This window comes from Salmo salar, chromosome ssa10, assembly GCF_905237065.1.
Source record: "Salmo salar chromosome ssa10, Ssal_v3.1, whole genome shotgun sequence".
In the NCBI taxonomy this organism is placed as follows: Eukaryota; Metazoa; Chordata; class Actinopteri; order Salmoniformes; family Salmonidae; genus Salmo; species Salmo salar.
This window is the reverse complement of record NC_059451.1, coordinates 2,811,789-2,955,967: the sequence shown is the minus strand read 5'-3', so window position 1 is coordinate 2,955,967 and position 144,179 is coordinate 2,811,789. Positions and strand designations below refer to the sequence as shown.

General features: G+C 46.4%; 2 protein-coding genes across 5 annotated transcripts in view; both read right to left on the bottom strand.

The window, feature by feature from the left end:
* traf3ip2l (TRAF3 interacting protein 2-like) overlaps window positions 1-10,000 on the bottom strand; it is a 191,284-nt gene extending 181,284 nt beyond the window's left edge. The window contains exon 1 of one of the 3 annotated variants that reach the window (XM_045687235.1): window positions 9,611-10,000. The gene's annotated coding sequence lies outside the window, so the exon portion shown is untranslated. The remainder of the gene's footprint in view (window positions 1-9,610) is intronic. The other 2 variants (XM_045687234.1, XM_045687236.1) reach the window with 2 other exon arrangements.
* Window positions 10,001-73,297: 63,297 nt separating this feature from the next.
* On the bottom strand, window positions 73,298-143,833 carry chd1l (chromodomain helicase DNA binding protein 1-like). 2 transcript variants are annotated; one of them, XM_045687232.1, is made up of 24 exons: window positions 143,621-143,833; window positions 140,895-141,007; window positions 140,531-140,637; window positions 136,741-136,852; window positions 133,601-133,632; window positions 133,431-133,512; window positions 130,407-130,569; window positions 127,269-127,424; window positions 126,908-127,000; window positions 121,496-121,592; window positions 117,660-117,733; window positions 110,440-110,550; window positions 105,748-105,862; window positions 98,368-98,524; window positions 96,555-96,741; window positions 94,660-94,799; window positions 92,933-93,084; window positions 92,511-92,713; window positions 92,291-92,389; window positions 90,253-90,323; window positions 85,635-85,782; window positions 85,162-85,270; window positions 80,122-80,620; window positions 73,298-73,895 (listed from the first exon to the last, which is right to left on the bottom strand). In XM_045687232.1, the coding sequence occupies exons 1-24, from the start codon at window positions 143,712-143,714 to the stop codon at window positions 73,773-73,775; spliced, it is 3,237 nt and encodes a 1,078-aa protein (XP_045543188.1). In that variant the 5' UTR covers window positions 143,715-143,833; the 3' UTR covers window positions 73,298-73,772. The 2 variants fall into 2 exon arrangements, with proteins under 2 accessions (XP_045543188.1, XP_045543189.1); XM_045687233.1 differs by having other exon boundaries at window positions 85,635-85,749.
* Between the last annotated feature and the right edge of the window lie 346 nt (window positions 143,834-144,179).

Below are 144,179 nucleotides of genomic sequence, written 5' to 3'. Positions count from 1 at the left end.
ATCCCAGGACATACTTCAGACAGGACACACATCCCAGGACATACTTCAGACAGGACACACATCCCAGGACATACTTCTGACAGGACACACATCCCAGGACATACTTCAGACAGGACACATATCCCAGGACATACTTCAGACAGGACACATATCCCAGGACATACTTCAGACAGGACACATATCCCAGGACATACTTCAGACAGGACACATATCCCAGGACATACTTCAGACAGGACACAGGCTATGGTTATTGCGAGTAACCTTATTTATGTTCCTTTAACACAACCTTCTAGTGAGTTTATACAAACTTATCGCCTACCATTCTGATAGATTGGAGATGGTCAGAAAACGTGGTTACCCCTTTTTTCTCCCCAATTTCGTGGTATCCAATTGGGAGTTACAGTCTTGTCTCATCGCTGCAACTCCCTGTACGGACTCGGGAGAGGCAAAGGCCGAGTATGAAGGGGTGCGTAACTGGTGGCAGTGAAGTCAGACGTAGGAGAGCAGAACTCGATAATAGCCGGAGCAGTTTTAATTTCAAAACCAACGGCATAAAGAAATCACCAACTTGGGTACAAAACCCGACGCGCACCAGTAAACATGTGCACAAGCACTTACAACAAACAATTCCACACAAAGACATGGGGGGGGGGAACAGAGGGTTAAATACACAACACTTAATGAGGGAAATGAGAACCAGGTGTGTAGGAAAACAAGACAAAACAAATGGAAAATGAAAAGTGGATCGACAATGGCTAGAAGACCGGTGACGCCAACCGCCGAACGCTGCCCGAACAAGGAGAGGAACCAACTTCGGTGGAAGTTGTGACACCGAGAGCGGTGCGTTCTCCGAAACACAACCCAACCATTCTTGACACGATGCCCACTTAACCCGGAAGCCAGCCGCACCAATATGTCGGAGGAAACACTGTACACCTTGCGACCTTGTCAGCGTGCACTGCGCCAGGCCCGCCACAGGAGTCGCTAGTGCACGATAGGACAAGGACATCCCTGCCGGTCAAACCCTCCCCTAACCCTGGTGACGCTGGGCCAATTGTGCGAGGTCGTGGCCGGCTGTAACAGAGCCTGGACTCGAACCCAGAATCTCTAGTGGCACAGCTAGACCACTGCGCCACTCAGGAGGCCCTAGTAAAACCTTTCTTATGAATGACCTCATTACTGAGCGCCAAGTTGATTGCATGTTTCTCACTGAAACACCCATAACCACAGCCATACTCTGGACCTGGATATTACCAAGGGGCTTTCTACTGGGCCCAGCCATAACCATAGCCATACTCTGGACCTGGTTATCACCAAGGGGCTTTCTACTGGGCCCAGCCATAACCACAGCCATACTCTGGACCTGGTTATCACCAAGGGGCTTTCTACTGGGCCCACCCATAACCACAGCCATACTCTGGACCTGGTTATCACCAAGGGGCTTTCTACTGGGCCCACCCATAACCACAGCCATACTCTGGACCTGGTTATCACCAAGGGGCTTTCTACTGGGCCCACCCATAACCACAGCCATACTCTGGACCTGGTTATCACCAAGGGGCTTTCTACTGGGCCCACCCATAACCACAGCCGTACTCTGGACCTGGTTATCACCAAGGGGCTTTCTACTGGGCCCACCCATAACCACAGCCATACTCTGGACCTGGTTATCACCAAGGGGCTTTCTACTGGGCCCACCCATAACCACAGCCATACTCTGGACCTGGTTATCACCAAGGGGCTTTCTACTGGGCCGACGCATAACCACAGCCATACTCTGGACCTGGTTATCACCAAGGGGCTTTCTATTGACATATCCTGTATTGTTGATGTTGCTTTATCTGATCACCACTGGGGATGTTTACTACCTTGTTGCCCAGAGCAATAATGAACACATTATTAAGAAACACTACCTCACCTCTGAAGTTGGTACAGATTTCATTGAGTGTCTGAACAATACTCCACCTATTCGGCCTTTCACTTGTGGTGATTTAGTTGATAACTTTAATAGTACACTTTTTGTACCTTTATTTAACTAGGCAAGTCAGTTAAGAACACACTCTTATTTTACAATGACGGCCTAGGAACAGTGGGTTAACTGCCTTGTTCAGGGGCAGAATGACAGATTTTTTTACCTTGTCAGCTCGGGGATTCGATCTTGCAACCTTTCGGTTACTAGTCCAACGCTCTAACCACTAGGCTACCATTGATGCCATAGCTCAATTAAGGTTGAAAAAGGCCACATCCAAATGGAGAGGCCCTTAGATGAGTGAGGAAACTAGTACATTAAAGAGGCATTGCAGAAAGTCAGAGCAGAGGTGGAGAAAGTCAAAGTTGCAGGTACACTATGATATTCTGAGAGAGCAACTACAAATGCCAAACAGGGCTCATTTTATAACGATCACTAACGAGAAAAATTTGAGTGCTCTTCTTGACCATTGATGGCCTGATAAATCCTACCCCAGCAAACAAAGCTATGCGAGCTTTCCTCCACATCTAAATGTGGTGAGTTTGCACAGACGATACATAACTTTACATTTCTGTGTCACAAGAGGATTTCAGCTCCACGGATAAATTATTAGACTGTATTAGTGATTGAAATACTCACAACTTCCACGAGCTAAATCAAGGCAAGAACGAGGTACTTATTGTTGGAGCCAAAGCATAGAGAGAGAATCTGGCCGCACATTTTAATGCACAGGCAATAAAGGATAAAACCCCAGGTAAAAAAAAAAAAAAACGAGTTATTTTAGATTCTTTACAAAATTTCAAATCACACATTAGGAATGTGACCAAAATAGCTTTTTACCACTTGAGGAACATCTCCAAGGTGTGGCCGTTTCTCTCTCAGGCTGATACAGAGAGACTCATCCATGCTTTTACTACAAGCAGGCTTGACTACTGTAATGCTCTCCTGTCTGGTCTACACAACAAAGCCATTGGTCAACTGCAAACATACAGAATGCTGCAGCACAGATACTGACCAAGACCAAATGGAGAGCTCACATTACACCGGTTTTAAGGTCTCTGCACTGCCTGTGAGTTTTAGAATTCATTTGAAGATTCTTCTATTGGTTTTCAACTCACTCCATGATTGTTCACCCCAATACATGTCAGACATGCTTTTAAGTTATGTACCCAGTAGGTCCCTCAGGTCCTCTGGCCTTTTAACTATCCCAAAGCCCAGGACCAAGAGGCATGGAGAGGCAGCTTTTAGTTATTATGCTCCCAGCCTCTGGAATAGCCTGCCAGAGAACCTGAGGGGAGACAAGAGGCATGGAGAGACAGCCTTTAGTTACTATACCCCCATCCTTTAGTTACTATGCTCCCAGCCTTTAGTTACTATGCCCCCAGCCTTTAGTTACTATGACCCCAGCCTTTAGTTACTATGACCCCAGCCTTTAGTTACTATGCCCCCAGCCTTTAGTTACTATGCTCCCAGCCTTTAGTTACTATGCCCCCAGCCTCTGGAATAGCCTGCCAGAGAACCTGAGGGGGACCAAGAGGCATGGAGAGGCAGCCTTTAGTTATTATGCCCCCAGCCTTTAGTTACTATGCTCCCAGCCTTTAGTTACTATGCCCCCATCCTTTAGTTACTATGCCCCCAGCCTTTAGTTACTATGCTCCCAGCCTTTAGTTACTATGCCCCCAGCCTCTGGAATAGCCTGCCAGAGAACCTGAGGGGGACCAAGAGGCATGGAGAGGCAGCCTTTAGTTATTATGCCCCCAGCCTTTAGTTACTATGCTCCCAGCCTTTAGTTACTATGCCCCCAGCCTCTGGAATAGCCTGCCAGAGAACCTGAGGGGGACCAAGAGGCATGGAGAGGCAGCCTTTAGTTATTAAGCCCCCAGCCTCTAGTTACTATGCTCCCAGCCTTTAGTTACTATGGGCCCCCAGCCTCTGGAATAGCCTGCCAGAGAACCTAAGGGGGGCCAAGAGGCATGGAGAGGCAGCCTTTAGTTACTATGCCCCCAGCCTTTAGTTATTATGCCCCCAGCCTTTAGTTATTATGCCCCCAGCCTTTAGTTACTATGCCCCCAGCCTTTAGTTACTATGCTCCCAGCCTTTAGTTACTATGGGCCCCCAGCCTCTGGAATAGCCTGCCAGAGAACCTGAGGGAGGACCAAGAGGCATGGAGAGACAGCCTTTAGTTATTATGCCCCCAGCCTCTGGAATAGCCTGCCAGAGAACCTGAGGGGAGCCAGGAGGCATGGAGAGACAGCCTTTAGTTACTATGCCCCCATCCTTTAGTTACTATGACCCCAGCCTTTAGTTACTATGGGCCCCCAGCCTCTGGAATAGCCTGCCAGAGAACCTGAGGGGAGCCAAGAGGCATGGAGAGGCAGCCTTTAGTTACTATGGGCCCCCAGCCTCTGGAATAGCCTGCCAGAGAACCTGAGGGGGACCAAGAGGCATGGAGAGACATCCTTTAGTTACTATACCCCCAGCCTTTAGTTACTATGCCCCCAGCCCTTAGTTATTATGGGCCCCCAGCCTCTGGAATAGCCTGCCAGAGAACCTGAGGGGGAACAAGAGGCATGGAGAGGCAGCCTTTAGTTACTATGCCCCCAGCCTTTAGTTATTATGGGCCCCCAGCCCTTAGTTACTATGGGCCCCCAGCCTCTGGAATAGCCTGCCAGAGAACCTGAGGGGGACCAAGAGGCATGGAGAGACAGCCTTTAGTTACTATGGGCCCCCAGCCTCTGGAATAGCCTGCCAGAGAACCTGAGGGGGACCAAGAGGCATGGAGAGACAGCCTTTAGTTACTATACCCCCAGCCTTTAGTTACTATGCCCCCAGCCCTTAGTTACTATGGGCCCCCAGCCTCTGGAATAGCCTGCCAGAGAACCTGAGGGGGAACAAGAGGCATGGAGAGGCAGCCTTTAGTTACTATGCCCCCAGCCTTTAGTTATTATGGGCCCCCAGCCCTTAGTTACTATGGGCCCCCAGCCTCTGGAATAGCCTGCCAGAGAACCTGAGGGGGACCAAGAGGCATGGAGAGGCAGCTTTTAGTTACTATGCCCCCAGCCCTTAGTTATTATGCCCCCAGCCTTTAGTTACTATGGCCCCAGCCTTTAGTTACTATGGGCCCCCAGCCTCTGGAATAGCCTGCCAGAGAACCTGAGGAGGTCTGAAACTATGGACATATTTAAAAGGGATCTTAAAACACCTTTTTAGCTTTGCTTTTCCTGAGGGTGCTTTTAAGTTGTTCAGCTTGTGTCATTCTTTTGTTTATCTTATGTTTGTTGTGTAGTAAATATTTCAGCTTTTGTTTTTGTTAGTTTTGCATTCCATGTCTGAAATGTGCTGTATAAATAAAAGCTTGATTTGATATAGTCAGATTAATGATACACCATTTTGGCAAATTAATTAAAAAATTTGAAAGGCTATTGAGTCAACGTGCCGTGCCACCTACAGCCACTCTGCTCAGAGGGACTTTTCTGAACCTGCAGCAGTAATTTACCAGCAATATAGTCTGTTATCTAGTAGCACTAGTAGGGAGGAGGAGGAGGAGGACATGATGTGAGTTCAGTGGAAATACAAACTTGACTCTCACTGATGGGAAACCAACCCACCAACATATCCTCATCCAATGTTAATACGGCCTACATGTCCTCAAATGGCTCTCTATTCCCTATTTAGTGCAAAACAAGGGCACTATATAGGGTGAAGGGTGTCATTTGGGACACATCGCGCAGGCACACAGTCCAGGGTTATAACTTCTAGGTTAGAAACCATATAGTCAGTCCAGGGTTATAACCTCTAGGTTAGAAACCATAGTCAGTCCAGGGTTATAACTTCTAGGTTAGAAACCATACAGTCAGTCCAGGGTTAGAACTTCTAGGTTAGAAACCATACAGTCAGTCCAGGGTTATAACTTCTAGGTTAGAAACCATACAGTCAGTCCAGGGTTAGAACTTCTAGGTTAGAAACCGTACAGTCAGTCCAGGGTTATAACTTCTAGGTGAGAAACCATACAGTCAGTCCAGGGTTATAACTTCTAGGTGAGAAACCATACAGTCAGTCCAGGGTTATAACTTCTAGGTGAGAAACCATACAGTCAGTCCAGGGTTATAACTTCTAGGTGAGAAACCATACAGTCAGTCCAGGGTTATAACTTCTAGGTTAGAAACCATACAGTCAGTCCAGGGTTAGAACTTCTAGGTTAGAAACCATACAGTCAGTCCAGGGTTATAACTTACTTCTAGGTTAGAAACCATACAGTCAGTCCAGGGTTATAACTTCTAGGTTAGAAACCATACAGTCAGTCCAGGGTTATAACTTCTAGGTGAGAAACCATACAGTCAGTCCAGGGTTATAACTTCTAGGTTAGAAACCATACAGTCAGTCCAGGGTTATAACTTCTAGGTGAGAAACCATACAGTCAGTCCAGGGTTATAACTTCTAGGTGAGAAACCATACAGTCAGTCCAGGGTTATAACTTCTAGGTGAGAAACCATACAGTCAGTCCAGGGTTATAACCTCTAGGTTAGAAACCATACAGTCAGTCCAGGGTTATAACTTCTAGGTTAGAAACCATACAGTCAGTCCAGGGTTATAACTTACTTCTAGGTTAGAAACCATACAGTCAGTCCAGGGTTATAACTTCTAGGTTAGAAACCATACAGTCAGTCCAGGGTTATAACTTCTAGGTTAGAAACCATACAGTCAGTCCAGGGTTATAACTTCTAGGTTAGAAACCATACAGTCAGTCCAGGGTTATAACTTCTAGGTGAGAAACCATACAGTCAGTCCAGGGTTATAACTTCTAGGTGAGAAACCATACAGTCAGTCCAGGGTTATAACTTCTAGGTTAGAAACCATACAGTCAGTCCAGGGTTATAACCTCTAGGTTAGAAACCATACAGTCAGTCCAGGGTTATAACTTCTAGGTTAGAAACCATACAGTCAGTCCAGGGTTATAACTTCTAGGTTAGAAACCATACAGTCAGTCCAGGGTTATAACTTACTTCTAGGTTAGAAACCATACAGTCAGTCCAGGGTTATAACTTCTAGGTGAGAAACCATACAGTCAGTCCAGGGTTATAACCTCTAGGTTAGAAACCATAGTCAGTCCAGGGTTATAACTTCTAGGTTAGAAACCATACAGTCAGTCCAGGGTTAGAACTTCTAGGTTAGAAACCATACAGTCAGTCCAGGGTTATAACTTCTAGGTTAGAAACCATACAGTCAGTCCAGGGTTATAACTTCTAGGTTAGAAACCATACAGTCAGTCCAGGGTTATAACTTCTAGGTTAGAAACCATACAGTCAGTCCAGGGTTATAACTTACTTCTAGGTTAGAAACCATACAGTCAGTCCAGGGTTATAACCTCTAGGTTAGAAACCATACAGTCAGTCCAGGGTTATAAACTTCTAGGTTAGAAACCATACAGTCAGTCCAGGGTTATAACTTCTAGGTTAGAAACCATACAGTCAGTCCAGGGTTTTAAAAGTTCAGGTCTATGATATGTGAGAAAGCTGGCTGGCCTCAGCTAGTCTAGGGGCTATATTCAGGTCCTCAACATTCCAGATCTTTTACAAAGTTATGTGTTTTTACATAGACGGATAACCAACAATCAGAAGTATATTTACATGGTTACATTGGTGGTACAAAACCTGAGTAACTTAATTAAATATTTAAGGTGAGGACAGGTTTGTGTTTTTGACAGCTTGATTGAATAGGAGTATTTATAATTTGCTATGGTTTGGGAAAGAGTCTCCAAGTGTGATGCACACAGCCTAAAGCAGGGGTATGTAACTAGATTCAGCTGTCAGAACAAATGGTCAGGGGATGGAAAATAATTAACACACTGCAAATTGACCATAACTAAGGCCATAAAGAGAATGTAAAAGAAAAATCACTCACGAGCCGGTTTTGGCCCGCAGGCCGCGTGTTGCAGACCCCTGGCCTAGAGGCTATACATCTCAGAACATTTTGCTGATGAAGTCAGTGTAGTCAGTCACGTTTGCGTTTTCCAGTAGCGTTGACCCTGATTCAGAACAGAAGCTGAACTCATATTTTCCAACAGTTCACATTCTGCTTGACACGGTCACACACTGCGTGAGCAGCAGCGCATGCAAAGGCGCACAGAAACTGCCCCCGGGACGTCTATCCTATCGACCACAAAAATCTGCGTCGAGCGCAATTTCGATTGGTGCCTCTTCCTGTCGCTTTCCTGTGTTCAGAACTACGGTCTTTCAGTTATCAAAATGAACTTTCAGAAGCTTTTATTGTGACAGTGAATTTAAAATGTCAGAAGTTGACTTTCTGATTCTTGACATGGGAAATACTACAGGCACGTGCATTACACCCTGGACCAGAGCTAGACGCGCCTTGCAATTGTACCTTCAGAACAAAATATTCAGGAAATTATTTGTTTTTTTTATTGCAACAAATCTTTACCAATAACATTTAAACGTTGTGAAAGAAGCATGAACAAATTTCGTAGTGCGGTGGAAACATAAAGGCATTGGAGAGTAGTGACCCATGAACAGATCTCGTAGTGCGGTGGAAACATAAAGGCATTGGAGAGTAGTGACCCATGAACAGATCTCGTAGTGCGGTGGAAACATAAAGGCATTGGAGAGTAGTGACCCATGAACAGATCTCGTAGTGCGGTGGAAACATAAAGGCATTGGAGAGTAGTGACCCATGAACAGATCTCGTAGTGCGGTGGAAACATAAAGGCATTTAGTGACCTACATGCACTTCAACTAGTAATTTAGCTCCATTTTTCGCAGTCGCTTGGTGGTAGTTGAACAAATTCAAATCTAGGTAGTTTTTCAGTAGTTGAATACTTTTTTTTGCCATCAGGGTAACTACTGGAATTACACAATACTTGTTTTGCAAATATAAAAGATGGTTGGCATAGGCAATCATTTCCTTTCCTTCTCACCGTCACAAGCGCCTAATTCTCACTTTTAAAAAGTTGTTTTTTTAATAGGCTAAATTACACTGTGGTAACATATGACCCAATAGTGATCTGTTCTTGCAATTTGTATTCAATGACATTCCAGATTTGCATAAGACAATTTTTCACTAAGTATTTGGATGTAGCAAACGCCTTTTTAAAAGTAACTTCAGTTAAGTAAACTATATTTTTCTTAAAGCTCTTTGGGCGACCGCACCAAATTCACATAGAAATGTGAGTCATAGATCTTTCATTAGCTTTGAAAGCAAATCTAAGAAGCAGTATAGCTGTTCTATGTGTGCTATTTCTATGCTTCCCATTCTTAAGATTAGTTTGAGTCTATTACTTTCAGTTTTGTACACCAGCTTCAAACAGCTGAAAATACAATATTTAGTTATGGAAAATATATTTCACAAGATTGTAGACGGTACAATGATTCTCTACACAATGACTGTTTGTTCCTATTACATACACTGAAATTAGGTGAACTACGATCATTTTAGCAACCAGGAGCAATTTCTGCATAGTGCATATTTAAGGGTAGCTTTAGTGCAGTTTAACTTCTTCCATTTTGAAGTAATTGATAGATTGGCACACTATATTTTCAGAGTAACTTCCTGGTGTAAGTGAAAAAGATGAGATCCACATGTCGTATTAACCAGGGCACAGTGCTCTAGAAAGGCGATTTCACCTACCTCATGTCCAAAAGAAAGATTTTAATCCAGATCGGACGGTTTGTTCCAAATCCTATGCGTAAAAAGTTGAAAATCGAAGAGTCGGTATGATATGTATGTCTCGACACTCGCACTCAAGTGACACTGTGAAGAGAGAAACGTTTACCGAGAGCCGCCTCCTCTCTTCTGTAGACGTCATGACAAAGTCAACACGTTGATGGCGACATCACAGGTCGTAACATTTACAGCTGAGGAACAACTACGGTTCTCTCACGTTAATCATTTTAGGCTGCAGTTGCAACGAACAAAAATGTATAATTTAGTCATTAATCAAGCCATCGCTAACATCATCATTACTAGCAGTATGGATGAAGGTCGTAACCAAACTGTTGCGGAGATATTGGATGTTGAGACTTCCAAGGAGAAAATAGCTTTCGCTGAAACTCATTCACATGCTTGCAGTCATACCGGAATACCCCAACCAGAGAGCAACTTCCAAAGAGGCTGAGGAGTGAACCATCACCGAGTCAGCTACAGGACAACATCATCCGTATCCTCGCTGCTAAAATCAGAGGAACGAAGGCGACATCGTGGATTTGGTGAAATAACACTGTCAAGCGATTGATTTCAATTCCGAGGAAGTAAAAACTCTGAAGTAGCACAACGCAACATTGAAAACTCAGGTTGCAAAAGCAGGAGAAGAACCTCATTGAAATGGAGTCAGTGGTAAACGAGACTGACCTGTAGGGTCGGAGATGGAATCTACGAATTTACGGAATCGCAGAAAGATCTGAGGAGAACATCAACGCAAAGTGAAGGACATTTGCAGGACAATAGTCCAGGAGCATAAATGATTCGGGAGACAGACTCAGGAATGCCTAATCGTTTTTTTTAATGTATTTAGCCCAAATTGTAAAGTTTAGCTTAATCTTGTAATAGATGATTTTGTCAGATTAAGCCTCATTTTAAAGTGTTGGTTGTTGATTCATGTGTGTTCTTGTTTTGATGGCTGTGGCATTTTTATTGTGATTCTACACTAATGGTTGTTGTGTTATTTTAATGTAATAGATGTATCAAGGGATAACACAGAGACCTCTGGCTCTGAGCGAGACAGTGAGCCAGAGCTGCCAGGAGATGTCAAGGAGCCTCAGGCTCTGAGCGAGACAGTGAGCCAGAGCTGCCAGGAGATGTCATGGAGCCTCTGGCTCTGAGCGAGACAGTGAACCAGAGCTGCCAGGAGATGTCATGGAGCCTCTGGCTCTGAACAAGACAGTGAGCCAGAGCTGCCAGGAGATGTCATGGAGCCTCAGGCTCTGAGCGAGACAGTGAGCCAGAGCTGCCAGGAGATGTCATGGAGCCTCTGGCTCTGAACAAGACAGTGAGCCAGAGCTGCCAGGAGATGTCATGGAGCTCTGCTCTGAGCGAGACAGTGAGCCAGAGCTGCCAGGAGATGTCATGGAGCCAGCTCTGAGCAAGACAGTGAGCCAGAGCTGCCAGGAGGTGTCATGGAGCTTGGCTCTGAACAAGACAGTGAACCAGAGCTGCCAGGAGATGTCATGGAGCCTCTGAACAAGACAGTGAACCAGAGCTGCCAGGAGGTGTCATGGAGCCTCTGAACAAGACAGTGAACCAGAGCTGCCAGGAGATGTCATGGAGCCTCTGAACAAGACAGTGAACCAGAGCTGCCAGGAGATGTCATGGAGCCCCTCCCAACTGCATCAAGCATCATATATGCTGTTCCAAAAGGACCCAATGGTAGGCCAGGTCAATGCTTTAAACTACACATTTTAGTTAGCAGCTGTTAGTATCTAATCTTGTGGATCCCTTAATTATACATTTCCATAGAGATATGACACATTATTTAACGTGTATTTCAGATGTTTCAAGATCCAGAGAAGAGGGTCCTGTACAGCCGTGTTTGAAAACATTTCCCAGAACTCAGCATGGTACTAGGGAAAAGGGCTTTCAACAGCTCCTGGTATAAAGGACAATTCATGGCTTGAATATTCTCTAAGTCAAGATTCAACTTATTGTTTCCCCTGTAGGCATTTTTTTCTGCCCAATACACCTGAATCTGCCTTCAAATCACAGTCAGGTTTTTGTAACTGGAAAAAGGCGCTGTTTAAAGATTCTGGGTTTAAGCTCCATTCCAAGGCAGAGCATCATATCAATGCTGTGTATGCTTGGATTCAGCATGAAAGGGCTGTCGACAGCAACTCATCAATGTTAGATGTCAGAAATGAGGACCGGAAAAAGAAAGTGGAGGAAAACTGTACTTATATTAAAACAATTACAGATGTGCTCCAATTAACTGCAACTCAAAATATAGCGCAGAGAGGTCATTGAGAGTTCTTGAGGGCTTAGCTGAGAAAGCCTGACCCTCTCATAGAGAAAAGGGTGGATGCATGTGGCAATGCTAAGTACCCAAGCCACCAAATCCAGAAGGAAGTTCTTGAGGGCTGAGCTGAGAAAGCCTGACCCTCTCATAGAGAAAAGGGTGAATGCACGTGGCAATGCTAAGTACCCAAGCCGCCAAATCCAGAAGGAAGTTCTTGAGGGCTGAGCTGAGATGGTACAAAGGGAAATAATTAGAGAAGTAAAAGAAAGTGATTTGCAGATAAAACCAAAGGTTTAAAGAAAAAAATTAACAAAATGTCTTTAGTTGTGAGGTACTATTAAAACAGGGCCATCCACGAAAGCTTTTTACACTTTCAGTCAGCTGGAAGCTTAGATGCAGCAGGTCTCACATTGATTGCCTTGAAAAACATGGTCTGGACTACAGAAATAATCTTGCGGGGTGTCACGTCCTGACCATAGAGAGCTTTTATTTTCTATGGTAGAGTCGGTCAGGGCGTGACTGGGGGATTGATCTAGTTTATTTCTATCTATGTGGGGTTCTAGGTTACTATTTTTATGTTGGTGATTTGTATGATTCCAATTAGAGGTAATCGTTGTCTCTAATTGGGGATCATATTTTTAAGTAGCTGTTTTTCCCACCTGGGTTTGTGGATATTGTTTTGAGTTAGTGCAAGTAGCATCTCTGTAGTCACGGTTCATTTATTTCTTTGTTTGTTTTGTAGTTTGCTAAGTTTCACTTTATTTAATAAAGATGTGGAACGCTACTCACGCTGCGCCTTGGTCCGATCATTATTACAACGAACGTGACATGGGGCAAGGCTATGACTGTGCATCCGTCATGAGCGGAAAGCATTCTGGTGTGTCTGCACGGATTAAAAACCGTGCAAGATTTGCATTTTATGTGCACTGTAATGCACATTGTTTGAATTTGGTTCTTGTCGATGCTGTAAAATCAGTGCCCGAGGCAGTTAACTTTTTTTTGCTCTCCTACAGAAGCTTTATAACTTTGTATCTGGCTCGTACGTTCATCTCAAGTGGCTTGCAGTTCAGAAAGAGCTGTATCCACAGCAGCAGCCCAGGGAACTACAGAGACTTACGGGTGTAAGGTGGGCATGCAGATACGTGGCATGCCGTAATCTGAGGGACAGGCTTCCAGCAGTTCTGAGAGTGTTACAGGATATCACACTTGGACATAGTGGTGATAGATCAGTAGAGGCAAGGGGCCTTCTTTCTCAGATAGATTTACATTTCATAGGGCTTTTGGTTACCTTTTGTAATGTTCTTGGTGATGCCAAATGTCTTTCTGACATGCTCCAATCAAGCTCTCTTGACCTAGCAAGAGCTGTGGATCTAGTAGGTGCCCTTACAGACACATTACAGGACTACAGATGTTAGGGTTACTTTGGAGAACTATGGAAAGAGGTTGAAGAGATTTCAGAACACTGCAAAATAAGTGTACAAACAGTGTGTTAAAGACAGTCTAAAACAAGATTATGATTTCACGACTCATTGATGATGAGCGCTGTAGGACAGAAAAATATAGTGACCAAAGTGATGGTGCGAGCCTCCAAAGAGCTATCTATTATCAGGTGCTTGACAGTCTCACAGCTGAGCTGCAGAGGCGTTTTTCAAAGAAGAATTGTGAGATAATGCAAGAGGTCCAGTCTCTCAACCCAAAGAGTACAACATTCCTGAATGAGGAGACTGTTTGCCTTTGCTCAGACCTTTGAGTCACATTTAGAGAACCTCAAACATGAGGTTCATCAAACCAAGCGGCTTCTTGATAGGAGAGAGAAAAGTGGAAGGGACAGACCGTCTACTCTCCTTGACTTTGTTGTGTTTCTAGAACCTTTTAAAGAGGTCTTCCATGAGCTATTTCGACTTTGTAAGATTTCTGTTGTTACACAAGTCAGCAGTGCTTCTTGCGAGAGAAGCTTCTCAGCTTTAAAACGGATTAAAACCCACCTTAGGACAACAATGGTTGATGACAGGTTAAGTCACCTCAGAATTCTCAGTGTTGAGTCAAGGGCACACTCCCTCAACATGGATGAGTTAGTGAAACATTTTGCCAGTTCTCACCAGAACTGCAGAATTATGCTGTTTTAAATCTACCTAGGATCATTTGGCATTTAGGTGGTCCCTCTGGTCATGATTAAAACCTGAGTGGTCCCTCTAGTCATGATTAACACCTGGGTGGTCCCTCTAGTCATGATTAACACCTGGGCGGTCCCTCTGGTCATGATTAACACCTAGACGGTCCCTCTGGTCATGATTAACACCTGGGTGGTCCCTCTGGTCATGATTAAAACCTGGGTGGTCCCTCTGGTCATGATTAAAACCTGGGTGGTCCCTCTGGTCATGATTAAAACCTGGGCGGTCCCTCTGGTCATGATTAAAACCTGGGCGGTCCCTCTGGTCATGATTAACACCTGGGCGGTCCCTCTGGTCATGATTAACACCTGGATGGTCCATCTGGTCATGATTAAAACCTGGGTGGTCCCTCTGGTCATGATTAACACCTGGGTGGTCCCTCTGGTCATAATTAACACCTGGGCGGTCCCTCTGGTCATGATTAACACCTGGGTGGTCCCTCTGGTCATGATTAACACCTGGGTGGTCCCTCTGGTCATGATTAACACCTGGGCGGTCCCTCTGGTCATGATTAACACCTGGGCGGTCCCTCTGGTCATGATTAAAACCTGGGTGGTCCCTCTGGTCATGATTAACACCTGGGTGGTCTCTCTAGTCATGATTAACACCTGGGTGGTCCCTCTGGTCATGATTAACACCTGGGTGGTCCCTCTGGTCATGATTAAAACCTGGGCGGTCCCTCTGGTCATGATTAAAACCTGGGCGGTCCCTCTGGTCATGATTAACACCTGGGTGGTCCCTCTGGTCATGATTAACACCTGGGTGGTCCCTCTGGTCATGATTAAAACCTGGGTGGTCCCTCTGGTCATGATTAACACCTGGGTGGTCCCTCTGGTCATGATTAAAACCTGGGTGGTCCCTCTGGTCATGATTAAAACCTGGGTGGTCCCTTTGGTCATGATTAACACCTGAGCGGTCCCTCTGGTCATGATTAAAACCTGGGTGGTCCCTCTGGTCATGATTAAAACCTGGGTGGTCCCTCTGGTCATGATTAAAACCTGGGCGGTCCCTCTGGTCATGATTAAAACCTGGGCGGTCCCTCTGGTCATGATTAACACCTGGGTGGTCCCTCTGGTCATGATTAAAACCGGGGTGGTCCCTCTGGTCATGATTAAAACCTGGGTGGTCCCTCTGGTCATGATTAACACCTGGGTGGTCACTCTGGTCATGATTAACACCTGGGTGGTCCCTCTGGTCATGATTAAAACCTGGGTGGTCCCTCTGGTCATGATTAAAACCTGGGTGGTCCCTTTGGTCATGATTAACACCTGAGCGGTCCCTCTGGTCATGATTAAAACCTGGGTGGTCCCTCTGGTCATAATTAACACCTGGGTGGTCCCTCTGGTCATGATTAAAACCTGGGTGGTCCCTCTGGTCATGATTAAAACCTGGGCGGTCCCTCTGGTCATGATTAAAACCTGGGTGGTCCCTCTGGTCATGATTAAAACCTGGGTGGTGCCTCTGGTCATGATTAAAACCTGGGTGGTCCCTCTGGTCATGATTAACACCTGGGTGGTCCCTCTGGTCATGATTAAAACCTGGGTGGTCCCTCTGGTCATGATTAAAACCTGGGTGGTCCCTCTGGTCATGATTAAAACCTGGGTGGTCCCTCTGGTCATGATTAACACCTGAGCGGTCCCTCTGGTCATGATTAAAACCTGGGCGGTCCCTCTGGTCATGATTAACACCTGGGTGGTCCCTCTGGTCATGATTAAAACCTGGGTGGTCCCTCTGGTCATGATTAAAACCTGGGTGGTCCCTCTGGTCATGATTAAAACCTGGGTGGTCCCTCTGGTCATGATTAAAACCTGGGCGGTCCCTCTGGTCATGATTAAAACCTGGGCGGTCCCTCTGGTCATGATTAAAACCTGGGCGGTCCCTCTGGTCATGATTAAAACCTGGGTGGTCCCTCTGGTCATGATTAACACCTGGGTGGTCCCTCTGGTCATGATTAAAACCGGGGCGGTCCCTCTGGTCATGATTAAAACCTGGGTGGTCCCTCTGGTCATGATTAACACCTGGGTGGTCACTCTGGTCATGATTAACACCTGGGTGGTCCCTCTGGTCATGATTAAAACCTGGGTGGTCCCTCTGGTCATGATTAAAACCTGGGTGGTCCCTCTGGTCATGATTAACACCTGAGCGGTCCCTCTGGTCATGATTAAAACCTGGGTGGTCCCTCTGGTCATAATTAACACCTGGGTGGTCCCTCTGGTCATGATTAAAACCTGGGTGGTCCCTCTGGTCATGATTAAAACCTGGGTGGTCCCTCTGGTCATGATTAAAACCTGGGCGGTCCCTCTGGTCATGATTAAAACCTGGGTGGTCCCTCTGGTCATGATTAAAACCTGGGTGGTGCCTCTGGTCATGATTAAAACCTGGGTGGTCCCTCTGGTCATGATTAACACCTGGGTGGTCCCTCTGGTCATGATTAAAATAAAACCTGGGTGGTCCCTCTGGTCATGATTAAAACCTGGGTGGTCCCTCTGGTCATGATTAAAACCTGGGTGGTCCCTCTGGTCATGATTAAAACCTGAGCGGTCCCTCTGGTCATGATTAAAACCTGGGTGGTCCCTCTGGTCATGATTAACACCTGGGTGGTCCCTCTGGTCATGATTAACACCTGGGTGGTCCCTCTGGTCATGATTAAAACCTGGGTGGTCCCTCTGGTCATGATTAAAACCTGGGTGGTCCCTCTGGACATGATTAAAACCTGGGCTGTGTACTAGCTAGGACACTGACATTCTAAAATGATAAATCCAAAGGGTATCATGTCACACAGATTTAATTTGGTCTTGATTAGGCCAATTCAAAAACGTTTCTTTGCTATTGGTTAACATAATATATATAAGCATAAATATGATACTGTAAGTTTGTAATATTGATGGGCACCAAAATTATTTTTAACCTCTCTTGGGTAGGGGGCTGTATTTTCACGTCCGGAGGAAAAATGTACCCAAATTAAACTGCCTACTACTCGGGCCCAGAAACTAGAATAAGCATATTATTAGTAGATTTGGATAGAAAACACTCTGAAGTTTCTAAAACTGTTTAAATGATGTCTGTGAGTATAACAGAAATCATATGGCAGGCAAAAACCTGAGAAAAATCCAACAAGGAAGTTGAAAATCTGAGGCTGTAGTTTTTTGTAATTAATTCCCTTTCCAAACTACAGTGACTTAGGGGTCATTTTGCACTTCCTAAGGCTTCCACTAGATGTCAACAGTCTTTAGAAAGTTGTTTGAGGCTTCTATGGTGAATTTTGAGGGAATAACAGCCGGTTCAAGCAGTGGACTGTCTGAGGTCATGTAGTTACTTCATGCGCGTTCACGCATGGCTAGCATTTATTATTTTTCTTCTGTAATGAATACACTATTGTCCGGTTGGAATATTATCGATTATTTATGTTAGAAACACCCTAAGGATTGAATGTAAACATTGTTTCCCTGTTGCTCAGTTGGTAGAGCATGGTGTTTGCAACGCCAGCATGGTGTGTGCAACGCCAGGGTTGTGGGTTTGATTCCCACGGGGGGCCAGTACAATATATATATTTTTTAAATGCATTAAATTAAATGGATGAAATGGATGCATTCACTACTGTAAGTCGCTCTGGATAAGAGCGTCTGCTAAGTACCTAAAATGTAAAATGTAAATGTATGTTTCTACAAACGGTAATTGAGCTTTTCGTCTATTGATTTGCGCTCCCGCATCGTGCCTTTGGAATAGTGTTCTGGACGCGCCAACAAAACGGAGGTATTTGGACATAAATGATGGACTTTATCGAACAAATGAACATTTCTTGTGGAAGTGGGAGTCCTGCGAGTGCATTCCGCCGAAGATCAGCAAAGGTAAGGAAAGATTTATAACACAAATTTAGAGTTTTATTGATGCCATGACATGGCGGGTAGCTATTTAGCTTGCATTGATGGTTGAGCTCTGTACTCAGAATATTGAACAATGTGCTTCGCCGAAAAGCTATTTCAAAATCTGACACAGCGGTTGCATTAAGGAGTAGTATATCTATAATTCTTTAAATAATTGTTATATATTTTGTCAACGTTTATGATGAGTATTTCTGTAAATTAATGTGCACATTCACCGGAAGTTTTGGGAGGCAAACATTTTCTGAACATCACGCGCCAATGTAAAATGCTGTTTTTGGATATAAATATGAATTTGATCGAACAAAACATGCATGTATTGTGTAAGATGATGTCCTATGAGTGTCATTTGATGAAGATCGTCAAAGGTTAGTGCTTAATTTTAGCTGTATTTCTGGTTTCTGTCACGCCTCTCCTTGCTAGGAAAATGGCTGTGTGGCTTTTCTTGTTTAGGTGGTGTGCTAACATAATCTAATGTTTTGCTTTCGCTGTAAAGACTTTTTAAAATCGGACAATGTGGTTGCATTAAGGAGAAGTGTATCTTTAAAATGGTGTAAAATAGTCGTATGTTTGAGAAATTTGAATTATGAGATTTTAGTTGTTTTGATTTTGCCGCCCTGCTATTTCACTGGCTGTTGGGAGTGTGTCCCGCAGGTGGGATGGTCACGTTCCACATACCCAAGAGAGGTTTTAAAGTCCATTTCTGCTTGATACCTGGTATGTCAAATTGCAGTGTTTTTTTTGTACAATAACATTTTTGTAAATAAACTATGCAATTTATGTAACACACACATGCTATCTTATCTCCTTGCTGGTTGAGCTTTATTTTCTGAGAATATTTTGAATGTTCAACACTTATAGACCCAAATTATACAGTTGAAGTCGGAAATTTACATACACTTTGGAGTCATTAAAACTCGTTTTTCAACCACTCCACATATTTCTTGTTTAACAAACTATAGTTTCAACAATTGTTTACAGACAGATTATTTCACTTATAATTCACTGTATCATAATTCCAGTGGGTCAGAAGTTTACATACACTAAGTTGACTGTGCCTTTAAACATCTTGGAAAATTCCAGAAAATGATGCCATGGCTTTAGAAGCTTCTGATAGGCTAATTGACATTATTTGAGTCAATTGGAGGTGTACCTGTGGATGGATTTCAAGGCCTACCTTCAAACTCAGTGCCTCTTTGCTTAACATCATGGGAAAATCTGAAGAAATCAGCCAAGACCTCAGAAAAAAATATGTAGACCTTCACAAGTCTGGTTCATCCTTGGGAGCAATTTCCAAACGCTTGAAGGTACCACGTTCATCTGTACAAACAATAGTACGCAAGTATAAACACCATGGCCGTCATACCGCTCAGGAAGGAGATGCGTTCTGTCTCCTAGAGATAAATGTACTTTGGTGCAAAAAGTGCAAATCAATCCCAGAACAACAGCAAAGGACCTTGTGAAGATTCTGAAGGAAACAGGTACAAAAGTATCTATATCCACAGTAAAACGAGTCCTATATCGACATAACCTGAAAGGCCGCTCAACAAGGAAGAAGCCACTGCTCCAAAACCGCCATAAAAAAGCCAGACTACGGTTTGCAACTGCACATGGGGAGAAAGATCGTACTTTTTGGAGAAATGTCCTCTGGTCTGATGAAACAAAAATAGAACTGTTTGGCCATAATGACCATCGTTAATATTGGAGGAAAAAATAGGGACGCTTGCAAGCTGAAGAACACCATCCCAACCGTGAAGCACGGGGGTGGCAGCATCATGTTGTGGGGGTGCTTTGCTGCAGGAGGGACTGGTGCACTTCACAAAATAGATGGCATCATGAGGTAGGACAATTATGTGGTTATATTGAAGCAACATCTCAAGACATCAGTCAGGAAGTTAAAGCTTGGTTGCAAAATGGGTCTTCCAAATGGACAATGACCCCAAGAATGCTTCCAAAGTTGTGGCAAAATGGCATAAGGACAACAAAGTCAAGGTATTGGAGTGGCCATCACAAAGCCCTGACCTCATGCCTATAGAACATTTGTGGGAAGACCGAAAAATGTGTATTCGAGAAAGGAGGCCTACAAACCTGACTCAGTTACACCAGCTCTGTCAGGAGGAATGGACCAAAATTCACCCAACTTATTGTGGGAAGCTTGTGGAAGGCTACCCGAAACGTTTGACCCAAGTTAAACAATTTAAAGGCAATGCTACCAAATACTAATTGAGTGTATGTAAACTTCTGACCCACTGGGAATGTGATGAAAGAAATAAAAGCTGAAATAAATCATTCTCTCTACTATTATTCCCCCCCTGGCCACCCCATGTATTAAACTCTAGTCCCCCCTGGCCACCCCATGTATTAAACTCTAGTCCCCCCGGCCACCCCATGTATTAAACTCTAGTCCCCCCTGGCCACCCCATGTATTAAACTCTAGTCCCCCCGCTGACCACCCCATGTATTAAACTCTAGTCCCCCCGGCCACCCCATGTATTAAACTCTAGTCCCCCCCTGGCCACCCCATGTATTAAACTCTAGTCCCCCCCTGGCCACCCCATGTATTAAACTCTAGTCCCCCCCCCCGGCCCCCCATGTGTTAAACTCTAGTTCCCCCTGGCCACCCCATGTATTAAACTCTAGTTCCCCCCTGGCCACCCCATGTATTAAACTCTAGTCCCCCCTGGCCACCCCATGTATTAAACTCTAGTCCCCCCTGGCCACCCCATGTATTAAACTCTAGTCCCCCGCTGGCCACCCCATGTATTAAACTCTAGTCCCCCCCGGCCACCCCATGTATTAAACTGTAGTTCCCCCCTGGCCACCCCATGTATTAAACTCTAGTCCCCCGCTGGCCACCCCATGTATTAAACTCTAGTCCCCACCCCCGGCCACCCCATGTATTAAACGCTAGTTCCCCCCTGGCCACCCCATGTATTAAACTCTAGTTCCCCCCTGGCCACCCCATGTATTAAACTCTAGTTCCCCCCCTGGCCACCCCATGTATTAAACTCTAGTCCCCCCCTGGCCACCCCATGTATTAAACTCTAGTTCCCCCTGGCCACCCCATGTATTAAACTCTAGTCCCCCCTGGCCACCCCATGTATTAAACTCTAGTGTCCCCGCTGGCCACCCCATGTGTTAAACTCTAGTCCCCCCACCCCCGGCCACCCCATGTGTTAAACTCTAGTCACCCCCTGGCCACCCCATGTATTAAACTCTAGTCCCCCCCTGGCCACCCCATGTATTAAACTCTAGTCCCCCCTGGCCACCCCATGTATTAAACTCTAGTCCCCCCTGGCCACCCCATGTATTAAACTCTAGTTCCCCCTGGCCACCCCATGTATTAAACTGTAGTTCCCCCTTGGCCACCCCATGTATTAAACTCTAGTCCCCCCTGGCCACCCCATGTATTAAATTCTAGTTCCCCCCGGCCACCCCATGTATTAAACTCTAGTTCCCCCCTGGCCACCCCATGTATTAAACTCTAGTCCCCCCTGGCCACCCCATGTGTTAAAATCTAGTCCCCCCTGGCCCCCCCATGTATTAAACTCTAGTCCCCCCTGGCCACCCAATGTATTAAACTCAATTCCCCCTGGCCACCCCATGTATTAAACTCTAGTTCCCCCCTGGCCACCCCATGTATTAAACTCTAGTGTCCCCCCTGGCCACCCCATGTATTAAACTCTAGTGTCCCCCCTGGCCACCCCATGTGTTAAACTCTAGTTCCCCCTGGCCACCCCATGTATTAAACTCTAGTTCCCCCTGGCCACCCCATGTATTAAACTCTAGTCCCCCCCTGGCCAGCCCATGTATTAAACTCTACTTCCCCCCTGGCCACCCCATATATTAAACTCTAGTTCCCCCCTGGCCACCCCATGTATTAAACTCTAGTGTCCCCCTGGCCACCCCATGTATTAAACTGTAGTTCCCCCCTGGCCACCCCATGTATTAAACTCTAGTCCCCCCTGGCCACCCCATGTATTAAACTCTAGTTCCCCCTGGCCACCCCATGTATTAAACTGTAGTTCCCCCCTGGCCACCCCATGTATTAAAATCTAGTCCCCCCTGCCCACCCCATGTATTAAACTCTAGTCCCCCCCTGGCCACCAAATGTATTAAACTCAATTCCCCCCTGGCCACCCCATGTATTAAACTCTAGTTCCCCCCTGGCCACCCCATGTATTAAACTCTAGTGTCCCCCCTGGCCACCCCATGTATTAAACTCTAGTGTCCCCCCTGGCCACCCCATGTGTTAAACTCTAGTTCCCCCTGGCCACCCCATGTATTAAACTCTAGTTCCCCCTGGCCACCCCATGTATTAAACTCTAGTCCCCCCTGGCCAGCGCATGTATTAAACTCTACTTCCCCCCTGGCCACCCCATATATTAAACTCTAGTTCCCCCCTGGCCACCCCATGTATTAAACTCTAGTGTCCCCCTGGCCACCCCATGTATTAAACTGTAGTTCCCCCCTGGCCACCCCATGTGTTAAACTCTAGTCCCCCCTGGCCACCCCATGTATTAAACTCTAGTTCCCCCTGGCCACCCCATGTATTAAACTGTAGGTCCCCCCCTGGCCACCCCATGTATTAAACTCTAGTTCCCCCCTGGCCACCCCATGTATTAAACTCTAGTGTCCCCCCTGGCCACCCCATGTGTTAAATTCTAGTTCCCCCCTTGCCACCCAATGTATTAAACTCTAGTCCTCCCCTGGCCACACCATGTATTAAACTCTAGTTCCCCCCTGGCCAACCCATGTATTAAAATCTAGTTCCCCTCTATGTATTAAACTCTACTCCCCCTCGCCACCCCATGTGTTAAACTCCAGTTCCCCCCTGGCCACCCCATGTATTAAACTCTAGTTCCCCCCTGGCCACCCCATGTATTAAACTCTAGTCCCCCCTGGCCAGCCCATGTATTAAACTCTAGTTCCCCCCTGGCCACCCCATGTATTAAACTCTAGTTCCCCCCTGGCCACCCCATGTATTAAACTCTAGTGTCCCCCTGGCCACCCCATGTATTAAACTCTAGTTCCCCCCTGGCCACCCCATGTATTAAACTCTAGTCCCCCCCTGGCCACCCCATGTATTAAACTCTAGTTCCCCCCTGGCCACCCCATGTATTAAACTGTAGTTCCCCCCCCTGGCCACCCCATGTATTAAAATCTAGTTCCCCCCTGGCCACCCCATGTATTAAACTCTAGTCCCCCCTGGCCACCAAATGTATTAAACTCAGTTCCCCCCCTGGCCACCCCATGTATTAAACTCTAGTTCCCCCCTGGCCACCCCATGTATTAAACTCTAGTGTCCCCCCTGGCCACCCCATGTATTAAACTCTAGTTCCCCCCTGGCCACCCCATGTGTTAAACTCTAGTTCCCCCTTGGCCACCCCATGTATTAAACTCTAGTTCCCCCCCTGGCCACCCCATGTATTAAACTCTAGTCCCCCCTGGCCACCCCATGTATTAAACTCTACTTCCCCCCTGGCCACCCCATATATTAAACTCTAGTTCCCCCCTGGCCACCCCATGTATTAAACTCTAGTGTCCCCCCTGGCCACCCCATGTATTAAACTGTAGTTCCCCCCTGGCCACCCCATGTGTTAAACTCTAGTCCCCCCTGGCCACCCCATGTATTAAACTCTAGTTCCCCCTGGCCACCCCATGTATTAAACTGTAGTTCCCCCCTGGCCACCCCATGTATTAAACTCTAGTTCCCCCCTGGCCACCCCATGTATTAAACTCTAGTGTCCCCCCTGGCCACCCCATGTGTTAAATTCTAGTTCCCCCCTTGCCACCCAATGTATTAAACTCTAGTCCTCCCCTGGCCACCCCATGTATTAAACTCTAGTTCCCCCCTGGCCAACCCATGTATTAAAATCTAGTTCCCCTCTATGTATTAAACTCTACCCCCCCTCGCCACCCCATGTATTAAACTCTAGTTCCCCCCTGGCCACCCCATGTATTAAACTCTAGTCCCCCCCTGGCCAGCCCATGTATTAAACTCTAGTCCCCCCTGGCCACCCCATGTATTAAACTCTAGTTCCCCCTGGCCACCCCATGTATTAAACTCTAGTCCACCCCTGGCCACCCCATGTATTAAACTCTAGTTCCCCCCTGGCCACCCCATGTATTAAATTGTAGTTCCCCCCCCTGGCCACCCCATGTATTAAACTCTAGTCGCCCCCCCCTGGCCACCCCATGTATTAAACTCTAGTCCCCCCCTGGCCACCCCATGTATTAAACTCTAGTCCCCCCTGGCCACCCCATGTATTAAACTCTAGTTCCCCCCTCGGCCACCCCATGTATTAAATTCTAGTCCCCCCTGGCTACCCCATGTATTAAATTCTAGTCCCCCTGGCCACCCCATGTATTAAACTCTAGTTCCCCCCTTGCCACCCCATGTATTAAACTCTAGTTCCCCTGGCCACCCCATGTATTAAACTGTAGTTCCCCCCTGGCCACCCCATGTATTAAACTCTAGTCCCCCCTGGCCACCCCATGTATTAAACTCTAGTCCCCCCTGGCCACCCCATGTATTAAACTCTAGTTCCCCCCTGGCCACCCCATGTATTAAACTCTAGTTCCCCCCTGGCCACCCCATGTATTAAACTCTAGTGCCCCCCCTGGCCACCCCATGTATTAAACTCTAGTGTCCCCCCCTGGCCACCCCATGTGTTAAACTCTAGTTCCCCCTGGCCACCCCATGTATTAAACTCTAGTCCCCCCCTGGCCACCCCATGTATTAAACTCTAGTCCCCCCCTGGCCACCCCATGTATTAAACTCTAGTTCCCCCTGGCCACCCCATGTATTAAACTCTAGTTCCCCCTGGCCACCCCATGTATTAAACTCTAGTGTCCCCCTGGCCACCCCATGTATTAAACTGTAGTTCCCCCCTGGCCACCCCATGTGTTAAACTCTAGTCCCCCCCTGGCCACCCCATGTATTAAACTCTAGTTCCCCCCTGGCCACCCCATGTATTAAACTCTAGTTCCCCCCTGGCCACCCCATGTATTAAACTCTAGTTCCCCCCTGGCCACCCCATGTATTAAACTCTAGTGTCCCCCCTGGCCACCCCATGTGTTAAACTCTAGTTCCCCCCTTGCCACCCAATGTATTAAACTCTAGTCCTCCCCTGGCCACACCATGTATTAAACTCTAGTTCCCCCCTGGCCAACCCATGTATTAAAATCTAGTTCCCCTCTATGTATTAAACTCTACTCCCCCTGGCCACCCCATGTATTAAACTCTAGTTCCCCCCTGGCCACCCCATGTATTAAACTCTAGTCCCCCCTGGCCACCCCATGTATTAAACTCTAGTCCCCCCTGGCCACCCCATGTATTAAACTCTAGTTCCCCCTGGCCACCCCATGTATTAAACTCTAGTCCCCCCCTGGCCACCCCATGTATTAAACTCTAGTTCCCCCCTGGCCACCCCATGTATTAAACTCTAGTTCCCCCCCTGGCCACCCCATGTATTAAACTCTAGTCCCCCCTGGCCACCCCATGTATTAAACTCTAGTCCCCCCTGGCCACCCCATGTATTAAACTCTAGTCCCCCCTGGCCACCCCATGTATTAAACTCTAGTTCCCCCTCGGCCACCCCATGTATTAAACTCTAGTCCCCCCCTGGCTACCACATGTATTATATTCTAGTCCCCCCTGGCCACCCCATGTATTAAACTCTAGTTCCCCCCTGGCCACCCCATGTTTTAAACTCTAGTCCCCCCTGGCCACCCCATGTATTAAACTCTAGTCCCCCCTGGCCACCCCATGTATTAAACTGTAGTTCCCCCCTGGCCACCCCATGTATTAAACTCTAGTTCCCCCCTGGCCACCCCATGTATTAAACTCTAGTTCCCCCCTGGCCACCCCATGTATTAAACTCTAGTTCCCCCCTTGCCACCCCATGTATTAAACTCTAGTCCCCCCCTGGCCACCCCATGTATTAAACTCTAGTTCCCCCCTGGCCAACCCATGTATTAAAATCTAGTTCCCCTGGCCCCCCCATGTATTAAACTCTACTCCCCTGGCCACCCCATGTATTAAACTCTAGTTCCCCCTGGCCACCCCATGTATTAAACTCTAGTCCCCCCTGGCCAGCCCATGTATTAAACTCTAGTTCCCCCCCTGGCCACCCCATGTATTAAACTCTAGTTCCCCCCTGGCCACCCCATGTATTAAACTCTAGTCCCCCCCTGGCCACCCCATGTATTAAACTCTAGTTCCCCCTGGCCACCCCATGTATTAAACTCTAGTTCCCCCCTGGCCACCCCATGTATTAAACTCTAGTGTCCCCCCTGGCCACCCCATGTATTAAACTCTAGTTCCCCCCTGGCCACCCCATGTATTAAACTCTAGTCCCCCCTGGCAACCCCATGTATTAAACTCTAGTTCCCCCCTGGCCACCCCATGTATTAAACTCTAGTCCCCCCTGGCTACCCCATGTATTAAACTCTAGTTCCCCCCTGGCCACCCCATGTATTAAACTCTAGTTCCCCCTGGCCACCCCATGTTTTAAACTCTAGTTCCCCCTGGCCACCCCATGTATTAAACTCTAGTCCCCCCTGCCCACCCCATGTATTAAACTCTAGTTCCCCCTGGCCACCCCATGTATTAAACTCTAGTCCCCCCTGGCCACCCCATGTATTAAACTCTAGTTCCCCCCTGGCCACCCCATGTATTAAACTCTTGTCCCCCCTGGCCACCCCATGTATTAAACTCTAGTCCCCCCTGGCCACCCCATGTATTAAACTCTAGTCCCCCCTGGCCACCCCATGTATTAAACTCTATTTCCCCCCTGGCCACCCCATGTATTAAACTCTAGTTCCCCCCAGGCCACCCCATGTATTAAACTCTAGTGTCCCCCCCTGGCCACCCCATGTGTTAAACTCTAGTTCCCCCCTTGCCACCCAATGTATTAAACTCTAGTTCCCCCCTGGCCACACCATGTATTAAACTCTAGGTCCCCCCTGGCCAACCCATGTATTAAAATCTAGTTCCCCTCCATGTATTAAACTCTACTCCCCCTCGCCACCCCATGTGTTAAACTCTAGTCTCCCCTGGCCACCCCATGTATTAAACTCTAGTCCCCCCCTGGCCACCCCATGTATTAAACTCTAGTTCCCCCTGGCCACCCCATGTATTAAACTCTAGTTCCCCCCTGGCCCCCCCATGTATTAAACTCTAGTTCACCACCTGGCCACCCCATGTCTTAAACTCTAGTCCCCCCTGGCCACCCCATGTATTAAACTCTAGTTCCCCCTGGCCACCCCATGTATTAAACTCTAGTTCCCCCTGGCCACCCCATGTATTAAACTCTAGTCCCCCCTGGCCAGCCCATGTATTAAACTCTAGTTCCCCCCTGGCCACCCCATGTATTAAACTCTAGTTTCCCCCTGGCCACCCCATGTATTAAACTCTAGTCCCCCCTGGCCACCCCATGTATTAAACTCTAGTTCCCCCTGGCCACCCCATGTATTAAACTCTAGGTCCCCCCTGGCCACCCCATGTATTAAACTCTAGTCCCCCCCTGGCCACCCCATGTATTAAACTGTAGTCCCCCCTGGCCACCCCATGCATTAAACTCTAGTCCCCCCTGGCCACCCCATGTATTAAACTCTAGTTCCCCCTGGCCACCCCATGTATTAAACTGTATTTCCCCCTTGGCCACCCCATGTATTAAATTCTAGTCCCCCCTGGCTACCCCATGTATTATATACTAGTCCCCCCTGGCCACCCCATGTATTAAACTCTAGTTCCCCCCTGGCCACCCCATGTATTAAACTCTAGTCCCCCCCTGGCCACCCCATGTATTAAACTCTAGTCCCCCCTTGTCCACCCCATGTATTAAACTCTAGTCCCCCCTGGCCACCCCATGTATTAAACTCTAGTCCCCCCTGGCCACCCAATGTATTAAACTCAGTTCCCCCCTGGCCACCCCATGTATTAAACTCTAGGTCCCCCCTGGCCACCCCATGTATTAAACTCTAGTGTCCCCCCTGGCCACCCCATGTGTTAAACTCTAGTTCCCCCCTTGCCACCCAATGTATTAAACTCTAGTCCTCCCCTGGCCACACCATGTATTAAACTCTAGTTCCCCCCTGGCCAACCCATGTATTAAAATCTAGTTCCCCTCCATGTATTAAACTCTACTACGCCCTCGCCACCCCATGTATTAAACTGTAGTCTCCCCTGGCCAGCCCATGTATTAAACTCTAGTTCCCCCCCTGGCCACCCCATGTATTAAATTCTAGTTTCCCCCTGGCCACCCCATATATTAAACTCTAGTTCCCCCTGGCCACCCCATGTATTAAACTCTAGTCCCCCCTGGCACCCCATGTATTAAACTCTAGTCCACCCCTGGCCACCCCATGTATTAAACTCTAGTTCCCCCTGGCCACCCCATGTATTAAATTCTAGTTCCCCCCCCCCCCCCTGGCCACCCCATGTATTAAACTCTTGTTCCCCCCCTGGCCACCCCATGTTATAAACTCTAGATCCCCACCTGGCCAACCCATGTATTAAACTCTAGTCCCCCCTGGCCACCCCATGTATTAAACTCTAGTTCCCCCTGGCCACCCCATGTATTAAACTCTAGTCCCCCCTGGCCACCCCATGTATTAAACTCTAGTCCCCCCCTGGCCACCCCATGTATTAAACTCTAGTCCCCCTGTCCACCCAATGTATTAAACTCTAGTTCCCCCCTGTCCACCCCATGTATTAAACTCTAGTTCCCCCTGGCCACCCCATGTATTAAACTCTAGTTCCCCCCTTGGCCACTCCATGTATTAAACTCTAGTTCTCCCCTGGCCACCAAATGTATTAAACTCTAGTTCCACCTGGCCACCCCATGTATTAAACTCTAGTCCCCCTCTTGCCAACCCGATTTATTAAACTCTAGTTCCCCCCTGTCCACCCCATTTATTAAACTGTAGTTCCCCCCTGTCCACCCCATTTATTAAACTCTAGTTCTCCCCTGGCCACCAAATGTATTAAACTCTAGTTCCCCCTGGCCACCCCATGTATTAAACTCTAGTCCCCCTCTTGCCAACCCGATGTATTAAACTCTAGTTCCCCCCTGTCCACCCCATTTATTAAACTGTAGTTCCCCCCTGGCCACCCCATGTATTAAACTCTAGTTCCCCCTGGCCACCCCATGTATTAAACTGTAGTTCCCCCCTTGGCCACCCCATGTATTAAACTCTAGTCCCCCCTGGCCACCCCATGTATTAAACTCTAGTCCCCCCTGGCCACCCCATGTATTAAACTCTAGTTCCCCCCTGGCCACCCCATGTATTAAACTCTAGTTCCCCCCTGGCCACCCCATGTATTAAACTCTAGTCTCCCCTGGCCACCCCATGTATTAAACTCTAGTTCCCCCCTGGCCACCCCATGTATTAAACTCTAGGTCCCCCCTGGCCACCCCATGTATTAAACTCTAGTTCCCCCCTGGCCACCCCATGTGTTAAACTCTAGTTCCCCCCTGGCCACCCCATGTATTAAACTCTAGTCCCCCCCTGGCCACCCCATGTATTAAACTCTAGTTCCCCCCTGGCCACCCCATGTATTAAACTCTAGTTCCCACCCTGGCCACCCCATGTATTAAACTCTAGTCCCCCCATGTGGAAACCCCATGTATTAAACTCTAGTTCCACCCTGGCCACCCCATGTATTAAACTCTAGTTCCCCCCTGGCCACCCCATGTATTAAACTCTAGTTCCCCACCCTGGCCACCCCATGTATTAAACTCTAGTTCCCCACCTGGCCACCCCATGTCTTAAACTCTAGTCCCCCCCTGGCCACCCCATGTATTAAACTCTAGTTCCCCCCTGGCCACCCCATGTAATAAACTCTAGTTCCCCCCTGGCCACCCCATGTATTAAACTCTAGTCCCCCCTGGCCAGCCCATGTATTAAACTCTAGTTCCTCCCTGGCCACCCCATATATTAAACTCTAGTTCCCCCTGGCCACCCCATGTATTAAACTCTAGTCCCCCCTGGCACCCCATGTATTAAACTCTAGTCCACCCCTGGCCACCCCATGTATTAAACTCTAGTTCCCCCTGGCCACCCCATGTATTAAATTCTAGTTCCCCCCCCCCCCTGGCCACCCCATGTATTAAACTCTTGTTCCCCCCTGGCCACCCCATGTTATAAACTCTAGATCCCCACCTGGCCAACCCATGTATTAAACTCTAGTCCCCCCTGGCCACCCCATGTATTAAACTCTAGTTCCCCCCTGGCCACCCCATGTATTAAACTCTAGTTCCCCCTGGCCACCCCATGTATTAAACTCTAGTTCCCCCCCTGGTCACCCCATGTATTAAACTCTAGTCCCCCTGGCCACCCCATGTATTAAACTCTAGTCCCCCCCCGGCCACCCCATGTATTAAACTCTAGTTCCACCCCATGTATTAAACTCTAGTTCCCCCCTGGCCACCCCATGTATTAAACTCTAGTTCCCCCCTGGCCACCCCATGTATTAAACTCTAGTTCCACCCCATGTATTAAACTCTAGTCCCCCCTGGCCACCCAATGTGTTAAACTCTAGTCCCCCCTGTCCACCCAATGTATTAAACTCTAGTTCCCCCTGGCCACCCCATGTATTAAACTCTAGTTCCCCCCTGGCCACCCCATGTATTAAACTCTAGTTCCCCCCCTGGCCACCCCATGTATTAAACTCTAGTTCTCCCCTGGCCACCAAATGTATTAAACTCTAGTTCCCCCTGGCCACCCCATGTATTAAACTCTAGTCCCCCTCTTGCCAACCCGATTTATTAAACTCTAGTTCCCCCCTGTCCACCCCATTTATTAAACTGTAGTTCCCCCCTGTCCACCCCATTTATTAAACTCTAGTTCTCCCCTGGCCACCAAATGTATTAAACTCTAGTTCCCCCTGGCCACCCCATGTATTAAACTCTAGTCCCCCTCTTGCCAACCCGATTTATTAAACTCTAGTTCCCCCCTGTCCACCCCATTTATTAAACTGTAGTTCCCCCCTGGCCACCCCATGTATTAAACTCTAGTTCCCCCCTGGCCACCCCATGTATTAAACTGTAGTTCCCCCTTGGCCACCCCATGTATTAAATTCTAGTCCCCCCCTGGCCACCCCATGTATTACATTCTAGTCCCCCCCTGGCCACCCCATGTATTAAACTCTAGTTCCCCCCTGGCCACCCAATGTATTAAACTCTAGTCCTCCCCTGGCCACACCATGTATTAAACTCTAGTTCCCCCCTGGCCAACCCATGTATTAAAATCTAGTTCCCCTCCATGTATTAAACTCTACTCCCCCCTCGCCACCCCATGTATTAAATTCTAGTCTCCCCTGGCCACCCCATGTATTAAACTCTAGTTCTCCCCTGGCCCTCCCATGTATTAAACTCTAGTTCCCCCCTTGGCCACCCCATGTATTAAACTCTAGTCCCCCCTGGCCACCCCATGTGTTAAACTCTAGTCCCCCTGGCCACCCCATGTATTAAATTCTAGTTCCCCCCTGGCCACCCCATGTATTAAACTCTAGTTCCCCCCTGGCCACCCCATGTATTAAACTCTAGTCTCCCCTGGCCACCCCATGTATTAAACTCTAGTTCCCCCCTGGCCACCCCATGTATTAAACTCTAGTCCCCCCCTGGCCACCCCATGTATTAAACTCTAGTTCCCCCCCTGGCCACCCCATGTATTAAACTCTAGTCCCCCATGTGGCCACCCCATGTATTAAACTCTAGTTCCACCCTGGCCACCCCATGTATTAAATTCTAGTTCCCCCCCTGGCCACCCCATGTATTAAACTCTAGTTCCCCACCCTGGCCACCCCATGTATTAAACTCTAGTTCCCCACCTGGCCACCCCATGTCCTAAACTCTAGTCCCCCCTGGCCACCCCATGTATTAAACTCTAGTTCCCCCTGGCCACCCCATGTATTAAACTCTAGTTTCCCCCTGGCCACCCCATGTATTAAACTCTAGTCCCCCCCTGGCCAGCCCATGTATTAAACTCTAGTTCCCCCCTGGCCACCCCATATATTAAACTCTAGTTCCCCCTGGCCACCCCATGTATTAAACTCTAGTCCCCCCTGGCACCCCATGTATTAAACTCTAGTCCACCCCCTGGCCACCCCATGTATTAAACTCTAGTTCCCCCTGGCCACCCCATGTATTAAATTCTAGTTTCCCCCCTGGCCACCCCATGTATTAAACTCTTGTTCCCCCTGGCCACCCCATGTTATAAACTCTAGATCCCCCTGGCCACCCCATGTATTAAACTCTAGTTCCCCCTGGCCACCCCATGTATTAAACTCTAGTTCCCCCCTGGCCACCCCATGTATTAAACTCTAGTTCCCCCCCTGGCCACCCCATGTATTAAACTCTAGTCCCCCCTGGCCACCCCATGTATTAAACTCTAGTTCCCCCCTGGCCACCCCATGTATTAAACTCTAGTTCCCCCCTGGCCACCCCATGTATTAAACTCTAGTTCCCTCCCCCCTGGCCACCCCATGTATTAAACTCTTGTTCCCCCCTGGCCACCCCATGTTATAAACTCTAGTTCCCCACCTGGCCACCCCATGTATTAAACTCTAGTCCCCCCTGGCCACCCCATGTATTAAACTCTAGTTCCCCCCCGGCCACCCCATGTATTAAACTCTAGTTCCCCGGCACCCCATGTATTAAACTCTAGTTCCCCCCTGGCCACCCCATGTATTAAACTCTAGTTCCCCCCCTGGCCACCCCATGTATTAAACTCTAGTTCCACCCCATGTATTAAACTCTAGTCCCCCCTGGCCACCCAATGTATTAAACTCTAGTTCCCCCCTGTCCACCCAATGTATTAAACTCTAGTTCCCCCCTGGCCACCCCATGTATTAAACTCTAGTTCCCCCCTGGCCACCCCATGTATTAAACTCTAGTTCCCCCCTGGCCACCCCATGTATTAAACTCTAGTTCTCCCCTGGCCACCAAATGTATTAAACTCTAGTTCCCCTGGCCACCCCATGTATTAAACTCTAGTCCCCCTCTTGCCAACCCGATGTATTAAACTCTAGTTCCCCCCTGGCCACCCCATTTATTAAACTCTAGTTCCCCCCTGGCCACCCCATGTATTAAACTCTAGTTCCCCCCTGGCCACCCCATGTATTAAACTCTAGTTCCCCCCTGGCCACCCCATGTATTAAACTCTAGTTCCCCCCTGGCCACCCCATGTATTAAACTCTAGTTCCCCCCTGGCCACCCAATGTATTAAACTCTAGTTCCCCCCTGGCCACCCCATGTATTAAACTCTAGTCCCCCCTGGCCACCCCATGTATTAAACTCTAGTTCCCCCCTGGCCACCCCATGTATTAAACTCTAGTCCCCCCTGGCCACCCCATGTATTAAACTCTAGTTCCCCCCTGGCCACCCCATGTATTAAACTCTAGTTCCCCCCTGGCCACCCCATGTATTAAACTCTAGTTCCCCCCTGGCCACCCCATGTATTAAACTCTAGTCTCCCCTGGCCACCCCATGTATTAAACTCTAGTTCCCCCCTGGCCACCCCATGTATTAAACTCTAGTTCCCCCCTGGCCACCCCATGTATTAAACTCTAGTTCCCCCCTGGCCACCCCATGTATTAAACTCTAGTCCCCCCTGGCCACCCCATGTATTAAACTCTAGTTCCCCCTGGCCACCCCATGTATTAAACTCTAGTTCCCCCCCTGGCCACCCCATGTATTAAACTCTAGTTCCCCCCTGGCCACCCCATGTATTAAACTCTAGTTCCCCCCTGGCCACCCCATGTATTAAACTCTAGTCCCCCCCTGGCCACCCCATGTATTAAACTCTAGTTCCCCCCTGGCCACCCCATGTATTAAACTCTAGTTCCCCCCTGGCCACCCCATGTATTAAACTCTAGTTCCCCCCTGGCCACCCCATGTATTAAACTCTAGTTCCCCCTGGCCACCCCATGTATTAAACTCTAGTTCCCCCCTGGCCACCCCATGTGTTAAACTCTAGTTCCCCCCTGGCCACCCCATGTGTTAAACTCTAGTCCCCCCCTGGCCACCCCATGTATTAAACTCTAGTTCCCCCTGGCCACCCCATGTATTAAACTCTAGTTCCCCCCCTGGCCACCCCATGTATTAAACTCTAGTTCCCCCCTGGCCACCCCATGTATTAAACTCTAGTTCCCCCCTGGCCACCCCATGTATTAAACTCTAGTTCCCCCTGGCCACCCCATGTATTAAACTCTAGTTCCCCCTGGCCACCCCATGTATTAAACTCTAGTTCCCCCCTGGCCACCCCATGTATTAAACTCTAGTCCCCCCTGGCACCCCATGTATTAAACTCTAGTCCCCCCTGGCCACCCCATGTATTAAACTCTAGTTCCCCCTGGCCACCCCATGTATTAAATTCTAGTTCCCCCCCTGGCCACCCCATGTATTAAACTCTTGTTCCCCCCTGGCCACCCCATGTTATAAACTCTAGATCCCCACCTGGCCACCCCATGTATTAAACTCTAGTCCCCCCTGGCCACCCCATGTATTAAACTCTAGTTCCCCCCTGGCCACCCCATGTATTAAACTCTAGTTCCCCCTGGCCACCCCATGTATTAAACTCTAGTTCCCCCCTGGCCACCCCATGTATTAAACTCTAGTCCCCCTGGCCACCCCATGTATTAAACTCTAGTTCCCCCCTGGCCACCCCATGTATTAAACTCTAGTTCCACCCCCATGTATTAAACTCTAGTTCCCCCCTGGCCACCCCATGTATTAAACTCTAGTTCCCCCCTGGCCACCCCATGTATTAAACTCTAGTTCCCCCTGGCCACCCCATGTATTAAACTCTAGTCCCCCCTGGCCACCCCATGTATTAAACTCTAGTTCCCCCCTGGCCACCCCATGTATTAAACTCTAGTTCCCCCCTGGCCACCCCATGTATTAAACTCTAGTTCCCCCTGGCCACCCCATGTATTAAACTCTAGTTCCCCCCCTGGCCACCCCATGTATTAAACTCTAGTTCCCCCTGGCCACCCCATGTATTAAACTCTAGTTCCCCCTGGCCACCCCATGTATTAAACTCTAGTCCCCTCTGGCCACCCCATGTATTAAACTCTAGTTCCCCCCTGGCCACCCCATGTATTAAACTGTAGTTCCCCCTGGCCACCCCATGTATTAAACTCTAGTTCCCCCTGGCCACCCCATGTATTAAACTCTAGTTCCCCCTGGCCACCCCATGTATTAAACTCTAGTTCCCCCCTGGCCACCCCATGTATTAAACTCTAGTTCCCCCTGGCCACCCCATGTATTAAACTCTAGTCCCCCCTGGCCACCCCATGTATTAAACTCTAGTTCCCCCCTGGCCACCCCATGTATTAAACTCTAGTTCCCCCTGGCCACCCCATGTATTAAACTCTAGTTCCCCCTGGCCACCCCATGTATTAAACTCTAGTTCCCCCCTGGCCACCCCATGTATTAAACTCTAGTTCCCCCCTGGCCACCCCATGTATTAAACTCTAGTTCCCCCCCTGGCCACCCCATGTATTAAACTCTAGTTCCCCCCTGGCCACCCCATGTATTAAACTCTAGTTCCCCCCCTGGCCACCCCATGTATTAAACTCTAGTTCCCCCCTGGCCACCCCATGTATTAAACTCTAGTTCCCCTGGCCACCCCATGTATTAAACTCTAGTTCCCCCCTGGCCACCCCATGTATTAAACTCTAGTTCCCCCCTGGCCACCCCATGTATTAAACTCTAGTTCCCCCCTGGCCACCCCATGTATTAAACTCTAGTTCCCCCCTGGCCACCCCATGTATTAAACTCTAGTTCCCCCCTGGCCACCCCATGTATTAAACTCTAGTTCCCCCCTGGCCACCCCATGTATTAAACTCTAGTTCCCCCCTGGCCACCCCATGTATTAAACTCTAGTTCCCCCCTGGCCACCCCATGTATTAAACTCTAGTTCCCCCTGGCCACCCCATGTATTAAACTCTAGTTCCCCCTGGCCACCCCATGTATTAAACTCTAGTTCCCCCCTGGCCACCCCATGTATTAAACTCTAGTTCCCCCTGGCCACCCCATGTATTAAACTCTAGTTCCCCCCTGGCCACCCCATGTATTAAACTCTAGTTCCCCCTGGCCACCCCATGTATTAAACTCTAGTTCCCCCCTGGCCACCCCATGTATTAAACTCTAGTTCCCCCCTGGCCACCCCATGTATTAAACTCTAGTTCCCCCCCTGGCCACCCCATGTATTAAACTCTAGTTCCCCCCTGGCCACCCCATGTATTAAACTCTAGTCCCCCCTGGCCACCCCATGTATTAAACTCTAGTTCCCCCCTGGCCACCCCATGTATTAAACTCTAGTCCCCCCTGGCCACCCCATGTATTAAACTCTAGTCCCCCTGGCCACCCCATGTATTAAACTCTAGTTCCCCCCTGGCCACCCCATGTATTAAACTCTAGTTCCCCCTGGCCACCCCATGTATTAAACTCTAGTTCCCCCCCTGGCCACCCCATGTATTAAACTCTAGTTCCCCCCTGGCCACCCCATGTATTAAACTCTAGTTCCCCTGGCCACCCCATGTATTAAACTCTAGTTCCCCCCTGGCCACCCCATGTATTAAACTCTAGTTCCCCCCTGGCCACCCCATGTATTAAACTCTAGTTCCCCTGGCCACCCCATGTATTAAACTCTAGTTCCCCCTGGCCACCCCATGTATTAAACTCTAGTTCCCCCCTGGCCACCCCATGTATTAAACTCTAGTCCCCCCTGGCCACCCCATGTATTAAACTCTAGTTCCCCCCTGGCCACCCCATGTATTAAACTCTAGTTCCCCCCTGGCCACCCCATGTATTAAACTCTAGTTCCCCCCTGGCCACCCCATGTATTAAACTCTAGTTCCCCCCTGGCCACCCCATGTATTAAACTCTAGTTCCCCCCTGGCCACCCCATGTATTAAACTCTAGTTCCCCCCTGGCCACCCCATGTATTAAACTCTAGTTCCCCCCTGGCCACCCCATGTATTAAACTCTAGTTCCCCCCTGGCCACCCCATGTATTAAACTCTAGTTCCCCCCTGGCCACCCCATGTGTTAAACTCTAGTTCCCCCTGGCCACCCCATGTATTAAACTCTAGTTCCCCCTGGCCACCCCATGTATTAAACTCTAGTTCCCCCCTGGCCACCCCATGTATTAAACTCTAGTTCCCCCCTGGCCACCCCATGTATTAAACTCTAGTTCCCCCCCTGGCCACCCCATGTATTAAACTCTAGTTCCCCCTGGCCACCCCATGTATTAAACTCTAGTTCCCCCCTGGCCACCCCATGTATTAAACTCTAGTTCCCCTGGCCACCCCATGTATTAAACTCTAGTTCCCCCTGGCCACCCCATGTATTAAACTCTAGTTCCCCCCTGGCCACCCCATGTATTAAACTCTAGTTCCCCTGGCCACCCCATGTATTAAACTCTAGTTCCCCCTGGCCACCCCATGTATTAAACTCTAGTTCCCCCCTGGCCACCCCATGTATTAAACTCTAGTTCCCCCCTGGCCACCCCATGTATTAAACTCTAGTTCCCCCCTGGCCACCCCATGTATTAAACTCTAGTTCCCCCTGGCCACCCCATGTATTAAACTCTAGTTCCCCCCTGGCCACCCCATGTATTAAACTCTAGTCCCCCCTGGCCACCCCATGTATTAAACTCTAGTTCCCCCCTGGCCACCCCATGTATTAAACTCTAGTTCCCCCCTGGCCACCCCATGTATTAAACTCTAGTTCCCCCCTGGCCACCCCATGTATTAAACTCTAGTTCCCCCCTGGCCACCCCATGTATTAAACTCTAGTTCCCCCCTGGCCACCCCATGTATTAAACTCTAGTTCCCCCTGGCCACCCCATGTATTAAACTCTAGTTCCCCCCTGGCCACCCCATGTATTAAACTCTAGTTCCCCCCCTGGCCACCCCATGTATTAAACTCTAGTTCCCCCCTGGCCACCCCATGTATTAAACTCTAGTTCCCCCCTGGCCACCCCATGTATTAAACTCTAGTTCCCCCCCTGGCCACCCCATGTATTAAACTCTAGTTCCCCCTGGCCACCCCATGTATTAAACTCTAGTTCCCCCCTGGCCACCCCATGTATTAAACTCTAGTTCCCCCCTGGCCACCCCATGTATTAAACTCTAGTCCCCCCTGGCCACCCCATGTATTAAACTCTAGTTCCCCCCTGGCCACCCCATGTATTAAACTCTAGTCCCCCCTGGCCACCCCATGTATTAAACTCTAGTTCCCCCCTGGCCACCCCATGTATTAAACTCTAGTTCCCCCTGGCCACCCCATGTATTAAACTCTAGTTCCCCCCTGGCCACCCCATGTATTAAACTCTAGTTCCCCCTGGCCACCCCATGTATTAAACTCTAGTTCCCCCTGGCCACCCCATGTATTAAACTCTAGTTCCCCCCTGGCCACCCCATGTATTAAACTCTAGTTCCCCCCTGGCCACCCCATGTATTAAACTCTAGTTCCCCCCTGGCCACCCCATGTATTAAACTCTAGTTCCCCCCTGGCCACCCCATGTATTAAACTCTAGTCCCCCCCTGGCCACCCCATGTATTAAACTCTAGTTCCCCCTGGCCACCCCATGTATTAAACTCTAGTCCCCCCCTGGCCACCCCATGTATTAAACTCTAGTTCCCCCCTGGCCACCCCATGTATTAAACTCTAGTTCCCCCCTGGCCACCCCATGTATTAAACTCTAGTTCCCCCTGGCCACCCCATGTATTAAACTCTAGTTCCCCCTGGCCACCCCATGTATTAAACTCTAGTTCCCCCCCTGGCCCCATGTATTAAACTCTAGTTCCCCCCTGGCCACCCCATGTATTAAACTCTAGTTCCCCCCTGGCCACCCCATGTATTAAACTCTAGTTCCCCCCTGGCCACCCCATGTATTAAACTCTAGTTCCCCCCTGGCCACCCCATGTATTAAACTCTAGTTCCCCCCTGGCCACCCCATGTATTAAACTCTAGTTCCCCCCTGGCCACCCCATGTATTAAACTCTAGTTCCCCCTGGCCACCCCATGTATTAAACTCTAGTCCCCCCTGGCCACCCCATGTATTAAACTCTAGTCCCCCCTGGCCACCCCATGTATTAAACTCTAGTTCCCCCCTGGCCACCCCATGTATTAAACTCTAGTTCCCCCTGGCCACCCCATGTATTAAACTCTAGTTCCCCCCTGGCCACCCCATGTATTAAACTCTAGTTCCCCCCTGGCCACCCCATGTATTAAACTCTAGTTCCCCCCCTGGCCACCCCATGTATTAAACTCTAGTTCCCCCTGGCCACCCCATGTATTAAACTCTAGTTCCCCCCTGGCCACCCCATGTATTAAACTCTAGTTCCCCCTGGCCACCCCATGTATTAAACTCTAGTTCCCCCCTGGCCACCCCATGTATTAAACTCTAGTTCCCCCTGGCCACCCCATGTATTAAACTCTAGTTCCCCCCTGGCCACCCCATGTATTAAACTCTAGTTCCCCCCTGGCCACCCCATGTATTAAACTCTAGTTCCCCCCTGGCCACCCCATGTATTAAACTCTAGTTCCCCCCTGGCCACCCCATGTATTAAACTCTAGTTCCCCCCTGGCCACCCCATGTATTAAACTCTAGTTCCCCCCCTGGCCACCCCATGTATTAAACTCTAGTTCCCCCCTGGCCACCCCATGTATTAAACTCTAGTTCCCCCCTGGCCACCCCATGTATTAAACTCTAGTTCCCCCTGGCCACCCCATGTATTAAACTCTAGTTCCCCCCTGGCCACCCCATGTATTAAACTCTAGTTCCCCCCTGGCCACCCCATGTATTAAACTCTAGTTCCCCCCTGGCCACCCCATGTATTAAACTCTAGTTCCCCCTGGCCACCCCATGTATTAAACTCTAGTTCCCCCCTGGCCACCCCATGTATTAAACTCTAGTTCCCCCCCTGGCCACCCCATGTATTAAACTCTAGTTCCCCCTGGCCACCCCATGTATTAAACTCTAGTTCCCCCTGGCCACCCCATGTATTAAACTCTAGTTCCCCCCTGGCCACCCCATGTATTAAACTCTAGTTCCCCCTGGCCACCCCATGTATTAAACTCTAGTTCCCCCCTGGCCACCCCATGTATTAAACTCTAGTTCCCCCCTGGCCACCCCATGTATTAAACTCTAGTTCCCCCTGGCCACCCCATGTATTAAACTCTAGTTCCCCCCTGGCCACCCCATGTATTAAACTCTAGTTCCCCCCTGGCCACCCCATGTATTAAACTCTAGTCCCCCCCTGGCCACCCCATGTATTAAACTCTAGTTCCCCCCTGGCCACCCCATGTATTAAACTCTAGTTCCCCCCCTGGCCACCCCATGTATTAAACTCTAGTTCCCCCCTGGCCACCCCATGTATTAAACTCTAGTTCCCCCTGGCCACCCCATGTATTAAACTCTAGTTCCCCCCCTGGCCACCCCATGTGTTAAACTCTAGTTCCCCCCTGGCCACCCCATGTATTAAACTCTAGTCCCCCCTGGCCACCCCATGTATTAAACTCTAGTTCCCCCCTGGCCACCCCATGTATTAAACTCTAGTTCCCCCCTGGCCACCCCATGTATTAAACTCTAGTTCCCCCTGGCCACCCCATGTATTAAACTCTAGTTCCCCCCTGGCCACCCCATGTATTAAACTCTAGTTCCCCCTGGCCACCCCATGTATTAAACTCTAGTTCCCCCTGGCCACCCCATGTATTAAACTCTAGTTCCCCCTGGCCACCCCATGTATTAAACTCTAGTTCCCCCCTGGCCACCCCATGTATTAAACTCTAGTCCCCCCTGGCCACCCCATGTATTAAACTCTAGTTCCCCCCCTGGCCACCCCATGTATTAAACTCTAGTTCCCCCCTGGCCACCCCATGTATTAAACTCTAGTTCCCCCCTGGCCACCCCATGTATTAAACTCTAGTTCCCCTGGCCACCCCATGTATTAAACTCTAGTTCCCCCCTGGCCACCCCATGTATTAAACTCTAGTTCCCCCTGGCCACCCCATGTATTAAACTCTAGTTCCCCCCTGGCCACCCCATGTATTAAACTCTAGTTCCCCCTGGCCACCCCATGTATTAAACTCTAGTTCCCCCCTGGCCACCCCATGTATTAAACTCTAGTTCCCCCCTGGCCACCCCATGTATTAAACTCTAGTTCCCCCCTGGCCACCCCATGTATTAAACTCTAGTTCCCCCTGGCCACCCCATGTATTAAACTCTAGTTCCCCCTGGCCACCCCATGTATTAAACTCTAGTTCCCCCTGGCCACCCCATGTATTAAACTCTAGTTCCCCCTGGCCACCCCATGTATTAAACTCTAGTTCCCCCCTGGCCACCCCATGTATTAAACTCTAGTTCCCCCCTGGCCACCCCATGTATTAAACTCTAGTTCCCCCTGGCCACCCCATGTATTAAACTCTAGTTCCCCCCTGGCCACCCCATGTATTAAACTCTAGTTCCCCTGGCCACCCCATGTATTAAACTCTAGTTCCCCCCTGGCCACCCCATGTATTAAACTCTAGTTCCCCCCTGGCCACCCCATGTATTAAACTCTAGTTCCCCCCTGGCCACCCCATGTATTAAACTCTAGTTCCCCCCTGGCCACCCCATGTATTAAACTCTAGTTTCCCCCTGGCCACCCCATGTATTAAACTCTAGTTTCCCCCCTGGCCACCCCATGTATTAAACTCTAGTTCCCCCCTGGCCACCCCATGTATTAAACTCTAGTCCCCCCCTGGCCACCCCATGTATTAAACTCTAGTTCCCCCCTGGCCACCCCATGTATTAAACTCTAGTTCCCCCTGGCCACCCCATGTATTAAACTCTAGTTCCCCCCTGGCCACCCCATGTATTAAACTCTAGTTCCCCCCTGGCCACCCCATGTATTAAACTCTAGTTCCCCCTGGCCACCCCATGTATTAAACTCTAGTTCCCCCCTGGCCACCCCATGTATTAAACTCTAGTTCCCCCTGGCCACCCCATGTATTAAACTCTAGTTCCCCCCCTGGCCACCCCATGTATTAAACTCTAGTTCCCCCCTGGCCACCCCATGTTTTAAACTCTAGTTCCCCACCTGGCCACCCCATGTATTAAACTCTAGTTCCCCCCCTGGCCACCCCATGTATTAAACTCTAGTTCCCCCCTGGCCACCCCATGTATTAAACTCTAGTTCCCCCTGGCCACCCCATGTATTAAACTCTAGTTCCCCCTGGCCACCCCATGTATTAAACTCTAGTCCCCCCTGGCCACCCCATGTATTAAACTCTAGTTCCCCCTGGCCACCCCATGTATTAAACTCTAGTTCCCCCCTGGCCACCCCATGTGTTAAACTCTAGTTCCCCCCTGGCCACCCCATGTATTAAACTCTAGTTCCCCCCTGGCCACCCCATGTATTAAACTCTAGTTCCCCCCTGGCCACCCCATGTATTAAACTCTAGTTCCCCCTGGCCACCCCATGTATTAAACTCTAGTCCCCCCCTGGCCACCCCATGTATTAAACTCTAGTTCCCCCTGGCCACCCCATGTATTAAACTCTAGTTCCCCCCTGGCCACCCCATGTATTAAACTCTAGTCCCCCCCTGGCCACCCCATGTATTAAACTCTAGTTCCCCCCCGGCCACCCCATGTATTAAACTCTAGTTCCCCCCCTGGCCACCCCATGTATTAAACTCTAGTTCCCCCCTGGCCACCCCATGTATTAAACTCTAGTTCCCCCCTGGCCACCCCATGTATTAAACTCTAGTTCCCCCCTGGCCACCCCATGTATTAAACTCTAGTTCCCCCTGGCCACCCCATGTATTAAACTCTAGTTCCCCCCCTGGCCACCCCATGTATTAAACTCTAGTCCCCCCCTGGCCACCCCATGTATTAAACTCTAGTTCCCCCCTGGCCACCCCATGTATTAAACTCTAGTTCCCCCCCTGGCCACCCCATGTATTAAACTCTAGTTCCCCCTGGCCACCCCATGTATTAAACTCTAGTTCCCCCTGGCCACCCCATGTATTAAACTCTAGTCCCCCCCTGGCCACCCCATGTATTAAACTCTAGTTCCCCCTGGCCACCCCATGTATTAAACTCTAGTTCCCCCCTGGCCACCCCATGTATTAAACTCTAGTCTCCCCCTGGCCACCCCATGTATTAAACTCTAGTTCCCCCCTGGCCACCCCATGTATTAAACTCTAGTTCCCCCTGGCCACCCCATGTATTAAACTCTAGTTCCCCCCTGGCCACCCCATGTATTAAACTCTAGTTCCCCCCTGGCCACCCCATGTATTAAACTCTAGTTCCCCCCTGGCCACCCCATGTATTAAACTCTAGTTCCCCCTGGCCACCCCATGTATTAAACTCTAGTCCCCCCCTGGCCACCCCATGTATTAAACTCTAGTTCCCCCCTGGCCACCCCATGTATTAAACTCTAGTTCCCCCCTGGCCACCCCATGTATTAAACTCTAGTTCCCCCCTGGCCACCCCATGTATTAAACTCTAGTTCCCCCCTGGCCACCCCATGTATTAAACTCTAGTTCCCCCTGGCCACCCCATGTATTAAACTCTAGTTCCCCCCTGGCCACCCCATGTATTAAACTCTAGTTCCCCCCTGGCCACCCCATGTATTAAACTCTAGTTCCCCCCTGGCCACCCCATGTATTAAACTCTAGTTCCCCCCTGGCCACCCCATGTATTAAACTCTAGTTCCCCCCCTGGCCACCCCATGTATTAAACTCTAGTTCCCCTCTGGCCACCCCATGTATTAAACTCTAGTTCCCCCCCTGGCTACCCCATGTAATTAAACTCTAGTTCCCCCCTGGCCACCCCATGTATTAAACTCTTGTCCCCCTGGCCACCCCATGTATTAAACTCTAGTTCTCCCCAGGCCACCCCATGTATTAAAATCTAGTACCCCTGGCCACCCCATGTATTAAACTCTAGTCCCCCCCTGGCCACCCCATGTATTAAACTCTAGTTCCCCCTGGCCACCCCATGTATTAAACTCTAGTTCCCCCCTGGCCACCCCATGTATTAAACTCTAGTCCCCCCCTGGCCACCCCATGTATTAAACTCTAGTTCCCCCTGGCCACCCCATGTATTAAACTCTAGTTCCCCCCTGGCCACCCCATGTATTAAACTCTAGTTCCCCCCTGGCCACCCCATGTATTAAACTCTAGTTCCCCCCTGGCCACCCCATGTATTAAACTCTAGTTCCCCCCTGGCCACCCCATGTATTAAACTCTAGTTCCCCCCTGGCCACCCCATGTATTAAACTCTAGTTCCCCCTGGCCACCCCATGTATTAAACTCTAGTTCCCCCCCCTGGCCACCCCATGTATTAAACTCTAGTTCCCCCCTGGCCACCCCATGTATTAAACTCTAGTTCCCCCTGGCCACCCCATGTATTAAACTCTAGTTCCCCCCTGGCCACCCCATGTATTAAACTCTAGTTCCCCCCTGGCCACCCCATGTATTAAACTCTAGTCCCCCCTGGCCACCCCATGTATTAAACTCTAGTTCCCCCCCTGGCCACCCCATGTATTAAACTCTAGTTCCCCCCCTGGCCACCCCATGTATTAAACTCTAGTCCCCCCCTGGCCACCCCATGTATTAAACTCTAGTTCCCCCCTGGCCACCCCATGTATTAAACTCTAGTTCCCCCCCTGGCCACCCCATGTGTTAAACTCTAGTTCCCCCCTGGCCACCCCATGTATTAAACTCTAGTTCCCCCCTGGCCACCCCATGTATTAAACTCTAGTTCCCCCCTGGCCACCCCATGTATTAAACTCTAGTTCCCCCCTGGCCACCCCATGTATTAAACTCTAGTTCCCCCTGGCCACCCCATGTATTAAACTCTAGTTCCCCCCTGGCCACCCCATGTATTAAACTCTAGTTCCCCCCCTGGCCACCCCATGTATTAAACTCTAGTTCCCCCCTGGCCACCCCATGTATTAAACTCTAGTTCCCCCCCTGGCCACCCCATGTATTAAACTCTAGTTCCCCCTGGCCACCCCATGTATTAAACTCTAGTTCCCCCCTGGCCACCCCATGTATTAAACTCTAGTTCCCCCCTGGCCACCCCATGTATTAAACTCTAGTTCCCCCCCTGGCCACCCCATGTATTAAACTCTAGTTCCCCCTGGCCACCCCATGTATTAAACTCTAGTTCCCCCCTGGCCACCCCATGTATTAAACTCTAGTTCCCCCCAGGCCACCCCATGTATTAAACTCTAGTCCCCCCCTGGCCACCCCATGTATTAAACTCTAGTTCCCCCCCCTGGCCACCCCATGTATTAAACTCTAGTTCCCCCCCTGGCCACCCCATGTATTAAACTCTAGTTCCCCCCTGGCCACCCCATGTATTAAACTCTAGTTCCCCCCTGGCCACCCCATGTATTAAACTCTAGTTCCCCCCCTGGCCACCCCATGTATTAAACTCTAGTTCCCCCCTGGCCACCCCATGTATTAAACTCTAGTTCCCCCCTGGACACCCCATGTATTAAACTCTAGTTCCCCCCTGGCCACCCCATGTATTAAACTCTAGTTCCCCCCTGGCCACCCCATGTATTAAACTCTAGTTCCCCCCTGGCCACCCCATGTATTAAACTCTAGTTCCCCCCTGGCCACCCCATGTATTAAACTCTAGTTCCCCCCTGGCCACCCCATGTATTAAACTCTAGTTCCCCCTGGCCACCCCATGTATTAAACTCTAGTTCCCCCCTGGCCACCCCATGTATTAAACTCTAGTTCCCCCCTGGCCACCCCATGTATTAAACTCTAGTCCCCCCTGGCCACCCCATGTATTAAACTCTAGTTCCCCCCCTGGCCACCCCATGTATTAAACTCTAGTTCCCCCCTGGCCACCCCATGTATTAAACTCTAGTTCCCCCCTGGCCACCCCATGTATTAAACTCTAGTTCCCCCCTGGCCACCCCATGTATTAAACTCTAGTTCCCCCCTGGCCACCCCATGTATTAAACTCTAGTTCCCCCTGGCCACCCCATGTATTAAACTCTAGTTCCCCCCCTGGCCACCCCATGTATTAAACTCTAGTTCCCCCCTGGCCACCCCATGTATTAAACTCTAGTTCCCCCCTGGCCACCCCATGTATTAAACTCTAGTTCCCCCCTGGCCACCCCATGTATTAAACTCTAGTTCCCCCTGGCCACCCCATGTATTAAACTCTAGTGTCCCCCCTGGCCACCCCATGTATTAAACTCTAGTTCCCCCCTGGCCACCCCATGTATTAAACTCTAGTCCCCCCCTGGCCACCCCATGTATTAAACTCTAGTTCCCCCCTGGCCACCCCATGTATTAAACTCTAGTTCCCCCCTGGCCACCCCATGTATTAAACTCTAGTTCCCCCCAGGCCACCCCATGTGTTAAACTCTAGTTCCCCCTGGCCACCCCATGTATTAAACTCTAGTTCCCCCCCTGGCCACCCCATGTATTAAACTCTAGTTCCCCCTGGCCACCCCATGTATTAAACTCTAGTTCCCCCCCTGGCCACCCCATGTATTAAACTCTAGTCCCCCCTGGCCACCCCATGTATTAAACTCTAGTTCCCCCCTGGCCACCCCATGTATTAAACTCTAGTTCCCCCCTGGCCACCCCATGTATTAAACTCTAGTTCCCCCCTGGCCACCCCATGTATTAAACTCTAGTTCCCCCTGGCCACCCCATGTATTAAACTCTAGTTCCCCCCTGGCCACCCCATGTATTAAACTCTAGTTCCCCCCTGGCCACCCCATGTATTAAACTCTAGTTCCCCCCTGGCCACCCCATGTATTAAACTCTAGTCCCCCCTGGCCACCCCATGTATTAAACTCTAGTTCCCCCTGGCCACCCCATGTATTAAACTCTAGTTCCCCCTGGCCACCCCATGTATTAAACTCTAGTTCCCCCCAGGCCACCCCATGTATTAAACTCTAGTTCCCCCTGGCCACCCCATGTATTAAACTCTAGTTCCCCCCCTGGCCACCCCATGTATTAAACTCTAGTTCCCCCCTGGCCACCCCATGTATTAAACTCTAGTTCCCCCCCTGGCCACCCCATGTATTAAACTCTAGTCCCCCCCTGGCCACCCCATGTATTAAACTCTAGTTCCCCCCTGGCCACCCCATGTATTAAACTCTAGTTCCCCCCCTGGCCACCCCATGTATTAAACTCTAGTTCCCCCCTGGCCACCCCATGTATTAAACTCTAGTTCCCCCTGGCCACCCCATGTATTAAACTCTAGTCCCCCCTGGCCACCCCATGTATTAAACTCTAGTTCCCCCTGGCCACCCCATGTATTAAACTCTAGTTCCCCCCTGGCCACCCCATGTATTAAACTCTAGTCCCCCCTGGCTACCCCATGTATTAAACTCTAGTTCCCCCCCTGGCCACCCCATGTATTAAACTCTAGTCCCCCCTGGCCACCCCATGTATTAAACTCTAGTTCCCCCCAGGCCACCCCATGTATTAAACTCTAGTCCCCCTGGCCACCCCATGTATTAAACTCTAGTTCCCCCCTGGCCACCCCATGTATTAAACTCTAGTTCCCCCCTGGCCACCCCATGTATTAAACTCTAGTTCCCCCTGGCCACCCCATGTATTAAACTCTAGTCCCCCCTGGCCACCCCATGTATTAAACTCTAGTTCCCCCTGGCCACCCCATGTATTAAACTCTAGTTCCCCCCTGGCCACCCCATGTATTAAACTCTAGTTCCCCCCCTGGCCACCCCATGTATTAAACTCTAGTTCCCCCCTGGCCACCCCATGTATTAAACTCTAGTTCCCCCCCTGGCCACCCCATGTATTAAACTCTAGTTCCCCCCTGGCCACCCCATGTATTAAACTCTAGTCCCCCCCTGGCCACCCCATGTATTAAACTCTTGTTCCCCCCTGGCCACCCCATGTATTAAACTCTAGTTCCCCCCCTGTCCACCCCATGTATTAAACTCTAGTTCCCCCCTGGCCACCCCATGTATTAAACTCTAGTTCCCCCCCCGGCCACCCCATGTATTAAACTCTAGTTCCCCCCTGGCCACCCCATGTATTAAACTCTAGTGTCCCCCTGGCCACCCCATGTATTAAACTCTAGTTCCCCTCTAGCCACCCCATGTATTAAACTCTAGTCCCCCGCCCCCGGCTACCCCATGAATTAAACTCTAGTTCCCTCCCTGGCCACCCCATGTATTAAACTCTTGTCCCCCCCTGGCCACCCCATGTATTAAACTCTACTTCTCCCCAGGCCACCAAATGTATTAAAATCTAGTAACCCCTGGCCACCCCATGAATTAAACTCTAGTCCCCCCCTGGCCACCCCATGTATTAAACTCTAGTTTCCCCCTGGCCACCCCATGTATTAAACTCTAGTCCCCCCTGGCCACCCCATGTATTAAACTCTAGTCCCCCCCTGGCCACCCCATGTATTAAACTCTAGTTCCCCCCTGGCAACCCCATGTATTAAACTCTAGTTCCCCCCTGGACACCCCATGTATTAAACTCTAGTTCTCCCCCTGTCCACCCCATGTATTAAACTCTAGTTCCCCCCTGGCCACCCCATGTATTAAACTCTAGTTCCCCCTGGCCACCCCATGTATTAAACTCTAGTCCCCCCCTGGCCACCCCATGTATTAAACTCTAGTGTCCCCCCTGGCCACCCCATGTATTAAACTCTAGTTCCCCTCTAGCCACCCCATGTATTAAACTCTAGTCCCCCGCCCCCCCCGGCTACCCCATGAATTAAACTCTAGTTCCCCCCTGGCCACCCCATGTATTAAACTCTTGTCCCCCCCTGGCCATCCCATGTATTAAACTCTAGTTCTCCCCAGGCCACTCCATGTATTAAACTCTAGTTCCCCCTGGCCACCCCATGTATTAAACTCTAGTCCCCCCCCTGGCCACCCCATGTATTAAACTCTAGTTCCCCCCTGGCCACCCCATGTATTAAACTCTATTCCCCCCTGGCAACCCCATGTATTAAACTCTAGTTCCCCCCTGGACACCCCATGTATTAAACTCTAGTTCCCCCCCTGGCCACCCCATGTATTAAACTCTAGTTCCCCCCTGGCCACCCCATGTATTAAACTCTAGTTCCCCCCTGGCCACCCCATGTATTAAACTCTAGTTCCCCCCTGTCCACCCCATGTATTAAACTCTAGTTCCCCCCTGGCTACCCCATGTATTAAACTCTAGTTCCCCCTGGCCACCCCATGTATTAAACTCTAGTTCCCCCCCTGGCCACCCCATGTATTAAACTCTAGTCCCCCCTGGCCACCCCATGTATTAAACTCTAGTTCCCCCTGGCCACCCCATGTATTAAACTCTAGTTCCCCCCTGGCCACCCCATGTATTAAACTCTAGTTCCCCCCTGGCCACCCCATGTATTAAACTCTAGTTCCCCCCCTGGCCACCCCATGTGTTAAACTCTAGTTCCCCCCCTGGCCACCCCATGTATTAAACTCTAGTTCCCCCCTGGCCACCCCATGTATTAAACTCTAGTTCCCCCCTGGCCACCCCATGTGTTAAACTCTAGTTCCCCCCTGGCCACCCCATGTATTAAACTCTAGTTCCCCCCTGGCCACCCCATGTATTAAACTCTAGTTCCCCCCTGGCCACCCCATGTATTAAACTCTAGTCCCCCCCTGGCAACCCCATGTATTAAACTCTAGTCCCCCTGGCCACCCCATGTATTAAACTCTAGTTCCCCCTGGCCACCCCATGTATTAAACTCTAGTTCCCCCCTGGCCACCCCATGTATTAAACTCTAGTTCCCCCCTGGCCACCCCATGTATATAAACTCTAGTTCCCCCCTGGCCACCCCATGTATTAAACTCTAGTCCCCCCCTGGCCACCCCATGTATTAAACTCTAGTTCCCCCTGGCCACCCCATGTATTAAACTCTAGTCCCCCCTGGCCACCCCATGTATTAAACTCTAGTTCCCCCCCTGGCCACCCCATGTATTAAACTCTAGTTCCCCCCTGGCCACCCCATGTATTAAACTCTAGTCCCCCCTGGCCACCCCATGTATTAAACTCTAGTCCCCCCTGGCCACCCCATGTATTAAACTCTAGTTCCCCCTGGCCACCCCATGTATTAAACTCTAGTTCCCCCCCTGGCCACCCCATGTATTAAACTCTTGTTCCCCCCTGGCCACCCCATGTATTAAACTCTAGTTCCCCCCTGGCCACCCCATGTATTAAACTCTAGTTCCCCCCCTGGCCACCCCATGTATTAAACTCTAGTTCCTCCCTGGCCACCCCATGTATTAAACTCTAGTTCCCCCCTGGCCACCCCATGTATTAAACTCTAGTCCCCCCTGGCCACCCCATGTTTTAAACTCTTGTTCCCCCCTGGCCACCCCATGTATTAAACTCAAGTTCCCCCCTGGCCACCCCATGTATTAAACTCTAGTTCCCCCCTGGCCACCCCATGTATTAAACTCTAGTTCCCCCTGGCCACCCCATGTATTAAACTCTAGTTCCCCCCCTGGCCACCCCATGTATTAAACTCTAGTTCCCCCCGGCCACCCCATGTATTAAACTCTAGTTCCCCCCTGGCCACCCCATGTATTAAACTCTAGTGCCCCCCCTGGCCACCCCATGTATTAAACTCTAGTTCCCCCCTGGCCACCCCATGTATTAAACTCTAGTCCCCCCCTCGGCTACCCCATGAATTAAACTCTAGTTCCCCCCTGGCCACCCCATGTATTAAACTCTAGTTCCCCCCCTGGCCACCCCATGTATTAAACTCTAGTTCCCCCCTGGCCACCCCATGTATTAAACTCTAGTTCTCTCCTGGCCACCCAATGTATTAAAATCTAGTAACCCCTGGCCACCCCATGTATTAAACTCTAGTCCCCCCCTGGCCACCCCATGTATTAAACTCTAGTTCCCCCCCTGGCCACCCCATGTATTAAACTCTAGTTCCCCCCTGGCCACCCCATGTATTAAACTCTAGTTCCCCCCCCTGGCCACCCCATGTATTAAACTCTAGTTCCCCCCCTGGACACCCCATGTATTAAACTCTAGTTCCCCCCTGTCCACCCCATGTATTAAACTCTAGTTCCCCCCTGGCCACCCCATGTATTAAACTCTAGTTCCCCCTGGCCTCCCCATGTATTAAACTCTAGTCCCCCCCTGGCCACCCCATGTATTAAACTCTAGTGTCCCCCCTGGCCACCCCATGTATTAAACTCTAGTTCCCCTCTAGCCACCCCATGTATTAAACTCTAGTCCCCCGCCCCCGGCTACCCCATGAATTAAACTCTAGTTCCCCCCTGGCCACCCCATGTATTAAACTCTTGTCCCCCCTGGCCACCCCATGTATTAAACTCTACTTCTCCCCAGGCCACTCCATGTATTAAACTCTAGTTTCCCCCTGGACACCCCATGTATTAAACTCTAGTCCCCCCCTGGCCACCCCATGTATTAAACTCTAGTTCCCCCCTGGCCACCCCATGTATTAAACTCTAGTTCCCCCCTGGCCACCCCATGTATTAAACTCTAGTTCCCCCCTGGACACCCCATGTATTAAACTCTAGTTCCCCCCCTATCCACCCCATGTATTAAACTCTAGTTCCCCCCTGGCCACCCCATGTATTAAACTCTAGTTCCCCCTGGCCACCCCATGTATTAAACTCTAGTCCCCCCTGGCCACCCCATGTATTAAACTCTAGTTCCCCCCTGGCTACCCCATGTATTAAACTCTAGTCCCCCCTGGCCACCCCATGTATTAAACTCTAGTTCCCCCCTGGCCACCCCATGTATTAAACTCTAGTCCCCCCCGGCAACCCCATGTATTAATCTCTAGTTCCCCCCTGGCCACCCCATGTATTAAATTCTAGTTCCCCCCTGGCCACCCCATGTTATAAACTCTAGTTCCCCACCTGGCCACCCCATGTATTAAACTCTAGTCCCCCCCTGGCCACCCCATGTATTAAACTCTAGTTCCCCCCTGGCCACCCCATGTATTAAACTCTAGTTCCCCCCTGTCCACCCCATGTATTAAACTCTAGTTCCCCCCTGGCCACCCCATGTATTAAACTCTAGTTCCCCCTGGCCACCCCATGTATTAAACTCTAGTTCCCCCCTGGCCACCCCATGTATTAAACTCTAGTCCCCCCCTGGCCACCCCATGTATTAAACTCTAGTTCCCCCCTGGCCACCCCATGTATTAAACTCTAGTTCCCCCCTGGCAACCCCATGTATTAAACTCTAGTCCCCCCCTGGCCACCCCATGTATTAAACTCTAGTCCCCCCCCGGCCACCCCATGTATTAAACTCTAGTTCCCCCCTGGCCACCCCGTGTATTAAACTCTTGTTCCCCCCTGGCCACCCCATGTTATAAACTCTAGTTCCCCACCTGGCCACCCCATGTATTAAACTCTAGTTCCCCCCTGGCCACCCCATGTATTAAACTCTAGTTCCTCCCTTGCCACCCCATGTATTAAACTCTAGTCCCCCCTGGCCACCCCATGTATTAAACTCTAGTTCCCCCCTGGCCACCCCATGTTTTAAACTCTTGTTCCCCCCTGGCCACCCCATGTATTAAACTCTAGTTCCCCCCCTGGCCACCCCATGTATTAAACTCTAGTTCCCCCCTGGCCACCCCATGTATTAAACTCTAGTCCCCCCTGGCCACCCCATGTATTAAACTCTAGTTCCCCCCTGGCCACCCCATGTATTAAACTCTAGTTCCCCCCTGGCCACCCCATGTATTAAACTCTAGTTCCCCCCTGGCCACCCCATGTATTAAACTCTAGTCCCCCCTGGCCACCCCATGTATTAAACTCTAGTTCCCCCCTGGCCACCCCATGTATTAAACTCTAGTGTCCCCCCTGGCAACCCCATGTATTAATCTCTAGTTCCCCCTGGCCACCCCATGTATTTAACTCTAGACCCCCCCGGCCACCCCATGTATTAAACTCTATTCCCCCCTGGCCACCCCGTGTATTAAACTCTAGTTCCCCCCTGGCCACCCCATGTATTAAATTCTAGTTCCCCCCTGGCCACCCCATGTATTAAACTCTAGTTCCCCCCTGGCCACACCATGTTATAAACTCTAGTTCCCCACCTGGCCTCCCCATGTATTAAACTCTAGTTCCCCCTGGCCACTCAATGTATTACATTATAGTTCCCCCCCTGGCCACCCCATGTATTAAACTCTTGTTCCCCCCTGGCCACCCCATGTATTAAACTCTAGTCCCCCCTGGCCACCCCATGTATTAAACTGTAGTCCCCCCTGACCACCCCATGTATTAAACTCTAGTTCCCCCCTGTCCACCCCATGTATTAAACTCTAGTTCCACCCTCGCCACCCCATGTATTAAACTGTAGTTCCCCCCTGGCCACCCCATGTGTTAAACTCTAGTCCCCCCCTTGCCACCCCATGTATTAAACTCTAGTTCCCCCCTGGCCACCCCATGTATTAAACTCTAGTCCCCCCTGGCCACCCCATGTATTAAACTCTAGTTCCCCCCTGGCCACCCCATGTATTAAACTCTAGTCCCCCTCCCCTCCCGGCAACCCCATGTATTAATCTCTAGACCCCCTTGGCCACCCCATGTATTTAACTCTAGTCCCCCCGGCCACCCCATGTATTAAACTCTATTCCCCCATGGCCACCCCATGTATTAAACTCTTGTTCCCCCCTGGCCACCCCATGTATTAAACTCTAGTTCCCCCCTGGCCACCCCATGTATTAAACTCTTGTTCCCCCCTGGCCACCCCATGTTATAAACTCTAGTTCCCCACCTGGCCACCCCATGTATTAAACTCTAGTCCCCCCGGCCATCCCATGTATTAAACTCTAGTTCCTCCCTTGCCACCCCATGTATTAAACTCTAGTCCCCCCTGGCCACCATGTATTAAACTCTAGCCCCCCCCTGGCCACCCCATGTTTTAAACTCTAGTCCCCCTGGCCACCCCATGTATTAAACTCTAGTCCCCCCCGGCCACCCCATGTATTAAACTCTAGTCCCCCCCGGCCACCCCATGTATTAAACTCTAGTTCCCCCCTGGCCACCCCATGTATTAAACTCTAGTCCCTCCCTGGCCACCCCATGTATTAAACTCTAGTTCCCCCCTGTCCACCCCATGTATTAAACTCTAGTTCCCCCCTGGCCACCCCATGTATTAAACTCTAGTTCCCCCCTGGCCACCCCATGTATTAAACTCTAGTTCCCCCCGGCCACCCCATGTATTAAACTCTAGTCCCCCCCTTGCCACCCCATGTATTAAACTCTAGTTCCCCCCTGGCCACCCCATGTATTAAACTCTAGTCCCCCCTGGCCACCCCATGTATTAAACTCTAGTTCCCCCCTGGCCACCCCATGTATTAAACTCTAGTCCCCCTCCTCCCGGCAACCCCATGTATTAAACTCTAGACCCCCTTGGCCACCCCATGTATTAAACTCTAGTCCCCCCCGGCCACCCCATGTATTAAACTCTAGTTCCCCCCATGGCCACCCCATGTATTAAACTCTTGTTCCCCCCTGGCCACCCCATGTATTAAATTCTAGTTCCCCCCTGGCCACCCCATGTATTAAACTCTTGTTCCCCCCCTGGCCACCCCATGTTATAAACTCTAGTTCCCCACCTGGCCACCCCATGTATTAAACTCTAGTCCCCCCCGGCCACCCCATGTATTAAACTCTAGTTCCCCCCTGGCCACCCCATGTATTAAACTCTAGTCCCCCACTGGCCACCATGTATTAAACTCTAGCCCCCCTGGCCACCCCATGTTTTAAACTCTAGTCCCCCCTGGCCACCCCATGTATTAAACTCTAGTCCCCCCCCGGCCACCCCATGTATTAAACTCTAGTCCCCCCCGGCCACCCCATGTATTAAACTCTAGTTCCCCCTGGCCACCCCATGTATTAAACTCTAGTTCCCCCCTGGCCACCCCATGTATTAAACTCTAGTTCCCCCCTGGCCACCCCATGTATTAAACTCTAGTTTCCCCCTGGCCACCCCATGTATTAAACTCTAGTTCCCCCCTGGCCACCCCATGTATTAAACTCTAGTCCCCCCTGGCCACCCCATGTATTAAACTCTAGTTCCCCCCTGGCCACCCCATGTATTAAACTCTAGCGTCTCGCCCCTGGCAACCCCATGTATTAATCTCTAGTCCCCCCCTGGCCACCCCATGTATTAAACTCTAGTTCCCCCCCGGCCACCCCATGTATTAAACTCTAGTTCCCCCCTGGCCACCCCATGTATTAAACTCTAGTTCCCCCTGGCCACCCCATGTATTAAATTCTAGTTCCCCCCTGGCCACCCCATGTATTAAACTCTTGTTCCCCCCTGGCCACCCCATGTTATAAACTCTAGTTCCCCACCTGGCCTCCCCATGTATTAAACTCTAGTTCCCCCCTGGCCACCCCATGTATTAAACTCTAGTTCCCCCCTGGCCACCCCATGTATTAAACTCTAGTTCCCCCCCTGGCCACCCCATGTATTAAACTCTAGCCACCCCATGTATTAAACTCTAGTTCCTCCCTGGCCACCCCATGTATTAAACTCTAGTTCCCCCCTGGCCACCCCATGTATTAAACTCTAGTTCCACCCTGGCCACCCCATGTATTAAACTCTAGTTCCCCCTGGACACCCCATGTATTAAACTCTAGTCCCCCCTGGCCACCCCATGTATTAAACTCTAGTTCCCCCCTGGCCACCCCATGTATTAAACTCTAGTCCCCCCTGGCCACCCCATGTATTAAACTCTAGTTCCCCCCTGGCCACCCCATGTATTAAACTCTAGTCCCCCCCCCTCCCGGCAACCCCATGTATTAATCTCTAGACCCCCCTTGGCCACCCCATGTATTAAACTCTAGTCCCCCCCCGGCCACCCCATGTATTAAACTCTAGTTCCCCCCTGGCCACCCCATGTATTAAACTCTAGTCCCCCCCTGGCCACCCCATGTATTAAACTCTAGTTCCCCCCTGGCCACCCCATGTATTAAACTCTAGTTCCCCCCTGGCCACCCCATGTATTAAACTCTAGTTTCCCCCTGGCCACCCCATGTATTAAACTCTAGTTCCCCCCTGGCCACCCCATGTATTAAACTCTAGTCCCCCCCTGGCCACCCCATGTATTAAACTCTAGTTCCCCCCCTGGCCACCCCATGTATTAAACTCTAGCGTCTCCCCTGGCAACCCCATGTATTAATCTCTAGTCCCCCCTGGCCACCCCATGTATTAAACTCTAGTCCCCCCGGCCACCCCATGTATTAAACTCTAGTTCCCCCCTGGCCACCCCATGTATTAAACTCTAGTTCCCCCCTGGCCACCCCATGTATTAAACTCTAGTTCCCCCCTGGCCACCCCATGTATTAAACTCTTGTTCCCCCCTGGCCACCCCATGTTATAAACTCTAGTTCCCCACCTGGCCTCCCCATGTATTAAACTCTAGTTCCCCCCTGGCCACCCCATGTATTAAACTCTAGTTCCCCCCCTGGCCACCCCATGTATTAAACTCTAGTTCCCCCCTGGCCACCCCATGTATTAAACTCTAGTTCCCCACCCCATGTATTAAACTCTAGTTCCCCCCTTGCCACCCCATGTATTAAACTCTAGTTCCCCCCTGGCCACCCCATGTATTAAACTCTAGTTCCACCCTCGCCACCCCATGTATTAAACTGTAGTTCCCCCCGGGACACCCCATGTATTAAACTCTAGTCCCCCCTTGCCACCCCATGTATTAAACTCTAGTTCCCCCCCTGGCCACCCCATGTGTTAAACTCTAGTCCCCCCTGGCCACCCCATGTATTAAACTCTAGTTCCCCCCTGGCCACCCCATGTATTAAACTCTAGTCCCCCCTCCCCTCCGGCAACCCCATGTATTAATCTCTAGACCCCCCCTTGGCCACCCCATGTATTTAACTCTAGTCCCCCCCGGCCACCCCATGTATTAAACTCTATTCCCCCATGGCCACCCCATGTATTAAACTCTTGTTCCCCCCTGGCCACCCCATGTATTCAATTCTAGTTCCCCCCTGGCCACCCCATGTATTAAACTCTTGTTCCCCCCTGGCCACCCCATGTTATAAACTCTAGTTCCCCACCTGGCCACCCCATGTATTAAACTCTAGTCCCCCCCGGCCATCCCATGTATTAAACTCTAGTTCCTCCCTTGCCACCCCATGTATTAAACTCTAGTCCCCCAATGGCCACCATGTATTAAACTCTAGCCCCCCCCTGGCCACCCCATGTTTTAAACTCTAGTCCCCCCTGGCCACCCCATGTATTAAACTCTAGTCCCCCCCGGCCACCCCATGTATTAAACTCTAGTCCCCCCCGGCCACCCCATGTATTAAACTCTAGTTCCCCCCTGGCCACCCCATGTATTAAACTCTAGTCCCTCCCTGGCCACCCCATGTATTAAACTCTAGTTCCCCCCTGTCCACCCCATGTATTAAACTCTAGTTCCCCCCTGGCCACCCCATGTATTAAACTCTAGTTTCCCCCTGGCCACCCCATGTATTAAACTCTAGTTCCCCCCTGGCCACCCCATGTATTAAACTCTAGTCCCCCCTGGCCACCCCATGTATTAAACTCTAGTTCCCCCCCTGGCCACCCCATGTATTAAACTCTAGCGTCTCGCCCCTGGCAACCCCATGTATTAATCTCTAGTCCCCCCTGGCCACCCCATGTATTAAACTCTAGTCCCCCCCGGCCACCCCATGTATTAAACTCTAGTTCCCCCCTGGCCACCCCATGTATTAAACTCTAGTTCCCCCCTGGCCACCCCATGTATTAAATTCTAGTTCCCCCCCTGGCCACCCCATGTATTAAACTCTTGTTCCCCCCCTGGCCACCCCATGTTATAAACTCTAGTTCCCCACCTGGCCTCCCCATGTATTAAACTCTAGTTTCCCCCTGGCCACCCCATGTATTAAACTCTAGTTCCCCCCTGGCCACCCCATGTATTAAACTCTAGTCCCCCCCTGGCCACCCCATGTATTAAACTCTAGCCATCCCATGTATTAAACTCTAGTTCCTCCCTTGCCACCCCATGTATTAAACTCTAGTTCCCCCCCTGTCCACCCCATGTATTAAACTCTAGTTCCACCTCGCCACCCCATGTATTAAACTGTAGTTCCCCCGGGACACCCCATGTATTAAACTCTAGTCCCCCCCTTGCCACCCCATGTATTAAACTCTAGTTCCCCCCTGGCCACCCCATGTATTAAACTCTAGTCCCCCCTGGCCACCCCATGTATTAAACTCTAGTTCCCCCCTGGCCACCCCATGTATTAAACTCTAGTCCCCCCTCCTCCCGGCAACCCCATGTATTAATCTCTAGACCCCCCTTGGCCACCCCATGTATTTAACTCTAGTCCCCCCCGGCCACCCCATGTATTAAACTCTATTCCCCCCATGGCCACCCCATGTATTAAACTCTTGTTCCCCCTGGCCACCCCATGTATTAAATTCTAGTTCCCCCCTGGCCACCCCATGTATTAAACTCTTGTTCCCCCCTGGCCACCCCATGTTATAAACTCTAGTTCCCCACCTGGCCACCCCATGTATTAAACTCTAGTCCCCCCCGGCCATCCCATGTATTAAACTCTAGTTCCTCCCTTGCCACCCCATGTGTTAAACTCTAGTCCCCCCTGGCCACCATGTATTAAACTCTAGCCCCCCTGGCCACCCCATGTTTTAAACTCTAGTCCCCCTGGCCACCCCATGTATTAAACTCTAGTCCCCCCGGCCACCCCATGTATTAAACTCTATTCCCCCCCTGGCCACCCCATGTATTAAACTCTAGTTCCCCCCTGGCCACCCCATGTATTAAATTCTAGTTCCCCCCTGGCCACCCCATGTATTAAACTCTTGTTCCCCCCCTGGCCACCCCATGTTATAAACTCTAGTTCCCCACCTGGCCTCCCCATGTATTAAACTCTAGTTCCCCCTGGCCACCCCATGTATTAAACTCTAGTTCCCCCTTGGCCACCCAATGTATTACATTTTAGTTCCCCCCCTGGCCACCCCATGTATTAAACTCTTGTTCCCTCCCTGGCCAACCCATGTTATAAACTCTAGTTCCCCACCTGGCCACCCTATGTATTAAACTCTAGTCCCCCTCCTGGCCACCCCATGTATTAAACTCTAGTTCCCCCCTGGCCACCCCATGTATTAAACTCTAGGTCCCCCCTGGCCACCCCATGTATTAAACTCTAGTCCCCCTGGCCACCCCATGTATTAAACTGTAGTCCCCCCTGGCCACCCCATGTATTAAACTCTAGTCCGCCCCTGGCCACCCCATGTATTAAACTGTAGTCCTCCCCCGGCCACCCCATGTATTAAACTCTATTCCCCCCGGCCACCACATGTATTAAACTCTAGTCCCCCCCTGGCCACCCCATGTATTAAACTCTAGTTCCCCCCCTGGCCACCCCATGTATTAAACTCTAGTCCCCACCCCATGGCCACCCCATGTATTAAACTCTAGTCCCCCCCTGGCCACCCCATGTATTAAACTCTAGTCCCCCCCTGGCCACCATGTATTAAACTCTAGTTGCCCCCCTGGACACCCCATGTATTAAACTCTAGTTCTCCCCCTGTCCACCCCATGTATTAAACTCTAGTTCCCCCCTGGCCACCCCATGTATTAAACTCTAGTTCCCCCCTGGCCTCCCCATGTATTAAACTCTAGTCCCCTCTGGCCACCCCATGTATTAAACTCTAGTTCCCCCCTGGCCTCCCCATGTATTAAACTCTAGTCCCCCCTGGCCACCCCATGTATTAAACTCTAGTTCCCCCCTGGCCACCCCATGTATTAAATTCTTGTTCCCTCCCTGGCCACCCCATGTTATAAACTCTAGTTCCCCACCTGGCCACCCCATGTATTAAACTCAAGTCCCCCCCTGGCCACCCCATGTATTAAACTCAAGTTCCCCCCCTGGCCACCCCATGTATTAAACTCTAGTTCCCCCCTGCCACCCCATGTATTAAACTCTAGTCCCCCTCCTGGCCACCCCATGTATTTAACTCTAGTTCCCCCCCGGCCACCCCATGTATTAAACTCTATTCCCCCCCTGGCCACCCCATGTATTAAACTCTAGTGTCCCCCCTGGCCACCCCATGTATTAAACTCTAGTTCCCCTCTAGCCACCCCATGTATTAAACTCTAGTCCCCCCCCCCCCGGCTACCCCATGAATTAAACTCTAGTTCCCTCCCTGGCCACCCCATGTATTAAACTCTTGTCCCCCCCTGGCCACCCCATGTATTAAACTCTACTTCTCTCCAGGCCACCAAATGTATTAAAATCTAGTAACCCCTGGCCACCCCATGAATTAAACTCTAGTCCCCCCCCTTGCCACCCCATGTATTAAACTCTAGTTCCCCCCTGGCCACCCCATGTATTAAACTCTAGTCCCCCCCCCCGGCCACCCCATGTATTAAACTCTAGACCCCCCCTGGCCACCCCATGTATTAAACTCTATTCCCCCCTGGCAACCCCATGTATTAAACTCTAGTTCCCCCCTGGCAACCCCATGTATTAAACTCTAGTTCCCCCCTGGACACCCCATGTATTAAACTCTAGTTCCCCCCTATCCACCCCATGTATTAAACTCTAGTTCCCCCCTGGCCACCCCATGCATTAAACTCTAGTTCCCCCCTGGCCACCCCATGTATTAAACTCTAGTCCCCCCCTGTCCACCGCATGTATTAAACTCCAGTTCCCCCCTGGCTACCCCATGTATTAAACTCTAGTCCCCCCTGGCCACCCCATGTATTAAACTCTAGTTCCCCCCTGGCCACCCCATGTATTAAACTCTAGTCCCCCCCGGCAACCCCATGTATTAATCTCTAGTCCCCCCTGGCCACCCCATGTATTAAATTCTAGTTCCCCACCTGGCCACCCCATGTTATAAACTCTAGTCCCCCCCTGGCCACCCCATGTATTAAACTCTAGTTCCTCCCTTGCCACCCCATGTATTAAACTCTAGTCCCCCCTGGCCACCATGTATTAAACTCTAGTCCCCCCTGGCCACCCCATGTTTTAAACTCTTGTTCCCCCCTGGCCACCCCATGTATTAAACTCTAGTTCCCCCTTGCCACCCCATGTATTAAACTCTAGTTCCCCCCTGGCCACCCCATGTATTAAACTCTAGTCCCCCCTGGCCACCCCATGTATTAAACTCTAGTTCCCCCCTGGCCACCCCATGTATTAAACTCTTGTTCCCCCCCTGGCCACCCCATGTTATAAACTCTAGTTCCCCACCTGGCCTCCCCATGTATTAAACTCTAGTTCCCCCCTGGCCACCCCATGTATTAAACTCTAGTTCCCCCTTGGCCACCCAATGTATTACATTTTAGTTCCCCCCTGGCCACCCCATGTATTAAACTCTTGTTCCCTCCCTGGCCACCCCATGTTATAAACTCTAGTTCCCCACCTGGCCACCCTATGTATTAAACTCTAGTCCCCCTCCTGGCCACCCCATGTATTAAACTCTAGTTCCCCCCTGGCCACCCCATGTATTAAACTCTAGGTCCCCCCTGGCCACCCCATGTATTAAACTCTAGTCCCCCCTGGCCACCCCATGTATTAAACTGTAGTCCCCCCCTGGCCACCCCATGTATTAAACTCTAGTCCGCCCCTGGCCACCCCATGTATTAAACTGTAGTCCCCCCCGGCCACCCCATGTATTAAACTCTTGTTCCCCCCCGGCCACCACATGTATTAAATTCTAGTCCCCCCCTGGCCACCCCATGTATTAAACTCTAGTTCCCCCCTGGCCACCCCGTGTATTAAACTCTAGTCCCCACCCCTGGCCACCCCATGTATTAAACTCTAGTCCCCCCGGCCACCCCATGTATTAAACTCTAGTCCCCCCCTGGCTACCCCATGTACAGTGGGGAAAAAAGTATTTGATCCCCTGCTGATTTTGTACGTTTGCCCATTGACAAAGAAATGATCAGTCTATAATTTTAATGGTAGGTTTATTTGAACAGTGAGAGACAGAATAACAAAAAAATCCAGAAAAGCGCATGTCAAAAATGTTATAAAATGATTTGCATTTTAATGAGGGAAATAAGTATTTGACCCCTCTGCAAAACATGACTTGGTACTTGGAGGCAAAACCCTTGTTGGCAATCACAGAGGTCAGACGTTTTTTGTAGTTGGCCACCAGGTTTGCACACATCTCAGGAGGGATTTTGTCCCACTCCCCTTTGCAGATCTTCTCCAAGTCATTAAGGTTTCGAGGCTGACGTTTGGCAGCTCGAACTTTCAGCTCCCTCCACAGATTTTCTATGGGATTAAGGTCTGGAGACTGACTAGGCCACTCCAGGACCTTAATGTGCTTCTGTGTTCTAATACCCATACTGTATACTAACATTTAAGTCATTTAGCAGACGCTCTTATCCAGAGCGACTTACAAATTGGTGCATTCACGTTATGATATCCAGTGGAACAACCACTTTACAATAGTGCATCTAAATCTTTTAAGGGGGGGGGGGGGGGGTTAGAAGGATTACTTTATCCTATCCTAGGTATTCCTTAAAGAGGTGGGGTTCCAGGTGTCTCCGGAAGGTGGTGATTGACTCCGCTGTCCTGGCGTCGTGAGGGAGCTTGTTCCACCATTGGGGTGCCAGAGCAGCGAACAGTTTTGACTGGGCTGAGCGGGAACTGTGCTTCCTCAGAGGTAGGGAGGCGAGCAGGCCAGAGGTGGATGAACGCAGTGCCCTTGTTTGGGTGTAGGGCCTGATCAGAGCCTGAAGGTACGGAGGTGCCGTTCCCCTCACAGCTCCGTAGGCAAGCACCATGGTCTTGTAGCGGATGCGAGCTTCAACTGGAAGCCAGTGGAGAGAGCGGAGGAGCGGGGTGACGTGAGAGAACTTGGGAAGGTTGAACACCAGACGGGCTGCGGCGTTCTGGATGAGTTGTAGGGGTTTAATGGCACAGGCAGGGAGCCCAGCCAACAGCGAGTTGCAGTAATCCAGACGGGAGATGACAAGTGCCTGGATTAGGACCTGCGCCGCTTCCTGTGTGAGGCAGGGTCGTACTCTGCGAATGTTGTAGAGCATGAACCTACAGGATCGGGTCACCGCCTTGATGTTAGTGGAGAACGACAGGGTGTTGTCCAGGGTCACGCCAAGGTTCTTAGCACTCTGGGAGGAGGACACAATGGAGTTGTCAACCGTGATGGCGAGATCATGGAATGGGCAGTCCTTCCCCGGGAGGAAGAGCAGCTCCATCTTGCCGAGGTTCAGCTTGAGGTGGTGATCCGTCATCCACACTGATATGTCTGCCAGACATGCGATTCGCCACCTGGTTATCAGAAGGGAGAAAGGAGAAGATTAATTGTGTGTCATCTGCATAGCAATGATAGGAGAGACCATGTGAGGATATGACAGAGCCAAGTGACTTGGTGTATAGCGAGAATAGGAAAGGGCTTAGAACAGAGCCCTGGGGGACACCAGTGGTGAGAGCACGTGGTGCGGAGACAGATTCTCGCCAAGCCACCTGGTAGGAGCGACCTGTCAGGTAGGACGCAATCCAAGCGTGGGCCGCGCCGGAGATGCCCAACTCGGAGAGGGTGGAGAGGAGGATCTGATGGTTCACAGTATCAAAGGCAGCCGATAGGTCTAGAAGGATGAGAGCAGAGGAGAGAGAGTTAGCTTTAGCAGTGCGGAGCGCCTCCGTGACACAGAGAAAAGCAGTCTCAGTTGAATTACCAGTCTTGAAACCTGACTGATTTGGATCAAGAAGGTCATTCTGAGAGAGATAGCAGGAGAGCTGGCCAAGGACAGCACGTTCAAGAGTTTTGGAGAGAAAAGAAAGAAGGGATATTGGTCTGTAGTTGTTGACATCGGAGGGATCGAGCGTAGGGTTTTTCAGAAGGGGTGCAACTCTCGCTCTCTTGAAGACGGAAGGGACGTAGCCAGCGGTCAAGGATGAGTTGATGAGCGAGGTGAGGTAAGGGAGAAGGTCTCCGGAAATGGTCTGGAGAAGAGAGGAGGGGATAGGGTCAAGCGGGCAGGTTGTTGGGCGGCCGGCCGTCACAAGACTCGAGATTTCATCTGGAGAGAGAGGGGAGAAAGAGGTCAAAGCACAGGGTAGGGCAGTGTGAGCAGGACCAGCGGTGTCGTTTGACTTAGCAAACGAGGATTGGATGTCGTCGACCTTCTTTTCAAAATGGTTGACAAAGTAATCCGCAGAGAGGGAGGAGGGGGGGGGAGGAGGATTCAGGAGGGAGGAGAAAGTGGCAAAGAGCTTCCTAGGGTTAGAGGCAGATGCTTGGAATTTAGAGTGGTAGAAAGTGGCTTTAGCAGCAGAGACAGAGGAGGAAAATGTAGAGAGGAGGGAGTGAAAGGATGCCAGGTCCGCAGGGAGGCGAGTTTCCCTCCATTTCCGCTCGGCTGCCCGGAGCCCTGTTCTGTGAGTCGTGGAGCCACGGAGCAGGAGGGGAGGCCCGAGCCGGCCTGGAGGATAGGGGACATAGAGAGTCAAAGGATGCAGAAAGGGAGTAGAGGAGGGTTGAGGAGGCAGAATCAGGAGATAGATTGGAGAAGGTTTGAGCAGAGGGAAGAGATGATAGGATGGAAGAGGAGAGAGTAGCGGGGGAGAGAGAGCGAAGGTTGGGACGGCGCAATACCATCCGAGTAGGGGCAGAGTGAGAAGTGTTGGATGAGAGCGAGAGGGAAAAGGATACAAGGTAGTGGTCAGAGACTTGGAGGGGACTTGCAATGAGATTAGTGGAAGAACAGCATCTAGTAAAGATGAGGTCAAGCATATTGCCTGCCTTGTGAGTAGGGGGGAAGGTGAGAGGGTGAGGTCAAAAGAGGAGAGGAGTGGAAAGAAGGAGGCAGAGAGGAATGAGTCAAAGGTAGACGTGGGGAGGTTAAAGTCACCCAGAACTGTGAGAGGTGAGCCATCCTCGGGAAAGGAACTTATCAAGGCGTCAAGCTCATTGATGAACTCTCCAAGGGAACCTGGAGGGCGATAAATGATAAGGATGTTAAGCTTGAAAGGGCTGGTAACTGTGACAGCATGGAATTCAAAGGAGGCGATAGACAGATGGGTCAGGGGAGAAAGAGAGAATGTCCACTTGGGAGAGATGAGGATCCCAGTGCCACCACCCCGCTGACCAGAAGCTCTCGGGGTGTGCGAGAACACGTGGGCAGACGAGGAGAGAGCAGTAGGAGTAGCAGTGTTATCTGTGGTAATCCATGTTTCCGTCAGCGCCAAGAAGTCGAGGGACTGGAGGGTAGCATAGGCTGAGATTAACTCTGCCTTGTTGGCCGCAGACCGGCAGTTCCAGAGGCTGCCGGAGACCTGGAACTCCACGTGGGTCGTGCGCGCTGGGACCACCAGGTTAGAGTGGCAGCGGCCACGCGGTGTGAAGCGTTTGTATGGCCTGTGCAGAGGGGAGAGAACAGGGATAGACAGACACATAGTTGACAGGCTACAGAAGAGGCTACGCTAATGCAAAGGAGATTGGAATGACAAGTGGACTACACGTCTCGAATGTTCAGAAAGTTAAGCTTACGTTGCAAAAATCTTATTGACTAAAATGATACAGTACTGCTGGCTGGTGAAGTAGGCTAGCTAGCAGTGGCTGCGTTGTTGACTTTGTTTGAAAGTGTAGCTGGCTGGGTAACCTTGATAGTTTCAGTACTACACCTTATCATGATACAAAGGCAACTATGTAGCTAGCTAACATAACACTAATCAAGATGTTCCTTTGTAATGTATTTAGTTTCTACAATGCTGCTCGTCGGTAATAGTTGGTTAGGAAATGGCGTCACGGGGGACGAAAATAGCTGGCCAGCTAACCTCGATAATTACTCTAAACTACACAATTATCAAGCTATGACAAACTATGACAAAGACAACTTATTGACTAAAATGATACAGTACTGTTGGCTGGTAAAGTAGGCTAGCTAGCAGTGGCTGCGTTGTTGACTTTGTTTGAAAGTGTAGCTGGCTAGGTAACCTCGATAGTTTCAGTACTACACCTTATCATGATACAAAAGCAACTATGTAGCTAGCTAACACTAGCTAACCTGGCTAGCTAACCTCGATAATTACTCTAAACTACACAATTATCTTAGATACAAAGACAGCAAAGACAACTATGTAGCTAGCTTACACTACACTAATCAAATCGTTCCGTTGTAATGTATTAGTTTCTACAGTGCTGCTAGTCGGTAGAAGTTGGCTAGCTAGCTAGCAGTTGTTGACTAAGTAGGAGAACAGTGGCGCGGCGCGGCAGACGAAAATAGCTGGCTCGCTAACCTCGATAATTACTCTAAACTACACAATTATCTTAGATACAAAGACAGCAAAGACAACTATGTAGCTAGCTAACACTACACTAATCAAATCGTTCCGTTGTAATGTATTAGTTTCTACAGTGCTGCTAGTCGGTAGAAGTTGGCTAGCTAGCTAGCAGTTGTTGACTAAGTAGGAGAACAGTGGCGCGGCGCGGCGGACGAAAATAGCTGGCTCGCTAACCTCGATAATTACTCTAAACTACACAATTATCTTAGATACAAAGACAGCAAAGACAACTATGTAGCTAGCTAACACTACACTAATCAAATCGTTCCGTTGTAATGTATTAGTTTCTACAGTGCTGCTAGTCGGTAGAAGTTGGCTAGCTAGCTAGCAGTTGTTGACTTAAGTAGGAGAACGGCGGCGCGGCGGACGAAAATAGCTGGCTAGCTAACCTCGATAATTACTCTAAACTACACAATTATCTTTGATACAAAGACAGCTAAGTAGCTAGCTAAAAAATTGCTCAGATCAAACAAATCAAACCGTTGTAATGTAATGAGATGTAATATTACCTGCGGAGCGGAGTGCAGCACGACTACATACTATATACTATTAGTCTATAGGTCTAGAGACTAGAGCTGTGTTCGAATACCCATACTGTATACTACATACTATATACTATGTCTATAGGTCTAGAGACTAGAGCTGTGTTCGAATACCCACACTGTATACTACATACTATATACTATGTCTATAGGTCTAGAGACTAGAGCTGTGTTCTAATACCCATACTGTATACTACATACTATATACTACTAGTTAATTTTAGCATACTGGAAACAAACGGTATTGTTTCAGTTGAGCATACAAGAGCTTCACCTGTCTACCGGAAGGTGATGCTGTTGCTATGCAACCTCTTGCTAGCTTTTTAGTTTAACAAATGACTAGCTAAACAATTAGCGATTTCCGTAGTGTTAGTAAATTCAGTCTGGAGTGCCAGTGTGTCTAGGTGTTTGTAAATCCAGAACGTTGTCAGATTGTCCATAAATTCAGAGCATTTCGCTCTAGGATCATTCAGAGCGCACACTGGATGCTCTGGCCGAGTAGGGTTGATCCAAGCGTTGAACAGCACCCAAGCTAACTGGCTAACGTTGAGCTGGTTAGGCTGTTTTCATGTTATCCAGAGCATTGGTAACTGTAACTGTGCTGCTGGCGACAATTTAATTATGCTTTTTTTTGCCGACGTTTACTGACACCGGCCATGTTTAACTGGTGTTGAGCGTTCGTAAATTCATCAGTTATTCTGCGCGCAAGTGCTCTGAAATCGGAGTAGATAGCTAAGTGGTGTAGTCGTACGATTCAATGGCTAAGAATGATGTAAATAATCAAGTCAATAAATGTTGGGTAGTTAGTAAGTTAATATACTGGCAAGTTAACTGTATTAGTATCCAACTAACGTTAAGTAGCATAGCTAACATACCGGTACATACTGCTGTAATACTACGCGGTTCGTAAAGGATAGCGTAGCTAACATACCGGTACATACTACTGTAATACTACGCGCTTCGTAAAGGATAGCGTAGCTAACATACCGGTACATACTGCTGTAATACCACGCGGTTCGTAAAGGATAGCGTAGCTAACATACCGGTACATACTGCTGTAATACTACGCGCTTCGTAAAGGATAGCGTAGCTAACATACCGGTACATACTGCTGTAATACTACACGGTTCGTAAAGGATAGCGTAGCTAACATACCGGTACATACTGCTGTAATACTACGCGCTTCGTAAAGGATAGCGTAGCTAATAAATTGTCAGCCAACATGACGTGTAACGTATCGTATTTGAAAAGGCATTACTTAATTACATTTTTAAACTTTTTCTTAACATTTGTCATAATTAGTTAAAGCAATGAATTTGTATCGGCTCGTCGGACTTCGGCTGCAAATTTTCCGCCATTTTCTTCAAATCTTAAAAGTCATGAAGCCACGCCCATTTCCTGAAGAATAGTGTCCACTGCATGTATACTTCGTATTTTGGTAAATTTAGTACATCATCCGGGAAGTTTTGGCATACTAACTATATTTATACTATGACCAATAAGCATACTATATACTCAATTCATATCACAAATAGTATGGTTAGTGCGGTTAGTATGTCACGTCCTGACCATAGAAGCTTTTATTTTCTATGGTAGAGTAGGTCAGGGCGTGACGGGGTTTTGTCTAGTTTAAATTTTCTATGTTGTTATGTTCTAGTTTCTGTATTTCTATGTTGTTGTTTTTTGGGGGGATGATCTCCAATTAGAGGCAGCTGGTCATCGTTGTCTCTAATTGGGGATCATATTTAAGTAGATATTTTTCCCACCTGGGTTTGTGGGAGATTATTATGAGTTAGTGTATGTTGCTCCTCTTCGTCACGGTTTGTTGTTTTTGTTTATTCGTTTATTGTATGTCTTGCATAGTTTCACAGTTAAGTAAAAATGTGGAACGATACACAAGCTGCGCCTTGGTCTCCATCGTACGACAAACGTGACATGGTATGAGTATTCGAACACAGCTAAGACTTGCATCATATAATTGATGAAGAACAATCTGGTTTTATGCATGGTCGACACATTAGTAATAACATCAGGTTGATCTTAGATATGATTGACTATAATGACCTCATCCTTTATGATAGTTTTCTTATGTTTGGTGATTTTTATAAAGCTTTTGACACTGTAGAACATGAGTTTATGTTCAAAGTAATACGATTTTAGGGTTTGGTATTTTATTTTTTTAAAGCAATCCAAACTTGATATAGTGGTTGTACTAGCTCTGTGAAATTAGCTCACGGGACAGCCCCAAGATTTTATATTTGGCGTGGTATTTGGCAGGGCTGTCCAATTAGTCCATTTTTATTGGTTATTCAAATTATGGCTCTTCATATCAAGAAATCAAATTTAAGGTATTTTGGTACTAAGGAATTTAAACAATGTCAACTGGCTGTTACCACCATATTTTTGAGAGACAGGAAATAGGTTTCTAAAGCTGTTTCCTGTGTTGAAGATTTTTACTTGGTTTCAGGTTTGAAAATTAAGTCTTATTTTCACTGAAGGACTGTGTTTTACAGGAAGTATATGGTATCCCGGTTAAAGATAAGGTAACTTATCTTGGATTGTTATATGCAAGGATGAAAAACAAAAGGAGTGAATTAAACAACTTTAACCCCATTATTGAGAAAACAAAGAAAATTGAACCTCTGGTTACTGAGAGATATTTAATTATATGGTCTGGTTTTATTGTCCAAAGCTGAAGGGTTATCCAGATCGGTTTGTGTCTCGTTATCACTTGACTTACCCCCCAAAATCGTAAAGGACTTAGATTCTTTCTAATTTTATTTGGAGGAAGCCTCACTATCTACAGAACGATATTCTCAGTAATACCCAAGAACAAGGAGGTCATGAGGTTTTAGATTTCAATACTCTAAATAATAAATTGGATTCTAAAGTATATTAAGAACCAGAACAGTATTTGGAATGTCTTCCCTGAGTATTTATTTAACTCTGTTACTTCGGAGTAATTTTGCTGTTGGCCAAATTCCAAAAGCAGGCACTTTTAGCTTGGATATTAGCATATAAACAATTTTTACCCTCACAGATACTTTCTATGAAACAACAAAGAAATAGGATTTCAAAATGACTCTTTCTTAACTTTATTTGGGGGTGACCAGTGAGATATACCTGCTGGAGCGTGTGCTACGGGTGGGTGCTGCTATGGTGACCAGTGAGCTGAGATAAGGCGGGGCTTTACCTAGCAGAAACTTGTAGATGACCTGGAGCCAGTGGGTTTGGCGACAAGTATGAAGTGAAAGTTAGTTACTGAAAGAGGATGGACATCTACTCTCATATGGGGAATTTCCTGATAAGTTTAGAATTCCAATAACCCCGAAAGAATATGCAATTATTTTTAAAGGTTGTATTCCTCTGTGGTTGATGTAAGTAACATACAGTACCAGTCAAAAGTTTGGACATACCTATTCATTCAAGGGTTTTAGTTTATTTTTTACTATTTTCTACATTGTAGAATCATAGTGAAGACATCAAAACTATGAAATAACACATATGGAAACATGTAGTAACCTAAAAAGTGTTAATAGAATCTAAAATATATTTTGATTTGTTTAAGTAGCCACCCTTTGCCTTAATGACAGCTTTGCACACTTTTGGCATAGTTTTGATGTCTTCACTATTATTCTACAATGTAGAAAATAATAAAAAAATAAAGAAAACCCCTTGAATGAGTAGGTGTGTCCAAACTTTTGACTGGTACTGTAGATTTACATGAAAATATATTCATTGGCAATAATAACATCCTCAAAATATATTAATTAGCAATAATAACATCCTCAAAGAAATGTAGAAATAAACAGATTAGGGATATTGTTTGTGATACTCCATTTCCCTCAGCAAGATGTTTTTCTTTGGGTTGAATATCTATGGTGATATACAATGTGGGACAGCAAATATTGTATCAGTAACAAGGTTAAGGAAGTTTCATTTAAAATGTTACATTGAATATATCCTGTGAAACATGTTTTGGAAAGATTTAATCTGAATATTATACTTGTGATTTCTGTGGAATGAAGAAGGAGACCATTTTAACATTAGTTGTTTTGTTTTGTATATTTACAGTAGAATTCTTTGGATTGACATACAGAACTTTGTTACAAAGAAAACAGGACAGGTTGTCGTCTGGAATGGAGGACCAAAACGCAGCAGGAATGTGGATGCTCAGCTTGTATTTTATTTTAAACCAAGAAAGGTGAACACCAAAATAACAAAGGAAGAACTCACGAACAACAAAACAGTCTTGTCAGGCTCACACACGCAAAACAAGAAACAATCTCCCACAAACACTAAACCAAACACATATATAGGACTCCCAATCAGAGGCAACGAGAAAACACCTGCCTCCAATTGAGAGTCCAACCCCAATAAACCAGACATAGAAATACAAAAGACAAGAGACCACATAGAACATTACCCAAAAACCCGGAAATAATAAATCAAACGCCCTACTAAATAAACCACCACCCCGAACCACATAAAACAAATACCCTCTGCCACGTCCTGACCAAACTACAATAACAAATAACCCTTATACTGGTCAGGACGTGACAGTATATTTACAGTAGAACTTTGTTACAAAGAAAACAGGACAGGTTGTACAATGTAATGGTTTCGATATGATTTATTTCCGAAATTCTGACATTGATTAAGATGTATTATATTTAATTAAACTACTATTAATATTAGGTACATTTCATATTCACACATGCAAATGGTCTAATTCAAAACCTAACTTTTTTTCACTTTATAAATGAATTTAAACAGTATGGCAATACTTAAACTAAAATGAAAAACAAAAAGGAAATTAAAACGTATTAATGAATATGATTTGTTTAGGATTCCTGGCAATGTAAAGAGTTTATGTATGCTTGTTTGCATGTGACTATTTCTCCGTTTGCTGATATTTGTTTGTTAATAAACACAGATTTTGCTACGTGAGGCATATTGGATTGAATAGAAGTTTCGTAATGCTTAGGTTGTTACAAGTGTACTTATCTACTTTGTGCATGAAACAAGTCATTTTTCCAACAATTGTTCACAGACAGATTATTTCACTTATTCACACTGTATCACAATTCCAGTGGGTCAGAAGTTTACATACACTAAGTTGACTGTGCCTTTAAACAGCTTGGGAAATTACAGAAAATGATGTCATGGCTTTAGAAGCTTCTGATAGGCTAATTGACATCATTTGAGTCAATTGGGAGGTATACCTGTGGATGTATTTCAAGGTCTACCTTCAAACTCAGTGCCTCTTTACTTGACATCATGGGAAAATCAAAAGAAATCAGCAAAGACCTCAGAATTAAATTTTTTGACCTCCACAAGTCTGGTTCATCCTTGGGAGCAATTTCCAAACGCCTGAAGGTACCACGATCATCTGTACAAACAATAGTATGCAAGTATAAACACCATGGGACCAAGCAGCCGTCATACCGCTCAGGAAGGAGACGCGTTCTGTCTCCTAGAGATGAACTTACTTTGGTGCATGTATTTGGCTAAGGTGTATGTAAACTTCCGACTTCAACAACACAGCATGGTAGCAACACAACATGGCAGCAGCACAAAACAGGGTACAAACATTATTGGGCACAGACAACAGCACAACGGGTAAGAAGGTAGAGACAACAATACATCACACAAAGCATGACCCATATATATGCAATGTGAACAACAGGCACAATCGCAGCGGTCCTTTCTATGCTATCTGGGATCCTTGGGCTGTCCCAACTCTAATGTTACCCCAGTAATCTGAAATGTAAAAGAGTTGGGTTAAGGTTATGGTTAGGTTGTGGACGTCCCAAGGATCGCTGTGGTTGTGCCTGTTGGTCACATTGCGTTTATGCTGTTGCCATGTTGTATTGCTACCAAGCCGAGCAGAGCAGAGCACAAAAGGACAATCCCCATTGAGTCCAATTTAAAAAATCCTAAAAAAAGACACTTTCGTTATCACCTTTGTGCCAAAAATATCCAGTGTTTTTTTTTCTTCAATAATTGTCTGAGAACAAATTGTTTCCCATCACTGACAGCTGAAGATATAAACATGAAATAATCATCCAATGTCTGCCATGCTTCTGGATGACGTCATTGCTGCTCGCGCCAGTGCACACAGCGCTAGCGATCAGGCGTTACCGGCTCTGTCAAGCAGATGGCAGCGACCACAGCGCTAGCGATCAGGCGTTACCGGCTCTGTCAAGCAGATGGCAGCGACCACAAAAACAGCATATGCCAATGTGAGCAGATGTCCATCTTGGAAGCAGTCCTCAGTTCTTGTATACCTCATTGACCTCTACAGGTAGAGCATCATGCAACGCCCCTTTTCTATAAGCCCCACCTCTCTGTTCCATAACATATCACTTTAGAGTGGTACCTGGTCAGCTATACAGCATTGGTTCCCAGCCCTGGGGGTACTCCGGGGACACTCAGGGCAGAGCAACATTTAGTTGGTGGGACAGTATCCGAAAAACGTTGGGAACCACTGATATACACAACGCCTAATGATAAGGAAAGGGAGATACCTAGTCAGTTGTACAAGTGAATGCATTTAACTCAACCCCTCTGAATCAGAGAGGAGGGCTGCCTTAATTGACATTCACGTCTTCGGCACCCGGGGAACAGTGGGTTAACCGTTAACAGTGGGTTAACCGCCTTGTTCAGGGGCTGAATGACAGATTTTTACCTTGTCAGCTCAGGGATTTGAGCCAGCAACCTTTCAGTTACTGGTCCAATGCTCTAACCACTAGGCTACCTGCAACTACCAAAATAAATGTCATATTAAAATAATTTATACAAATAAAAAGCAGAGTAAAGGAACGTTCTGTACTTGATTGTAATCAGTTGAGTATTTTAAGTATTAAAGTGGTATTGTAGCGGGAGAAAGGGATTGATCCATGGCCCCTGCAGGCTCACATCAGCTGTGTGTTATTGTACTGGAGAGACACCTCATTTAAAGCAGTGCAGGAACTTGGTGGTGTTGACTTGTCTCTGTCTAGAGAAGCAGGCCTCCAGCCAGGTCTTCTGAACAGGAAGTGCATGAGGGTGCTGAACAATCAGCTCCTGGAGCTCCTGGTGACACAGAAAGTCATAGAAACATCAGAAGACTAGCATCATCAGACTATAGCAACATCAGACCATAGCAACATCAGAAGACTAGCATCATCAGACCATAGCAACATCAGAAGACTAGCATCATCAGACCATAGCATCATCAGACTATAGCAACATAAGAAGACTAGCATCATCAGACTATAGCAACATCAGACCATAGCAACATCAGAAGACCATAGCATCATCAGAAGACCATAGCATCATCAGACCATAGCATCATCAGACCATAGCATCATCAGACCATAGCATCATCAGACCATAGCAACATCAGAAGACTAGCATCATCAGACCATAGCAACATCAGAAGACTAGCAACATCAGACCATAGCAACATCAGACCATAGCAACATCAGACCATAGCAACATCAGAAGACTAGCATCATCAGACTAGAGCAACATCAGACCATAGCAACATCAGAAGACTAGCATCATCAGACCATAGCAACATCAGAAGACTAGCAACATCAGACCATAGCAACATCAGAAGACTAGCATCATCAGACCATAGCAACATCAGACCATAGCAACATCAGACCATAGCAACATCAGAAGACTAGCATCATCAGACCATAGCAACATCAGACCATAGCAACATCAGACCATAGCAACATCAGAAGACTAGCATCATCAGACCATAGCAACATCAGACCATAGCATCATCAGACCATAGCAACATCAGACCATAGCATCATCAGACCATAGCAACATCAGACCATAGCAACATCAGAAGACCATAGCATCATCAGAAGACCATAGCATCATCAGACCATAGCATCATCAGACCATAGCAACATCAGAAGACTAGCATCATCAGACCATAGCAACATCAGAAGACTAGCAACATCAGACCATAGCAACATCAGACCATAGCAACATCAGAAGACTAGCATCATCAGACCATAGCAACATCAGACCATAGCAACATCAGAAGACTAGCATCATCAGACCATAGCAACATCAGAAGACTAGCATCATCAGACCATGGCAACATCAGAAGACTAGCAACATCAGACCATAGCAACATCAGACCATAGCAACATCAGAAGACTAGCATCATCAGACCATAGCAACATCAGACCATAGCAACATCAGACCATAGCATCATCAGAAGACTAGCATCATCAGACCATAGCAACATCAGACCATAGCATCATCAGACCATAGCATCATCAGACCATAGCAACATCAGACCATAGCAACATCAGAAGACTAGCAACATCAGAAGACTAGCATCATCAGACCATAGCATCATCAGACCATAGCAACATCAGAAGACTAGCATCATCAGACCATAGCAACATGAGAAGACTAGCATCATCAGACCATAGCAACATCAGAAGACTGGCATCATCAGACCATAGCAACATCAGAAGGCTAGCATCATCAGACCATAGCATCATCAGACAATAGCAACATCAGAAGACTAGCATCATCAGACCATAGCAACATCAGAAGGCTAGCATCATCAGACCATAGCAACATCAGAAGGCTAGCATCATCAGACCATAGCAACATCAGAAGACTAGCAACATCAGACCATAGCAACATCAGACCATAGCATCATCAGACCATAGCAACATCAGAAGACTAGCATCATCAGACCATAGCAACATCAGAAGGCTAGCATCATCAGACCATAGCATCATCAGACGACTAGCATCATCAGACCATAGCAACATCAGAAGGCTAGCATCATCAGACCATAGCAACATCAGAAGACTAGCATCATCAGACCATAGCAACATCAGAAGACTAGCAACATCAGAAGGCTAGCATCATCAGACCATAGCAACATCAGAAGACTAGCATCGTCAGACCATAGCAACATCAGACCATAGCAACATCAGACCATAGCAACATCAGACCATAGCAACATCAGAAGGCTAGCATCATCAGACCATAACATGATTGTTCCGGAACTCCAATTTGAGCAGCAGCAGCTGAAAAATGAGCTCCTACAAATATTGAAATTTACATGGTTTTTAGAGTGAAGTACATCGGAAAAAAGCAAAAGAAAACTGCAAGACTGAATAGGAGAAAAAACAAGCAACAAACAAAGAAGATAACTATTTTTCATAAAATTGTAGTTATCTTAGCAAGCTGAATTGTTTACCAGTTGCTAAGCAGTTGCTAGGGACTCTTTTTGGAAGAAGCTAGGTAGCTAACGAAGAACAACAAAGAATATCTAGTTAACAGAAGAAAAGAAAGAGAAAATCAGGACAGAAGAAAAAGGATATCAAAGTGAAACAGTTCTCTAAAGACACAGGAGACAATAATACAAGAAACAACACTTCTGTAGCTTGTCAACTATGTGTCTGTCTATCCCTGTTCTCTCCTCTCTACACAGGCCATACAAACGCTTCACACCGCGTGGCCGCTGCCACTCTAACCTGGTGGTCCCAGCGCGCACGACCCACGTGGAGTTCCAGGTCTCCGGCAGCCTCTGGAACTGCCGGTCTGCAGCCAACAAGACTGAGTTCATCTCAGCCTATGCTACCCTCCAGTCCCTAGACTTCCTGGCGCTGACGGAAACATGGATTACCACAGATAAAACTGCTACTCCTACTGCTCTCTCTTCGTCTGCCCACGTGTTCTCGCATACCCCTAGAGCATCGAGCCAGCGGGGTGGTGGCACTGGAATCCTCATCTCTCCCAAGTGGACATTCTCTCTTTCTCCCCTGACCCATCTGTCTATCTCCTCATTTGAATTCCATGCTGTCACAGTTACCAGCCCTTTCAAGCTTAACATCCTTATAATTTATCGCCCTCCAGGTTCCCTTGGAGAGTTCATCAATGAGCTTGACGCCTTGATAAGTTCCTTTCCTGAGGATGGCTCACCTCTCACAGTTCTGGGTGACTTTAACCTCCCCACGTCTACCTTTGACTCATTCCTCTCTGCCTCCTTCTTTCTACTCCTCTCCTCTTTTGACCTCACCCTCTCACCTTCCCCCCCTACTCACAAGGCAGGCAATACGCTTGACCTCATCTTTACTAGATGCTGTTCTTCCACTAATCTCATTGCAAGTCCCCTACAAATCTTCGACCACTACCTTGTATCCTTTTCCCTCTTGCTCTCATCCAACACTTCTCACTCTGCCCCTACTCGGATGGTATTGCGCCGTCCCAACCTTCGCTCTCTCTCTCTCCCGCTACTCTCTCCTCTTCCATCCTATCATCTCTTCCCTCTGCTCAAACCTTCTCCAACCTATCTCCTGATTCTGCCTCCTCAACCCTCCTCTCCTCCCTTTCTGCATCCTTTGATTTTCTCTGTCCCCTATCCTCCAGGCCGGCTCGGTCCTCCCCTCCTGCTCCGTGGCTCGACGACTCACTACGAGCTCACAGAACAGGGCTCCGGGCAGCCGAGCGGAAATGGAGGAAAACTCGCCTCCCTGCGGACCTGGTATCCTTTCACTCCCTCCTCTCTACATTCTCCTCTTCTGTCTCTGCTGCTAAAGCCACTTTCTACCACTCTAAATTCCAAGCATCTGCCTCTAACCCTAGGAAGCTCTTTGCTACCTTCTCCTCCCTCCTGAATCCTCCTCCCCCTCCCCCCTCCTCCTCCCTCTCTGCGGATGACTTCGTCAACCATTTTGAAAAGAAGGTTGACGATATCCGATCCTCGTTTGCTAAGTCAAACGACACCGCTGGTCCTGCTCACACTGCCCTACCCTGTGCTTTGACCTCTTTCTCCCCTCTCTCTCCAGATGAAATCTCGCGTCTTGTGACGGCCGGCCGCCCAACAACCTGCCCACTTGACCCTATCCCCTCCTCTCTTCTCCAGACCATTTCCGGAGACCTTCTCCCCTACCTCACCTCGCTCATCAACTCATCCTTGACCGCTGGCTACGTCCCTTCCGTCTTCAAGAAAGCGAGAGTTGCACCCCTTCTGAAAAAACCTACACTCGATCCCGCCGATGTCAACAACTACAGACCAGTATCCCTTCTTTCTTTTCTCTCCAAAACTCTTGAACGTGCCGTCCTTGGCCAGCTCTCCTGCTATCTCTCTCAGAATGACCTTCTTGATCCTAATCAGTCAGGTTTCAAGACTGGGCATTCAACTGAGACTGCTCTTCTCTGTGTCACGGAGGCTCTCCGCACTGCTAAAGCTAACTCTCTCTCCTCTGCTCTCATCCTTCTAGACCTATCTGCTGCCTTTGATACTGTGAACCATCAGATCCTCCTCTCCACCCTCTCCGAGTTGGGCATCTCCGGCGCGGCCCACGCTTGGATTGCGTCCTACCTGACAGGTCGCTCCTACCAGGTGCCGTGGCGACAATCTGTCTCCGCACCATGCGCTCTCACCACTGGTGTCCCCCAGGGCTCTGTTCTAGGCCCTCTCCTATTCTCGCTATACACCAAGTCACTTGGCTCTGTCATATCCTCACATGGTCTCTCCTATCATTGCTATGCAGATGACACACAATTAATCTTCTCCTTTCCCCCTTCTGATAACCAGGCGGCAAATCGCATCTCTGCATGTCTGTCAGACATATCAGTGTGGATGACGGATCACCACCTCAAGCTGAACCTCGGCAAGACGGAGCTGCTCTTCCTCCCGGGGAAGGACTGCCCGTTCCATGATCTCGCCATCACGGTTGAGAACTCCCTTGTGTCCTCCTCCCAGAGTGCTAAGAACCTTGGCGTGATCCTGGACAACACCCTGTCGTTCTCCACTAACATCAAGGCGGTGACCCGATCCTGTAGGTTCATGCTCTACAACATTCGCAGAGTACGACCCTGCCTCAAACAGGAAGCGGCGCAGGTCCTAATCCAGGCACTTGTCATCTCCCGTCTAGATTACTGCAACTCGCTGTTGGCTGGGCTCCCTGCCTGTGCCATTAAACCCCTACAACTCATCCAGAACGCCGCAGCCCGTCTGGTGTTCAACCTTCCCAAGTTCTCTCACGTCACCCCGCTCCTCCGCTCTCTCCACTGGCTTCCAGTTGAAGCTCGCATCCGCTACAAGACCATGGTGATTGCCTACGGAGCTGTGAAGGGAACGGCACCTCCATACCTTCAGGCTCTGATCAGGCCCTACACCCAAACAAGGGCACTGCGTTCATCCACCTCTGGCCTGCTGGCCCCCTACCTCTGAGGAAGCACAGTTCCCGCTCAGCCCAGTCAAAACTGTTCGCTGCTCTGGCACCCCAATGGTGGAACAAGCTCCCTCATGACGCCAGGACAGCGGAGTCAATCACCACCTTCCGGAGACACCTGAAACCCCACCTCTTTAATGAATACCTAGGATAGGATAAAGTAATCCTTCTAACCCCCCCCTTAAAAGATTTAGATGCACTATTGTAAAGTGGTTGTTCCACTGGATATCATAAGGTGAATGCACCAATTTGTAAGTAGCTCTGGAGAAGAGCGTCTGCTAAATGACTTAAATGTAATGTAAATGTAATCATCAGACCATAGCAACATCAGAAGACTAGCATCATCAGAAGACTAGCATCATCAGAAGACTAGCATCATCAGACCATAGCAACATCAGAAGACTAGCATCATCAGACCATAGCAACATCAGACCATAGCAACATCAGAAGACTAGCATCATCAGACCATAGCAACATCAGACCATAGCAACATCAGACCATAGCAACATCAGAAGACTAGCATCATCAGACCATAGCAACATCAGACCATAGCAACATCAGAAGACTAGCATCATCAGACCATAGCAACATCAGAAGACTAGCATCATCAGACCATAGCATCATCAGACCATAGCAACATCAGAAGACTAGCATCATCATTCCATAGCAACATCAGAAGACTAGCATCATCAGACCATAGCAACATCAGAAGACTAGCATTATCATTCCATAGCAACATCACAAGACTAGCATCATCAGACCATAGCAACATCAGAAGACTAGCATCATCAGACCATAGCAACATCAGAAGACTAGCATCATCAGACCATAGCAACATCAGACCATAGCATCATCAGACCATAGCATCATCAGACCATAGCATCATCAGACCATAGCAACATCAGACCATAGCAACATCAGAAGACTAGCATCATCAGACCATAGCAACATCAGACCATAGCAACATCAGAAGACTAGTATCATCAGACCATAGCAACATCAGAAATATATGTGTCACTGTACAGCAATGGTTTTCATGTTATAACCATCCTTGAAATTGTAAATGTAAGACTGACTGTTGAGGTCACCTGTGATTGGACAGGACTCTCCAACTCTGTTACAATGTGTGTGACCTCTGAACTCATGATCTCCTCCTCATCTCCTTCATATGTGATGAGGTAGCGGGCCAGTCTCTTCCTGTCTGAGGCTGTCAGGTTGTAGAAGAACACATGAACTCCTCTCATGAAGTCAGGCAGAGCAGGATCAGCGGGGCTGGGGGTCCTGCTGCTCTGATTGGCTGTCTCTCCTTCCTCACTCCCTCTGTCTGAGCTCTGATTGGCCGTCTCTCCTTCCTCACTCTCCCTGTCTGAGTCAGGGCCAGGATACTGTGGCACTGGGGGGGAGTGTGGAGGAGAGGGGGATAACGAGACGGAGGCCTTGGAGGTTGAGGCTGAGGCCTTGGAGGTTGAGGCTGAGGCCTTGGAGGTTGGGGCTGAGGCCTTGGAGGTTGGGGCTGAGGCTGATGCTATGGAGGGTGTTGTGGACATACCTAAAGCAGAGGTAGAGACAGACCTGCTGTAGTAGTATCTGACAGACAGGCCAGTTAAGGACTAAACCTGGTGAAAAAAAACAAAGCCTTCACATTTAAGACAAACACATTTAGCACTAGATCCTTCAACACTTCAACAAATGCAGTGCAAGGCAAAAGGCCGTGTGTGTCTGCTTCCCAAACGGAACCCTATTCCTGTTAGAGCGCCCTGTTTATCAAAAGTGTTGGAAAAACGTGTCAATAACAAACTGACTGGCTTTATTGATGTCTATAGTATTCTCTCTGGTATCAAATCGAACTTTATTTGCCACATGCGCCGAGTACAACAAGTGTAGACTTTACCATGAAATGCTTACTTACAAGCCCTTAACCAGCAGTGCAGTTCAAGAAGAAGAAAGTATTTACCAATTTAGACTAAAATAAAAAGTAACAATAAGAATAACGAGGCTATATACAGGGGGTACCAGTACAGAGTCAATGTGGAGGCTATATACAGGGGGTACCGGTACACAGTCAATGTGGAGGCTATATACAGGGTATTACGCTACAGAGTCAATGTGGAGGCTATATACAGGGGGTACCGGTACAGAGTCAATGTGGAGGCTATATACAGGGGGTACCGGTACAGAGTCAATGTGGAGGCTATATACAGGGGGTACCGGTACAGAGTCAATGTGGAGGCTATATACAGGGGGTACCGGTACAGAGTCAATGTGGAGGCTATATACAGGGGGTACCGGTACAGAGTCAATGTGGAGGCTATATACAGGGGGTACCGGTACAGAGTCAATGTGGAGGCTATATACAGGGGGTACCGGTACAGAGTCAATGTGGAGGCTATATACAGGGGGTACCGGTACAGAGTCAATGTGGAGGCTATATACAGCGGGTACCGGTACAGAGTCAATGTGGAGGCTATATACAGGGGGTACCGGTACAGAGTCAATGTGGGGGCTATATACAGGGGGTACCGGTACAGAGTCAATGTGGAGGCTATATACAGGGGGTACCGGTACAGAGTCAATGTGGAGGCTATATACAGGGGGTACCGGTACAGAGTCAATGTGGAGGCTATATACAGGGGGTACCGGTACAGAGTCAATGTGGAGGCTATATACAGGGGGTACCAGTACAGAGTCAGTGTGCGGGGGTACAGGGGTGCAGGCTAGTAATGAGGCTATATACAGGGGTACAGGCTAGTAATGAGGCTATATACAGGGGTACAGGCTAGTTGAGTACAGTTGAAGTCGGAAGTTTACATACACTTAGGTTGGAGTCATTAAAACTCGTTTTTCAACCACTCCACAAATTTCTTGTTAACAAACTATAGTTTTGGATAGTTGGTTAGGACATCTACTTTGTGCATGACACAAGTCATTTTTCCAACAATTGTTTACAGACAGATTATTTCACTTATAATTCATTGTATCACAATTAGTTTACATAAACTAAGTTGACTGTGCCTTTAAACAGCTTGGAAAATTCCAGAAAATGATGTCATGGCTTTAGAAGCTTCTGATAGGCTAATTGACATAATTTGAGTCAATTGGAGGTGTACCTGTGGATGTATTTCAAGGCCTACCTTCAAACTCAGTGCCTCTTTGCTTGACATCATGGGAAAATCTAAAGAAAACATCAGAAAAAAATTGTAGACCTCCACAAGTCTGGTTCATCCTTGGGAGCAATTTCCAAATGACTGATGGTACCACGATCATCTGTACAAACAATAGTACACAAGTATAAACACCGCGGGACCACGCAGCCTTCATACCGCTCAGGAAGGAGATGCATTCTGTCTCCTAGAGATGAACGTACTTTGGTGCAAAAAGTGCAAATCAATCCCAGAACAGCAGCAAAGCACCTTGTGAAAATGCTGGATGAAACGGGTACAAAAGTATCTATATCCACAGTACGAGTCCTATATCGACATAACCTGAAAGGCCGCTCAGCAAGGAAGAAGCCACTGCTCCAAAACTGCCATAAAAAAGCCAGACTACGGTTTGCAACTGCACATGGGGATAAAGATCGTACTTTTTGGAGAAATGTCCTCTGGTCTGATGAAACAAAAATAGAACTGTTTGGCCATAATGACCATTGTTATATTTGGAGGAAAAAGGGTGAGGCTTGCAAGCCAAAGAACACCATCCCAACCGTGAAGCACGGGGGTGACAGCATCATGTTGTGGGGGTGCTTTACTGCAGGAGGGACTGGTGCACTTCACAGAATAGATAGCATCATGAGGTTGGAAAATTATGTGGATATATTGAAGCAACATCTCAGGACATCAGTCAGGAAGTTAAAGCTTGGTTGCAAATGGGTCTTCCAAATTAACAATGACCCCAAGCATACTTCCAAAGTTGTGGCAAAATGGCTTAAGGACAACAAAGTCGAGGTATTGGAGTGGCCATCACAAAGCCCTGACCTCAATCCTATAGAAAATTTGTGGGCAGAACTGAAAAAGCATGTGCGAGCAAGGAGGCCTACAAACCTGACTCAGTTACACCAGCTCTGTCAGGAGGAATGGGCCAAAATTCACCCAATTTATTGTGGGAAGCTTGTGGAAGGTTACACGAAACGTTTGACCCAAGTTTAAATTGTTTAAGGCAATGCTACCAAATACTAATTGAGTGTATGTAAACTTCTGACCCACTGGGAATGTGATGAAAGAAATAAAAGCTGAAATAAATCATTCTCTCTACTATTATTCTGACATTTCACATTCTTAAAATAAACTGACTTAAGACAGGGCATTTTTTACTAGGATTAAATGTCAGGAATTGTGAAAAACTGAGTTGAAATGTATTTGGCTAAGGTGTATGTAAACTTCTGAATTCAACTGTAGGTGGGTGCGAAGTGACTATGCATAGGTAACAAGGAGCGAGTAGCAGCAGTGTACAAGAGGGGGTTGGGGGGTCAAGTAATTGTCCGGTGGCGATTTCTAGGAATTGTTCAGCAGTCTAATGGCTTGGGGGTAGAAGCTGTTGAGGAGCCTTTTGGTCCTAGACTTGGCGCTCCGGGTACCTCTTGCCGTGCTGTAGCAGAGAAAACAGTCTATAACTTGGGTGACTGGAGTCTCTGACAATAATAAGGGCTTTCCTCTGACACCGCCTATTATATAGGTCCTGGATGGCAGGAAGCTTGGCCCCAGTGATGTACTGGGCCGTTCGCACTACCCTCTGTAGTGCCTTAGGGTCAGATGCAGAGCAGTTGCCATACCAGGCGGGGAGGCAACCGGTCAGGATGCTCTCGATGGTGCAGCTGTAGAACCTTTTGAGGATCTGGGGACCCATGCCAAATCTTTTCAGTCTCCTGAGAGGGAAAAGGTTTTGTCGTACCCTCTTCACGACTGTGTTAGTGTGTTTGGACCATGATAGTTTCCAGACTCACATCAAACATCTCCAATCCAAAGTTAAATCTAGAATTGGATTCCTGTTTCGCAACAAAGCATCCTTCACTCATGCTGCCAAACATACCCTCGTAAAACTGACCATCCTACCGATCCTCGACTTTGGCGATGTCATTTACAAAATAGCCTCCAACACCCTACTCAACAAATTGGATGCAGTCTATCACAGTGCCATCCGTTTTGTCACCAAAGCCCCATATACTACCCACCACTGCGACCTGTACGCTCCTGGCCCTCGCTTCATGCTCGTCGACAAACCCACTGGCTCCAGGTCATCTACAAGACCCTGCTAGGTAAAGTCCCGCCTTATCTCAGCTCGCTGGTCACCATAGCAGCACCCACCCGTAGCACGCGCTCCAGCAGGTATATCTCACTGGTCACCCCCAAGGAACTTGAAACTCTCGACCCGCTCCACTACAGCCCCGTCGACGTTAATGGGGGCCTGTTTGGCCCGCCTTTTCCTGTAGTCCACGATCAGCTCCTTTGTCTTGCTCACATTGAGAGGTTGTTGTTCTGGCACCACACTGCCAGGTGTGGCCGTCTCATCATTGTTGGTGATCAGGCCTACCACTGTTGTGTCGTCAACAAACTTAATGATGGTGTTGGAGTCGTGTTTTGGGGGTGTGTTGGGGTTAGTAAAGGAGTAGAAAGGATACATGGGGGTGTTATGGTTAGTAAAGGAGTAGAAAGGATACATGGGGGTGTGTTAGGGTTAGTAAAGGAGTAGAAAGGATACATGGGGTGTTAGGGTTAGTAAAGGAGTAGAAAGGATACATGGGGGTGTGTTAGGGTTAGTAAAGGAGTAGAAAGGATACATGGGGGTGTTATGGTTAGTAAAGGAGTAGAAAGGATACATGGGGGTGTTAGGGTTAGTAAAAGAGTAGAAAGGATACATGGGGGTGTGTTAGGGTTAGTAAAGGAGTAGAAAGGATACATGGGGGTGTGTTAGGGTTAGTAAAGGAGTAGAAAGGATACATAGAGGTGTGTTAGGGTTAGTAAAGGAGTAGAAAGGATACTGGGGGTGTTAGGGTTAGTAAAGGAGTAGAAAGGATACATGGGGGTGTTATGGTTAGTAAAGGAGTAGAAAGGATACATGGGGGTGTGTTAGGGTTAGTAAAGGAGTAGAAAGGCTCCATGGGGGTGTTAGGGTTAGTAAAGGAGTAGAAAGGATACATAGAGGTGTGTACCCCCCTGGAGGCCAGGTGTTTCCTGATGAGTCTCTCTGTTCCATACCAGTTAAACCCTCTGGTGGAGTGGCCGATACGGGGGAGGTGGACGCCGGCTGGGGGAGAGGAGAGAGGTGCATGAGGGGGAGACTGAAATGGAATCTTTAGTGATGTGCACAGCAGAGTATATGGTCTCTTACTCCAACTACACACACACACACAATCAGACATAGACACACACACAGACACACACACAAACAGACGTAGACACACACACACAATCAGACACACACAGACGTAGACACACACACACAGACGTAGACACACACACACAGACGTAGACACACACACACAGACGTAGGCACACACACAGAGGCACAAAGACAGACAGACAGACAGACAGACAGACAGACAGACAGACAGACAGACAGACAGACAGACAGACAGACAGACAGACAGACAGACAGACAGACAGACTACCCTTGTTAGTCTTGGCGACCCTGTAGATTTTCTGGAGTCCTTCTTCCAGAGCAGAGAGATGGATCCCTGACAGGCTGTTGTCTCTGGCTCTGTGCTGAGCCACTATCAGGGCCACCTGGGGACAGACAGACAGACACATCAGGGCCACCTGGGGACAGACAGACAGACACATCAGAACAACCTGGGGACGGACAGACAGACACATCAGAACAACCTGGGGACAGACAGACAGACACATCAGAACAACCTGGGGACAGACAGACAGACACATCAGAACAACCTGGGGACAGACAGACAGACACATCAGAACAACCTGGGGACAGACAGACAGACACATCAGAACAACCTGGGGACAGACAGACAGACACATCAGAACAACCTGGGGACAGACAGACAGACACATCAGAACAACCTGGGGACAGACAGACAGACACATCAGAACAACCTGGGGACAGACAGACAGACACATCAGAACAACCTGGGGACAGACAGACAGACACATCAGAACAACCTGGGGACAGACAGACAGACACATCAGAACAACCTGGGGACAGACAGACAGACACATCAGAACAACCTGGGGACAGACAGACAGACACATCAGAACAACCTGGGGACAGACAGACAGACAGATCAGAACAACCTGGGGACAGACAGACAGACACATCAGAACAACCTGGGGACAGACAGACAGACACATCAGAACAACCTGGGGACAGACAGACAGACACATCAGAACAACCTGGGGACAGACAGACAGACACATCAGAACAACCTGGGGACAGACAGACAGACAGATCAGAACAACCTGGGGACAGACAGACAGACAGATCAGAACAACCTGGGGACAGACAGACAGACACATCAGAACAACCTGGGGACAGACAGACAGACACATCAGAACAACCTGGGGACAGACAGACAGATCAGAACAACCTGGGGACAGACAGACAGACACATCAGAACAACCTGGGGACAGACAGACAGATCAGAACAACCTGGGGACAGACAGACAGACACATCAGAACAACCTGGGGACAGACAGACAGACACATCAGAACAACCTGGGGACAGACAGACAGACAGATCAGAACAACCTGGGGACAGACAGACAGACACATCAGAACAACCTGGGGACAGACAGACAGACACATCAGAACAACCTGGGGACAGACAGACAGACACATCAGAACAACCTGGGGACAGACAGACAGACACATCAGAACAACCTGGGGACAGACAGACAGATCAGAACAACCTGGGGACAGACAGACAGACACATCAGAACAACCTGGGGACAGACAGACAGACACATCAGAACAACCTGGGGACAGACAGACAGACACATCAGAACAACCTGGGGACAGACAGACAGACAGATCAGAACAACCTGGGGACAGACAGACAGACACATCAGAACAACCTGGGGACAGACAGACAGACACATCAGAACAACCTGGGGACAGACAGACAGACACATCAGAACAACCTGGGGACAGACAGACAGACACATCAGAACAACCTGGGGACAGACAGACAGACAGATCAGAACAACCTGGGGACAGACAGACAGACACATCAGAACAACCTGGGGACAGACAGACAGACACATCAGAACAACCTGGGGACAGACAGACAGACACATCAGAACAACCTGGGGACAGACAGACAGACACATCAGAACAACCTGGGGACAGACAGACAGACACATCAGAACAACCTGGGGACAGACAGACAGACACATCAGAACAACCTGGGGACAGACAGACAGACACATCAGAACAACCTGGGGACAGACAGACAGACACATCAGAACAACCTGGGGACAGACAGACAGACACATCAGAACAACCTGGGGACAGACAGACAGACACATCAGAACAACCTGGGGACAGACAGACAGACACATCAGAACAACCTGGGGACAGACAGACAGACACATCAGAACAACCTGGGGACAGACAGACAGACACATCAGAACAACCTGGGGACAGACAGACAGACACATCAGAACAACCTGGGGACAGACAGACAGACACATCAGAACAACCTGGGGACAGACAGACAGACACATCAGAACAACCTGGGGACAGACAGACAGACACATCAGAACAACCTGGGGACAGACAGACAGACACATCAGAACAACCTGGGGACAGACAGACAGACAGATCAGAACAACCTGGGGACAGACAGACAGACACATCAGAACAACCTGGGGACAGACAGACAGACACATCAGAACAACCTGGGGACAGACAGACAGACACATCAGAACAACCTGGGGACAGACAGACAGACACATCAGAACAACCTGGGGACAGACAGACAGACACATCAGAACAACCTGGGGACAGACAGACAGACACATCAGAACAACCTGGGGACAGACAGACAGACACATCAGAACAACCTGGGGACAGACAGACAGACACATCAGAACAACCTGGGGACGGACAGACAGACACATCAGAACAACCTGGGGACAGACAGACAGACACATCAGAACAACCTGGGGACAGACAGACAGACACATCAGAACAACCTGGGGACAGACAGACAGACACATCAGAACAACCTGGGGACGGACAGACAGACACATCAGAACAACCTGGGGACAGACAGACAGATAGACACATCAGAACAACCTGGGGACAGACAGACAGACAGACAGACCACATCACATCAGGGCCACCTGAGGACAGGAGGGAGGGAATAAATCACTCATTATACAAATCAGGTACATCATCATCATAATTCCACAGGTATCTTAATTCTGTCAGAGCCGAGAGCGTCCCGACTTTCTGACGATGTGATGACCTTTGGGAACACACTGCCCACAGGTACATACAGCGCCTACAGAAAGTATTCATACCCCTTAAAATGTTTTCCACATCTTGTTGTGTTACAGCCTGAATTCAAATTGATTAAACAGATTTTTTTCTACACACAATACCCCATAATGACCAAGTGAAAACATGTTTTTAGATTTTTTTTGCTAATCATTGAAAATGAAATACAGAAATATCACATTTAGAGAAGTTTTCACACCCCTGAATCAATACATGCTAGAATCACCTTTGGCAGCGATTACAGCTGAGAGTCTTTCTGGGTAAGTTTCTAGAATTTTCCACACCTGGATTGTGCAACATTTGCACATTATTATTTTCTATCTCTGTCAAATCGGTTGTTGATCATTGTTAGACAATCCTCTTCAGGTCTTGTCATAGATTTTCAACCAGATTTAAGTCAAAACTGTAACTCTGCCACTCAAAAACATTTACTGTCTTCTTGGTAAGCAACTCCAGTGTAGATTTGACCTTGTGTTTTAAGTTATTGTCCTGCTGAAAGGTGAATTCATCTCCCAGTGTTTGTTGGAAAGCAGACTGAACCAGGTTTTCGTCTAGGTTTTTGCCTGTAGTTAGCTCCATTCCGTTTCTTTATTATCCTGAAAAACTGCCCAGTCCTTAACGATGACAAGCATACCCATAACATGATGCAGCCACCACTGTGCTTGAAAATATGGAGAGTGCCCAAACATAACACTTTGTATTCAGGACAAAAAGTGAACTGCGTTGCCATATTTTTACAGTATTACTTTAGTGCCGTGTTGCAAACAGGATGCATGTTTTGGAGTATTTGTATTCTGTACAGGCTTCCTTCTTTTCACTCTGTCATTTAGGTTAGTATTGTGGAGTTACTACAATGTTGTTGATCCATCCTCAGTTTTCTCCAATCACAGCCATTAAAACTCTGTAACTGTTTTCAAGTCACCATTGGCCTCATGGTGAAATGCCTGAGCAGTTTCCTTCTTCACCGTTAACTGAGTTAGGAAGGACGCCTGTATCTTTGTAGTAACTGGGTGTATTGATACACCATCCAAAGTGTAATTAATAACTTCACCATGCTCAAAGGGATATTCAATGTCTGTATTTTTTTTTTTTTACCCATCTACCAATAGGAGCCCTTCTTTGCGAGGCATTGGAAAACCTCCCTGGTCTTTGTGGTTGAATCTGAGTTCGAAATTCACTTCTCGATTGAGTGTCCTAACAGAAAATTGTATGTGTTGGGGTACAAAGATGAGGTAGTCATTAATAAATCATGTTAAACCCCATTATTGCACACAGAGTGAGTCCATGCAACTTATTATGGTAAGCACATTTTTACTCCTGAAAATGTTTAGGCTTTCCATAACAAAGGGGTTAAATACTACTTATTGACTCAAAACATTTCAGCGACACATTTTTTAAATTAATTAGTAAAAATTTGAAAAAAACACAATTCTACTTTTACATTATGGGGTATTGTGTTTAGGCCAGTGACAAAAAAAATAATCTGAATTTATCCCATTTTATATGCAGGCTGTAACACAACAAAATGTGGAAAAAGTCAAGTGTTGTGAATACTTTCTGAAGGCTCTATAGCTTTACCACTGAGAAGACGTTAGGGCATAGACACGTACTGCGTGTTGAGAGGGTGTGTGTGTGTGTGTGTGTGTGTGCTTATGTAACAGGTGGGATCTGAACCCACCTGAACATCAACCATTTAGACCTAGAGGAAATTCCCTCATGGGCCGAGGGTTACACAGGCAGGTCTACGTCATCTCTGCTACACTTACCTGGTCTTGGCCATCCAGTCTGGACTGTTTATCATCAACAGGGAACAGCAACACAGATCCCAGCTTCAAGTCTGAAACAGAAAGTTTTCTTAATTTACTGGTGTGTGATGGCAGGACAGCACAGGTGGTACAGTTACAACTATGCCATGTGCTGCAGCCATGTTCTGTTATAATCTCCACCCGGCACAGCCAGAAGAGGACTGGCAACCCCTCATAGCCTGGTTCCTCTCTAGGTTTCTTCCTAGGTTTTGGCCTTTCTAGGGGAGTTTTTCCTAGCCACCCCTCATAGCCTGGTTCCTTTCTAGGTTTCTTCCTAGGTTCTGGCCTTTCTAGGGAGTTTTTCCCTAGCCACCCCTCATAGCCTGGTTCCTCTCTAGGTTTCTTCCTAGGTTTTGGCCTTTCTAGGGGAGTTTTTCCTAGCCACCCCTCATAGCCTGGTTCCTCTCTAGGTTTCTTCCTAAGGTTCTGGCCTTCCTAGGGAGTTTTTCCTAGCCACCGTGCTTCTACACCTGCATTGCTTGCTGTTTGGGGGTTTTAGGCTGGGTTTCTGTACAGCACTTTGAGATATCAGCTGATGTAAGAAGGGCTTTATAAATACATTTGATTTGATTTGATTTAGGTCACTGGAGGCCATTAGATTAGACATTAGACCCAGGGCTGCTGTAAGAGCCAGTAGACAGAGACATCGACAAAAAAATGTTCTGAACATTGTTGAGGGAATTAAAGAAGCAAAATGTGGTTTTCCAATCAAAAGGAGAATTAGTGTGAGCTAATAAAGATTTAAAATGGTTTGAACTTTGAATCTCAACACGAGGTGGAGGCGATAAACAGCTAATAAAGGAGATTGAATACGTTGCAAGATAAATAAAATATCATTTTCCATTGACGGATGTCGATTTAACCCGTTTGACTGCTATCGATTGGCAAGTACAGTACATAGCGATAGAATAAATCCTGATTGGTATGTAACTAGCGAGCAAAAGGTATAAAAGATGGGTTACGAATTAACTCATCAGACCAGAAAAGCGTGAAGCTGCAGCTGCACGTTTTAAATGGTTTGAATTTTGAATCTCAACACGAGGTGGAGGCGATAAACAGGAGAAGAGTTGTTGGAACCATTTCGGACAATCGGAGCCTTTCGAGCGTGCAGCAAAAGGGCCCAACCCCCATTCCAAGGCTGCCCCGTTCACCGAGAGATCTCCAGCGAACCCAGGCATTTCACATAAATACACTCATGATTTCTTGCTCAAAGCGGGCGTGAGAGAAGTTTCTGAAGGTGGCAATGTTAAGTGTCTCTCTCCCTCTATATCTCTTATTTAAAAAAGCTTCCATGTTGTTGTCATTCCGCTAGGGACCTGTTTTCAGGGTATTAAGTCTCCAGTCAATAACCGGTGGAGAGTGTGTGTGATAATCCTGTGTTCTCGTTTAATTAGCTAGTAAATAAATAATTAAACTAATGTGTGTAGTACTGAATCATAAGTAAGGCTCAGGTTTTTTGCAGATGCAAGGAAGTCACGACTGTTCAGAATGATGATATGATACAAGGTTACGATTAATAAGTGGACTGTTTGTAGATGTGATAGGTAAATTTGGGAGATGGTAACTCTTTAAAGAACCGCTCTCGTGGTGCCCCACATCCTAATGAGTTAATTGTTACATGATGAATTTAACAATTAAACATATTTAGTTAATTAGATAAATAAAAGTCCTCAGATTGTTAAAGTCAAGTCACGACGACATATTTATTGTATGAAAATGGTGGCTACATTAGCCCACAAAAAAGCATAGAAAAAGATATTTGATTGCCAACCGATGCAAATGTATCATTCTCCACATTAATGTTAGTTTCATTGTGGACCTTTCCCCCGATAACAGAAGTATACGAGGGAGATCCAAAGCAGCACTCGAGACAACAACAACAACTGAGCGCGTGTAAAAACCCGTAACTTGATATGGTTTCCCAAAAGCAAAGTCGATATTCGAAAAGGAGTTAATTAAAACCACCTTCTGAGAAAATGTATCTAACGCGTGAGCTCACCTTTCATCTTTCCAGCCAGCTCGTATTGTCTACGCGGTTCATCTGACCTGTTCTCCAACGCTGTGAAGAGACCACCTCTACCCCAACGGCCGGAGTCATCTACAAAAGACACCAGGACGTAAAAAAAACACAGACATTGACGTTTTCGATACAATGTTTTTCATGTTTGTATGCTCTCTCTTTCTTTGCTGAATTTTTACAAATCAGAACGATCCAATACCAACACAGTGCACTATGATGGCGTCGTCCTGGTTGCCGTAAGGGTGTGTGACATCACCCAACACGTAACTAATAGCAGAGTGTTCTGAATCTGTAGAGGTCACGCTGAGGTCATCAGCTTCCTCCTCTTCCTCTTCCTCCTCCTCGCTCTCCACAGAGGGTAAACACAGGGACCTGTACCCATTGGACTCCCACCATGCCATTCTGCAACACAGACGCCTCATTATACCAGACCTAGAGTCTATGTTGCAGGTAGAGGGATGTCTATTCCACGATCTGGGCCATATTCATTAATGCACACCGTTGCAAACCATAGCAAAATATTTTGTAACAGAAACAAGTTTTCTTATTGGGAAATGTTAGTTAGTCCCTCCCTGTGTTTTCTGCTGTTTGGTTTCTTGTGAAAATGACTTTAGTCCTTACTTCTTCCTGTGTTTGTTCTCCTGTAGTCTCCTCCTCTTGTCCTCCTGTAATCTGGCCCTCTTAGCTGCAGCCTCCTCCCTCTCTTTCAGGTCAGTCTCAGTCAAGGCCTTCCTCTTCCTCATGGGGGCCAACAGGGGCCCAGACAGACACACCTGAAGGGCCACTGAACATCAGCCAAGAGACATAGGTTGTCCCCCAAATTACACACTATTCCCTATAGAGTGCACTACTTTAGACCAGGGCCCACAGGTCTCTGTTGAAAAGTAGTGCACTATACAGGGAGTGGCGCACTATACAGGGAGTGGCGCACTATACAGGGAGTGGCGCACTATACAGGGAGTGGCGCACTATACAGGGAGTGGCGCACTATACAGGGAGTGGCGCACTATACAGGGAGTGGCGCACTATACAGGGAGTGGCGCACTATACAGGGAGTGGCGCACTATACAGGGAGTGGCGCACTATACAGGGAGTGGTGCACTATATAGGGAGTGGTGCATTTTATAGGGAGTGGTGCACTATACAGGGAGTGGTGCACTATACAGGGAGTGGTGCACTATACAGGGAGTGGTGCACTATACAGGGAGTGGTGCACTATACAGGGAGTGGTGTCTGACATTACACTCCAACAACATACCCTGTCTGTCTGTCTGACATTACAATCCAACAACACACCCTGTCTGTCTGTCTGACATTACAATCCAACAACATACCCTGTCTGTCTGTCTGACATTACAATCCAACAACACACCCTGTCTGTCTGTGTGACATTACAATCCAACAACATACCCTGTCTGTCTGTCTGACATTACAATCCAACAACATACCCTGTCTGTCTGTCTGACATTACAATCCAACAACATACCCTGTCTGTCTGTCTGACATTACAATCCAACAACATACCCTGTCTGTCTGACATTACAATCCAACAACACACCCTGTCTGTCTGACATTACAATCCAACAACATACCCTGTCTGTCTGTCTGACATTACAATCCAACAACATACCCTGTCTGTCTGTCTGACATCACAATCCAACAACATACCCTGTCTGTCTGTCTGACATCACAATCCAACAACATACCCTGTCTGTCTGTCTGACATCACAATCCAACAACATACCCTGTCTGTCTGTCTGACATCACAATCCAACAACATACCCTGTCTGTCTGTCTGACATCACAATCCAACAACATACCCTGTCTGTCTGTCTGACATCACAATCCAACAACATACCCTGTCTGTCTGTCTGACATCACAATCCAACAACATACCCTGTCTGTCTGTCTGACATCACAATCCAACAACATACCCTGTCTGTCTGTCTGACATCACAATCCAACAACATACCCTGTCTGTCTGTCTGACATCACAATCCAACAACATACCCTGTCTGTCTGTCTGACATTACAATCCAACAACATATCCTGTCTGTCTGTCTGACATTACAATCCAACAACATACCCTGTCTGTCTGACATTACAATCCAACAACATACCCTGTCTGTCTGTCTGTCTGACATTACAATCCAACAACACACCCTGTCTGTCTGTCTGTCTGTCTGTCTGTCTGTCTGTCTGTCTGTCTGTCTGACAGTGCTACTAGTGAAAGGTGTAGAATAGAGAAGTCCTATTTCTCTCTGTTTGTGAGTAGTGATGTTAGTCATTAGCACATCATCACACTAGTCTAGTAGAGCAGAGGTGAGGAGACAGTAAGAGAGTCTTACTTCATCGTTGTGTCGTGTCGCCCGTCTCTCTCCTCCTCCTCCTCCTCCTGCCTCCTCCTCCTGGAGACGACTGAAGGTCCTCTGGTCCTCAGAGCTCATCTCCCGGGAATAGTCCCTCCCTTCAAAGTAGTACATGTGGTCTGGACAGGGACAGACAGAGAGACAAGGTCAGAGAGAAACAGGGACAGACAGAGAGACAGGGACAGACAGAGAGACAGGGACAGGGAGAGACAGGGACAGGGAGAGAGACAGGGACAGGGAGAGAGACAGGGACAGGGAGAGAGACAGGGTCAGAGAGAGAGACAGGGTCAGAGAGAGAGACAGGGTCAGAGAGAGAGACAGGGAGAGACAGAGAGACAGGGTCAGTGAGAGACAGGGACAGACAGAGAAACAGGGTCAGAGAGAGACAGGGTCAGTGAGAGAAACAGGGTCAGTGAGAGAAACAGGGTCAGAGAGAGAGACAGGGTCAGAGAGAGAGACAGGGACAGGGAGAGAGACAGGGAGAGAGACAGGGAGAGAGACAGGGAGAGAGACAGGGAGAGAGACAGGGAGAGAGACAGGGACAGGGAGAGAGACAGGGACAGGGAGAGAGACAGGGAGAGAGAGACAGGGAGAGAGAGACAGGGAGAGAGAGACAGGGAGAGAGAGACAGGGACAGGGAGAGACAGGGACAGGGAGAGACAGGGACAGGGAGAGACAGGGACAGGGAGAGACAGGGACAGGGAGAGAGAGCGAGAGAGACAGGGAGAGAGAGCGAGAGAGACAGGGAGAGAGAGCGAGAGAGACAGGGAGAGAGAGCGAGAGAGACAGGGAGAGAGACAGGGAGAGACTGGCCCAACGCTCTAACCACCAGGCTACCTGCTGGTTACTGGCCCTACGTTCTAACCACTAGGCTACCTGCTGGTTACTGGCCCAACGCTCTAACCACCAGGCTACCTGCTGGTTACTGGCCCAACGTTCTAACCACTAGGCTACCTGCTGGTTACTGGCCCAACTCTCTAACTACTAGCTACCTGCTGGTTACTGGCCCTACGTTCTAACCACTAGGCTACCTGCTGGCTACTGGCCCAACGCTCTAACCACTAGGCTACCTGCTGGTTACTGGCCCAACACTCTAACCACTAGGCTACCTGCTGGTTACTGGCCCAACGCTCTAACCACTAGGCTACCTGCTGGTTACTGGCCCAACGCTCTAACCACTAGGCTACCTGCTGGTTACTGGCCCAACGATCTAACCACTAGGCTACCTGCTGGTTACTGGCCCAACTCTCTAACCACTAGGCTACCTGCTGGTTACTGGCCCAACGCTCTAACCACTAGGCTACCTGCTGGTTACTGGCCCAACGCTCTAACCACTAGGCTACCTGCTGGTTACTGGCCCAACTCTCTAACCACTAGGCTACCTGCTGGTTACTGGCCCAACGCTCTAACCACTAGGCTACCTGCTGGCTACTGGCCCAACGCTCTAACCACTAGGCTACGTGCTGGTTACTGGCCCAACTCTCTAACCACTAGGCTACCTGCTGGTTACTGGCCCAACACTCTAACCACTAGGCAACCTGCTGGTTACTGGCCCAACACTCTAACCACTAGGCTACCTGCTGGTTACTGGCCCAACTCTCTAACCACTAGGCTACCTGCTGGTTACTGGCCCAACACTCTAACCACTAGGCTACCTGTTGGTTACTGGCCCAAATCTCTAACCACTAGGCTACCTGTTGGTTACTGGCCCAAATCTCTAACCACTAGGCTACCTAGGTACTACTGTTTATCAGGGACCCTAGAGAATATAATGTAATTTGGGATGCACCCTAGTAGTGTAGAGTAGTGTAGGTTTACAGTGTAGATTGATGGCAGGTTTTGCTGTGGGGCCTCTATGAGCTTTTGCTACTTACTCTGTCCCTCAGATTCCTCCTCCTCTTCCTCTTCTGTGGGCAGGTCCTTGGTCTGGGTGGGGGCTTCATCAGTCAGCCACTCCCCGTCTCTAGACTGACCCAGGATCAGACCCAGGTTCACAGCCTGGATGGAGCTTTCTTCTGACGACAGCAGCTTGTCCACTCCAAACTTCAGGATCTCACTGAGCTGAAGAGACAGATTGAATAGGACGGATGAGGAGAGAGGGAGAGACAAATGGACCGAGACGAAAAAAGGAGGAAGAGTGGAGATGGGAAGGGCAGAGTAGCCTGTTGATGGGTCACCGAGGTGTCATGAAGGGCAGAGTAGCCTGTTGATGGGACACCGAGGTGTCATGAAGGGCAGAGTAGCCTGTTGATGGGTCACTGAGGTGTCATGAAGGGCAGAGTAGCCTGTTGATGGGACACCGAGGTGTCATGAAGGACAGAGTAGCCTGTTGATGGGACACCGAGGTGTCATGAAGGACAGAGTAGCCTGTTGATGGGTCACCGAGGTGTCATGAAGGGCAGAGTAGCCTGTTGATGGGTCACCGAGGTGTCATGAAGGGCAGAGTAGCCTGTTGATGGGACACCGAGGTGTCATGAAGGGCAGAGTAGCCTGTTGATGGGTCACCGAGGTGTCATGAAGGACAGAGTAGCCTGTTGATGGGTCACCGAGGTGTCATGAAGAACAGAGTAGCCTGTTGATGGGACACCGAGGTGTCAGGAAGGACAGAGTAGCCTGTTGATGGGTCACCGAGGTGTCATGAAGGGCAGAGTAGCCTGTTGATGGGACACCGAGGTGTCATGAAGGACAGAGTAGCCTGTTGATGGGACACCGAGGTGTCATGAAGGACAGAGTAGCCTGTTGATGGGACACCGAGGTGTCATGAAGGACAGAGTAGCCTGTTGATGGGTCACCGAGGTGTCATGAAGGGCAGAGTAGCCTGTTGATGGGTCACCGAGGTGTCATGAAGGGCAGAGTAGCCTGTTGATGGGACACCGAGGTGTCATGAAGGACAGAGTAGCCTGTTGATGGGACACCGAGGTGTCATGAAGGACAGAGTAGCCTGTTGATGGGACACCGAGGTGTCATGAAGGACAGAGTAGCCTGTTGATGGGTCACCGAGGTGTCATGAAGGGCAGAGTAGCCTGTTGATGGGTCACCGAGGTGTCATGAAGGACAGAGTAGCCTGTTGATGGGTCACCGAGGTGTCATGAAGGGCAGAGTAGCCTGTTGATGGGTCACCGAGGTGTCATGAAGGACAGAGTAGCCTGTTGATGGGTCGCCAGGTTTGCTGACCGTGCGTCGCCAGGTATGCTGACCGTGCGTCGCCAGGTATACTGACCGGGCGTTGCCAGGTAACTGACCTTGTGTTGCCAGTAGGATTGGGAATTGTTAGGGACCTCAAGATACGATATCTCAATTCTTAGGTGCCAATAAGATACGTATTGTGAATTTTACGATTCTGTATGTATTGCGAATCGACTCTGCGATTCAATGTCCCAAACATATTGCTCACTATATGTCTGCTGTAGAGGGACAAGAGAGAGCTATCAGTCATGGAAATAAAAGTGCTGAAAACATGTTGACTCACTATTTATAAAGAAGAGTTTTGGCACAGGTACAGCCTATAAAATAATAATAATAACGTACAAAATAATATTGTGATACGTAACTGTATGCATTTTGTCCTCCCATCACCAGTTGCCAGGTTACTGACGGTGTTTTGCCAGGGTTACTGACGGTGTGTTGCCAGGGTTACTGACGGTGTGTTGCCAGGGTTACTGACGGTGTGTTGCCAGGGTTACTGACCTGCAGACCGGCAGCAGCAGCAGAGTGGGTGTGGTTTAGCAGAGAAAAACGCCCCTCTTCTATCACTGTGTTGGTAAGGCGGAGCTTAGAAACCGCCCGGGAGTACACAATCTCCTCTACCGTATCCCTCCCCAGGAGCCGGATCACCTTCACAGCCCTGTTAAATAGACCTCTGGTTACCCCACCACCATCTTATATCAACATGCATAAGCAAGAGAATATATAGCAGGTCTAGGGCCCTGAGATATTATAATTAATATATAGCAGGTCTAGGGCCCCGAGTTATTATTATTAATATATAGCAGGTCTAGGGCCCTGAGATATTATAATTAATATATAGCAGGTCTAGGGCCCCGAGTTATTATTATTAATATATAGCAGGTCTAGGGCCCTGAGATATTATAATTAATATATAGCAGGTCTAGGGCCCCGAGTTATTATTATTAATATATAGCAGGTCTAGGGCCCTGAGATATTATAATTAATATATAGCAGGTCTAGGGCCCCGAGTTATTATTATTAATATATAGCAGGTCTAGGGCCCCGAGTTATTATTATTAATATATAGCAGGTCTAGGGCCCCGAGTTATTATTATTAATATATAGCAGGTCTAGGGCCCCGAGTTGTTATTATTAATATAGACTAGGGCCCCGAGTTATTATTATTAATATATAGCAGGTCTAGCGCCCCGAGTTATTATTATTAATATATAGCAGGTCTAGGGCCCCGAGTTAATATTATTAATACATAGCAGGTCTAGGGCCCTGAGTTATTATTATTAATATATAGCAGGTCTAGGGCCCCGAGTTATTATTATTAATATATAGCAGGTCTAAGGCCCTGAGTTGTTATTATTAATATATAGCAGGTCTAGGGCCCTGAGTTATTATTATTAATATATAGCAGGTCTAGGGCCCTGAGTTATTATTATTAATATATAGCAGGTCTAGGGCCCTGAGTTAATATTATTAATATATAGCAGGTCTAGGGCCCCGAGTTAATATTATTAATATATAGCAGGTCTAGGGCCCCGAGTTATTATTATTAATATATAGCAGGTCTAGGGCCCTGAGTTATTATTATTAATATAGACTAGGGCCCCAAGTTATTATTATTAATATATAGCAGGTCTAGGGCCCTGAGTTATTATTATTAATATATAGCAGGTCTAGGGCCCCGAGTTATTATTATTAATATATAGCAGATCTAGGGCCCCGAGTTATTATTATTCATATATAGCAGGTCTAGGGCCCCGAGTTATTATTATTAATATACAGCAGGTCTAGGGCCCCGAGTTGTTATTATTATTAATATAGACTATGGCCCCAAGTTATTATTATTAATATATAGCAGGTCTAGGGCCCCGAGTTATTATTACTAATATATAGCAGATCTAGGGCCCCGAGTTATTATTATTAATATATAGCAGGTCTAGAGCCCTGAGTTATTATTATTAATATATAGCAGGTCTAGGGCCCCGAGTTATTATTATTAATATATAGCAGGTCTAGGGCCCCGAGTTATTATTATTAATATATAGCAGGTCTAGGGCCCCGAGTTATTATTATTAATATATAGCAGGTCTAGGGCCCCGAGTTATTATTATTAATATATAGCAGGTCTAGGGCCCCGAGTTATTATTATTAATATATAGCAGGTCTAGGGCCCCGAGTTATTACTATTAATATATAGCAGCTCTAGGGCCCCGAATTATTATTATTAATATATAGCAGGTCTAGGGCCCAGAGTTATTATTATTAATATATAGCAGGTCTAGGGCCCCGAGTTATTATTATTAATATATAGCAGGTCTAGGGCCCCGAGTTATTATTATTAATATATAGCAGGTCTAGGGCCCCGAGTTAATATTATTAATATATAGCAGGTCTAGGGCCCCGAGTTATTATTATTAATATATAGCAGGTCTAGGGCCCTGAGTTATTATTATTAATATATAGCAGGTCTAGGGCCCCGAGTTATTATTATTAATATATAGCAGGTCTAGGGCCCCGAGTTATTATTATTAATATATAGCAGGTCTAGGGCCCCGAGTTATTATTATTAATATATAGCAGTTCTAGGGCCCCGAGTTATTATTATTAATATATAGCAGGTCTAGGGCCCCGAGTTATTATTATTAATATATAGCAGGTCTAGGGCCCCGAGTTATTATTATTAATATATAGCAGGTCTAGGGCCCCGAGTTATTATTATTAATATAGCAGGTCTAGGGCCCCGAGTTATTATTAATATATAGCAGGTCTAGGGCCCCGAGGTATTATTATTAATATATAGCAGGTCTAGGGCCCGAGTTATTATTATTAATATATAGCAGGTCTAGGGCCCCGAGTTATTATTATTCATATATAGCAGGTCTAGGGCCCCGAGTTATTATTATTAATATACAGCAGGTTTAGGGCCCCGAGTTATTATTATTAATATAGACTATGGCCCCAAGTTATTATTATTCATATATAGCAGGTCTAGGGCCCCGAGTTATTATTATTAATATACAGCAGGTTTAGGGCCCCGAGTTATTATTATTAATATAGACTAGGGCCCCGAGTTATTATTATTAATATATAGCAGGTCTAGGGCCCCGAGTTATTATTATTAATATATAGCAGGTCTAGGGCCCCGAGTTATTATTATTAATATATAGCAGATCTAGGGCTCCGAGTTATTATTATTAATATATAGCAGGTCTAGGGCCCCGAGTTATTATTATTAATATATAGCAGGTCTAGGGCCCCGAGTTATTATTATTAATATATAGCAGGTCTAGGGCCCCGAGTTATTATTATTAATATATAGCAGGTCTAGGGCCCCGAGTTATTATTATTAATATATAGCAGGTCTAGGGCCCCGAGTTATTATTATTAATATATAGCAGGTCTAGGGCCCCGAGGTATTATTATTAATATATAGCAGGTCTAGGGCCCCGAGTTATTATTATTAATATATAGCAGGTCTAGGGCCCCGAGTTAATATTATTAATATATAGCAGGTCTAGGGCCCTGAGTTATTATTATTAATATAGACTAGGGCCCCAAGTTATTATTATTAATATATAGCAGGTCTAGGGCCCTGAGTTATTATTATTAATATATAGCAGGTCTAGGGCCCGAGTTATTATTATTAATATATAGCAGGTTGGCCCTGAGTTATTATAATATAGACTAGGGCCCCAAGTTATTATTATTAATATATAGCAGGTCTAGGGCCCTGAGTTAATATTATTAATATATAGCAGGTCTAGGGCCCTGAGTTATTATTATTAATATAGACTAGGGCCCCAAGTTATTATTATTAATATATAGCAGGTCTAGGGCCCTGAGTTAATATTATTAATATATAGCAGGTCTAGGGCCCCAAGTTATTATTATTCATATATAGCAGGTCTAGGGCCCAGAGTTATTATTATTAATATACAGCAGGTCTAGGGCCCCGAGTTATTATTATTAATATAGACTATGGCCCCAAGTTATTATTATTAATATATAGCAGGTCTAGGGCCCTGAGTTATTATTATTAATATACAGCAGGTCTAGGGCCCCGAGTTATTATTATTAATATAGACTATGGCCCCAAGTTATTATTATTAATATATAGCAGGTCTAGGGCCCTGAGTTGTTATTATTAATATATAGCAGGTCTAGGGCCCTGAGTTATTATTATATAGCAGGTCTAGGGCCCCGAGTTGTTATTATTAATATAGAGTAGGACCCTGAGTTAATAATAATAATATATAGCAGCTCTAGGGCACTGAGCTATTATTATTAATATATAGCAGGTCTAGGGCCCCGAGTTGTTATTATTAATATAGAGTAGGACCCTGAGTTAATAATAATAATATATAGCAGGTCTAGGGCACTGAGCTATTATTATTAATATATATCAGGTCTAGGGCCCCGAGTTATTATTATTAATATAGAGTAGGACCCTGAGTTAATAATAATAATATATAGCAGGTCTAGGGCCCCGAGTTAATAATAATAACATTATATAGTAGAACTAGGGCCCCGAGTTAATAATAATAATAACATTATATAGTAGAACTAAAGCCCTGAGTTAATAATAATAACATTATATAGTAGAACTAGGGCCCTGAGTTAATAATAATAATAACATTATATAGTAGAACTAGGGCCCCGAATTAATAATAATAATAACATTATATAGTAGAACTAGGGCCCCGAGTTAATAATAATAACATTATATAGTAGAACTAGGGCCCTGAGTTAATAATAATAATAATAACATTATATAGTAGAACTAGGGCCCTGAGTTAATAATAATAATAATAACATTATATAGTAGAACTAGGGCCCTGAGTTAATAATAATAATAATAACATTATATAGTAGAACTAGGGCCCTGGGTTAATAATAATAACATTATATAGTAGAACTAGGGCCCTGACTTAATAATAATAACATTATATAGTAGAACTAGGGCCCTGAATTAAAAATAATAATAATAACATTATATAGTAGAACTAGGGCCCTGGGTTAATAATAATAACATTATATAGTAGAACTAGGGCCCTGACTTAATAATAATAACATTATATAGTAGAACTAGGGCCCTGAGTTAAAAAATAATAATAATAACATTATATAGTAGAACTAGGGCCCTGGGTTAATAATAATAACATTATATAGTAGAACTAGGGCCCTGACTTAATAATAATAACATTATATAGTAGAACTAGGGCCCTGAGTTAATAATAATAACATTATATAGTAGAACTAGGGCCCCGAGTTAATAATAATAATAACATTATATAGTAGAACTAAAGCCCTGAGTTAATAATAATAACATTATATAGTAGAACTAGGGCCCTGAGTTAATAATAATAATAACATTATATAGTAGAACTAGGGCCCCGAATTAATAATAATAATAACATTATATAGTAGAACTAGGGCCCCGAGTTAATAATAATAACATTATATAGTAGAACTAGGGCCCTGAGTTAATAATAATAATAATAACATTATATAGTAGAACTAGGGCCCTGAGTTAATAATAATAATAATAACATTATATAGTAGAACTAGGGCCCTGAGTTAATAATAATAATAATAACATTATATAGTAGAACTAGGGCCCTGGGTTAATAATAATAACATTATATAGTAGAACTAGGGCCCTGACTTAATAATAATAACATTATATAGTAGAACTAGGGCCCTGAATTAAAAATAATAATAATAACATTATATAGTAGAACTAGGGCCCTGGGTTAATAATAATAACATTATATAGTAGAACTAGGGCCCTGACTTAATAATAATAACATTATATAGTAGAACTAGGGCCCTGAGTTAAAAAATAATAATAATAACATTATATAGTAGAACTAGGGCCCTGGGTTAATAATAATAACATTATATAGTAGAACTAGGGCCCTGACTTAATAATAATAACATTATATAGTAGAACTAGGGCCCTGAGTTAAAAAATAATAATAATAACATTATATAGTAGAACTAGGGCCCTGAATTAATAATAATAACATTATATAGTAGAACTAGGGCCCTGACTTAATAATAATAACATTATATAGTAGAACTAGGGCCCTGAGTTAAAAAATAATAATAATAACATTATATAGTAGAACTAGGGCCCTGAGTTAATAATAATAACATTATATAGTAGAACTAGGGCCCTGAGTTAAAAAATAATAATAATAATAACATTATATAGTAGAACTAGGGCCCTGAGTTAATAATAATAATATTATATAGTAGAACTAGGGCCCTGAGTTAAAAAATAATAATAATAACATTATATAGTTGAACTAGGGCCCTGAGTTAATAATAATAATATTATATAGTAGAACTAGGGCCCTGAGTTAATAATAATAACATTATATAGTAGAACAAGGGCCCTGAGTTAATAATAATAACATTATATAGTAGGTCTAGGGCCCTGAGTTAATAATAATAACATTATATAGTAGAACTAGGGCCCTGAGTTAATAATAATAACATTATATAGTAGAACAAGGGCCCTGAGTTAATAATAATAACATTATATAGTAGAACTAGGGCCCTGAGTTAATAATAATAACATTATATAGTAGAACTAGGGCCCTGACTTAATAATAATAACATTATATAGTAGAACTAGGGCCCTGACTTAATAATAATAACATTATATAGTAGAACTAGGGCCCTGACTTAATAATAATAACATTATATAGTAGAACTAGGGCCCTGAGTTAAAAAATAATAATAATAACATTATATAGTTGAACTAGGGCCCTGAGTTAATAATAATAACATTATATAGTAGAACAAGGGCCCTGAGTTAATAATAATAATAACAATATATAGTAGAACTAGGGCCCTGAGTTAATAATAATAATAATAACATTATATAGTAGAACTAGGGCCCTGAGTTAATAATAATAATAACAATATATAGTAGAACTAGGGCCCTGAGTTAATAATAATAATAATAATAACAACATTATATAGTAGAACTAGGGCCCTGAGTTAATAATAATAACATTATATAGTAGAACTAGGGCCCAGAGTTATTATTATTATTACCATTATATAGTAGAACTAGGGCCCTGAGTTAATAATAATAATAACAATATATAGTAGAACTAGGGCCCAGAGTTATTATTATTATTACCATTATATAGTAGGACTAGGGCCCTGAGTTAATAATAATAACATTATATAGTAGAACTACGGCCCAGAGTTATTATTATTATTACCATTATATAGTAGGACTAGGGCCCTGAGTTAATAATAATAACATTATATAGTAGAACTACGGCCCAGAGTTATTATTATTATTACCATTATATAGTAGAACTAGGGCCCTGAGTTAATAATAATAACATTATATAGTAGAACTAGGGCCCTGAGTTAATAATAATAATAATAATAACATTATATAGTAGAACTAGGGCCCTGAGTTAATAATAATAATAACATTATATAGTAGAACTAGGGCCCTGAGTTAATAATAATAACATTATACAGTAGAACTAGGGCCCTGTGTTACCTGGTCTGACCAATAGAACTAGGGCCCCGTGTTACCTGGTCTGACCAATTGAACTAGGGCCCCGTGTTACCTAGTCTGACCAATAGAACTAGGGCCCCGTGTTACCTGGTCTGACCAATAGAACTAGGGCCCCGTGTTACCTGGTCTGACCAATAGAACTAGGGCCCCGTGTTACCTGGTCTGACCAATAGAACTAGGGCCCCGTGTTACCTGGTCTGACCAATAGAACTAGGGCCCCGTGTTACCTGGTCTGACCAATAGAACTAGGGCCCCGTGTTACCTGGTCTGACCAATAGAACTAGGGCCCCGTGTTACTTGGTCTGACCAATAGAACTAGGGCCCCGTGTTACCTGGTCTGACCAATCCGGTGGCAGCGAGCGGCAGCCTGCAGGTCATTCTGGGGGTTGAAGTCAGAGTCAATGAAGATCACAGTATCAGCTGCTGTTAGGTTCATCCCAACGCCTCCTATACAGCAGAGAGACGGGTCAGAGGTTATACAGGGGTCAGAGGTTATACAGGGGTCAGCGGTTCTACAGGGGTCAGCGGTTCTACAGGGGTCAGAGGTTCTACCAGAGGTTCTACAGGGGTCAGAGGTTCTACAGGGGTCAGCAGTTCCACAGGGGTCAGAGGTTATACAGGGGTCAGTAGTTCTACAGGGGTCAGAGGTTATACAGGGGTCAGTGGTTATACAGGGGTCAGAGGTTATACAGGGGTCAGAGGTTATACAGGGGTCAGAGGTTGAAGTCATGAGAGACAGGGGTTCAGGGGTCAGTTTAGCCATTGTCCAGTGATCATGTTGTTAGCACATTACGTATTTGCTTTCATTGTTTATTCTTTATTCATTCCTTATTCTTTAATTGTTTATTCCTTATTCTTTAATTGTTTATTCCTTATTCATTCCTTATTATTTCCTTGTTTATTCCTCATTCATTCCTTATTCTTTAATTGTTTATTCCTTATTCATTCCTTATTCTTTCCTTGTTTATTCCTTATTCTTTCATTGTTTATTCCTTATTCTTTCCTTATTCTTTCATTGTTTATTCCTTATTCTTTCATTGTTTATTCTTTATTCTTTCATTGTTTATTCTTTATTCTTTCATTGTTTATTCCTTATTCATTCCTTAATCTTTCATTGTTTATTCCTTATTTCTTTCATTGTTTATTCTTTATTCTTTCATTGTTTATTCCTTATTCATTCCTTATTCTTTCCTTGTTTATTCCTTATTCATTCCTTAGTCTTTCATTGTTTATTGTTTATTCTTTCATTGTTTATTCCTTATTCATTCCTTAATCTTTCATTGTTTATTCCTTATTCATTCCTTAATCTTTCATTGTTTATTCCTTATTCATTCCTTAATCTTTCATTGTTTATTTGCTTATTCATTCCTTAATCTTTCATTGTTTATTCCTTATTCATTCCTTAATCTTTCATTGTTTATTCCTTATTCATTCATTGTTTATTCCTTATTCTTATGCTGTTCTTGAAGGTGCATGTGGTGTGCTGCCCTACAGTGGGTGTCTACAGCTTGGAGACTAGAGGTGATTTAAAGGTCATAAAGCATGTTCATGAAAAGTTGTCAAGTCGGGTACTTTTTCTCTCAGCTTTCATATTCTGGTTCAAACTTAAAAAGAGAGAAACTCAAAACACTATTGGTCTCATTGACAGACAGCTGAAATGTCCTCCCACTCTCAGCTCATCTCTCTGTGATGTCTCAGCTCGTTCTGTCAACAGATCAGATGGAGAGATAAAGAGGCGTAGAGATGTCTCTACTGATGGTGGGAGAGTGACAGACACAGAATCACAGAACAGAGCTTGCTCTAGATGAGTACTGGTGAGCAGGGTTGGGGTTAAAGGTCAGGGGTTAAGGATTGAGTACCTGGGTTACAGGCTTTGGTTTTTCCATTTATATTTTGAGGTTGGACGTTAGCACGTGGGGCGCACCGATTGGTGTGTCACCACGTTAGTCAGTGTGTGTTATACCTACGCTGGTTTGCCATCTCGTTAGTGGTAAGATGTTTCACCTATGTTGGCCCAGGTGATATTTAAGAGCGTCTGGCCCAGGTGATATTTAAGAGCGTCTGGCCCCAGGTGATATTTAAGAGCGTCTGGCCCCAGGTGATATTTAAGAGTGGCCGGCCCAGGTGATATTTAAGAGCGGCCGGCCCCAGGTGATATTTAAGAGCGGCCGGCCCCAGGTGATATTTAAGAGTGTCTGGCCCCAGGTGATATTTAAGAGTGTCTGGCCCCAGGTGATATTTAAGAGTGTCTGGCCCCAGGTGATATTTAAGAGTGTCTGGCCCCAGGTGATATTTAAGAGTGTCTGGCCCCAGGTGATATTTAAGAGTGTCTGGCCCCAGGTGATATTTAAGAGTGGCCGGCCCAGGTGATATTTAAGAGTGGCCGGCCCAGGTGATATTTAAGAGTGGCCGGCCCAGGTGATATTTAAGAGTGGCTGGCCCAGTGCTCCAGTTGTCTTGATAGATGTGGAGGGTTAACACTTTTAGTTGGCTCTCCCTATTTGATTTTGTAGACAAACGTTCCTTTATCTGATCTTCCCTGTTTTCGTTTTGCGGCACTTTTTGGTTTGCTTCCTGTCTTTAAGTTTGGTGTGGGGTTTTCTTGTGTTTGCCTCTTCTTGGGCTCTCACGGTGGGTGTCTTTAATGTCCCAGTTGTTGTTGCTAGTCAACTTTCAGTGGACACCCCCCCCCATGAGTGTCTTTCAGAACCTCTCCTAAAACACCACCCGTTTCGTTTTGGTTGTTGTCAGTGACACTTGGTTAGTTCCCCCTTATGTTAGAGAGAGAAGTTTTGGTTTTCTTGCTGGGGAACATAACACCTGTTAGTGTTATGGTTAGGGGTCAGGGTTAAGGACCAGTGAGAGGGGTCAGGGTTAAGGACCAGTGAGAGGGGTCAGGGTTAAGGACCAGTGAGAGGGGTCAGGGTTAAGGACCAGTGAGAGGGGTCAGGGTTAAGGACCAGCGAGAGGGGTCAGGGTTAAGGACCAGCGAGAGGGGTCAGGGTTAAGGACCAGCGAGAGGGGTCGGGGTTAAGGACCAGCGATAGGGGTCAGGGTTAAGGACCAGCGAGAGGGGTCGGGGTTAAGGACCAGCGAGAGGGGTCGGGGTTAAGGACCAGCGAGAGGAGTCAGGGTTAAGGACCAGCGAGAGGGGTCGGGGTTAACCTCTTACATCTAGACGTTCCGCTAGCGGAACACCTGCTCCAATATCCAATGATAGGCGTGACGCGAATTACAAATTCCTCAAAAATACAAAAACTTCAATTTTTCAAACATATGACTATTTCACAGCATTTTAAAGACAAGACTCTCCTTTATCTAACCACACTGTCCAATTTCAAAAAGGCTTTACAGCGAAAGCAAAACATTAGATTATGTCAGCAGAGTACCAAGCCAGAAATAATCAGACACCCATTTTTCAAGCTAGCATATAATGTCACAAAAACCCAGAAGACAGCTAAATGCAGCACTAACCTTTGATGATCTTCATCAGATGACACACCTAGGACATTATGTTATACAATACATGCATGTTTTGTTCAATCAAGTTCATATTTATATCAAAAAACAGCTTTAACATTAGCATGTGACGTTCAGAACTAGCATACCCCCCGCAAACTTCCGGGGAATTTGCTAACAATTTACTAAATTACTCACGATAAACGTTCACAAAAAGCATAACAATTATTTTAAGAATTATAGATACAGAACTCCTCTATGCACTCGATATGTCCGATTTTAAAATAGCTTTTTGGTGAAAGCACATTTTGCAATATTCTAAGTACATAGCCCAGCCATCACGGGCTAGCTATTTAGACACCCGGCAAGTTTAGCCTTCACCAAAATCAGATTTACTATTATAAAAGTTTGATTACCTTTTGTTGTCTTCGTCAGAATGCACTCCCAGGACTGCTACTTCAATAACAAATGTTGGTTTGGTCCAAAATAATCCATCGTTATATCCGAATAGCGGCGTTTTGTTCGTGCGTCCCAGACACTATCCGAAATGGTAAATCAGGGTCGGGCGCATGGCGCAATTTGTGACAAAAAATGTATAAATATTCCATTACCGTACTTCGAAGCATGTCAACCGCTGTTTAAAATCCATTTTTATGCAATTTATCTCGTAAAAAAGCGATAATATTCCGACCGGGAATCTCCTTTTCGGCAAACAGAGGAAAAATCACAAAGACGGGGGCGGCCAGGGCACGCGCCTAAGCCCACAGTCCCTTGATCGGCCACTTGAGAAAGGCGATAATGTGTTTCAGCCTGGGGCTGGGATGACGACATTCAGGTTTTCCCGGGCTCTGCGCGCCCATGGAAGACGTAGGAAGTGTCACGTTAGAGCAGAGATCCTTTGTAAAAGATAGAGATGGCAAAGAAGTTCAAGAAATGGTCAGACAGGCTACTTCCTGTAAAGGAATCTCTCAGGTTTTGACCTGCCATTTGAGTTCTGTTATACTCACAGACACCATTCAAACAGTTTTAGAAACTTTGGGGTGTTTTCTATCCAAAGCCAATAATTATATGCATATTCTAGTTACTGGGCAGGAGAGGACCAGTGAGAGGGGTCAGGGTTTAGGACCAGTTAAGGTTAGAGGTCAGGGAGAGGGGTCAGGACCTGTTAGGGTTAGAGGTCAGGGAGAGGGGTAGGGGTCAGGACCTGTTAGGGTTAGAGGTCAGGGAGAGGGGTAGGGGTCAGGACCTGTTAGGGTTAGAGGTCAGGGAGAGGGGTAGGGGTCAGGACCTGTTAGGGTTAGAGGTCAGGGAGAGGGGTAGGGGTCAGGACCTGTTAGGGTTAGAGGTCAGGGAAAGGGGTCAGGACCTGTTAGGGTTAGAGGTCAGGGAAAGGGGTAGGGGTCAGGACCTGTTAGGGTTAGAGGTCAGGGAGAGGGGTAGGGGTCAGGACCTTTTAGGGTTAGAGGTCAGGGAGAGGGGTAGGGGTAAGGACCTGTTAGGGTTAGAGGTCAGGGAGAGGGGTAGGGGTCAGGACCTGTTAGGGTTAGAGGTTAGGGAGAGCCCACCTGCTTTAGTGCTGAGTAGAAACACAAAGACGTCTTTGCTGCTGAAGTTCTTAATGGCCAGGTTACGCTCTTCCCCCCTGACTGATCCATCCAGACGCTCATAGCTGTAACCTGCAGAACAGAGAAAATAACCTCATTTAACCTGCTACTGTTACCTCAGGACAGAGAAAATAACCTCATTTAACCTGCCACTGTTACCTCAGGACAGAGAAAATAACCTCATTTAACCTGCCACTGTTCCCTCAGGACAGAGAAAATAACCTAATTTAACCTGCCACTGTTACCTCAAGACAGAGAAAATAACCTCATTTAACCTGCCACTGTTACCTCAGGACAGAGAAAATAACCTCATTTAACCTGCCACTTTTACCTCAGGACAGAGAAAATAACCTCATTTAACCTACAGCTTACCTCAGGACAGAGAATATAACCTCATTTAACCTGCAGCTTACCTCAGGACAGAGAATATAACCTAATTTAACCTGCCACTTGCCTCAGGACAGAGAAAATAACCTCATTTAACCTGCTACTGTTACCTCAGGACAGACAGAACAAAAGCAACCTAGGCTGTGTCTCAAATGGCAGCCTGTTCTCTCTAGAGTGCACTACTTTTCTGGTCAAAAGTAGTGCACTAAATAGGGAATAGGGTGCCATTTCAGACACATAGCTACACTTACAATCAAAACTGTATCCTCTAGAGCAGTGGTTCCCAAACTGTTTTATAGTCCTGTACCCCTTCAAACGTTTGACATTGTCTGTAAGCTTGAGTTCATTTTCACACAAAAAAGCATTCAATGATGGAAAGACCTGTGTGTTGTCCTTGTTAATGCAGAGAAGAGCTCTAACTTCTTAATCGTGGCTTCAATTTTGTCCGGCAAATTGAATAAAGCTGCGGAGAGTCCCTGTAATCCTAGATTCGGATCATTCAGGTGAGAAAAACATCACCCAGACAGGCCAGTCATGTGAGAAACTCGTCATCATGCAAGCAGTCAGAAAAGTGAAGATTATGGTCAGTAAAGAAAACTATAAGCTCGTCTCTCAATTTAAAAAAAAAGTGTCAATACTTTGCTCCTTGATAACCAGCGCACTTCTGTATGTTGTGAAAGCGTTACATGGTCGCTGCCCATATCATTGCATAATGCAGAAAATACACGAGAGTTCAGGGGCCTTGCTTAAACAAAGTTAACCATTTTCACTGTAGTGTCCAAAATGTCTTTCAAGCAGTCAGGCATTCCCTTGGCAGCAAGAGCCTCTCGGTGGATGCTGCAGTGGACCCAAGTGGCGTCGGGAGCAACTGCTTGCACGCACGTTACCACTCCACTATGTCTCCCTGTCATGGCTTTTGCGCCATCAGTACAGATACCAACACATCTTGACCACCAAAGTCCATTTGATATCACAAAGCTGTCCAGTACTTTAAAACATATCCTCTCTGTTGTCCTGGTTTTCGAGCAAATGGAATGAGCAGCAGCTACAGTTGAAGTCGGAAGTTTACATACACTTAGTTTGGAGTCATTAAAACTAGTTTTTCAACCACTCCACAAATGTCTTGTTAACAAACTATAGTTTTGGAAAGTCGGTTAGGACATCTATTTTGTGCATGACAAGTAATTTTTCCAACAATTGTTTACAAACAGATTATTTCAGTTATAATTCACTGTATCACAATTCCAGTGGGTCAGACGTTTACATACACTAAGTTGACTGTGCCTTTAAACAGCTTGGAAAATTACAGAAAATGATGTCATGGCTTTAGAAGCTTCTGATAGGCTAATTGACATCATTTGAGTCAATTGGAGGTGTACCTGTGGATGTATTTCAAGGCCTACTTTCAAACTCAGTGCCTCTTTGCTTGACATCATGGGAAAATCAAAAGAAACCAGCCAAGACCTCAGAAAAATAATTCTAGACCTCCACAAGTCTGGTTCATCTTTGGGATCAATTTCCAAACGCCTGAAGGTACCACGTTCATCTGTACAAACAATAGTACGCAAGTGTAAACACCACGGGACCACGCAGCCGTCATACCGCTCAGGAAGGAAACGCATTCTGTCTCCTAGAGATGAACGTACTTTGGTGCGAAAAGTGCAAATCAATCCCAGAACAGCAGCAAAGGACTTTGTGAAGATGCTGGAGAAAACAGGTACAAAAGTATCTATAGCCACAGTTTTATATCGACGTAACCTAAAAGGCCGCTCAGCAAGGAAGAAGCCACTGCTCCAAAACCGCCATAAAAAAGGCAGACTACGGTTTGCAACGGCACATGGGGACAAAGATCGTACTTTTTGGAGAAATGTCCTCTGGTCTGATGAAACAAAAATAGAACTGTTTGGCCATAATGACCATCGTTATGTTTGGAGGAAAAAGGGGGAGGCTTGCAAGCCGAAGAACACCATCCCAACCGTGAAGCAAAGGGGTGGCAGCATCATGTTGTGGGGGTGCTTTGCTGCAGGAGGGGCTGGTGCACTTCACAAAATAGATGGCATCATGAGGGAGGAAAATTATATGGATATATTAAAGCAACATCAGTCAGGAAGTTAAAGCTTGGTCACAAATGGGTCTTCCAAATGGACAATGACCCCAAGCATACTTCCAAAGTTGTGGCAAAATGGCTTAAGCTAGACTATCTTACCCGTATACATCATGGATGGACGCCTCTCCCTGTCACAGATGCCATGGTTGCCCTTTAGTTTGAAGATGTAATCCGGAGACAGGTGTGTTCTCCATCTCTTTAGCTATCATACTCTAATTCCACTGATTTCAAAACTCAGTCCTCCAGAAAGTGGAGAGCAACACTTATGCAGTTCTACTAAGCAATAAAACATTTTTTTAAGCTGTGTTAGACAGGATTACCTAGACATACTGATCAGCTCAAATAGACAGAAGCGTGCTACATGGCAGACCAATCCCAACCCTTCTATCACAATACCAGCTCACTCATGATCTCAGCTAATCATGGCTAGCTGGAAGGTTGCTGTCCTTTTCTGTGGCTAAACCAACTAAGGTCGGAAATTTAACAATTATATTTGTATTTACAGATAGCATACAAGTATCTTATTAAGGCACATGAAAGTTCACCTGTTCCAAAAGTCATTCCTGACAGCGCATTTTCATTTAGAAAAAGTTGATATGTTTAAATGGCTCTCCTGTTAAGAAGTGAGCCGCGACATACGCCTAGTTTCCTGAAACAGGCCACGAATTAGGTTACTTACATTGTGTCTTCCAGCGCCCCTGGGATAATGTACATTTGCTGAAGCATTATGACAACTCAGCGACACAATGGTAGGGATTAACTGAGCTGGGCTCGGGTCATTGATATGTCATTGTCTCAACGCAGCCTTATAACGCTGTGAAAGAATCCAGGAACACAAATGATTTGGGTGGATCCCATCCTCCTTATAAAACAAGCTTTGTTTCCAGAAGGTATCAAAATTATCAATAGAAAAATTATCAATAATAGCTAGATATCCATTGCCTTTGTACTCTACTACCTCTGTATTCCACTAGCTAGAAATACCCATTAGACTACTCTGTATTCCACTAGCAGTATCCATTACCTCTGTATTCCACTAGCTAGATATACCCATTAGGCTTCTCTGTATTCCACTAGCAGTATCCATTACCTCTGTATTCGACTAGCAGTATCCATTACCTCTGTATTCCACTAGCTAGATATACCCATTAGGCTACTCTGTATTCCACTAGCAGTATCCATTACCTCTGTATTCCACTAACAGTATCCATTACCTCTGTATTCCACTAGCTAGATATGCCCATTAGGCTACTCTGTATTCCACTAGCAGTATCCATTACCTCTGTATTCCACTAGCAGTATCCATTACCACTGTATTCCACTAACAGTATCCATTACCTCTGTATTCCACTAGCAGCATCCATTACCTCTGTATTCCACTAGCTAGATATACCCATTAGGCTACTCTGTATTCCACTAACAGTATCCATTACCTCTGTATTCCACTAGCAGTATCCATTACCTCTGTATTCCACTAGCAGTATCCATTACCTCTGTATTCCACTAACAGTATCCATTACCTCTGTATTCCACTAACAGTATCCATTACCTCTGTATTCCACTAACAGTATCCATTACCTCTGTATTCCACTAGCAGTATCCATTACCTCTGTATTCCACTAACAGTATCCATTACCTCTGTATTCCACTAGCAGTATCCATTACCTCTGTATTCCACTAGCAGTATCCATTACCTCTGTATTCCACTAGCTAGATATACCCATTAGGCTAATCTGTATTCCAGTAGCAGTATCCATTACCTCTGTATTCCACTAGCTAGATATACCCATTAGGCTACTCTGTATTCCACTAGCAGTATCCATTACCTCTGTATTCCACTAGCAGTATCCATTACCTCTGTATTCCACTAACAGTATCCATTACCTCTGTATTCCACTAGCAGTATCCATTTCCTCTGTATTCCACTAGCAGTATCCATTACCTCTGTATTCCACTAGCTAGATATACCCATTAGGCTAATCTGTATTCCAGTAGCAGTATCCATTACCTCTGTATTCCACTAGCTAGATATACCCATTAGGCTACTCTGTATTCCACTAGCAGTATCCATTACCTCTGTATTCCACTAGCAGTATCCATTACCTCTGTATTCCACTAACAGTATCCATTACCTCTGTATTCCACTAGCAGTATCCATTTCCTCTGTATTCCACTAGCTAGATATACCCATTAGGCTACTCTGTATTCCACTAGCAGTATCCATTACCTCTGTATTCCACTAACATGTATCCATTACCTCTGTATTCCACTAGCAGTATCCATTACCTCTGTATTCCACTAGCAGTATCCATTACCTCTGTATTCCACTAGCTAGATATACCCATTAGGCTACTCTGTATTCCACTAGCAGTATCCATTACCTCTGTATTCCACTAGCTAGATATACCCATTAGGCTACTCTGTATTCCACTAGCAGTATCCATTACCTCTGTATTCCACTAGCTAGATATACCCATTAGGCTACTCTGTATTCCACTAGCAGTATCCATTACCTCTGTATTCCACTAGCAGTATCCATTACCTCTGTATTCCACTAACAGTATCCATTACCTCTGTATTCCACTAACAGTATCCATTACCTCTGTATTCCACTAGCTAGATATACCCATTAGGCTACTCTGTATTCCACTAGCAGTATCCATTACCTCTGTATTCCACTAGCTAGATATACCCATTAGGCTACTCTGTATTCCACTAGCAGTATCCATTACCTTTGTATTCCACTAGCTAGATATACCCATTAGGCTACTCTGTATTCCACTAGCAGTATCCATTACCTCTGTATTCCACTAGCTAGATATACCCATTAGGCTACTCTGTATTCCACTAGCAGTATCCATTGCCTCTGTATTCCACTAGCAGTATCCATTACCTCTGTATTCCACTAGCAGTATCCATTTCCTCTGTATTCCACTAACAGTATCCATTACCTCTGTATTCCACTAACAGTATCCATTACCTCTGTATTCCACTAGCAGTATCCATTACCTCTATATTCCACTAGCAGTATCCATTACCTCTGTATTCCACTAGCTAGATATACCCATTAGGCTACTCTATATTCCACTAACAGTATCCATTACCTCTGTATTCCACTAGCAGTATCCATTACCTCTGTATTCCACTAACAGTATCCATTACCTCTGTATTCCACTAGCAGTATCCATTACCTCTGTATTCCACTAGCAGTATCCATTACCTCTGTATTCCACTAGCTAGATATACCCATTAGGCTACTCTGTATTCCAGTAGCAGTATCCATTACCTCTGTATTCCACTAGCTAGATATACCCATTAGGCTACTCTGTATTCCACTAGCAGTATCCATTACCTCTGTATTCCACTAACAGTATCCATTACCTCTGTATTCCACTAGCTAGATATACCCATTAGGCTACTCTGTATTCCAGTAGCAGTATCCATTACCTCTGTATTCCACTAGCAGTATCCATTACCTCTGTATTCCACTAGCTAGATATACCCATTAGCCTACTCTGTATTCCACTAGCAGTATCCATTACCTCTGTATTCCACTAGCAGTATCCATTACCTCTGTATTCCACTAGCTAGATATACCCATTAGGCTAATCTGTTTTCCACTAGCAGTATCCATTACCTCTGTATTCCACTAGCTAGATATACCCATTAGGCTACTCTGTATTCCACTAGCAGTATCCATTACATCTGTATTCCACTAGCAGTATCCATTACCTCTGTATTCCACTAGCTAGATATACCCATTAGGCTACTCTGTATTCCACTAGCAGTATCCATTACCTCTGTATTCCACTAACAGTATCCATTACCTCTGTATTCCACTAGCTAGATATACCCATTAGGCTACTCTGTATTCCACTAGCAGTATCCATTACCTCTGTATTCCACTAGCAGTATCCATTACCACTGTATTCCACTAGCAGTATCCATTACCACTGTATTCCACTAACAGTATCCATTACATCTGTATTCCACTAGCAGTACCCATTACCTCTGTATTCCACTAGCTAGATATACCCATTAGGCTACTCTGTATTCCAGTAGCAGTATCCATTACCTCTGTATTCCACTAGCAGTATCCATTACCACTGTATTCCACTAGCAGTATCCATTACCACTGTATTCCACTAACAGTATCCATTACATCTGTATTCCACTAGCAGTACCCATTACCTCTGTATTCCACTAGCTAGATATACCCATTAGGCTACTCTGTATTCCAGTAGCAGTATCCATTACCTCTGTATTCCACTAGTAGTATCCATTACCTCTCTATTCCAGTAGCAGTATCCATTACCTCTCTATTCCAGTAGCAGTATCCATTACCTCTCTATTCCAGTAGCAGTATCCATTACCTCTCTATTCCACTAGCTAGATATACCCATTAGGCTACTCTGTATTCCACTAACAGTATCCATTACCTCTGTATTCCACTAGCAGTATCCATTACCTCTGTATTCCACTAGCAGTATCCATTACCTCTGTATTCCACTAGCAGTATCCATTACCTCTGTATTCCACTAGCTAGATATACCCATTAGGCTACTCTGTATTCCACTAGCAGTATCCATTACCTCTGTATTCCACTAGCTAGATATACCCATTAGGCTACTCTGTATTCCACTAGCAGTATCCATTACCTCTATATTCCAGTAGCAGTATCCATTACCTCTGTATTCCATGTAGTCCTGGAGAATGTCCAGCATCCTGGTCATCTGGGAAAACAGCAAGATATGATGTCCCCTGAACACCAATGAGGAAAAGTCATGTGTTAAATTACAGTATTTTTACAGTAAAGGAGATAATAGCAAGACATCATGGAAAATATGGATAAGATCTAACATTTAATCATGCTCAGTATTAGACAGTATCTCCCTTAGTGCTCAGTGTTATAGTTCTCCCTTAGTGCTCAGTGTTATAGATCTATCTCCCTTAGTGCTCAGTGTTATAGTTCTCTCTCCCTTAGTGCTCAGCGTTATAGTTCTCTCTCCCTTAGATCTATAACGCTGAGCACTATCTCCCTTAGTGCTCAGCGTTATAGATCTATCTCCCTTAGTGCTCAGCGTTATAGATCCATCTCCCTTAGTGCTCAGTGTTCTAGTTCTATCTCCCTTAGTGCTCAGTGTTATAGTTCTATCTCCCTTAGTGCTCAGTGTTATAGTTCTCCCTTAGTGCTCAGTGTTATAGTTCTCCCTTAGTGCTCAGTGTTATAGTTCTCCCTTAGTGCTCAGTGTTATAGTTCTCCCTTAGTGCTGTGTTATAGATCTCCCTTAGTGCTCAGTGTTATAGTTCCATCTCCCTTAGTGCTCAGTGTTATAGATCTCCCTTAGTGCTCAGCGTTATAGATCTATCTCCCTTAGCGCTCAGTATTAGACAGTATCTCCCTTAGTGCTCAGTGTTATACATCGATCTCCCTTAGTGCTCAGTGTTATACATCAATCTCCCTTAGTGCTCAGTGTTATAGTTCAATCTCCCTTAGTGCTCAGTGTTATAGTTCCATCTCCCTTAGTGCTCAGTGTTATAGATCTCCCTTAGTGCTCAGTGTTATAGTTCCATCTCCCTTAGTGCTCAATGTTATAGATCTCCCTTAGTGCTCAATGTTATAGATCTCCCTTAGTGCTCAGTGTTATAGATCTATCTCCCTTAGTGCTCAGTGTTATAGATCTATCTCCCTTAGTGCTCAGTGTTATAGATCTATCTCCCTTAGTGCTCAGTGTTATAGTTCCATCTCCCTTAGTGCTCAGTGTTATAGTTCCATCTCCCTTAGTGCTCAATGTTATAGATCTCCCTTAGTGCTCAGTGTTATAGTTCCATCTCCCTTAGTGCTCAATGTTATAGATCTCCCTTAGTGCTCAATGTTATAGATCTCCCTTAGTGCTCAGTGTTATAGATCTATCTCCCTTAGTGCTCTGTGTTATAGATCTATCTCCCTTAGTGCTCAGTGTTATAGATCCATCTCCCTCAATGCTCAGTGTTATAGAGCTCCCTTAGTGCTCAGTGTTATAGATCTCCCTTAGTGCTCAGTGTTATAGATCTATCTCCCTTAGTGCTCAGTGTTATAGATCTATCTCCCTTAGTGCTCAGTGTTATAGATCTATCTCCCTTGGTGCTCAGTGTTATAGTTCTCCCTTAGTGCTCAGTATTAGACAGTATCTCCCTTAGTGCTCAGTGTTATAGTTCTCCCTTAGTGCTCAGTATTAGACAGTATCTCCCTTAGTGCTCAGTGTTATAGATCTCCCTTAGTGCTCAGTGTTATAGTTCTCCCTTAGTGCTAAGTGTTATAGATCCATCTCCCTTAGTGCTCAGTGTTATAGATCCATCTCCCTTAGTGCTCAGTCTTATAGATCCATCTCCCTTAGTGCTCAGTCTTATAGATCCATCTCCCTTAGTGCTCAGTCTTATAGTGCTCAGTGTTATAGATCTCCCTTTGTGCTCAGTGTTATAGTTCCATCTCCCTTAGTGCTCAGTGTTATAGATCTCCCTTAGTGCTCAGCGTTATGGATCTATCTCCCTTAGCGCTCAGTATTAGACAGTATCTCCCTTAGTGCTCAGTGTTATACATCGATCTCCCTTAGTGCTCAGTGTTATAGTTCAATCTCCCTTAGTGCTCAGTGTTATAGATATATCTCCCTTAGTGCTCAGTGTTATAGTTCCATCTCCCTTAGTGCTCAGTGTTATAGTTCCATCTCCCTTAGTGCTCAGTGTTATACATCTATCTCCCTTAGTGCTCAGTGTTATAGATCTATCTCCCTTAGTGCTCAGTGTTATAGTTCTCCCTTAGTGCTCAGTGTTATAGTTCTCCCTTAGTGCTCAGTATTAGACAGTATCTCCCTTAGTGCTCAGTGTTATAGATCTCCCTTAGTGCTCAGCGTTATAGTTCTCCCTTAGTGCTCAGTGTTATAGTTCTCCCATAGTGCTCAGTGTTATAGTTCTCCCATAGTGCTCAGTGTTATAGTTCTCCCTTAGTGCTCAGTGTTATAGATCTATCTCCTTTAGTGCTCAGTGTTATAGTTCTCCCTTAGTGCTCAGTGTTATAGTTCTCCCTTAGTGCTCAGTGTTATAGTTCTCCCATAGTGCTCAGTGTTATAGTTCTCCCTTAGTGCTCAGTGTTATAGTTCTCCCTTAGTGCTCAGTGTTATAGTTCTCCCTTAGTGCTCAGTGTTATAGTTCTCCCTTAGTGCTCAGTGTTATAGTTCCATCTCCCTTAGTGCTCAGTGTTATACATCTATCTCCCTTAGTGCTCAGTGTTATAGATCTATCTCCCTTAGTGCTCAGTGTTATAGTTCTCCCTTAGTGCTCAGTGTTATAGTTCTCCCTTAGTGCTCAGTATTAGACAGTATCTCCCTTAGTGCTCAGTGTTATAGATCTCCCTTAGTGCTCAGCATTATAGTTCTCCCTTAGTGCTCAGTGTTATAGTTCTCCCATAGTGCTCAGTGTTATAGTTCTCCCTTAGTGCTCAGTGTTATAGATCTATCTCCTTTAGTGCTCAGTGTTATAGTTCTCCCTTAGTGCTCAGTGTTATAGTTCTCCCTTAGTGCTCAGTGTTATAGTTCTCCCATAGTGCTGTGTTATAGTTCTCCCTTAGTGCTCAGTGTTATAGTTCTCCCTTAGTGCTCAGTGTTATAGTTCTCCCTTAGTGCTCAGTGTTATAGTTCTCCCTTAGTGCTCAGTGTTATAGTTCTCCCTTAGTGCTCAGTGTTATAGTTCTCCCTTAGTGCTCAGTGTTATAGTTCTCCCTTAGTGCTCAGTGTTATAGTTCTCCCTTAGTGCTCAGTGTTATAGTTCTCCCTTAGTGCTCAGTGTTATAGTTCTCCCTTAGTGCTCAGTGTTATAGTTCTCCCTTAGTGCTCAGTGTTATAGTTCTCCCTTAGTGCTCAGTGTTATAGTTCTCCCTTAGTGCTCAGTGTTATAGTTCTCCCTTAGTGCTCAGTGTTATAGTTCTCCCTTAGTGCTCAGTGTTATAGTTCTCCCTTAGTGCTCAGTGTTATAGTTCTCCCTTAGTGCTCAGTGTTATAGTTCTCCCTTAGTGCTCAGTGTTATAGTTCTCCCTTAGTGCTCAGTGTTATAGTTCTCCCTTAGTGCTCAGTGTTATAGTTCTCCCTTAGTGCTCAGTGTTATAGTTCTCCCTTAGTGCTCAGTGTTATAGTTCTCCCTTAGTGCTCAGTGTTATAGTTCTCCCTCAGTGCTCAGTGTTATAGTTCTCCCTCAGTGCTCAGTGTTATAGTTCTCCCTCAGTGCTCAGTGTTATAGTTCTCCCTCAGTGCTCAGTGTTATAGTTCTCCCTCAGTGCTCAGTGTTATAGTTCTCCCTCAGTGCTCAGTGTTATAGTTCTCCCTTAGTGCTCAGTGTTATAGTTCTCCCTTAGTGCTCAGTGTTATAGTTCTCCCTTAGTGCTCAGTGTTATAGTTCTCCCTTAGTGCTCAGTGTTATAGTTCTCCCTTAGTGCTCAGTGTTATAGTTCTCCCTCAGTGCTCAGTGTTATATCTCCCTGAGAGAGAGACTGACCCTTGGTGCAGGTATGCCAGCATGCTGTCCAGCAGACAGAGTTTCCCACTAGCCTGGATCAGATGCTCTCCCATCTCAAACGGCTCTGGTTCCACACCTAGAGAGGAAAGGCAGGACTCCAGTTAAACATTTCCCCCTGGCGCCATTCACCTTTTCAATTAGCGGCTCCAGTTAAACATTTCCCCCTGGCGCCATTCACCTTTTTTAATTAGCGGCTCCAGTTAAACATTTCCCCCTGGCGCCATTCACCTTTTCAATTAGCGGCTCCAGTTAAACATTTCCCCCTGGTGCCATTCACCTTTTTCAATTAGCGTCTCCAGTTAAACATTTCCCCCTGGCGCCATTCACCTTTTTCAATTAGCGTCTCCAGTTAAACATTTCCCCCTGGCGCCATTCACCTTTTTCAATTAGCGTCTCCAGTTAAACATTTCCCCCTGGCGCCATTCACCTTTTTCAATTAGCGGCTCCAGTTAAACATTTCCCCCTGGCGCCATTCATCTTTTTCAATTAGCGGCTCCAGTTAAACATTTCCCCCTGGCGCCATTCACCTTTTTCAATTAGCGGCTCCAGTTAAACATTTCCCCCTGGCGCCATTCACCTTTTTCAATTAGCGGCTCCAGTTAAACATTTCCCCCTGGCGCCATTCACCTTTTTCAATTAGCGGCACCAGCCCATGATTTGGTTGGACCAAAATACATTTTGATCAATTCTGTGTCGTCTTATAAAGTAATTCACGGAGCTTTATTAAAACGTGTAATATACTACTGAGATGGTAGAAAAATGTTGTTTCATCATTCAGTCTGTGATTCAACATATTTGAATGTGCAACATAATCCAGTGATTGTCATGCATGTTGGGTTGACCATTAACCTACTGCTGTTATATTTTACTGTTAAAATAGGGCTCCAGAATGTTTTGATTTGTTTCAATAGATTTGATTGACTTATTTTATTATAGTGTCATGGATCTTCAAGATGCCCAGCCCACACAGGCTTATGAGACACTATTTGTTGTATACAAATAAAATGATCATACTTATATTTATTTAACCTTTATTTAACTAGGGCAAGTCAGTTAAGAACTAATTTTTATTTACAATGAACGCCTACACCAACCAAACCCAGACGACGCTGGGCCAATTGTGTGCCGCCCTATGGGGCTCCCAATCACGGCCAGTTGTGATACAGCCTGGATTCGAACCAGGGTGTCTGTAGTGACGCCTCAAGCACTGAGATGCAGTGTCTTAGACCGCTGCACCACTCGGGAGCCCACTGAGATGCAGTGCCTTAGACCGCTGCACCACTAGGGAGCCCACTGAGATGCAGTGTCTTAGACCGCTGCACCACTCGGGAGCCCACTGAGATGCAGTGCCTTAGACCGCTGCACCACTCAGGAGCCCACTGAGATGCAGTGCCTTAGACCGCTGCACCACTCGGGAGCCCACTGAGATGCAGTGCCTTAGACCGCTGCACCACTCAGGAGCCCACTGAGATGCAGTGCCTTAGACCGCTGCACCACTCGGGAGCCCACTGAGATGGGCGACACCTGCAGGGGAGTTGAGACAAGCACAAAGACAGGTTAAACAGATCAGGGTGTGACCGATCCCAGATATTTTCCATACGCACAAAAAGCGTATTTCGCTCAAATTTTATGTACAAATTTGTTTACATCCCTGTTAGTGAGCATTTCCATCCACCTGACAGGTGTGGCATATGAAGCTGATTAAGCAGCATGATAATAAAAAGGCCATTCTAAAATGTGCAGTTGTCACACAACACAATGCCACAGTTGTCTCAAGTTTTTAGGGAGCGTGCAAATGGCATGCTGACTGCATGAATGTCCACCAGAGCTGTTGCCAGAAAATTACATTTTCATTTGTCTACCACCAGTCTCAACGTCAACAGTGAAGAGGCGACTCCGGGATGCTGGCCTTTTAGGCAGAGTTCCTCTGTCCAATGTCTGTGTTATTTTGCCCAGCTTAATCTTTTATTTTTATTGGCCAGTCTGAGATATGGCTTTTCTTTGCAACTCTGCCTAGAAGGCCAGCATCCTGAAGTCGCCTCTTCGCTGTTGACGTTGAGACTGGTGTTTTGCGGGTACTATTTAATGAAGCTGCCAGTTGAGGACTTGTGAGGCGCCTGTTTCTCCAACTAGACACTCTAATGTACTTGTCCTCTTGCTCAGTTGTGCACCGGGGCCTCCCACTCCTCTTTCTATTCTGGTTAGAGCCAGTTTGCGTTGTTCTGTGAAGGGAGTAGTACACAGCGTGGTACCAGATCTTCAGTTTCTTGGCAATTTCTCGCATAGAATAGCCTTCATATCTCAGAACAAGAATAGACTGTCGAGTTTCAGAAGAAAGGGCTTTGTTTCTGGCCATTTTGAGCCTGTAATCAAACCCACAAATGCTGATGCTCCAGATACTCAACTAGTCTAAAGAAGGCCAGTTGTAATGCTTCTTTAATCAGAACAACAGTTTTCAGCTGTGCTAACATAATTGCAAAAGGGTTTTCTAATGATCAATTAGCCTTTTAAAAAGATAAACTTGGATTAGCTAACACAACGTGCCATTGGAACACAGGAGTGATGGTTGCTGATAATGGGCCTCTGTACGCCTGTGTAGATATTCCATAAAAAATCTGCCGTTTCCAGCTACAAAAGTCATTTACAATATTAACAATGTCTACACTGTATTTCTGATCAATTTGATGTAATTTAAAAAATGGATGAAAAAATGTTTTTTTTTTGCTTTTCTTTCAAAAACAAGGACATTTCCAAGTGACCCCAAACTTTTGAACGGTAGTGTATATAAGTGAAGTGCCTGCACCTTTATGTGCACCAAATTAATACCATAAGCTAATTTATTTTGGGCTAATTCATCGCGTGAGTGGAAACTCAAAAAACAGTAGCTAGATCACTATCTCTAAATACAGCCACTGCTAGTAGCCATGTATTAATCTAACAGTAGCTAGATCGCTAACGCTAAATACAGCCACTGATAGTAGCCATGTATTAATCTGACAGTAGCTAGATCGCTATCGCTAAATACAGCCACTGCTAGTAGCCATGTATTAATCTAACAGTAGCTAGATCGCTATCGCTAAATATAGCCACTGCTAGTAGCCATGTATTAATCTAACAGTAGCTAGATCGCTATCGCTAAATACAGCCACTGCTAGTAGCCATGTATTAATCTAACAGTAGCTAGATCGCTCTCTCTAAATACAGCCACGTATTAATCTAACAGTAGCTAGATCGCTATCGCTAAATACAGCCACTGCTAGTAGCCATGTATTAATCTAACAGTAGCTAGATCGCTATCGCTAAATACAGCCACGTATTAATCTAACAGTAGCTAGATCACTATCACTAAATACAGCCACTGCTAGTAGCCATGTATTAATCTAACAGTAGCTAGATCGCTATCGCTAAATACAGCCACTGCTAGTAGCCATGTATTAATCTAACAGTAGCTAGATCGCTATTGCTAAATACAGACACTGCTAGTAGCCATGTATTAATCTAACAGTAGCTAGATCGCTAAATACAGCCACTGCTAGTAGCCATGTATTAATCTAACAGTAGCTAGATCGCTATTGCTAAATACAGACACTGCTAGTAGCCATGTATTAATCTAACAGTAGCTAGATCGCTAAATACAGCCACTGCTAGTAGCCATGTATTAATCTAACAGTAGCTAGATCGCTATTGCTAAATACAGCCACTGCTAGTTGCCATGTATTAATCTAACAGTAGCTAGATCGCTAAATACAGCCACTGCTAGTAGCCATGTATTAATCTAAAGGAGAGAGAATGGCTCGACATAGCAGTAGGCCACAGCGAAACAGATAGAGGGGCAGGCAGGCAGCCATTTTCATTACAGGAATCATGAGGATAATGTGCTTTACTGTTTGACCAAATCCTGGTTTTGAGTGAGGTGACCATGTAGAACGTGCAGCTCTGTACTGAGCCAACCAACACATTTCTTTTACGCGTACAGCCAAGTCAAAAGGGTTGCAAAATGTGACTGAACGGTTGCAGTCTGGAGCCCTGAAAGGAGAGGAGATGAAAGCTTGACACAGTCCCTCCATCTCCAGTAGTAAAGGTTAGGGTTAATGCTCAGTGCTGCCTACAAGATAGCATCAAACAGGTAGGAGTGGTCCACACAGCTCTAAACCAATAGGATCTCACCATCAAACAGGTAGGGGTGGTCCACACAGCTCTAAACCAATAGGATCTCACCATCAAACAGGTAGGGGTGGTCCACACAGCTCTAAACCAATAGGATCTCACCATCACAGGTAGGGGTGGTCCACACAGCTCTAAACCAATAGGATCTCGCCATCACACAGGTAGGGGTGGTCCACACAGCTCTAAACCAATAGGATCTCACCATCAAACAGGTAGGGGTGGTCCACACAGCTCTAAACCAATAGGATCTCACCATCAAACAGGTAGGGCTTGTTCACACAGCTCTAAACCAATAGGATCTCACCATCAAACAGGTAGGGGTGGTCCACACAGCTCTAAACCAATAGGATCTCACCATCAAACAGGTAGGGGTGGTCCACACAGCTCCCAAACCAATAGGATCTCACCATCAAACAGGTAGGGGTGGTCCACACAGCTCTAAACCAATAGGATCTCACCATCACACAGGTAGGGGTGGTCCACACAGCTCTGAAACCAATAGGATCTCACCATCAAACAGGTAGGGTGGTCCACAACAGCTCTAAAACCACAGGATCTCACCATCAAACAGGTAATGGGTGGTCCACACAGCTCTAAACCAATAGGAGATTACCATGAAAACAGGTAGGGGTGGTCCACAGCCAGCTCTAAACCAATAGGGTAGGGGTGGTCTACACAGCTCTAAACCAATAGATTCTACTATCAAGTATAATAAACCAATAGGATCTCGCATCACACAGGTAGGGAAAATCAATAGGATCTTACATCAAACAGGCAGGGGTGGTCACAGTCACTTCTAAACCAATAGGATCTCACCATCAAACAGGTAGGGGTGGTCCACACAGCTCTAAACCAATAGGATCTCACCATCAAACAGGTAGGGGTGGTCCACACAGCTCTAAACCAATAGGATCTCACCATCACACAGGTAGGGGTGGTCCACACAGCTCTAAACCAATAGGATCTCACCATCAAACAGGTAGGGGTGGTCCACACAGCTCTAAACCAATAGGATCTCACCATCAAACAGGTAAGGGTGGTCCACACAGCTCTAAACCAATAGGATATCACCATGAAACAGGTAGGGGTGGTCCACACAGCTCTAAACCAATAGGATCTCACCATCAAACAGGTAAGGGTGGTCCACACAGCTCTAAACCAATAGGATCTCACCATCAAACAGGTAAGGGTGGTCCACACAGCTCTAAACCAATAGGATCTCACCATTAAACAGGTAGGGGTGGTCCACACACTTCCGGAGCTGCATCAGTATATTAAGCAGTCTGGTCTTGTTGCCCTGCTCATTCCCGAAGGCATCTAGAAACACAACAACAGTTAGCGACTGTCAGTTGTTTCCCAATGGAAAGGGTTTAGTTTAAGTTGAATAAAAGTATTATCTTTTTCTTTGGTTGCTCATCTGTTTGTGCTCTTACCAACTCCATTGCCGTCACTGGCAAGCCAAACCTAAAACTGTTTAGCTTTGACCATTCCATAAAGACAAGTTGGCAAGAGAGCAGAAACGGACAGTCGACCAGGGCTAGAATTTCCTAACTTAAATTTTAGATCAGGTTCATGTTAGTCTCACACAGGTCTTTCATGAGTATAGCTTTATAATATCTCTTCTGCAGGGCAGACAGGCCGTGGTACATCAGGATCTCTGTCTTCACGGGGAGGTCAGCTGCTACCTCAGCCTTTACCCTCCTCAGCAGGAAGGGCTGCAGCACTCTCTGGAGATCACTGGCTGGAGAGAGATATACAGAGAATACTGCTGTTAGACATGTAGGGTTCACAGAGATTCAGTATTTATCACAATGATGGAGCTGCCCTCTTGGTTTCAAAAATGGGACTTCCTGGATAAATAAAAAAGGTTCCATCAAATAATTAAAAAAAAAAAAGTACACATATGGCAGTGGCCAACCGGTCTGGACACCTGGACTGGTCAAAAGTAGCTCACTATATAGGGAATAGGGTGTCATTTGGGACGGCACTAAAAACCGTGTTCCTGTTCCATACTGTACTTCTGTACCATAACAACCTGCCAACAAAGACACTGAGTGTACAAAAAGGAACACCTTCCGAATATTGACTCGCACCACCTTTTGTGCCCTCAGAACAGCCTCGATTCGTCAGGGTACGGACTCTACAAGCTTTCAACAGCGTTTCCACAGGGATGCTGGGAACACGTTGACTCCAATGCTTCCCACAGTTGTGTCAACTTGGCTGGATATCCTTTGAGGTGGTGGGCCATTCTTGATAAACGCGGAAAGTGTTGAGTGTGAAAAACCCCGTAGTGTTACAGTTCTTGACACACAGACCGGTGCGCCTGGCACCTACTACTATACCCTGTTCAATTGGACATACATTTTTACCCTTTGACTTTTTCCTCATTTTTTGACGTTACAGCCTTATTCTAAAATTGATTGAGTTAATTATTTTCCTCATCAATCTACACACAATACCCCATAATGACAAAGTGAAAACAGTCTTAGACATTTTTTACAAATTTAAAACATAAATACCTCATTTACATAAGTATTCAGACCCTTTGCTATGAGACTCGAAATTGAGCTCAGGTGCATCCCGTTTCCATTGATCATCCTTGAGATGTTTCTACAACTTGATTGGAATCCACCTGTGGTAAATTCAATTGATTGGACATGATTTGGAAAGGTACACACTTGTCTATATAAGGTCCCACAGTTGACAGTTCATGTCAGAGCAAAAACCAAGCCATGAGGTCAAAGGAATTGTCCTTAGAGCTCTGAGACAGGATTGTGTCGAGGCACAGATCTGGGGAAGGATACCAAAACATTTCTGCAGCATTGAAGATCCCAAGAACACAGTGGCCTCCATCATTCTTAAATGGATGAAGTTTGGAAGCACCAAGACTTTTCCTAGAGCTGGCCGACCGGCCAAACTGAGCAATCGGAGGAGAAGGGCCATGGTCAGGGAGGTGACCAAGAACCCAATGGTCACTGACAGAGCTCCAGAGCTCCTCTGTGGAGAATCTTCCAGAAGGACAACCATCTCTGCAGTACGCCACCTATCAGGCCTTTATGGTACAGTGGCCAGACGGAAACCACTCCTCAGTAAAAGGCACATGACAGACAGCCTGGAGTTTGCCAAAAGGCAATTAAAGACAAGATTCTGTGGTCTGATGAAACCAAGATTGAACTTTTTGGCGTCTTGTCTGAAGGAAACCTGGCACCATCCCTACGGTGAAGCATGGTGGTGGCAGCATCATGCTGTGGGGATGTTTTTCAGCGGCAGGGACTGAGAGACTAGTCAGGATCGAGAGAAAGATGAACGGAGCATTGTACAGTGAGATCCTTGATGAAAACCTGCTCCAGAGCGCTCAGGACCTTAGACTGGGGTAAAGGTTCACCTTCCAACAGGACAACGACCCTAAGCACACAGCAAAGACAACACAGGAATGGCTTAGGGACAAGTCTCTGAATGTCCTTGAGTGGCCCATCCAGAGCCCGGATTTGAACCCGATCGAACATCTCTTGAGACCTGAAAATAGCTGTGCAGCGACGCTCCCCATCCAACCTGACAGAGCTTGAGAGGATCTGCAGAGAAGAATGGGAGAAACTCCCCAAATAAAGGTGTGCCAAGCTTGTAGCGTCATACCCAAGAATAATCCAGGCTGTAATCACTGCCAAAAGTGTTTAAACAAAGTACTGAGTAAAGGGTCTGAATACTTATGTAAATGTGATTTTTCAGTTTTAGATTTTTTTATAAATATGCAAAAATGTCTAAAAACCTGTTTTTGCTTTGTCATTATGGGGTATTGTGTGTAGATTGATGAGGGAAAAAATGATTTAATACATTTTAGAAAAAGGCTGTAACGTAACATAATGTGGAAAAGGTCAAGGTGTCTGAATACTTTCCGAATCCATATTTCAATTGTCTCGAAGCTTAAAAATCCTTCTTTAACCTGCCTCCTCCCCTTCATCTACACTGATTGTAGTGGATTTAACAAGTGGACATCAATAAGGGATCATAGCTTTCACCTGGATTCACCTGGTCAGTCTATGTCATGGAAAAAGCAGGTGTTCTAACACTGTACTGCGTGTAAGATATCACATTATCAAAAAGTGTGCTGAGTAAATTGGATAGTCATACTTTAGGCTAATAACTTTTTTTTTTTTATCTACAAAATCACAGGGTAGCCTACTCTACTGACACTGACAAACAATCAATAAAAACGACATTGGTCCATATAATAGGCCTATGAGAAGGGGAGACGCCCATCTGATCTGGAGGAGGTAAATCGTCCAAAAACAAAACTTTCATGGGGCTTCTGACACAACAATGATAGAGTGAATGTGGGCACTTCACCGGGGATATGGCCGATGCTCTCCGTTGGTGCCAATAAGATGGGCTATACTGTTCACTCAACAAAGTTGAGAACTAAAGAATTGATTAGAGTCTATATTCTTGTTTTTAATAGAAATAGTTTGGAAAGCTAATGGCTATGTTTTTCCCGTGGTATTTTCAGCGCGCGCTGCCCAAACTGCAGGCCAATATCGACTGTAGGTTATGCTATTTTGAATGATTGTATTTATTTATGTATAGACAGGAGAAGGCTAATTAGACTATATCATTTTTACCATTTACTTTAGGGGAAGCTTAGCCTCCAGGTGTTGCAATCTCGAGTTGTGTAGGAGTGTCATCCTATCTAGCATGTTATCTCACACACACTCGTGTAGTGTCCTACCTAGAGTCGGTTGTGTCTGGACCTGGTTGTAAGTGTTAGTGAAGTCCTCGGTCTGGTCTATGGGGAAGAGACTGGGCTGGACGAACGACAGGAGGCTGTAAAGCTCCGTCAGGTTGTTCTGGATAGGAGTTCCTGTCAGCAGCACTCTGAAATCCAGAGAGAACTACAAGAGAAACAGTGAAACCGGTGGTAGACCAGGTGACGGCAGGAGAAGGAACGTAGACTGGGTGACGACAGGAGAAGGAACGTAGACTGGGTGACGGCAGGAGAAGGAACGTAGACTGGGTGACGGTAGGAGAAGGAACGTAGACTGGGAGACGGTAGGAGAAGGAACGTAGACTGGGAGACGGTAGGAGAAGGAACGTAGACTGGGAGACGGCAGGAGAAGGAACGTAGACTGGGTGACGGCAGGAGAAGGAACGTAGACTGGGTGACGGCAGGAGAAGGAACGTAGACTGGGAGATGGTAGGAGAAGGAACGTAGACTGGGAGACGGTAGGAGAAGGAACGTAGACTGGGAGACGGTAGGAGAAGGAACAGACTGGGTGACGGTTGGAGAAGGAACGTAGACTGGGAGACGGTTGGAGAAGGAACGTAGACTGGGAGACGGTAGGAGAAGGAACGTAGACTGGGTGACGGTTGGAGAAGGAACGTAGACTGGGTGACGGTAGGAGAAGGAACGTAGACTGGGAGACGGTAGGAGAAGGAACGTAGACTGGGAGACGGTAGGAGAAGGAACGTAGACTGGGTGACGGTAGGAGAAGGAACGTAGACTGGGTGACGGTTGGAGAAGGAACGTAGACTGGGAGACGGTTGGAGAAGGAACGTAGACTGGGTGACGGTAGGAGAAGGAACTAGACTGGGTGACGGTAGGAGAAGGAACGTAGACTGGGTGACGGTAGGAGAAGGAACGTAGACTGGGTGACGGTAGGAGAAGGAACGTAGACTGGGAGACGGTAGGAGAAGGAACGTAGACTGGGTGACGGTAGGAGAAGGAACGTAGACTGGGAGACGGTAGGAGAAGGAACGTGAGACTGGGAGACGGTAGGAGAAGGAACGTAGACTGGGAGACGGTAGGAGAAGGAACGAGACTGGGTGACGGTAGGAGAAGGAACGTAGACTGGGAGACGGTAGGAGAAGGAACGTAGACTGGGAGACGGTAGGAGAAGGAACGTAGACTGGGAGACGGTAGGAGAAGGAACGTAGACTGGGTGACGGTAGGAGAAGGAACGTAGACTGGGTGACGGTAGGAGAAGGAACGTAGACTGGGTGACGGTTGGAGAAGGAACGTAGACTGGGTGACGGTAGGAGAAGGAACGTAGACTGGGTGACGGTAGGAGAAGGAACGTAGACTGGGTGACGGTAGGAGAAGGAACGTAGACTGGGTGACGGTAGGAGAAAGAACGTAGACTGGGTGACGGTAGGAGAAGGAACGTAGACTGGGTGACGGTAGGAGAAGGAACGTAGACTGGGAGACGGTAGGAGAAGGAACGTAGACTGGGTGACAGTTGGAGAAGGAACGTAGACTGGGAGACGGTAGGAGAAAGAACGTAGACTGGGAGACGGTAGGAGAAGGAACGTAGACTGGGTGACGGCAGGAGAAGGAACGTAGACTGGGTGACGGTAGGAGAAGGAACGTAGACTGGGTGACGGCAGGAGAAGGAACGTAGACTGGGAGACGGTAGGAGAAGGAACGTAGACTGGGAGACGGTAGGAGAAGGAACGTAGACTGGGTGACGGTAGAAGGAACGTAGACTGGGAGACGGTTGGAGAAGGAACGTAGACTGGGTGACGGTAGGAGAAAGAACGTAGACTGGGTGACGGTAGGAGAAGGGACGTAGACTGGGTGACGGTTGGAGAAGCAGCAGTAGCAGCAGTAGCAGCAGCAGTAGTAGTAGTAGTAGCAGCAGCGGTAGTAGTAGTAGTAGCAGCAGTAGTAGTAGTAGCAGTATCAGTAGTAGTAGTAGTAGTAGTAGCAGTAGCAGTAGCAGTAGTAGCAGCAGCAATAGCAGCAGTAGTGGTAGCAGTAGTAGTAGGAGCAGTAGCAGTATCAAAAGTAGTAGCAGTATCAAAAGTAGTAGTAGTAGTAGTAGTAGCAGCAGAGCAGTAGCAGTGGCAGCAGCAGTGGTAGCGGTGGCAGCAGTAGCAGCAGTAGTAGCAGCAGTAGCAGTGGTTGGAGCAGTAGTAGTAGTAGCAGCAGTAGTAGCGGTGGCAGCAGTAGTAGAAGCAGTATCGGTAGCAGCAGTATCAGTAGTAGTTGCAGCAGCAGCGGTAGTAGTGGTTGCAGCAGCAGCGGCAGTAGTAGTAGTAGTAGTAGCAGTATCAGTAGTAGTAGTAGTAGTAGCAGTAGCAGCAGGCAGCAGTAGTGGTGGCAGTGGTAGTAGCAGCAGTAGCAGTATCAAAAGTAGTAGCAGTATCAAAAGTAGTAGCAGTAGCAGTATCAGTAGTAGTAGTAGTAGGAGTAGCAGTAGTAGCAGCAGTGGTAGCGGTGGCAGCGGTGGCGGCAGTGGTAGCAGTGGCAGCAGTGGTTTAGCAGCAGCAGTAGCAGCGGTAGCAGCGTGGTAGCAGTGGCAGCAGTAGTAGTAGTAGTAGTAGTAGCAGCAGTGGTATGGGGCAGCAGTAGCAGCGGTATGCAGCAGTGGAGCAGTAGCAGCAGTAGTAGCAGTGGTATCAGCGGTAGCAGTAGCAGTAGTAGTAGTAGTGGCAGCAGTAGTAGCAGCGGTAGTAGTAGCAGCAGTAGTAGCAGCAGTGGTATCAGCAGTAGCAGTAGTAGTATCAGCAGTAGTAGTAATAGCAGCAGTAGTATCAGCAGTAGCAGTAGTAGTAGTTGTAGTAGTAGTAGTAGCAGTAGTATCAGTAGTAGGTGTAGCAGGTGTAGCAGTAGTAGTATCAGCAGTAGTAGCAGTAGTAGTAGATGTAGTAGGTGTAGCAGTAGTAGCAGTAGTAGTAGTAGTAGCAGCAGTAGTATCAGCAGTAGCAGTAGCAGTAGTAGTAGTAGTAGTGGTAGTAGTAGTAGTAGTCATACCTCCATCAGGATTTTGTGCAACAGGGAGTTTTGGTTCTTCAATCTGTGAGCCTCATCAACTACCAAGATTTTCCACTTCCTCCTGCAGAACAGAGACGAGTTAGTTCTGGATGCTTGACTGACTGTGGTTTGAAATGCTGACAGTAGTGGAATAGTGATTGCAGACTCACCTTTTCAGGAATGAGGCATCTTTGATACAGAGCTGACGATGAGAGAAATTAGAAAACATGTTCAGTGTTGAGAATGTCAATAATGGATAACATAGGGAAAAGTGTATCGACTTGCTACAGAGTTTAGACAGCATTTCCAATCAATTATCATCACCTCATATGTAGTTAGCAGAACATGGTAGTGTGTTGTACCTCATATGTAGTTAGCAGAACATGGTAGTGTGTTGTACCTCATATGTAGTTAGCAGAACACGGTAGTGTGTTGTACCTCATATGTAGTTAGAAGGACATGGTAGTGTGTCGTACCTCATATGTAGTTAGCAGAACATGGTAGTGTGTTGTACCTCATATGTAGTTAGCAGAACACGGTAGTGTGTTGTTGTACCTCATATGTAGTTAGCAGAACACGGTAGTGTGTTGTACCTCATATGTAGTTAGAAGGACATGGTAGTGTGTCGTACCTCATATGTAGTTAGCAGAACATGGTAGTGTGTTGTACCTCATATGTAGTTAGCAGAACACGGTAGTGTGTTGTTGTACCTCATATGTAGTTAGCAGAACATGGTAGTGTGTTGTTGTACCTCATATGTAGTTAGCAGAACATGGTAGTGTGTTGTTGTACCTCATATGTAGTTAGCAGGACAAAAAGGGGATAAGATAGAACATGGCAGTGCAGTTGTTTGCAACTCAGTAGTTGGTAGTGTGTTGTACCTCATATGTAGTTAGCAGAACACAGTAGTGTGTTGTACCTCATATGTAGTTAGCAGAACATGGTGTGTGTTGTACCTCATATGTAGTTAGCAGAACATGGTGTGTGTTGTACTTCATATGTAGTTAGCAGAACATGGTAGTGTGTTGTTGTACCTCATATGTAGTTAGCAGAACATGGTAGTGTGTTGTTGTACCTCATATGTAGTTAGCAGAACACGGTAGTGTGTTGTACCTCATATGTAGTTAGAAGGACATGGTAGTGTGTCGTACCTCATATGTAGTTAGCAGAACATGGTAGTGTGTTGTACCTCATATGTAGTTAGCAGAACACGGTAGTGTGTTGTTGTACCTCATATGTAGTTAGCAGAACATGGTAGTGTGTTGTTGTACCTCATATGTAGTTAGCAGAACATGGTAGTGTGTTGTACCTCATATGTAGTTAGCAGGACATGGTAGTGTGTTGTTGTACCTCATATGTAGTTAGCAGAACATGGTAGTGTGTTGTACCTCATATGTAGATAGCAGAACATGGTGTGTGTTGTACCTCATATGTAGTTAGCAGAACATGGTGTGTGTTGTACCTCATATGTAGTTAGCAGAACATGGTAGTGTGTTGTACCTCATATGTAGTTAGCAGAACATGGTAGTGTGTTGTACCTCATATGTAGTTAGCAGGACATGGTAGTGTGTTGTTGTACCTCATATGTAGTTAGCAGAACATGGTAGTGTGTTGTTGTACCTCATATGTAGTTAGCAGAACATGGTAGTGTGTTGTACCTCATATGTAGTTAGCAGAACACGGTAGTCTGTTGTTGTACCTCATATGTAGTTAGCAGAACATGGTAGTGTGTTGTTGTACCTCATATGTAGTTAGCAGAACATGGTAGTGTGTTGTACCTCATATGTAGTTAGCAGAACATGGTAGTGTGTTGTACCTCATATGTAGTTAGCAGAACACGGTAGTCTGTTGTTGTACCTCATATGTAGTTAGCAGAACATGGTAGTGTGTTGTTGTACCTCATATGTAGTTAGCAGAACATGGTAGTGTGTTGTTGTACCTCATATGTAGTTAGCAGAACACTCGGTGTGTGTGTTGTACCTCATATGTAGTTAGCAGAACATGGTAGTGTGTTGTACCTCATATGTAGTTAGCAAAACATGGTAGTGTGTTGTACCTCATATGGAGTTAGCAGAACACGGTAGTGTGTTGTTGTACCTCATATGTAGTTAGCAGAACACGGTAGTGTGTTGTTGTACCTCATATGTAGTTAGCAGAACATGGTAATGTGTTGTACCTCATATGTAGTTAGCAGAACATGGTAGTGTGTTGTACCTCATATGTAGTTAGCAGAACAGGTAGTGTGTTGTTGTACCTCATATGTAGTTAGCAGGACATGGTAGTGGTGTTGTACCTCATATGTAGTTAGCAGAACACAGTAGTGTGTTCTACCTCATATGTAGTTAGCAGAACATGGTAGTGTGTTGTACCCTCATATGTAGTTAGCAGAACATGGTAGTGTGTGTTGTACCTCATATGTAGTTAGCAAGAACATGGTAGTGTGTTGTACCTCATATGTAGTTAGCAGAACATGATAGTGTGTTGTACCTCATATGTAGTTAGCAGAACACGGTAGTGTGTTGTTGTACCTCATATGTAAGTTAAGCAGAACATGGTAGTGGTTGTGTAAAAATTTGCATGTGTATAGAGAACAGGTAGTGTGGTTTTGTAATAATGTAGTTAGCAGAACACGGTAGTGTGTTGTTGTACTCAATGTAGTTAGCAGAACACGGTAGTGTGTTAAGTTGTACCTCATATGATTAGCAAAACATGGTAGTGTGTTGTAACTCATATGGAGTTAGCAGAACATGGTATTGTTGTGTACCTCATATGAGTTAGCAGAACCGGTAGTGTGTTGTTGTACCTCTCATATGTAGTTAGTAGAACACGGTGGTGTGCATGTTGTACCTCAATGTAGTTAGTGCTAGAACATGGTAATGTGTTGTACCTCATATGTAGTTAGCAGAACATGGTAGTGTGTTGTACCTCATATGTAGTTAGCAGAACATGGTAGTGTGTTGTTGTACCTCATATGTAGTTAGCAGGACATGGTAGTGTGTTGTACCTCATATGTAGTTAGCAGAACACAGTAGTGTGTTCTACCTCATATGTAGTTAGCAGAACATGGTGTGTGTTGTACCTCATATGTAGTTAGCAGAACATGGTAGTGTGTTGTTGTACCTCATATGTAGTTAGCAAAACATGGTAGTGTGTTGTACCTCATATGTAGTTAGCAGAACATGATAGTGTGTTGTACCTCATACGTAGTTAGCAGAACATGGTAGTGTGTTGTACCTCATATGTAGTTAGCAAAACATGGTAGTGTGTTGTACCACATATGTAGTTAGCAGAACATGGTAGTGTGTTGTACCTCATATGTAGTTAGCAAAACATGGTAGTGCGTGTTGTTCATGTCCCTTTGCAGCTCTGCTCTCTTGTCTTTGTCTCCAGAGTAACACAGCACCTTGAGACAGGGGGATAAGCTGGGAAGACAACAGACAGTAACAAACCAGGACAGCAGGTCTAGCTCTCTGCACTCATTCTGCATTAGCGGGACATTCGTGTTTTGCTTTCCATAACAACACGTACAGACTAAAATGTCTGAACTCTCACGATTAGACCAATAGTGAGGAGGCAATGTATCCACAACGTGGAGAGTGAGAGTCTCTCTGCCTGGTGGTTAAATGAAACCATGGTAAGAACAGGAAACAGTTGCATTGTCGGAGAAAAGTGTACAGTACATTATGTAGCATGGCACCAAGTCATTACCTAGCATGGCACCAAGTCATTACCTAGCATGGCACCAAGTCATTACCTAGCATGGCACCAAGTCATTACCTAGCATGGCACCAAGTCATTACATAGCGTGACACCAAGTCATTACATAGCGTGACACCAAGTCATTACGTAACATGACACCAAGTCATTACGTAGCATGACACCAAGTCATTACGTAGCATGACACCAAGTCATTACGTAACGTGACACCAAGTCATTACGTAACGTGACACCAAGTCATTACATAGCGTGACACCAAGTCATTTACGTAACGTGACACCAAGTCATTTACGTAACGTGACACCAAGTCATTTACGTAACGTGACACCAAGTCATTTACGTAACGTGACACCAAGTCATTTACGTAACGTGACACCAAGTCATTTACGTAACGTGACACCAAGTCATTTACGTAACGTGACACCAAGTCATTACGTAGCGTGACACCAAGTCATTTACGTAGCGTGACACCAAGTCATTTACGTAACGTGACACCAAGTCATTACGTAGCGTGACACCAAGTCATTACGTAGCGTGACACCAAGTCATTACGTAGCGTGACACCAAGTCATTACGTAGCGTGACACCAAGTCATTACGTAGCGTGACACCAAGTCATTACGTAGCGTGACACCAAGTCATTACGTAGCGTGACACCAAGTCATTACGTAGCGTGACACCAAGTCATTACGTAGCGTGACACCAAGTCATTACGTAGCATGACACCAAGTCATTACGTAGCATGACACCAAGTCATTGCGGAACGTGACACCAAGTCATTACGTAGCGTGACACCAAGTCATTACGTAGCGTGACACCAAGTCATTGCGGAACGTGACACCAAGTCATTACGTAGCGTGACACCAAGTCATTACGTAGCGTGACACCAAGTCATTACGTAGCATGACACCAAGTCATTGTGGAACATGACACCAAGTCATTGTGGAACATGACACCAAGTCATTACGTAGCATGACACCAAGTCATTACGTAACATGACACCAAGTCATTACGTAGCATGACACCAAGTCATTACGTAGCATGACACCAAGTCATTACGTAGCATGACACCAAGTCATTACGTAGCATGACACCAAGTCATTACGTAGCATGACACCAAGTCATTACGTAGCATGACACCAAGTCATTACGTAGCATGACACCAAGTCATTACGTAACATGACACCAAGTCATTACGTGAGCATGACACCAAGTCATTACGTAGCGTGACACCAAGTCATTACGTAGCATGACACCAAGTCATTACGTAACGTGACACCAAGTCATTACGTAACATGACACAAGTCATTACGTAGCATGACACCAAGTCATTACGTAGCATGACACCAAGTCATTACGTAACATGACACCAAGTCATTTACGCAGCATGACACCAAGTCATTACGTAGCGTGACACCAAGTCATTACGTAGCGTGACACCAAGTCATTACGTAGCGTGACACCAAGTCATTACGTAGCGTGACACCAAGTCATTACGTAGCGTGACACCAAGTCATTACGTAGCATGACACCAAGTCATTACGTAGCGTGACACCAAGTCATTACGTAGCATGACACCAAGTCATTACGTAGCATGACACCAAGTCATTACGTAACGTGACACCAAGTCATTACGTAGCGTGACACCAAGTCATTACGTAGCATGACACCAAGTCATTACGTAGCATGACACCAAGTCATTACGTAACGTGACACCAAGTCATTACGTAGCGTGACACCAAGTCATTACGTAGCATGACACCAAGTCATTGCGGAACATGACACCAAGTCATTAGTGGAGCATGACACCAAGTCATTACGTAGCATGACACCAAGTCATTACGTAGCATGACACCAAGTCATTACGTAGCATGACACCAAGTCATTACGTAGCATGACACCAAGTCATTACGCGAGCATGACACCAAGTCATTACGTAGCATGACACCAAGTCATTACGTAGCATGACACCAAGTCATTACGTAGCATGACACCAAGTCATTACGTAACATGACACCAAGTCATTGTGGAACATGACACCAAGTCATTACGTAGCATGACACCAAGTCATTACGTAGCATGACACCAAGTCATTACGTAGCATGACACCAAGTCATTACGTAGCATGGCACCAAGTCATTACGTAGCATGGCACCAAGTCATTACGTAGCGTGGCACCAAGTCATTACGTAGCGTGGCACCAAGTCATTACGCAGCATGACACCAAGTCATTACGTAGCGTGACACCAAGTCATTTACGCAGCGTGACACCAAGTCATTACGTAGCGTGACACCAAGTCATTACGTAGCGTGACACCAAGTCATTACGTAGCATGACACCAAGTCATTACGTAGCGTGACACCAAGTCATTACGTAGCATGACACCAAGTCATTACGTAGCATGACACCAAGTCATTACGAACATGACACCAAGTCATTACGTAGCATGACACCAAGTCATTACGTAGCATGACACCAAGTCATTACGTAACGTGACACCAAGTCATTACGTAGCATGACACCAAGTCATTACGTAACATGACACCAAGTCATTACGTAACATGACACCAAGTCATTACGGTAGCATGACACCAAGTCATTACGTAGCATGACACCAAGTCATTACGTAGCGTGACACCAAGTCATTACGTAGCATGACACCAAGTCATTACGTAGCATGACACCAAGTCATTACGTAGCGTGACACCAAGTCATTACGTAGCGTGACACCAAGTCATTACGTAGCATGACACCAAGTCATTACGTAACATGACACCAAGTCATTGTGGAACATGACACCAAGTCATTACATAGCATGACACCAAGTCATTACGTAACATGACACCAAGTCATTACGTAGCGTGACACCAAGTCATTACGTAGCATGACACCAAGTCATTACGTAACATGACACCAAGTCATTGTGGAACATGACACCAAGTCATTGTGGAACATGACACCAAGTCATTACATAGCATGACACCAAGTCATTACGTAGCATGACACCAAGTCATTACGTAGCATGACACCAAGTCATTACGTAGCATGACACCAAGTCATTACGTGGAACATGACACCAAGTCATTACGTAGCATGACACTAAGTCATTACGTAGCATGACACCAAGTCATTACGTAGCATGACACCAAGTCATTACGTAACATGACACCAAGTCATTACGTAACATGACACCAAGTCATTACGTAACATGACACCAAGTCATTACGTAGCATGACACTAATTCCCCCTATGACCTGGGCACCATTAGTTTACAGGGATCTGGTCAACAGTAGTGCGCTAAATAGGGAACGGTGGACATCTGCAGTGAAGCCTAATAAGGCTGTTGCGTTATCTGACATAAGACAAATGGTTGTTCTCCTCACCATTTCATCTCGCTCCTCCAGTTGTCCATGACAGACAGTGGGCTGAGGACCAGGAACGGGCCGTCCTGCCGCAGGGCCCCTCTCATGTACAATAGCAGAGAGATGGTCTGAGTGAAGGGCAAAACAGACAAGACAACAGAACAACATCAGAAGAATCCATATTATTGCCTTGGAATATAGTAAAGAAAATACACCTGAACCTTTAATTCCAATAAGTATTAAAAGGTGATAGTATCTATATGGATGTCCTCCAGAACTAATATGAATGTATCCCAAATGGCAACCTATTCCCTATATAGTGTACTACTTTTGGACAGAGCCCTAGCTCTAGGCTGCCATTTAGGGGAAGAAAACAACCTCTCACCTGGCAGGTCTTGCCCAGGCCCATCTCATCTCCTAGGATACATCCCTGCTGGTTGGCCAGGCACTGAGTGAGCCACTGCACTCCGTCCAGCTGATAGGCTCGCAACTGAATCCCTGAAGGAAGCAACAACATTGATTGGCTGGACGCAAGTCTGAGTCTAATTTCGGAACAAAAATGCTATTGGGAGAGATAAGTCCAAGTAGTTGTGGCTCAGTTGGTAGAGCATGGTGTGTGCAACGCCAGGGTTGTGGGTTCGATTCCCACTGGGGGCCAGTACAAAAAAATGCATGAAATGAAATGAATGTATTCACTACTGTAAGTCGCTCTGGATAAGAGCGTCTGCTAAATGACTAAAATGTAAAATGTAGTTAGCAAGACTCTTTAGGACATCATATTCATCTGGCACATTCCTGAATAATTCTGTTACACTTTTACGTTAAGTAGTGACGCTACCGACAGAGTTGGGGATGCTATTCTGAAAATAGAGTTTACCAAGTTATCAGTTACTTCACACTAGAAGTTAACACTAAATATACCCTTTAAAAATATAGTTTAATTAACTAAAGTTAATATAAATTACTGAACTAAAGTTAATATAGTTTACTGAACTAAAGTTAATATAAATTACTGAACTAAAGTTAATAAAGTTTACTGAACTAAAGTTAATAAAGTTTACTGAACTAAAGTTAATAAAGTTTACTGAACTAAAGTTAATTTGAAAATTATTCTAAATATGAAATGTCATAGAACACAAATGGCAATGGAGATCGCTCTAGAGCCAGTTCATCGCTCTAGACCCAGTTCATCGCTCTAGACCCAGTTCATCGCTCTAGACCCAGTTCATCGCTCTAGACCCAGTTCATCGCTCTAGACCCAGTTCATCGCTCTAGACCCAGTTCATCGCTCTAGACCCAGTTCATCGCTCTAGACCCAGTTCATCGCTCTAGACCCAGTTCATCGCTCTAGACTCAGTTCATCGCTCTAGATCATCGCTCTAGACCCAGTTCATCGCGCTAGACCCAGTTCATCGCTTTAGACCCAGTTCATCGCTCTAGACCCAGTTCATCGCTCTAGACCCAGTTCATCGCTCTAGACTCAGTTCATCGCTCTAGATCATCGGCTCTAGAGCCAGGTTCATCGCTCTAGAGCCAGTTAACAGAATGTGTAGTTTATCCTATTTCAGAGTTTGGCATGGTCTGATTTCAAAAAAGAAAGGAAATGATTGCATTTTCTGCCATATTTCTTCTTTTTTGCAGAAAATGTAGTGTAGTTCCAGTAGTTAGCTACACTGCTACAAGGCACACAAAAAAAGTAGCTAATTAATCTAACTACTGAAAACACCACCAAAGATGTGATTTCTTTCTCTAGCGAATGACAGCAAGGCACTACAGAGAGTAGTGCGTACAGCCCAGTACATCACTGGGCCAAGCTTCCTGCCATCCAGGACCTTTATACCAGGCGGTGTCAGAGGAAGGCACTAAAAATTGTCAATCACTCCAGCCACCCTAATCATAGACTGTTCTCTCTGCTACCGCACGGCAAGCGGTACCAGAGCTCCAAGTCTAGGTCCAAGAGGCTTCTAAACAGCTTCCATCCCCAAGCCATAGGACTCCTGAACAGCTAATCAAATGGCTACCCAGACTATTTGCATTGCCCCCTCCCCCCTCTACACTGCTGCTACTCTCTGTTATTATCGATGCGTAAGTCACTTTAATAAATCTACCTACATGTACATATTATCTCAATTACCTCGTCACCGGTGCCCCCTCACATTGACTCTGTACCGGTACCCCCTGTATATAGCCTACACATTGACTCTGTACCGGTACCCCCTGTATATAGCCTCCACATAGACTCTGTACCGGTACCCCCCTGTATATAGCCTCCACATTGACTCTGTACCGGTACCCCCCTGTATATAGCCTCCACATTGACTCTGTACCGGTACCCCCCTGTATATAGCCTCCACATTGACTCTGTACCGGTACCCCCTGTATATAGCCTCCACATTGACTCTGTACCGGTACCCCCTGTATATAGCCTCCACATTGACTCTGTACCGGTATCCCCTGTATATAGCCTCCACATTGACTCTGTACCGGTACCCCCCTGTATATAGTCTCCACATTGACTCTGTACCGGTACCCCCTGTATATAGCCTCCACATTGACTCTGTACCGGTACCCCCCTGTATATAGCCTCCACATTGACTCTGTACCGTAACACCCTGTATATAGCCCCCACATTGACTCTGTACCGGTACCCCCTGTATATAGCCCCCACATTGACTCTGTACCGTAATACCCTGTATATAGCCTCCACATTGACTCTGTACCGTAACACCCTGTATATAGCCTCGCTATTGTTATTTAATGCTGCTCTTCTTATCTCTTACTTTTTTTTTAAGGTATTTTCTTAAAACGACATTGTTGGTTAAAAGCTTGTAATTAAGCATTATATTCGGCGCATGTGACAAATAAAAATTGATTGAGTTCAACTAATACCACCAAGCTACGGCAAATGTCGTTTAATTACTAGTTGAACACTGCCAGTGCTTACTAACACGTTAGGTTGCTAGCTAAATTTTAAAAAAAATTAAAGTTAGACTGCTAGCTAGCTACTACAGATCCAGTGTGTTGGGCATGGCGGTAAATACCAGAACCAGTCTCTGTCGTAGGCTAACCATTAACTTACATTAACTTTGGCCACCATTCCCCACCACAAACCTTGCAAACCCCACTTCTGCAAATCTTTTTCAGTCAGACTGTTCTTGGTTTCTTCCGGTATGCTCGTTTTTATTTTCTGTGGGAAACTCGCCATATTTCCAAAAGCAGAGGAAAGTTGTAGAGAAACAACAAGGAAGGAAGTTTAGCGCCAAACATTGTTTACTTCCTGATCAGATGAGCGGCTGCTTCTTCTTCTTCTCCTCCTTTGATGAGGTTTAACGGCTGTTGGCCTCCAATAAACGTTGCATTACCGCCACCAACTATACTGGAGTATAAGTCCTTTTTAATTTGCATGAAAAAAGGAAAATAAATCAAGAAATTCCCTACCATCCAGTGCTTAATGTGATCCGGCAATAATAGGATTCGGCACCTCTAAGTTTTGGTCTGTTTCATTCAGGAACCTATTTGTGAGGATCTAGTACCTTTCGTGGCATGACATTTTTTTCCCAACGTTTGCAACGTACAAATTCGAATAAAAGCAGTCAGTGTTAATTCGAGTTGCCTCCTCATTAATTCTCCTGCCCCCCTAAAAAAAACATAGCCTAATGTGAAAATGTAG

Coding starts and splice junctions, on each gene's coding strand:
- chd1l (XM_045687232.1), bottom strand. CDS start 143,714: ATGGCGAGTTTCCCACAGAAAATAAAAACGAGCATACCGGAAGAAACC. Junction 141,008..143,620: donor GCAGAAGTGGGGTTTGCAAG/GTTTGTGGTGGG, acceptor TGCTTCCTTCAG/GGATTCAGTTGCGAGCCTAT. Junction 127,001..127,268: donor TATACTCATGAAAGACCTGT/GTGAGACTAACA, acceptor TTGTGTTTCTAG/ATGCCTTCGGGAATGAGCAG.